The sequence below is a fragment of the Sminthopsis crassicaudata genome, chromosome 3, assembly GCF_048593235.1.
Source record: "Sminthopsis crassicaudata isolate SCR6 chromosome 3, ASM4859323v1, whole genome shotgun sequence".
In the NCBI taxonomy this organism is placed as follows: Eukaryota; Metazoa; Chordata; class Mammalia; order Dasyuromorphia; family Dasyuridae; genus Sminthopsis; species Sminthopsis crassicaudata.
The window spans coordinates 581,083,365-581,205,902 of record NC_133619.1 but is presented as its reverse complement, the minus strand read 5'-3'; the positions used below and the strand labels follow the sequence as shown (position 1 = coordinate 581,205,902).

The 122,538-nt window shown below is 36.1% G+C and overlaps 3 protein-coding genes and 2 long non-coding RNA genes across 15 annotated transcripts; 4 read left to right on the top strand and 1 right to left on the bottom strand.

Moving 5' to 3' along the window:
* Positions 1 to 18,529: 18,529 nt before the first annotated feature.
* LOC141563627 (olfactory receptor 52K2-like) lies at positions 18,530 to 19,474 on the top strand. Its single transcript, XM_074304999.1, has one exon. The coding sequence runs from the start codon at positions 18,530 to 18,532 to the stop codon at positions 19,472 to 19,474; it is 945 nt and encodes a 314-aa protein (XP_074161100.1).
* A 10,337-nt stretch (positions 19,475 to 29,811) lies between these two features.
* LOC141563624 (NACHT, LRR and PYD domains-containing protein 12-like) lies at positions 29,812 to 88,990 on the top strand. Of its 5 annotated transcripts, XM_074304985.1 has the most exons (10): positions 29,813 to 30,412; positions 35,262 to 35,318; positions 44,826 to 46,461; positions 47,393 to 47,605; positions 54,332 to 54,490; positions 54,803 to 54,973; positions 61,694 to 61,864; positions 70,847 to 71,017; positions 78,655 to 78,825; positions 81,319 to 88,990. In XM_074304985.1, exons 1-10 carry the CDS (start codon positions 30,067 to 30,069, stop codon positions 81,458 to 81,460), a joined length of 3,237 nt encoding a protein of 1,078 aa, XP_074161086.1. In that variant the 5' UTR covers positions 29,813 to 30,066; the 3' UTR covers positions 81,461 to 88,990. The 5 variants fall into 5 exon arrangements, 3 of the variants coding, with proteins under 3 accessions (XP_074161088.1, XP_074161089.1, XP_074161086.1); XM_074304987.1 differs by lacking the exons at positions 78,655 to 78,825; positions 81,319 to 88,990 and adding an exon at positions 64,311 to 64,377 and having other exon boundaries at positions 29,812 to 30,412; positions 70,847 to 70,972; XR_012488468.1 differs by lacking the exons at positions 78,655 to 78,825; positions 81,319 to 88,990 and having other exon boundaries at positions 29,812 to 30,412; positions 61,723 to 61,864; positions 70,847 to 70,962.
* On the bottom strand, positions 46,096 to 91,680 carry LOC141563629 (uncharacterized). 3 transcript variants are annotated; one of them, XR_012488471.1, is made up of 5 exons: positions 91,560 to 91,680; positions 89,318 to 90,419; positions 76,779 to 76,813; positions 50,835 to 50,918; positions 46,096 to 46,183 (listed from the first exon to the last, which is right to left on the bottom strand). It is a non-coding gene; the product is annotated as an uncharacterized LOC141563629 (long non-coding RNA). The 3 variants fall into 3 exon arrangements; XR_012488470.1 differs by lacking the exon at positions 91,560 to 91,680 and having other exon boundaries at positions 89,318 to 89,420; positions 90,296 to 90,883; XR_012488472.1 differs by lacking the exons at positions 46,096 to 46,183; positions 50,835 to 50,918 and having other exon boundaries at positions 75,433 to 76,813; positions 89,318 to 89,420; positions 90,296 to 90,419.
* On the top strand, positions 91,592 to 103,237 carry LOC141563626 (heterogeneous nuclear ribonucleoprotein H2-like). 5 transcript variants are annotated; one of them, XM_074304994.1, is made up of 6 exons: positions 91,592 to 92,062; positions 92,226 to 92,299; positions 94,722 to 94,817; positions 95,254 to 95,385; positions 98,347 to 98,435; positions 99,486 to 103,237. In XM_074304994.1, exon 6 carries the CDS (start codon positions 99,550 to 99,552, stop codon positions 100,945 to 100,947), a length of 1,398 nt encoding a protein of 465 aa, XP_074161095.1. In that variant the 5' UTR covers positions 91,592 to 92,062; positions 92,226 to 92,299; positions 94,722 to 94,817; positions 95,254 to 95,385; positions 98,347 to 98,435; positions 99,486 to 99,549; the 3' UTR covers positions 100,948 to 103,237. The 5 variants fall into 5 exon arrangements, with proteins under 5 accessions (XP_074161095.1, XP_074161099.1, XP_074161098.1 ...); XM_074304998.1 differs by having other exon boundaries at positions 91,674 to 91,801; positions 94,781 to 94,817; XM_074304997.1 differs by having other exon boundaries at positions 91,674 to 91,801.
* A 2,130-nt stretch (positions 103,238 to 105,367) lies between these two features.
* On the top strand, positions 105,368 to 108,751 carry LOC141563630 (uncharacterized). The gene is made up of 3 exons (XR_012488473.1): positions 105,368 to 106,118; positions 106,687 to 106,826; positions 108,001 to 108,751. It is a non-coding gene; the product is annotated as an uncharacterized LOC141563630 (long non-coding RNA).
* The last annotated feature ends 13,787 nt before the right edge of the window (positions 108,752 to 122,538 follow it).

The following is a 122,538-nucleotide window of genomic DNA, read 5'->3' as shown; positions in this document are numbered from 1 at the left end:
GTGAATCCCATAAGTAGTTTTTTTAAAATCTCTCCTACTTGAATACTACAGAGTACTTTGCCTGCACCTCTTTAAAATCCTCAGATATTATTTTTTATTACAGTTACCAATATATGTGTCACATATCCCTACTAATTAGAAAGTTCAATGAGAACAAAAACTATGTATAAAGAGTATACTTCTCCAAGTGCTGAGAATTGGGCTATCATGAGATTAGGTAATTAATGGGATTCCTGGAGTAATGAATAGTGTTGGACTTGAACAAGGAAAACTTGGTTCAAATTCCTCATCAAATACTAGATTAATAATATGATCTCAGGCAACCTCTTTCAGTCTCAGTTCCTCATTCATGAAATGGGGATAATAAAAGCAGCTACCTTTAGAATTGTTGTGAGGATCAAATTAAATTATATATCTAAAATACAATCCTCAAAATACTACATGCATACATATTTTCTATATATATACATATATATATATACATACACACAATATAACTAGCTATTATTATTATCACCTGAACTATCTACAACAAAGGCTATTGTGAAGAAAGTGCTGATCAGTGTAAGTTATTATTACTAAGGATTTTTTTCTTGAATCTTATCTAGCTGGGAGTTTTCCTAGTCCTAACACTATGCACTACAGGATTCCATCTGGAGTTAACTTGAAAGACATCACATCTGAACTCAGTGTTATCTCAGCCTGTAGGAATATAGTATTTGGAAAACTTGAGAATATTTCATTACAACCACTCAACAATGAAATAGGAATGCCTTAAGAAATAATGTTTCCATGACTGTGAACCACTACATAGCATTCCCATCCCTCTATTTTTTATTTCCTTCACAGGTTAATTGTACATTATTTCAAAGTCTGATTCTTCTTGTACAACAAAATAACTGCATGGATATGTATATATATATATATATATATATATATACATATGTATATATATATATATATATATATATATATATACATATATTGTATTTAACATATACTTAACATATATTGGTCTACCTGCCCTCTGGGGGATGTAGTGGGGGGGAAGGAGGAGAAAATTGAAACAGAAGCTTTTGCAAGGGTCAATGCTGAAAAATTATCCATGCATATATCTTGTAAATAAAAAGCTATAATTAAAAAAAGAAATAATATTTCCTGTTAACTGTAAATATTAATCAGGAGCTGAAAAAATCTCTATCAGGGGTACTATTGAGAGCATTTATATGTTGGCTATGAAGAGCATGGAAAGAGCACTGAGCTGGGATTCAGAAGATATGTCTAATTTCTACAACGGATTCACTATGTGACCTTGGAAAAAATACTTCCTCTCTCTGTGCCTCAGTTTATCACCTGTAAAATTAATGGGTAATATTGAAACAAAGTCATTTCCCATTCTGAGGTTATAGAATCTGAGAATCAAAAGAAAGTCTGGAGTTATAAAATAAAGGAGAGCAGATTTCCCCTCTACAGAGGATCATTTAGAGCTATTTCACTATTCTCTGAAATCAACAACATTCTATAAATACTAATTAATAGTTACAGCATTAAAGGAGTTATTGCATTTTCCCCATGAATCTTGGGATCATCTATCACTTTCATAGCATTTCTACATTTCTAGGCTTATCTCTTTGTCAAATGGAGAAGATGATGCCTTTATCACCAAACCACAGAATCATTTGGAGGATTGAATAAAAGCCTATATAATATTCATCTTGTCACATCCTCACTGTCCTCTCCATATATCTCTCATAGAGCTGGACCAACAGAATATTGGGCACAAAAGGACTGCCTTCTTCTCCCCAATATAGACTCAACTTACCAAAGTTTGGGAGACATGATAAAATTCGCTGTGGTTCCTCTTCCTTCAGGGCTTAGGATATAGAGGACCAGGTGACCCATTTATCCCTTGCTCTAATGATATCTCCATTGGGAAAAGAAATTCTCCAGGGGAGGGTGGAAAGGTAAAAAGACCTCTGTGTAAACTCTGTGTCTAGGGAAAGAGGCACAAATAGCATTCAGAAAATTTAACCCTTGAAGCACAGGCTTCAAGCAGAAGCATTGTTAGAACAGGGTGAGGGACAGAACAGGAAACCTAGTTGTGAGTACTAGCTCAATTACTGACTTTTATGCAGTTCTGGACAAGTGAGTCTCTCTAATTTGAGTCTTTGAGACTCAATTTCTTCATCTAAAAAATAGGAGTGATATTCCTTGTTTTGCCCTAGCCTTGAAGATCTAATGAGATAATGGAAGGGCAAATGATTTCTAAATCATACATCGGGATCCCATTAGATTGCTACTGCTTGGATTGAGCTGCATAGTACCTGAAGTTTGTTTCTCCAAATGGAAAGAAGGTTATTAGTACTTAAGCATTTATACCGAGGACTGAGGTTCTTGTCTGTGGACTTCAAGGAGTCATAGCAGAGATTTTGAAATTAGGGAAAAGGTTAGAAATCATTTCGCATGTGTCCTTTTCACTTTTATGGATATAAACAAGAGGAAGTAGTTTGGATTCTATCCACAGTTAGAAAGCCAGGACTTATGGCAGTGAGAAAGACAACACCTGATTATTATGTCATGTACCCATTCTTTTATCTAGAGGCATGACTCATTTGATCTCTGGATTGACATCCATTTATTTGAAAATAATTCTCCCCCCCCCCATCCTTGTGTTGCTTCTTTTATCTACTTCCACTCAAAATTATTTTAGACACAAGCAACTTCTTGTCTCCAGCTAAGTCTCTTCAAATGACATATTTGCAAAGCATTTTTACAAATGTGTAGAACATAGCAGGTACTTAATAAATATCTGTTCTTTTCCTTTTCTTTTAACTAATGAAGCATCAGCCATTGAAACTGCTCATCTTATTATCCATGTCTACATGAAAAAATTCAATCAAAATTCCCATGCTCTTCAGTCTCTTCCTCACCCCATCATTAAAGTATGGAGAAGCAGTTCCCCATAATCATAGACTTTATAAATAAATCATCATTTCCTAACCAGTGGTGAGTGCTATATGTAAGTCAGAAATACCTATCAAATGACCTCCTGGAGGTATTTCTGCTGGGAGATCCACTCTGCCAAAAGACTCCAGAAAATTTTCCCTTGCCACAAAGGCAATGAATGCCAAAGAATTAGAAGAAAAGGAAGACTTAATAGAGGAGATAGATATTAAAATTCAAGAAGTCCAGAGCAAAGAAAGTTCTTGACATTTTGCCCCGATTTGAGCTAGATAATTATTGAATGATACTGATAAATAAAGAAGAGGAAGTCAAAGAACCAGGAATAATTGAGAAGAATGCGCTGAGATATGTTCATCCAGACTTATGATATGAAAAAACAAAAATAAGTGGTATGGAATTTTTTCTCTGAAATAACAAACAATAAATATTTTCTACTCCTGGGAATGTGCTTTCATTGAAATGAATCTATTTTAGTTTTGTCTTCCATTTCTATAGTATAGCATAATAGACAGAATTCTGAATTTTGAAGCAAGTAAACCTGGAAGTGAATCAAGTTTTAGACCCTTATTAGTTGTATGACTCTAGGCAAATGGCATATCCTGAGTGTCAATTTCCTGTAAAGTACAGGTAATAGTATCGTACCTTTCGTCGTTATTATGAGGATCATATAAATTTTATAAAATGTTTTATAACTTTACTGGTAGGTTCTGTTAGGTTTACTGTTAGGAAGGCCTTATCCAATGTGGTTGAAAGAGTCACTCAAAAACCCTTGGAAATATCAGTTTTTGCTACAAAAGAGGCACCCACAACAGTCCTTCATCAAGGAGACAGTATGATTGAGTGGGTGAACCTCCCAGAACAACCAGAACAAAGCCTTATTCTTTACCCAGTGCTTGTGGCTAGAATTTTATTAAAGGCTATTAAGAGAGTAATACAATTATCTGGAATAAGTCCTGAAAAAATATATACATTCTGTACTAACACACAAATTAATGTATGCTGTGAGACCATCCCAGAATGGCAAATTTTATTGGCCACAGCTCCAAATTTTGCACATGGATCTCCATTAAAGATAACCCGGCTACTACATAATTGGCAATGGATTTTTTAAGAAAAGGTTTCTAAGGTTCCTCTTAAAGGACTAACAATCTTTACAGATGCCTCCAAAGAAAATATTTGTGCTGTATACTCTCATGATTTAACCATAAAGAGAGTAGTCAGGACTCCTTTTCAGTCCACTCAACAGAATGAATTATTTGCTATCATGCTAGCTCTTACTTATTACCCAGGAGACGTAAATATAATTACTGATTCAGCCTATTCAGTAGGTGTAGTACAAAGAATTGCCACAGCCCAAATAAAATTTGCAGTCTCTAATATTTATCAGCTCTTTAAGGAACTTCAAGAGCAAGTGAGAAAGCATCTAGGTAAGATTTATATCTTTCATGTCCACTCACATAGTGGACTTCCAGGTCCTATTTTTGATGGAAATTCAAAGGCAAATAGATAGCCTTCCAACCATGTTAGCCAGTACTCCTTTATTTCAGGAAGCACAAGACTCTCATTCTAAATATCATCAGGCTGCTCGAGCTTTACGTTTGCAATTTGGAATAACAAGAAAGGAAGCTAGGAGCATAGTAAAAAGCTGTACAGCTTGCCTTCCTTTCCATGCTCCTACACTCCCTCCAGGGAAGAATCCTCGTGGTTTGAGACCCAATGAAATCTGGCAAATGGATGTGACCCACTATAAATCTTTTGGTTGTCTGTCTCTCATTCATGTGACAGTAGATATTTTTTCAGGATTCATTTTGCAGTGCCAACAGCAAAAGAGACATCCTGAGTGGTCACTGAATTCCTTATCCAAGCATTTGCAATTATGGGTGTGCCACAAGAAATAAAAACAGATAATGTACCTGCATATAGTTCTAAACATTTTGCGCACTTTTGTGTACAGTATAAGATTTTACACACTACTGGAATACCTTTTAATCCGCAAGGTCAGGCAATAGTAGAGAGAAGAAACAGAGACATTGACACTCCTCCAAAAACAAAAGACAGGGGGAGCCACAGGTAGCCCTAGAGAACTTCTAAATTTAGTTCTCTATACCATTAATTTTCTAATTATTGACAAAGATGCACTGGCTCCGGCAGACAGGTTTTATAACCCACCAGAAGGGTAGTGCCCAGTTCGAGCAGCTCCATTGTCTTTAGATAATCACCAGATGATGTGGAGAGACCCAGAAAGTGGTGAATGGAAGGGACCAGATAGGTTAACTGCTTGGGGGAGAGAGTTTGCTTGTATTTCTTCAGATGGAGAAGGAATCAGATGGGTGCCAATGAGTCGTATTCACTTTGTCCATCGGAGAGAGACAGAAAAAAAGAAAGACCTCAAAACAAAGGAGAAAATCTAAGAAACATCTGACACTGAAAGAGCATGGCTAATAAGAAGACTGTTAAAGAACTTTAAAACCAGCAGGAATCATTGGATTTCCTAACACAAGATGAGACTAACGGACAACAGACTTATGGACATTTATAAATTCTCAATTTATGATTATTTGATCATGTTATTTGTTACATACTTCTAGCATGTGTTATGTTACTATGTGTTTATGTAATCTATATAATTATGTGTAATGCCTCCCATATTGATGGATTTATGTTTCAAGGTCATGACTACCCTATGTTCTAAATCAAAAGAAAGGGGGAGATATTAGGTTCTTACTAAGTGCTAAGTCAGTACTTAACAATTCTCTAGTTCCAGCCTTTACTGGGAGTTTTACTTGTGAACTCCTGGGGAGCTTGCATGCTTAGGAGGAGCAAGTTCATTGGTTGAAGTAATTTTTCCCAGAAGCCCTTGCGTTATCTCACGCCCATTCTCTGGGAGGATAAAAGAGGCGGCACTGCAGAGATAGAGAGACTCTGTTCTAGGTCAGAGTTAGAGCTGCTCTCTGGAGGAGAGAGAGTGTCTTGTCTGGACCAGACTTAAGGCGGCTCTCTGGAGGAAGAAGAAGTCTCTCCTCTAGACCAGAGGGCGATCAGCAGTTTCTGGAGACAATAGCATGTTACAGTTGACAAACTTGTTGATAGAGTCTCTTGTCTGGACCAGACTTGAGGTGGCTCTCTGGAGGAAGGAAGAGTCTCTGCTCTAGGCCAGAGTTGAGGCGACTCTCTGGAGGGAGAAGTCTCTCCTCTAGACCAGAGAGCAATCGGCAATTTCTGGAGACAACATCATATTACACTTTACAATATTATATAAAGGTTACCTATTATTATGGTGTATCTATTAGAGCAATACAGTTAGGTGGTATGATAGAGCAATGGGCCTAGAATCAGAAAGACTCATCATCTTCACAAATGCAAATCTGTCATCAGATACTTAGGTGATTGTAAAGAGCTGGAACTCTGAAGAAGTATATTTGAAAGAAGTATACTTGAAACAAGGTGTTAACTCAATGGAATTGATGAGATGATTAATCTCTAATTCACATATATACTTAGAACTTAGCATAGTGATGTAATAGTTCTCTAAGTTCACACATAATCAGCATGCTGTAATGATGTAATTACGATAAGGTATATAAGGGCCAATAAGATTGGAAGATAGACATTCTATCTTTGACTGTCCTCTGGGTGGCTTTTCTGCCTCCTGCACTATTGGGGAGACTTGTTCAGACTGGGAGACTGAAGGAGGCAATAAAGACTTTGGACTTTGCTCCTCACTATTCTTGTGGTGATTATTCTGAGACCAAGGTTGGTCCCAAGGCCCTCCAGAAAACTAGCCCAGACATTATAGGTGATCCTGGGCAAGTCATTTAACTCAGTTTGCCTCAGCCTCCTATCTGTGAAATTAGCTGGAGAAGGAAATGACAAACTGCTCCTATATCTTTGTCAAGAAAACCCCAAAATGGGATCACAAAGAGTCATCTACAACTGAAACAACTAAACAAAATAAAATGGATAAAACAACTGACTTGTCTCCTGAGTTCCAATCCTACCTCAAAAGTTTACTTACTATGTACCCCAGATAAGTTCCTTCAGTTATTTACCCTCTAAGTTTTAGTTTCTTCATCTGTAAAATGTCTTTTACCATCACCCTATAGAATTGTTTGGATCAAATGTCAAAACACTTGGAAAGCACTTTGCCAGCCCATATCAAATTTTTGTTTTTATAATTTTATACATTTACAATGCATACATTCATCCTTTATTCCTGAATGCTATCTTCAGGTGACTGCGAAATTCAGTTACTTTGAACACGTATTAACATTATCATTACAAATATGGAAAAAAATAATTTCATAACCTTTAGTTGAGTCCAAGAATCCCTGACCTCTAGGAATTTGTGGTCTAGGACTTGTTCCAGAGAATTCTAGAGATCTCTGGAATCCTTTCAGATGGTTTACAAATTTAAAATTAGTTTTTATTTCTAATATGTAAATATCTATAAATATAACCCACATAAACAAAAAATTCTTTGGAGTATAAAGATACTGAGAACAAAAGTTTGAGAACCACTGGTCTAGGATAACCTCCCTGACATGGACCTACAGAGGACAAAATTGAAATCTAAGCCAAAATATGATTGGACATGGTTAAATGATTGTTGACTGATATTGGTGGTCAGCTAAAGTACTTCCCTGATTCTTTGTTGTAGAGGTGACCATAAATTTTTTCTAACCTCTAGCAGATTCTAACCATTGGAAAAGGTTGATTAAGGGCTCGATTCATTAGATTGTGAGTTCTTCCATTAGAATGTAAACTCCTTAAAAGAAGGAGTTTGGTGGGGAGGAGAATTGTTGGGGTTGGTTGATTTGTTTTTGGTTTTTGTTTTGTTTGTATTCCCAGCTCTTGGAACAGTTTCTAAGGATTTTCTCCTTCCACATCTCCATCTCCCCACTTTTCTGGCTTCCTTCAAGTCTTAACCAAAATCCCACCTTCTATAAGAAGCCTTTTCTAGTCCTCCTCAATATTAGTGCTCTCCCCCTAGGTTATGTCCAGTTTATCCTGTATATGTCTTGATTGTATATATGTTTATATATAACATTAAAGTTCCTTAGGAGCAGGGGCTGTTGTCATTTTGTTTTGTTTCTTTATATCCCTAATGCTTAGTACTCTGTATGTCACATAGTTGACAATTAATGAATGCTTATAGAAGGTTGTTTAACAAAGCTGAAGTTTAGAATGGCAGAGTCATGGTATAAGGCTATCACGACTGTGCTATATTCAGGTGACATTTAGAGTGATTAAGAACCAAATGTCAGGGGCAGCTAAATGGCACAGTTGGATAGAGCATCAGCCCTGGAATCAAGAGGACCTAAATTCAAATCTAGCCTTAGACACCTATTCTAAGTTATGTGACCCTAGGAAAATTACTTAATCCCAAATGCTTCACCAAAAATAAATAAATAAAGGAAGGAAGGAAGAAGCAGCAAATGGCAGAAGGGAAATACAACCCAATTTTCTCCAATTAAACTCTTTTCAAAAATGAATAAATTTAGAATAATAAAACTGAATGAGAACCGAGGGATGACCTAGTCTAAACCTTTCTTTGAATGAATGGGGAAACTGAAACTTGGGGAAGAAAGTTATCTTATCCCAAGAAAAAAATTTTAAACACTTTGAAATATGAAGTTTTATTCAATCTCTTTTCTCTGTTCTTCACTAAGTTTTTACAATCTTACAAGGGCTTCAGTTATTCAGTAGTCAATAAATATAATTTCTTAAACCTCTATCCTTTGACTAAGTTTTAGATAAGGTACCACCATATACCACCATAGATCTTAAAAGAGGTTTTCTTAATTGGGAATTCAACTTAATAAATAAAATTACAGAACCAGCCCCTATCCCTATTTTTTCATAGACTTATATGTATACATGTTATTTTTCCTAGGACTATATAAGTCCATTGAATGGATAAATTGTATCTTTTTTGTTGTTATAGCCCCATTGTCTAGCTACAAAGCAGTCTGGCAGGAACCAAGTCTAGACCAATATTTTATAATGTATCCCAAAACAAGTTTCAAATGAATATATATAACTTAGACCAAAAAAAAGGAGACATCACAAACATATTAGAGGAACAGGGGGAAAATTAACTGTCACTTCTTTAAATAGGGAAAAATTCAGAAAATTTTGATTACCTAAAGTGAAACATTTTTGCACAAATAAAACTATTGCAACTAAAATTATAAGGAAACAAATAAATGGGAAAATCTTTATAGGAAGTTTCTCTAATAAAGGTTTCATTTCTCAGATATATAGGCAAGTAGTTAAAATGCATAAGAATTAAGAACTATTTCTCAATTGATAATAGTAAAAGGATATGACCAGACAATATGCAGAGTAAGAAATCCAAGTTATCAATTGCCACATTAAAATGTTCAAAATAATTAATAATTAGAGAAATGTGAGTAAAAACAAGTCTGTGTTTTTGCTTCATCAATTAGATTAGCAAAATTGACCCCTCCAAAAAGGGAAAATGATTGCTAGAGGGATTGTGGGATGGCAAGTTACATTAATAAACTATTGGGGGGGCAGCTAGGTGGAGCAGTGTATAGAGCACCAGCCTTGAATTCAGGAGGACGGGAGTTCAAAATCTGGTCTCAGACACTTAACACTTCCTAGATGTGTGACCCTGAGCAAGTCACTTAACCCCACCCTCAGGGGAAATAAATAAATAAATAAATAAATGAATAAACTATTGGTAGAGATGTAAAATGCTCCAGCCGTTCTGGAAGGAAATTTGAACTATATCCCCAAAGCAATAAAATTGTACATACCTCAATAGTAACACTATTGGATATAAACACCCCTCAAAAAAATTTTAATTGGAAATGGCCACACAAAAATACTTATAACAGCTCTTTTATGGTGCCAAAAATATAAGTATATTAAGAAGGCACCCATCAACTGAGAAACAGCTAAACAAGTTATGGAATTTTGTGCTATAAGAAATGATGAAAGGGATCATTTTAGAAAAACTTGACAAAGTTTGTAGGAACTGATGTAGAATGATATGAAGAGAGCCAGGATAACAATTTATACAATAGCAGCAATATTGTAAAGACAAACAACTTTCAAAGAACTATCATCATATAGAGAACTGAGTCAAATTTATAAGAATGAGTCATTCCCCAATTGACAAATGATCAAAGGATATGAACAAACAATTTTCAGAAAAAAAGAAATAAAAATGATCAATACCACATGAATCTTTTTTTAAATCACTATTAGAAAAATGCAAATTAAAACAATTTTGAGGTATTACCTCACATTTATCAGATTAGCTAATATGACAGAATAGGAAAATGACATATTGTTGGTAGAGGTGTTAACTGGACCAATCATTCTGGACAATAATTTGGAACTGAATGGGACCAGGTGAAGTTTTCTCAAAAAAAGTCTATGAGAACCATTCTGGAGAGCAATTTGGAACTATGCTCAAAAAGTTATCAAACTATACATACCCTTTGATCCAGCAGTGTTATTACTGGGCTTATATCCCAAAGAGATCTTAAAGAAGGGAAAGGGACCTGTATGTGCAAAAAAATTGGAAATTGAATGGATGCCCATCATTTGGAAAATTTCTGAATAAATTGTGGTATATGAATATTATGGAATATTATTGTTCTGTAAGAAATGACCAGCAGTATGATTTCAGAAAGGCCTGGAGAAACTTATATGAACTGATGGTGAGTGAAATGAGCTGGATTAGGAGGTCATTATATAGTTTAACAACAATACTGTATGAGGATCAATTCTGATGGGCGTGGCCCTCTCCAACAATGAGATGAACCAAATCAGTTCCATTTGTTCAATAATGAAGAAAACCAGCTACACCCAGCAAAAGAACTATGGGAAATGAGTGTAGACCACAACATAGCCTTCCCAATCCCTCTATTTTTGTCCGCCTGCATTTTTTATTTCCTTCACAGGCTAATTGTGCATTATTTCAAAGTCCGATTCTTCTTGTGCAGCAAAATAACTGTATGGACATGTATACATATATTGTATTTAACATATACTTTAACATATTTAACATGTATTGAGCTACCTGCCAGCTAGAGGATGGGGTGGGGGGAAGAAGGGGAAAAGTTGGAACAGAAGATTTTGCAAGGGTCAATGCTGAAAAATTATCCATGTATATATCTTGTAAATAAAAAGCTATTTAAAAAAATAAAAGTCTATGAGATAGAGTAGATCAAACCTTAAGCCTAAGTCACATGATCCCTATTCCCAGAAATCTTCAGAGCTGAAAGATCAGGCTTTGGACCCCAGGTTAAAGGAAATCACATGATCTCAAAGTCTAGAGATCTCTAAAGGTCAAGACCCTAGGTCAGGTACAGGAAGTGATGAGTGACCATTGATTAATGATGGTTAGTTCTTTTTAGTCTATCCAATGAAAAGACTTGGTTCTTTTGCAATTTAATTAGCTTTACTGTTTCTGGCTGGTCAGGTCAGGGCACATGTTGGGAGCTAAAATGTTTCCAGGGTGTGCTGGACCTCTCCCTGCAGGGACTAAATAAATACCTTCTCCATCTAATTCAGTTGCAATTGATCAATGATGGACAGAATCAGCCAAACCCAGAAAAAGAACACTGGGAATTGAGTGTAAACTGTTTGCATTTTTGTTTTTCTTCTCAGGTTATTTTTACCTTCTGAATCCAATTCTTCCTGTGCAACAAGAGAAGTGTTCGGTTCTGCGCACATATATTGTATCTAGGATATACTATAACATAATTAACATGTATAAGACTGCTTGCCATCTAAGGGAGAGGGTGGGAAGGAGGGAAGGGAAAAGTCGGAACAGAAGTGAGTGAGTGCAAGCAATAATGTAAAAAATTACCCAAGCATATGTTGTCAATAAAAAGTTATAATAAAATAAATAAATAAATACTTTCTCTTTGTACCTGAAGATGTCTCTGACTGGTTAATTTGGGAAAAGGGGTCTAGCACCCATCCCACACAGAACACATTTTTTAAGATGTTGTACAGGAGATTTCTGTTCAAGGACTTAGTAAACTAAATAAACTTTGAGTCTCTCCCTATCTCTGAAATTTTGTGAATATAAGTGCACTTATTATGGTGAGGGAGGGGGTAAGGAAGGAGAGGAAAGGAAGGAATTTAGTAGAGGTAGATTATTGACTAAAACCCAAGTCTTCAGACTTCCTGTCTCTTTTAACTAAATTAATATGCCCCTAATTCATTCCCAGGAGAAATGAAAAATATGAGGTCCCTACCCAACTGAGGTATAATAGTTCTTAATCGTTTTATAAACATTTTGTGGTCCTGCCCTGGAGTGTCCCTCAAGGCCTTCTTTGGGGACACAGGTACCTTTCATTACTCCCTTTGATGTCTTAGAAAAGAGGCCAGTGACAGAGTAAAATGTTGATTTAGAACCTCCCACCTACTCTCCCCCCTCTTCTTGAGGTGCTATTTGAGGCACAAAATCCAAACTCCATGCATAGATACTAGAGCCAGTGGATATGACCTAAGATGAATTCCAGGCCTTAAAGGTAAAAATACTAGTCAGAGAAAGACGAAAAATTAACTGGGACTAGGAGTTCTAGAAGGACATGAGTGGCAGGGTGGTGAAAACTATCAGGTGAGACTCATTATCTCCCTAGAAAGATAACATCCAAGTGTATAGCAATGGCCTCTTCCAGTGGATTTATGTGGGTGACAGGGCTGAGCTTCTTTAAAATAGGAAGGTAGGAAAGAGCTGAGTCTTTATTTGGAGATAGATATTTTAAGGTCTTAAAGTCTGTTGTTCTGACCTTATACTGATATGATCCATAGCTTAAGTCTGATCTACAAAGGAGATCAGTTTCATGTTCATCTTTCTGAACTATTCCTAGGCTTCATTTAACAAATGATCTCTGTGTGTGTGTCTCTATCTCAGTATCTCTGTCTTTGTCTTTGTGTTTTGGTCTGTGGGCATGTTTCTCTCTCCCTCGTATACACATACATACATACATACATACACACACATAGACAAACTATGAGGTAGGTAGTATCAGTATCACCATGAACCTGAAATCAAGGAGAGTTCCAATCTCAACTCAAAATCTGGCTAATTGAGTTACTCTGGACAAGTAACTTAGCCTTAGTTTCCTTATCTGTTAAGGGATGATAATACTAGCCCTCTACCTCTCAGACTTATACATGAAATAACATATTTAAAAGACTTTGAAAATCTTAAAGAGAAACATAAATTCTAGTTATTATCATATTCATTATACAGATAAGAAAATAGATTCTAAAGAGATCCTGTCCTTGGATTCTATTTTTACTCCAGTGATAAGTGTCACTAACCTCCTAATTCTTCATCTAATTGTCTTTTCACTATACCTCTGTACTTTGTTATCCTCCACCAAATCTCCATACTTCCCACTGATAATGCCCTCCTGTTTACCAATATCTTCTTCACCATTTCACTCAATATATCACTTCTTCCATCTCAGTTTTCTAAACTGCAAAATAGGAAGCATAATTTCACCTATTTAACAGGGTTATTGTAAAGATGAAATAAGTGAGAGGCTATAACCTACTTGGTACAGTGTCTGGCACAGACACTGGCATGCTTAATAAATTTTTGTTTTCCTCCCCTTTTCTAATACAGCAATCCAGATTCTCTCATTTCTCACTTCCTACTAGTGCCTTGTTAGCATCACAATATTTAGATTTGTCTAGATATCAAATTATATCCTTCTCTCTGACATAGAGTAGACTAAAAAGATAAAGGGAAGAAAGGGAAAAGAGGTACAGAGACACAGATATATAAATGGTAAGATACTATATAAAGACTATTAGTTTTATAAACCTGGAGACCTGATTATAGCCCTGGCTTTCACTACTTGGTAAATTACTTTGACCAATTCCCTTCCATCTTTCTTGGCTTAACTTTCCTCATTTCTTAGAATGAATATTTAGATTAAATTATTTCTACAATTCTTTCCAATTTGAGAATTTCAGAGTTCTATAATGCCTTGAGAAATGAAGAGCTCTAGCAGTCAGTTAATATCATTGGTTAAATATCTACTATCTGCAGAACCTCATGCTAGGCACAAGAGAAATAGAAGACAATTTGGGGTATCTGTAAGTTAAAGATCAGTTGATGAAATAAAATAGAGAAGTAGAAAATGACAAGGATATGGAAATATAATTGATATCTTTGAAGTTTTAAGTAGAGAAGGACCAGAAAATATATGATACCAGAAAGTATGAGCAGAGTGGGATTCAATCATTTATTAATTTATTTGACAAACCATTTATATTCAAAATACAAATATATATTTCTTGGTCTTATAGGAGCTGCCTTTTAGAAAGGGCATCAAGAAACTGAATTGTGGCAACCAGGATGGTCAAGAGTCTATGTCATATAAGGATCAATTTAAAGAATTATGGGGAATATGATCCCTAAATTCAAAATTTAAAGAGCTATCATGAGGCATGAGGATTATACTTTTTTAGTTTGCTAATCTTAGCATTTTTGTTCATTAGTATCATTAACAATAATACCTAGTGCTTATATAGCACTAAAGGTCTGCAAAGAACTTTACAAATATTATCTCATTTTATCCTCACAACAACCTTAGGTGGTAGGTGCTTTTATTTTTCACATTTTACAGATGAGTTTACTGAGTCAGGTTAAAACTTGCCTAGGTCACACAACTACTAAATGTCTGAGGCCAGATTTGAACTCAGATCTTCTTGATCCAGTGTCCAATCATTGCCCTATGCCACCTAACTTCAGGGTTGTATCACAGAGGGCAAAAGGACTGATAAATATATGGATGGATACTTGTATGGAAGATAAATGTATGGAACTTCTTTCTAGAGAGGCAGATTCAGGTTGTACAGAAGGAAAAGCTTCTTAACAATGAGAGTTGCTCAAAAGTAGAAAGTGTTGCCTCAAAAATAGTGACCTCCCTTTTTCACTGCAAATCCTCAAACAAAGAACATTGTTGGAAATGGGGTAGGGGAATTTCCTGTTCATGTATCAATTAGACTATAGGCAGCAAATTGATGCAGTGGACAGAACACTGGGCATGAAATCAGGAAGACCTGAATTTAAACCTGGCCTTGGACACTTACTAGTTATAGGATTCTGGGCAAATCACTTAGCCTCTGTCTGCCTTGGTTTTCTCAACTGTAAAATGGAGAAAATAATAGTACCTATTTCACAGAATTGTTGTAAGGATAAAATTAGAAAATATTTCTAAAGCACTTAGCACAGTGTCTGAAACATGGTAGCTACTAAATGAATGTTTATTCCCTCCCCTTCTTCTCTGAATCTCTGATAAATGATTCCTATTTCTAAAATGCTTTTAGTTTTGCTAAGCATTTTCCTCATGGCAACCCTATGAGATGTACAGTGCAATTATTAATATCTCCATTTTACAAGTGAGTAAATTAAAATTAGGAGATATTAGAAGACTTGCCCCTGAACACACCTAATAAGTGTCAGAAATCAAATGCAAATCTTCCAATATATATATACCTCTACATGAATCCCATATCTCAACCAAATCATTTCCCATTTACCATATTTGTTATTCCTTTTCCCAGATCTGTACCTTTGGCATTTAATTGCCTCCCATTTTTGAAAAATACTCCCTCTTCATTGCTATATCCTGGAATCCCAAGATCCCTTCAAAGTTCACCTCAAGTGGACCTCAAGGAAGATAGAATTTTCCTTGAACTTTCCATAAATTCTCAAATTTTCTAATTCAATTCTCAATATATATACCTTATCCTCTAAGAATAAATAATATATTGAAAGGACCATTTTTGATTTTAGTTTTAAGTAGTTAGAATTATGCCTGAAATGCAATAAGCACTTAAAAAAATGCTTGCTGAATTGAATTCAATTGAATACTCACTCTTATCTCAATATTCTTTTCTTTATGTGCATCTTCACCTTTTAAAGAGTTATATAGTTGCTTTAGTGAAGGGTTTTCTGGAAGAAAAACAAGGTTGAGAGAGGGATAGATTTCTTGCAAGTCTATACAGGATAATTCAGGCAAACAGATCTTTCAGAGAGATGGCAGAGGACTTGGAGGCCCCTGATTCTCGCCCTTAGACTATTTTGGGCCTTGAACAAGGACGGATGAAGAGGAGATCACTAGTTGAACACTGATCACACATTCTGCTGTTTTATGCCCCTCAGGAGTCTTAAAGAGAAGAATACCACGAATGGCCTCCATGAACAGTTTAGGAGTTTTTTTTTGTTTTTGGTTTTGGTTTTTTTTTTGCTAACTGAGATTAAAAATGCTATGTACCTTGGGGAGCTATTAAGGAAAAAGAAAAATCTAGCCATAAGATTTAATACTTGGAATTTGGAAGAATTCAGAATAAATTGAAAATATACACTGTAGAGTGTCAGTGCTATTTGCTGTCCTCCATATTTCTGGAGAAAACATAAATAAAATTGTGAGTTCTCACAAATAATTTCCAAAGTTGGAAAAAGTATATTGAAGGCAGCTCACTAGAGTATCTTATTAAATTTTCAGAGTAAAAATTTACACATCAGAAATTGGTAAATGATATATCAGGACTTGATTGTTTTCTTGATTATCTAGACTTACAAAAATGAGGAAGAAAATAATGTAGATTAAACTAAAAATTGTGTCATGTGTACCTTTTTTGGAAATATGATTAATAAACATTTGCCAGAACATCCCAGTCTAAAAACTATGACCAACACATAGGTTTATAAAGTTAGAATTGGGACTCCATGGAGACAGTGTTCAAAGTAAGAAAGCATTATGTTAGTAATTATTAATTTTTAGATACATATATACATGTTGTAATGCCAGAGAAACTGAGGCAAGATAGAGATTAGAGAGTTTTTAATATTTTATTAATTGGAGAGTATAATTGACTGGACAGGACTCTCGTCTCAAAGTATCCAGTGACGAATGTGAGAATCCCAAGTCTTTTATATCCTTTTTGAACAAAGAAAGAAAAGAGTGGGAAGGTTTTTTTTACAGAATCATTTGGTTCTGTCAGGATAGGGGGAGGCTATAAATTCTTACTAGAAGCCAGAGTCAGGATGTTTGAATAAACAGAAGTAAAGATGTCAGTGAAGTATCTGGGATAGTCTTATCTTTTGGAATATTTTAGAGGGGCAGTGTCATAAATTCCTGAGGGCAGAAGGAATTAGGAGCCAGGGAGTATGATCTCTCCCTCATCTTGAGTCTCACATTGATAATTTATAACCTTAGAGCAAATGGTCCTCAGTCTTAATGGATCAGAGCGGGGTTTTACAACTAAGGGTATTGAGGAAACGGGTAGAACTATTCAAGGAGACTGTGTCATAACAATGTCAACCTGACTATTCAAATTTTTAAAATCTAAGTTTTTGAAACAAGGAGTCATTTCATGTTTGCTGGATAGAGTCATTGTATATTTTCAGACAGAGGATTAATATGACCGTAATATGTCCTCCAGGAAATCTTCTGTGACCCTTCTAACACTCTTGCTCCTCTTACCTTCTATAGATCTTAGTGTCTCATTTTCTACTTAGTTCACCCTGCCTGGTGGCATTTCTTGCATTGTTATTTAGTTTGAAAAATATTCTCATAATGTCATTAGTTTTCATTTGCTCAATTCTAATTTTTAAGGAATTATTTTCCTTAGTGAACTTTTGTTTTTTCTTTCCCAATTGACCAATTTTGCTTTTTCAAGCAATCTTCTCTTCATTAGCTTTTTTGTATTTCCTTTTGCATCACGTTCAATTCTTTTCCTAATTTTTCCTTTACCTCTTTTACTTGTTTCAAAAATCCCTTTTGAGTTCTTCTATGGTTGAGACCAATTCTTATTTTTCTTGGAGGATTTGGATGTAGGAGCTTTGACTTCTGAATGTATGTGTTAATATTCCTTATCACCATAGTAACTTTCTATGGTCAAACTTTTTTTGTTGTCTGCTTGTTTTCCTAACCTATTACTAGGCTTTTAATTCTTTATTAAAGTAAGGCTCTAGGGTGGAAGGTGCATTGTCCCAAGCTTCAAGCAGCTGCTTTCAGAACTCCTACTAGGGACCTGACCACAAGCATTCTTTTCTGCCTTGGAATTGTGAGGACTGTCCCTGCCCATTGTAGCTATAAGATCTAGTTACTAAAGCCACTGAACCCTGCTTTGCTGGCACGGGGTGGAAGCAGGGGCCAGGGCTACACTTGTACAGGCTGTGCTGTGCCTGAGTTCTTGATTCCCACTTTCTTGCCACAGATCTTTCCTTCTGACCTTCCAGGACCTTGTCAATGTTTCTGAGCTGAGAGATCTGGAAACCACTGATTCTGTACTGATCCGTTTCTGAGTTTTTGCTTTGCTGGGGCCAGGGCTGCAATAGTATCGTTTGCACTGGAACTGCCTGAAAGACATTTTAAATTGTTCCTTGTTGGTTTCCATTTAGGTCAATTTCTAATTTCCATCATGGGGATGAAAGAAGATTCTCATAATTGCAAGGACAGAGCCTGATTTATCAAATCCATCGTGTGTACTTTTAATGGGAAAATATCACTTAGAAAGTAGCCATAAGTAAGCTCAGCTTAAGACAACCATGTCAGCCTCCAATATCACTTCCCTGCACCCGCCCTCCTTCCTGCTAATGGGAATCCCAGGCCTAGAGCATCTGCACATCTGGATCTCTATTCCCTTTTGTTCAGCCTATACCCTGGCCCTGCTAGGTAATTGTACTTTGCTCTTCGTCATCTGGACAGATCCTGCCCTCCATGAACCCATGTACCTCTTCTTGGCCATGTTGTCAGCCATTGATCTTGTTCTGTCCTCTTCTACCCTTCCCAAGATGCTGGCAATCTTCTGGGTGGATGACCATGAGATCAATTTCCATGCCTGTCTAACCCAAATGTTCTTCCTCCATTCCTTTTCCATTATGGAGTCAGCTGTCCTCCTAGCCATGGCCTTTGACCGTTTTGTGGCCATCTGTGAGCCACTGCGCTATGCGACGGTGCTAACACGGCCGCTCATTTCCAGAATTGGAATGGCAGCCGTAGCGCGGGCAGTGGCCCTCATGATCCCTCTCCCTTTCCTGCTCCGGCGTTTTTCCTACTGCCAGAGCAGAGTGATCGCCCACTGCTACTGTGAACACATGGCAGTGGTGAAACTGGCCTGTGGCAACACACGGTTCAATAATATCTACGGAATTGCAGTAGCTCTGGTCATCGTGGGGTTGGACCTGCTTTTTGTGGTCCTTTCTTACGCTCTGATACTGAGAGCAGTGCTCAGACTGGCCTCTCAGGAGGCTCGTTACAAAGCCTTTGGAACCTGTGCCTCCCATGTGGGGGCCATTTTGGCTTTCTATACACCTGTTGTGATCTCATCAGTTATGCACCGGTTAGCCCGCCATGCTGCCCCCCATGTCCACATCCTTGCAGCCAACTTCTACCTGCTTTTCCCACCCATGGTCAACCCCATCATCTATGGAGTCAAGACAAAACAGATCCGTGAACGAGTCGTAGGTATCTTCCAAAGAAAGAAAATCTAGATGGAAGCCAGTGAGTACATCATGGAACTATATGGGAGATAACAAGACAGTTCTTCCACCTCAGGATCCTGAACTTAGTCCATCAGTGGGAGAAGGGGAGAATGACAGGTCTCAGATTATATGAAGAAAAACACAGCCTCTACATTTGGTTCAAATACTAGCATCCTTGTTCTTTGAGAAATACCAATTCGGTGTAGAGAAGACAAAGTCTTAGACTGATGGGACACGCTGAATATACAGTTAAAGCAGAAAAAAAAAATAATTTCCTAAATGACAATCCAAGAAGCAGAAATTATTAAATTAATAGTAGAAAGTTATAGAAATGTAGCTTTTTATTGCCTGGCACAGGCTCAATTCCCCTCTCTGTCCCCCTCCCCCGCTAGTGCTCTTTTAATATCCCAGACAAAGAAAGAAAAGGTGTCTTGTTTATCCACTTAGGACATGCTTTCCAACAAATCTTCATTCAGCATTAATTTTTCACAGTGATTTGGGTGTGAGGAGAGGGAATAGCAACTTGTCTCTGCCCTCCAAGAGATCACAAGGCTTACTTTTAATATACTGTCTCTGGAGCAAAAACAATCCCTCCTGTTATGGACCCTAGAGACTTTAGAAACTGTTGGAGAACTATATGGGAGATCAAAAGTTCATGGGGAGGCAGTGATAGAAACAGAGATAATTCTCCTTCCTAAGACCAACTGCTTTCCTTCCTCCCTTCCCCAACTTAGCCCAGTAAAGGGAACTGTGTTTCAGAATTCCAACAGATTTCAGAAGTCATCTGAGTTCATTTTACTTCTGGATGACTTGAATTTTTTGGACATTTTTACTTTATCGAGTTAAAATCTCCCTCTCTATAACTTTCATATATTGTATCATTTTTCTTAACCAAACAGAGCAAATGTTCTCTCTCTTCCATAGGAGGAACTTTCACACATTTAAAGACAATTATTATTTCTTCTCATGAGTATTCTCCACTGAAGGATAAAGAAAATATTTGGCATTGATGATGGACTCTAGCATTTGCAAATCATTTTATGTAATCTCTTTTGGGACACAATAAGACTCAGAAATAAGTATCATGGTAGTATTAATCTCAATTTTTCAAATGAGGAAACTGAGGCTCAAAGAGCTCATGTTTCAGCTTTTGTCCAAGTGCCAGAGGAAATTTGAATTACAAGTCTTTGTAACTCCAAGTCACTTTTTTTTTTTTTTTTTTTTTTTTTTTAAGTAAATCATGCTTTCTTATTGTGTCTGATGTGATGTAGTCTCTAGTTTCCTTACAAGTTATTCTCCTGTGAACTTGGTTCTGGAATGAGGGATTTAGAAGTGAACCCAATCTCAGGATCATAACAAAGTGCATTACACAGTCAGTTCTTTAGACTTTGCTTCCCTTAAGGTAGGATTATATTAATGTTTTTGTCTGCCATGATTTTCCAATCCACTAAAACTCCTGGCAAAGATTTCTCCACTGCCTATTAGGACTCATCTTATGGTCTTGCAATCATTCCATTCTGTAAGTTTTTCTCAGTCAAATCTACAAGTTCTCAATTTCTTCTTCAGTTCCATCTCATCTGTGGAAATGGAAACTCATTTTTTTTCTTTTATGCAGTCTCTCCTGAGATTTTTAAGTCTCTTCCCCCAATTCCATATTCCTTTTATATATTATCTTTCATCAGCCAAATTTGGACTATGTGTTGTTGTTTAATCATTTCTGATTCTTTGTGACCCCATTTAGAGTTTCCTTGGCAAAGATACTGGCCTCATTTTTCAGCTCATTTTACAAATGGGGAACTGAGGCAAAGAGGATTAAATGACTTGCCTGGGGGTAACACAACTAATAAGTGTCAGAGATAAGATTTGAACTTGGAAGATGAGTTTTCCTGATTTCAGACCCATTACTTCATTCACTGTGCAACCTACATACTTAGACCATATACAAGCAATTCTCTTTTCCCTTCTGAGATAAAGCAACATATCAACTTACATTAATAAAGTGCCTACTATGTACCAGAAATTGTACTTAGTGCTATTAATACAATACAGAGAATAAAACAGTCCTCACTCTCTAGGAATTTACATTCTCTTGAGCACACTACAAGTATAAGTAGAACCAGAATAAAAATAAAATGAATAGATACAAAATAAAGTAGCACAGGTAGTTAAATATAAAGTAATAGAAAAGGGAAAATTAATAGTTGGGGAGATCAGAAAATGTTTCATGTAATAAATGATACTTGAGCTTTCCACATGAAAGAAAAAAGGTATTCTAAGAGGGGTATCCATTATTTCAGTCTATTCCATTATGAACTCTTTGAGGGCAGGAATTGTCTTTTACCTCATCTTGTAACCTCATCTCTTAGCATATAGTTTTTGACATATAGTAAGTACTTAATAAATATTTATTGACTAACTAATGTAAACTGAGACAAGTGTTTTCTAGGCATAGAGGATAACCAGGCAAAAGGTATATACTGTTTTCAAACCAGTTTGATTGAATCAAAACATTTGGGGGGAAAAAAGTAATATATAATGAAGCTGGACAGACGCATTGAAGTCTAATTGTGAATCACTTTAAATGTCAAACAAAGAAGTTCTAATGGTATCTTAGAAGCAGTATAGAGCAACTGAAGTTCATTAAATTGGGGGGTGTGGTGGTGATAGCCATGGGCAGATTTGTGCTTAAAGAAAATCACTTTAGCAGATGGAAGATGGGCTGGACTAACAAGAGATTTAAGGAAGAGAAAACCCAATCAGGGACCATTGCAATAATCAATGTGAGAGGTGATGAGGTCCTGCATTCAGGTGGTAGCTTTGTAAGCATGAAGATGTGGTTAGATGTGGAAAACATAGCCTAGCTAGAAATAAAAAGATTTGGCAACTGATTGGGTATGTGAGATGAGGGATAATAAGAGATGAAGATAATCTAAGGTTCTAAAACTGAGAAATTAGAGGAAGCAGGATGTCTGCCAAAAGTAGGAAAGTATAGAGGAGGATGGGTATGGAAATAAAGATAAAAGATTATTGTTTTCAACACATTAAATTTAAGATGTCTCATGGATTTCCAGTTAAAAAATGGCTAACACACAGTTGGCAAAGAAGGACTAAAGATCAGGAGAAGACTGGGGCTATACACACACGCACGTACACACACACACACACATATATACACACATATGAGGTTCTGAAAGAGCCTAGCAGAGTTTTTTAAACTCTACTAAGATGTGTATATGTATATATAGAGAATCATCTATATTACATATATATGTGAGTATACATACACATAGAATTGAATATATGTAATTCATATATATTACACACTACTATATATGTGTGTACAGACATATATGTATATATACACCTATATATTTGTCATCTACACAAAAAAAATGGCAGTTATACCAATGGGAGTTAAATTACCAAGATGGAAGAGATTCAAGGACAGAATCCTGAGGTACCCCCACAGGTAAGGAGTATGATCTAGATGAATAATCCCATAAAGGAGGCTGAGAAGGAACAATCGGGTAAGTAGAAGAGAATAGTATCATGAAAACCCAAAAAAGAGACAATATGCAAGATAAGTCATCAACAACATTAAATATAACTTTTAAAAGTCAAGATAGTATAAGGAGTGAGAAAAGACCATCAGATTTGACAAATAAGAGCTCACTGACAATTTTGGAGTCATTTAATTTGAATGATAATTCCCCCTTACAACATGATATTCCTTTGTCCAATTCATAATCTTCTACATCACTAAAGTTACTTTCACTTCCTTTCAATAATGCCCACTCCTTCCAATTGCCCCTTAGTGGCTCTGCACCTCTGAAAGCCCCTCAATGGAGACTTTGCCTTACTTTGCCCTTAGTCCCCCATGAGAAATATCTTAAATATATGAGATCACTGGGCTTAGTGGACTCCTGAAAAGGCTTCCAGGTGTCTGAGATCATGTGTTCATTAGGAGCTGCAGTTTGTCCAAAAGGGGCTCCAGCCTCAAGCAAGCTCATATCTCCCAAAGCTATTTAACTCAGGGGTAATAGGGAGAGATTTGTTTTGCCATTTTTCAGTAGTTTCAAATGTATCAGGTTTTTGTTTTGGGGTTTTTTTTTTGGGGGGGGGTTAACATACTCCTGACAATTAGGTATATATCATTATGGCCCTTTTTTTTTTGTCATTCCTTTTAACTGCTCACTGGGGTTCTTTTGTTAGTGTCTGTGTATGGTAGGGTGAGGATCCCAAACCAAGACTGCAGATCTAATAGATAATACAGTTGAAGAACAAGGGGGAAGGTCCCAAGTGAAGTAACATCCCCAAATCCTCAGAGATAGGGTGATGGAGTAGGTACTGTCTTGGATCTATGACTACTTCAGTATAGGTACTGCCCTTTCTGGTACAGCTCATAGTCATCCAATGCACCATAGATCTTGAGCTAGAAAGGACTTCAGAAACCAGTCCAAACCCTTCATTTTACATAGGAAGAAACTGAGGTTCAAAGAGGTTAAATACCTTGCCCAAAGCACAAAGGAAGTAAATGTCAGAAGTGGGATTTGAACCTAGGGCACTTGACAATAACTAGTTCTCTCTGTTCTATGATGTATCTTGCATATTCACTGATAGGCCCAATGGGGCTAGACCATTGGATCTGAAGTCAGGAAGACTCGAATTCAGATATTTCCTCAGACCCAAGGGTTTATGGGCAAATCACTTAACCAATATTTGCCTTAGTTTCTTTATCTCTTTAAATGGTCATAATAATAGCATCTTCTTCTAAGGTTGTTCAAATAAGATATTTTTTAAAGTACTTAACTCAGTGTTTGGCAGACAGTAAGCACTAAATTAATATTTATCTTCTTTCCTTTCTTTCCTTCATGCTTCCCCTGACATCCTATTTTGTAGAAATCCTATAAATATAAAGTCCATCATTCCTTCATAGAAGATTTTTCCAAAACATGAAACCAACTTCCAGTTATTTTAGTATTTCATGGAAACCAGTGAGAAGCATAGGTTTTCTTTCTGGTAGCCCTGATTCCTACTACAAGATAAGTCATCTTTTTCTGACCATACAGCAACCTTTGATAATTATTAACAAGAAGGAGGGGAAAAAAAATAACTTTTGTAGCACTTCCTCTAGAAGGGGCAGGAATGATTTGGTTGAGTCCACATTAGACTTGTGGGATTTAAACTGCATCAGTCTTATGTGATTTTTTATTAAAGTGGCATTAAAGGTAAATCTAATAGGTCACAGGTAGAGAGGGCTGAGGAAATGGCCCAGAAATTGGCATGGCAGTTTGAGCATTGGTCAGAAAAATGTCTTATTTTCCTCTCTCTAAAACACAGGCTATAAATCTTTCTAATTGGAGGCATAGTCTTGAACCATTCATACATTTCATAACACTTCCAAAGACAGTATTAAGAGGAACTTGAACCTCCATTAGGCTTTTCTATAATAGTGAGGTACCTGACTCACTAAATACCAGGGGACCCTTTAGAGTTACAGTGATACTTTATGTATCAAGTGAAAAATCTCATTCTGGGATCACCTTTTCTTAATTTTGTTTGTTTTCTTTGGTTTGGTTTAGTAGTGTTCCTCAAGAATTTGCTACATTACACTACAAAGGGTTTAATAAAAATCTCATTTTTAAGCCCAATAGTGTCTAATTTTGAGGAGAATTATTATATATTAAATGTCATGAATGTTATATCATTTAGGTAGATTTTTAATAATTTTTTTCAATGACATGTAAAAATAATTTTAAACATTCTTTTAAATGTTCAGTTCAGAATTTTCTCTCTCTCTCTCTCTCTTTCCCACTCTCCCTCATCTCTGAGGACATAAGTACTTTGAAATAGACTATATGTGTACAGGCATGCAAAACACATTTCCATTTTAGCCATGTTGCAAAAAAAAAAAAAAAAAAAAAAAAAAAAAAAAAAAAAAAACAGACAAAAACAAAATAAAACAAAACAAAACAAAAAACAGGAAAATTAAAGTTTAAAAAAATATATGCTTTGATCTGCATTCAGACTCCATCAGTTCTTTCTCTAGAGATGGATAGAATTTTTCATAAGTCCTTGATAATTATTTAGATCATTGTATTCTGAAAATTCTTAAGTAACTCACAAGGTTTAAAAAAAACAGTGTCAATTATCCAGATGAAATGAAAAAAGTTATCAATAAAATGATGTCTCTACTGAATAAAGAAGACAATGTAGCACAGCAATTGAGGATCAAATTTGAATATACATTCAGTTGGACTTTTATATGAGAGAAAAAATTCACAATGAAACTAGGAAGAGATATCCTAGATGAAAAAATGTATAATTTTGAATATGTCATTTTTAAGATTTGCATAAGCAAAGGGAGAATGTTAACTGGGAAAAATCTTTGCAGTAAATTTCTTTGATAAAGGTGCAAGTTTCAATATCTACAAGAAATTCATTCAAATTTATAAAAATGACTCAAGAAATAGGTCAAATCATCCTAAAGTCTAAAAGACAAACTGAGCCAAAGTACTTTATTAAAGTGCTACTTTAATAAGGAATTAGAATGCCTCTCTAATGTGGTGGACCCCAGACCTTCCTTCTGGTCTGAAATAGCCCTTTCTTCCAGTGATTTATTTTATAAAGTTCAAAACCAGATTTATTACCTTAATATTCTAAAATGGAGATATAGATATATACACAGAATCCCATTGGTTGACATATTCTACATAAGCTAAAATAAGCACACACAAAAAAATATATGTCAGCACAATCATGATTTGAATAAAGCTAGGAATATCTCTGTTGACTAGGCTGTTACTAGATGGATGAACTCCTCCTTAGGTTGGACAAGAAGAGATGGAGAAGCTATACATAAGCTCCAAGAACATATTGCAGGTTCAGGGGAGGGGGGGAAGAGGTCTTTCTGTGTCATACCACACATGCTTGATTTGGTCATGAAATTTGAGAAAAACAAGAAGATATCTATATCAGTGTTCTTATGGTTACACAAGTTCCATAGCTAGTAAACAAATAGTCGACATTACTTCAAAGTTTGAGGCCTTTCTGTATTCCTAAGTGACTTATATAAAATATGAATTAATACATTGCTTACTTTACATATAAAATATGAATACATTGCTTACTTTTAAACCTAGTATTAGATGATTGAATAGATATTACTAGATGAGTATCATGAAAAAATTGCTAACAATCATTACCCCTTAGAGAATCGTAATAAACTAATTACTAGTTAGAGTTTGAGTAGAGGTCCTCAATTAATCATTTCTCTCATACCACTATAAATCCTTAAGAGCTCTGAGAAAGAAGATAAAGACCCAGAAATACAAAATATTTATAAACATCTCTTTCTGTAGTGGGAAAATACTGGGAATTATGGAGATGTCCTTTAAATTTAGGAATGACTAAATAAATTATGGTACATTAATGTAATGTTCATAGGAAATAACAAAAGATCGGTTTCAGAGTAACAGGGGAAGGAATAATCATTTGGGAGATGAAGTATCTTGATCCAGAAACAGTAAGAAGGTCGGTTTAATTGGATCATAGAGATTAGGAGGTGGGGAGTGGGGACAAAGGACAGGTGGGGAAGTGGTCAGAATCTGTGCTTGAGGAAAGTGACCTTTATTTAAATGTTCAAGGTAGAACCTCTCCCTTGATTCAAGAAGATCCAATATCAGGTCCATTAGGTCAAGGGAAAACATATGTATATCTCATGGTAGGAGGGGTGAGGAAGGGTGGAAAAAAAGAAGAAAAAATTCCTCTGAGGTAGTGGCAGGATAGAACCACATCTCAGTGTAGGAAAGGAAAGCTGCATCTCCTCTGACCTGCTTTGGGCAGAAAAGCTTCACCAGATAGCCATAGAAAAAGATCTATCAGGGCAAAGAAAATCCGCGTCCCTAATTAAGAAGATCCAAGGCACTCTGGTTTGTAGGAAACCTGCCACAAATGAGTGTCTATGGATGGAGAAGAGAAGGGGTGGGCAGAACTGAATCCATTTGGGCTGAAAATCCAATCTTGATCTTTGTGGATGTGGGAGAAAAGAGGGAGCATGTAAACATCTGGCCTGAAGAGTGAGATTGCTCAGAAGGTAACTCCATTAATGCCCTCCAGTCATTCCCGATCTCCTCCAGCCAGCTGCTACAAAATAGTCCGATCTTTTAAAATTAAACGTTCTCCCAAACTCGGGAATCAAACCCCGCCCCTGAATATAGTGTCAATCTTAAATCCCCTCTCTCCACTCCTTTTCACCGCGTGACTCAGTTAATGCTACGGGGAAAACCAGCTGTTTCTTTTCAGTTAGTCAGAAAAACAAAATCTAGATCTGCAAGAGTCAGGGAAGTTCAGACTGAATCAGGAAAGAGTGGAAGAACACCGGAGCTCGGGAAAGAGGCCGGGTGAGCAGAGGAGGATCGTTAGGGAAGAGGAGGCTCGTCAGGGAAGAGGGTACTGGGAGGCAGTATGAGGAGAAAACAAAAGACCGCCAAGGTTCCTTCTTTTACAGAGGAAGTCTAGCCAGGAGCATTAGGTGACGTGACTAAGGTCGTGTCCCCCACTGGGAGGGTAAAGGAGGAGAGACTAGCCTGAACCTGAGCCCGGAGGCAAACCCGGGAGTGATGGTATCCGCTGCGGCTAGTTCATCACTTGGAGTGTCCGACGTCAGAGGTGCTGAAGAAATTCTAGCTGGTACCTGTAGGACTATCTTCGTAAGTGGCGCATCCCCCAGAGTCACCCAGAGTGGGAAGATAGGACTGAAATGGGCAAACTGATAGTTTTTAGGAGAAACAAAGGCCTGGGAGCTGGCCCTAAGCATCTGGGAGAGGATGATCCTGAGGGAACTTTAGGAGCTCTCCCGGGCAGCAAGACTGCAGGATAAGGGTCTCCCTCCCACCTTCGAGCTCCCTTGACCCTTTTTTTTAGGTCCCACCTTTTCCCCCCTTCCTATTTCTTCCCTTATGACTCCTATTCTCTCTGGGCTCCCTTATCTATTCTCACTTATCTCTCTTTTATCCTTTCCCAAGGTCTCTTCTTCCCTCATTATGTTCCCCCTCCCTCTTTCCTTAGTTTTTAATCTCTTCCTTGGAGTTGGGAGCAGGGATTGTCCTGGAATGAATTTAAGAATTTGAGGGAGAGATTTGTGGCTGGATTAACTCAAGTTAGGTCAACAATCATTATTGAGTACCTACTATTCGCCAAATATTGGGGATACAAAGGCCAAACCAAACCGAACCAAAATCTAGTCTTTGTTTCCAAGGAACTCGGAAGTTTAATGAAGGAAAACAGCATGCAAACAGCTGTTTATAAATGGGGGGGGGGGGGGGACAATGGAAATATTAAACAAGGAGAAACATTTCAATTAAAGAGGATGTGAAAAGACTTCTTGAAGACAAAATTGTAGTTGTTCCTGAAGGAATCCAGAGTAAACTGGAAGTGGAGATGAGATTAAAGAGAATTCCTTGCTTTAGAGACAATCAAAGAAAATGTATGGAGTTGAGAGATGGATGGATTATTTATTTTAAGAAAAGCTCCCTATATTCCTGTGATCTCTAGTGCTTTTTAAATAGAAATGGGGTTTGCATTTTTTTTCAAAGGCTTTTTCTGCATCTACTGAGATAATCATATGTTGTTTTTTTGTCATTGACATGGTCATTTATGTGGATAGTTTTCCTAATATTGACCAACACTGAAATGCTGTTATAAATCTCACCAAATCATAGTATATGATTGCATGTGTGATGTGTTGGTGTAATATTCTTGTCAGTATTTTTTTTTTTTTTTTGTCTGAGGCTGGGGTTAAGTGGCTTGCCCAGGGTCACACAGCCAGGAAGTGTTAGGGTCATATTTGAACTCTGGTCCACCTGATTTCAGGGCTGGTGCTCCAGGGCTGGGCCACCTAGCTGACCCTCAAAAATCATTTATTAAGTCTCTGCCTAAAATGTGTGACCAACATTGTGCCAAGTGTTTTATAAATATCATAAAAAGGCAGGGACCTCAGAGGTGATTTGATCTAACTCCTGTCCTGCTTGTTACAGAGGAGAAAACTGAAGTCTTTTGAGATGAAATGATTTGCATAAGGCAAGTAACTGTCGTAGGTGGAATTTGAATCCAGATCTTCTGATTCCAAATTGTAGGGTAAGTGTAGGCTGAAGATTCTGCTGAAAGAAGGGAAAATGCAAATATCTGGGCTGAAGTGGAAGAAGGAAAAAAGAGAGGGGAAGAGAAGAAGGACGACGAGGAAGAGGAGAAGGAGGAGAAGGAGGAGGAGGAAGACTGGGACTAGGAGGAGGAAGACTAGCCCCAAAAGCGGGGGGTTGCGCCCCGCCTTTGCTCATTGCCTCAGAGTTCGAGGGGGCGTGGCCAAGTCCCTAAACTGCTGGTCCTGACACTGCTTCGCTTTCTCTTTCTCTTTGCTGTGCTCTCAAACAGTCTGGCTGCATTAAGTAAGATTCGGAAGCCGCGGGATGGGGACTGCCGGAAAAAATGATGGTGTTTTAGGGAGAGGGAGAGGGCGCGGGGCGGAGGACTCCTTCGGAAGCGAGTCCCGAGGCCTCTCCTGTCTCCGAGGAGGAAATTGAAGCTTTCTGAGGTCTGATGACATGGCCCAAGTCCCCTGGGGGGGCTTCCAAAGCTGGCCAGAGGAGGGCGGGGCGGGAGCCCGAAGCTGGGGAAGGGCAGAGGGGTCCCCATTGGCTGAAGGTATTCGCTGCCAACTGGCTCGACACTTGGAGGACCTGACCCCGGATGAGCTGAAGAAATTCAAGCTGTACCTAAAGGACCACTCGTCGGGACTGGGCATCCCTCGGGGCCGCATGGATGGGGTGGATAGCACAGAAATGGCCGAGATCCTGGTCAGTTCTCGAGGGGAGCAGGAGGCCTGGGAGCTAGCTCTGAGCATCTGGCAGAAGATGGGCCTGAGAGAGCTGTGGGAGCGAGCCAGGAAAGGTAAGGCTCCGCCTGAGGGCCGGGGCTTCTTCCTCACCTGCATGTGCAAGTGATTCTATCCTATCCCCTACTCCCTTCTTTGCTCCCTCCCTCCCTTTCCTTTCTTCTTTCTTCTAATTTTCCTCATTTCTTCCTTCTTTCTCTGAAGCCAAATTATGAATGTTACCCAAATTGAAAAACAAAGTTTTCCTTCTTTTTTCCCTTCCTTTCATCTCTTCCTCTCGTCTTTCCCTTCCTTTCCTGGTTTGCTGTGAGTACTTTGCAGAAATGTTGGTGTTTAGAGCGCTGAAGACCATCTAGAAATGTGGGAGGGCATCAACCCAAGAAAGCAGATTTCATGGTAAATGAAAAAGAAAGTCAGAATACACCACAATACTATGGATTTGGGAAAATTTCAATAAAGGTCAATACTATCTTCTCTACGTAGAGACACTGCTATTTTAAAGAGTGAGGCACAATAGAAATAAAAGAATTGGGGAGGGGAAGAGAAGAGCAAGATTTGCAGGGCAATAATATTATTTAGAAGATATTGTTTTCATGATTTTAAAAAAAAATACCTTCTATGTCTATTCTTGTCATACTAATCAAAATAATTTAGAAAAGTTGCTTCCTAAAAAACAAGCCCATAAAAATCAACGGCATTTCTATTCAATAACAATACAATACAAAAATATGATATAAAGGGAAATTCCATTAAAATGATCATAAAATGCATAAAATATTGGGAGATCAGACTACCAAACCCTACAAAATACATGCATAGATTCATATGCAAAGTATTCCCTTAAAGAAAAAAGTTGAGCTTTAGCAGAAAAAGAAATGTTTGGGGATGGACCATGCCTTCCATTTTTATATGTTTCTTAGAAATCTTACTTTGAACAATAATTTTTTAAGAAAATCTTACTTTCCTTCAGCTCCTACATAAGACCTTTCCTGATCCACTTAGTTTCTGAATTTATATCATACCAAAACTTTCTTGTACTTACTCGATGTTGATTTTTTATTTATAGTTAGTTCCTCTCTAGAATCTTCAGAGTAGGAACTATTTCATTTTAATGTTTGTATTCCCAGGACCTAGTGCACTGTTTGGTAACTAATAGCCATGAATCAACAACTTTTGTCTTTAGGATAAGAGGATTCCTTATCATATCCTATGACAAAATGGGATTTATACCAGGAATGCAGAGCTGGTTCAATGCCATAATCCACCATATGGGTAACAAAACCAATAGACATCATATTATAATATCAAAAGATGCATAAAAAGCTTTTGGCAAACTCCAACACCCATTCCTATTAAAAACACTAAAGAGCATAGGAATAAAGGGAACTTTCCTTAAAATAATAAGCAGTATCTATCTAAAATCTACAGCAAGCAATATTTGTTATGGAGAGAAGCTATACACATACCCAAGAAGAACAGGGGTAAAACAAGGATGCCCAAGGATCACCATTATTATTTAATATTATACTAGAAATGTTGACTTTAACAATAAGAAAAGAAAAAGAAATTAGAATTAGTACCAAAGAATAAAACCTATCATTCTTTGCAGATGATATGATGATATAACAAATCCTAGAAAATCATCCAAAAACATACTGGAAACAATTCACAGCTTTAGCAAAGTTGTAGGACATAAAATAAACCCACATAAATCATCAGCATTTCTATATGTTACTGACAAAGCCCATCAGCAAGAGATAGAAAAATTCCATTTAAAATTAATGTTGACAAAATAAAATACTTTAGGAGTCTACCTGCCAAAACAAACCTAAGAATTTTATGAGCACAATTACAAAACATTTCTCATACAAATAAAGTCAAAATTAAACAATATGAAAAGTATCAATTGTTGATGGCTGGGCTGAACTAATATAATAAAAATGACAATTCTGCCTAAATTGGTCTACTTGTTCAATGCCATACCAATCAAAGTACCAAAACATTATTTCATAAAACTAGAAGAAATATAACAAAATTTATCTGGAAGGACAAAAGAGCAAGAATATCAAGGGAATTAATTTTTTAAAAATTGCAAAGAATGATGGCTTAGCAGTACCAAAACTAAAACTATATTATAAAGCAGCAGTTATCAAAACCATTTAGTATTGTGTAAGAAATAGAGTGGTGGATCATTGGGAAAGATTAGATACACATGATACAATAATTAAGGCCCAAATTGATCTAGTATTTGATAATACTCTGGCCCCTGGAATAAGAGCTCACTACTTGACAAAAATTGATAGGAACACTAGAAAATAATATGTCAGAAACTCAGAATAGACCTACTTCTCACAATCCATACCAAAATGGATATATGATTTGGGCATAAAAGATGATACCATGAACAAATTAGAAGAACAAGGGATAATTTACCTATCCGATTTTTGTAGAAGGGAGGAATTTATGAACAATGAAGAAATAGAGAACATAATGAAAGGTAAAATGGACAACTCTGGTTACATTAAATTTAAAAGTTTTTGCACAAACAAAACCAACCAGAACAAGATTAAAAGGGAAATAAAAAGCTAGGAAAGAATTTTTACAGTCAGTGTTTCTGATAAAAGTCTCACTTCTAAAGTATATAAAATATTGTGTCAAATTTATAAGAATACAAGCCATTCCCCAATTGATAAGTGGTGAAAGGATATGAACAATTTTCAGATGACAAAATTAAGCCCTCTATGGTCATATGAAAAAATGTTCTAAATCCCTCTTGATTAGATAAATGCAAATTAAAACTTCTCTGATGTACCACCTCACCTCTCTCAGATTGACTAAGGTGACGGGAAAAAATAGTGATAAATATTGGAGGACATGTAGGAAAACTGGGACACTAATTTGTTGATAGAGTTATCATCTGATCTAGCTATTTTAGAGAACAATTTGTAACTATGCCCAAAGGGCTATAAAACTGCATCTCCTTTGACCAGCAATGCCAATATTGAATCTGTATCCCACGGAAATCTTTCCTAAAGGAGGTAAAAGGAAACATGTACAAAAATGTTTGCAGCAGCTAATTTTATGGTAGCAAAGAATTGCCGAATAAGTAGATGCCCATCAATTGGAGAATAGCTGAACAAGTTGTGGTATATAAAGGTAATAGAATATTATTGTTCTATAAAAAATGATGAATATGCTGACTTTAGAAAGCCCTAGAAAGATTTACATGAACTGATGCTGAGTGAAACAAGAAGAACCAGGAATATATTGTATACAATAACAAGAATGTATGGTGATCCCCAGTAGACTTTGGACAGAAAATGCCATCAGCATCTCCCCAAAAAAAATAAATAAATAAATAAGGAGACTGAATGTAAATCAACACATGCTATGTTCACTTCTTTTTTTGTTGTTTTTTCATCTTTCCCATGGTTTTTCCATTTTGCTCTGATTTTTTCTCTCCCAACATTCATAAAACAATATGTTAAGTAAATGAATAAATAAGTAAAAATAAATAAAAATAGGATAAAAGGATTCCACTGGGATATAGAATATAGGTCTGAAATAAGGAGGAAGAGTCACCTCTATATTTCTAACAATCAAGATGGGAGAAGTAGAGTTCAGTTACTGATCTAGGAAGGGCTTTGAAAAAGACTTTGCTAGAAGCAAGAGAATGTTCAGGAGGCACCATACTTGAGGGAAGGAATTGAAGAAAAGAGGAGATGGTAGATCTGGGAAAATGGATCAAAGAAAGGAGATTTCATCTCTGATTGAGGAAAAGAGGAAAAAGGGGACCTATAAAGAAAGGAGGAGCTGAAATAAAATGGGTCATTCTTTGATCAAGTATTTTATCTCAATACAGGGAAACCTTCCCAGGAAGAGAATTTTTAGACTGCTGAACTTAAGACAATTCTCAGAGTCTGTGCTGAGAACAGAGTAGTAAAAAGGAAATTAGTATTGATTACTTTGATTTACTTTTTGTTTGATTATAGAATTAAGCTCCCTTCTTTAGGAAAAGCTTGTCCTAACAGCTAAGCCAAACCATATAGATATAGCCAGACCTATAGATTTAGCAAATAAATAGACTGATGAGATTTTATCATTTAGTAGCACATAATTTAGAGAAAGGCATATAACTTTGTAAGAATAAAATAATCATAGAATTATAAGACTTTTTGAAGACTAAGTTCCCCTTTCCAGTCGCTGGAAAAACGAAGGCTTTATGGCAACACTGATGTCCCAATGACTCTTCTACAGAAAATGAGCTCATAGACCAACTCTATTATTTAATTATAAAAAGCAGTGATTTTATCCACTTCTATAGTAGACTGCAGAACACTGTATATAAAAGAAACATATGAATGTGTACTCTCTGTGTACAATATATGTGATAGATGGATAGACAGAAAGAATTCACAAACAGGTTAGTGATGTGATAATTTTGGATCCTGTTGAAAACGATGAGATAAAATAACTGATAATGATAAGTGACATTTCTATAGCATATTAAAGTTTGCAAAACATTTTTAAAACATGTGATTTGGCCTTATGACCATCCTTTGAGGTAGGCTTGTTGCTTTTCATTTGTGGTATCTGATTCCTTATGATCTCATTTGGAGATTTCCTGGCAAAGACATTAGACTAGTTTATCATGAAACCCAAGCATTGGGTTGAAGGTAGATTTGAAGTCAGGAAGATGGGTCTTCCTGATTCTATGGCTAGAACTTAAGGTTAGTATTTTTACAAAATTTCATGGGCTATTAGAGTTGGAAATTAACCTCAGAAGCATCTAGTCCATCCTGGAGACCACTAAGGGAAGGTGCCATGGTTTCATTTCTTAGTACTGCTTTAAATCCTTTTCTGATCCCCTCTTGGGCTAATTGCTATATTCATTTATATCCACAGAAGGACCAAGATTGAAAACAATTCCAGGAAACAAGAAAAAACATGAAGAAAGGGAAGGTATGTAAAAGGTGAAGGCACTGGCTGTAGGTAAAACTAGGCTCAGTTCGTTTTTTTATCTGTAATCCTAGATGTCAGATTAGCTAGTATTAAGGTCCCCTCTATAAAATTTAAGAAAATATGCTGAAAAAATCTGAAACATTTCTTTAGTCATTAAACAAAGAGAGTTTTGTAGGTCAAAACATAATATATCTCCTAAAAGGGCAAGCTGGAAAAATACTGCCAAAATCCTTATGGTGAAATCATCAGACCTACATTGTATTGATAATGAAAGTAATAGAGAACTGCTGGAGTTTACTGAGGACCAAATGAGTGATTGTCGTATCACTAAATGTGAAATAGATGGAGGAAAGGAAACACTTGTGAAATTTCAAAGGGGATTTGCTAAAGGAAGTTCCTTAAAGTTATCTGAAGAAAGCATGGGAAGTTTCAGGTCTCCTACTCTGTGTCAGTTTGGGGTAAAGGTTTCTCATTTCCTGAAATTAAACTATTGTGGAAGCTCCAGCTTCCTTTTTGGATTTTCCTTTTTGAACAGGAAAAGGCCCAACTCTGATGTGTTTTAGAGATTGTCCCTCATTTTCCATAGTTTTGGTATAGTGATTGGTGGGAAATAAAATATTATCTGCTCTCTCTGCTTTCAGATTTGTGCTTTGGGTTTGTTGAACACAGTAGTTGGTTGAAGAAGATAAAACTATAAATGGAATGCTCCCCTGACTCAATCAAGTTTGGCTAATAAGGGGGCTGTGTATAGTCTTATCTATAACATCCAGGCATATCTAAGGAATTATTTTTAGACAAAAAAGGAGAAACTTTTTCTTGCTGACTTTAGGAGTAAATTCAAAAAGAAAAAGAAAAATTAATATCTACTAGATCCATGATAATTATCTTAAATGTTGGAAAAAAGCTCTCATGGAGGTATTTGTTGCTTGTTTGGCTTTTTCTATTTTGTTTTCTTCTTGAAATTCCTGATATGAATGTTAATTCTGATTTGATAGAATGAGGAGGATGGAAAGGAGGGATAGGAGATTTCTAAAACACAAGAATTTTAATTAGGTAATAAAAATATCCTCTATTAATAAAGGTAAACTTGTACATAAGCATGTATATATATTCTACATCAAGTAATATGGATTTATTTATATCCATTAAGGGGGATAACTGTTATAGTTACACAATCCTAAAGTGGAAAATCACATTTAATTTTTTATTAAAATCTTTATCAATATTTTCTTGCATCTGGAATGCCAAAGCAATGTTCTTGGCTTGCTAGAAAGTGAATGTAGCTGTCTGCATTTTAGATGGTAATGTTACAGCAGAAACAGTGTTTGAAACTATGAAAGAAATAAGGGTAATAATCCCGATTGTCAACATTCCTATCTTTTTGATCAGTCTATTTTTCAGCAATTATATGCTATCAATGTTTTCCCGCTCATTCAAAAATTTGTGGGAAATACTGCAAGTGAAAGTTGCTCTACAATTAAGAAATATCAAGCAGTTACTTCAATACATTGAGTGACTCTACAATTTATACAAGTAATTCCATTGATATTCAATGTCTTCTAATGTAAGATTGAGGCAGTTTTTTTATAATCATCATTGTAATTAGCCACAAGGAAAGCTTGTGGTGTGCTGTGTAGCATATATGTTATTCATATATGTCATAGATTGTAACCAAGGAGAAAAAAGAAAATATGTCCAATACATTTCTCTACTCCCCCCGCACACCTAGATGGATAAAATAGCCACTATTTCAAGAAACACAAATTCAGGTTTGATGGAATGTCCTTGAGCCATGACAAGATCACTTGCTCACTGCAACAGAGCCTTTATCTGTCTCCATGTAGAGATCTTCTGCATTGCTCAACTCAGTCTTTTTCATTTTCCTTGAAGTTTCATCTTCTGACATTAGGTGATCAGTCATGGTACATGCTTTGACATTTTCCTCAGATATTCACACAGGTCGCATATGATTCTGGAAAGATACAAGCAAACACTCTTCCCCACATTAATGATAGATCGGTACCTCCCCATTTTTCTATTAATGGATCTTTCCACATTACCTAGGCTGCCAGCTTTTTTTCTTCTAAAAAGTATTTTTTCTGTTAGCATATGCCCAATTTTATCCATTGGCAAAACGTTTAAAGTATTTAGTACTTTTGATAGTTTCCTTTATGAGGCGTTTGGTGTATATTCCTCCTTTTTTATTGATCAAGCATGACTTTTCTATCCTTAATACAACACTCTACAAGAGCTTGACCAATGGGGTTATACAGAATTTTGGTAATTAATTGGATACAGTAAGACCAACAGAATTCATTAAAAGCTTTACTAATATAAGCAGGGGCATTGTCTGTTTTTATCTATTTAGGAACACCCATGAGGGCAAATTCGAAAAAAGAGATGATTAATAACGTATTTAACAGCCTCACCTGTTTGTAATGAGGCAAAAGGAACAATAAGTGCCTATTGTGACATGAATAAAAGACAGTTTTATAAATTATTCTTGTATTAGTTTGAAAACTTTAAGGACCTTATTTCATACAGACATATGCACCTAGTAACAAATAAATGATTGAGCTATATATTCACTTATCTAGTTATTTAGAATATAATGACCACATATTTTCAGATTAAAAACCATAAAACCTGACATATTTGAATTGTACTTATGCCTTCTAATGACCACTTGCTTCAATTATAGATTATTTGTCATCAGAGAAAAAAAGTTAAGGGCATGATTGAAATAGCATCAAAACTGGTTCTTCAGGCCTCAGCCTTAGAATACATACAATCAATTGCCATAACAATTCCACCTCATGGTCAGACTCAGGAGTAATCAGGTGGGTTCCTATTCAAAGGAACACTATGGAGAAATTGAGTCAGAGGGATCCCACCTTAAGCAGAAGTCAAATTGTTCTACAACCTCTTGCCCAAATACAAATTTCCACCTGAAATAGTTCAGAATCACATTCTTCTGAGTAATGTGACATAATTTTTTTGATGGTAGGTTAATGATTTGATCCATCAATCATACCTGAATTCAAAATTCCAAATAATATCAGTTACATTCTCAAGAGATTTCATCTTAAATAGCAAGTTTCATCAATCAAAGCTTCATGGGGGTTAACTCTCAAGGATCACATATGCTAAACAAGTATTGGCTATAATCTTACACTGGTAACATTAAGAGATTTATCCCAGAAAGTTTGCAACTTATCTTGATGTCTGAGCAGATGGTTCTAAGTTCAACATTTCACAATTAATTTTGCTTTAAGATACTCAATAATCAATAACCAAAAATCCAAGTTTTAGAAATATTAAAAAATCCAAATTGTATATTGTTTATAACAAAAACATGTTCAGTTATTAACCATGTTTAAAGGGACAAAGGCATAGACTACTATTCTCAGAATCCCTTTAAATAATGGGAAAAGACATATTGCATGCTTACTGTCCAAAAGAATGTTGAAGGGTTCTGTAACCTTTTTAAGAAGGAGGTTTATTGCTGAGATTTCAGCCTTTTGTGGCGAACTGTAATGAGTTTGTATGACCCTAGATAGATATTTCTTATCTATATAGTATCCTCATTTCCCTGAACTAGAGCCATCAGCAAGTGCAGAATCGATAGGATAATTCTTTATTATCTTTGGGAATCTCCATTTATATTTTTCATACAAGGTGAGAAATTTTATAGAGGTTCTGTGATTATCTTTCTTACCACTGTAAATATATAAATAATAAATAAAAACTTGCCACTCTTTATTCTGAAATATTAAGGATGTTATTTGAGATTTTATGTAGGGTTGATATATAATTAGCAAGGAAGAGCTGGTGAGCTGGAGATGTCTTTTGTTTAATTTATTCTTAGATATGCTATCATTGTGATATATGCCATAAGACGGACAGGAAACTGATGAGGGAGATGAATCCATGCAAATATACCCTGTGATTGATAAAAGAGTACACAGGAATAGCAACTATTGCTCCTTGTACATATTCTTTGGAAAGTATTCTTGTTTTAAGTTTCTGGAATTAGATTTGAGAGTCTACTATATAGACAAGATATGAAAAAAGGGGTTTTCTCTGAATTTTATCAGTATTTACCAAACCCCACGAATTGTAAGGCTTGCTCTAAATCATGTACTAAGAATTTGAGATTGTTTATATCTTTGGTGCTACATAAAATATCTCTATATAGTAAATTATTTTAGAATCTGGATATTTCAGTCTCACTGATGAAATAGCACAGCTGACAAAATTTTGGCATATTGTATGACTATTTTTCATATCTTGAGGTAACACTTTCCACAAAATCTTTGTGCAGGTGCCTCCATATTTATACTATGGATAGTGAAGGCAAATCTAGGGTTATTCTCCTTTTGAAGAGGAATAGTAAAGAAACAGTCTTTTACATCAATAACTATGAAGGGTCATTCAACAGGCACCATGGTAAAGGAAGGAAAGTCAGGCTGAAGGAGACCCATAGTGGCCATGGTATCATTTTTTTTTTGGTGGTCAAAGATGGAATTTTGGGCTTTTTTATGGTATCATTTATTACATGAAGGTCATGTAACATTCATCATTTCTCTTTATTATTATTATTACTATAAATTATTACAAATAATGTATTATTATTACAGATACTGGAGAATTCCAAGGGCTAATAAAAAAATTCAATATGCCTTAATTTGAGCTGCTCAGAGACTAGTTATAGAGGATTTAGCTTCTCCTTTAATAGAAGCCATTGTTCTGCCCACACCAGAATGTCTGACAGCCATAGGAGAGGATCTGTTGGGTGGTAGGAAGAAGCTACAGTGGTCTATAATTCAAATGTGAAAATGACAAAGATTAATGAATGTCTCTGCCCCATAATTTTATAGGAAATTTTTTTCTAGAGTATAAAGTTGAAAATAACTATTATTCCCTTCAGAATTTCCCCACTGTTTTTGACAATGCTACTATGGCTTCCTCTTGTTCCACGTGCACAGCAATTACCAATCATAAGTTTTAATATAATGAACAATCTTAGAATTTTCATAAGTAATACTTAAATGATTTTAGCTGCAATTTCCTCTTAACTCACAAGCAAAGGTAGGAATACCCAATCTCATAGATTACCTTTACTGAGTTAGGCTGATAACAACAACCAATTCTTTAACACATTTTCCACCTCCTGTTGGTTTTTCAGTTTTTATTATGCTATTCAGGGTACTAGATACCAAACCAAATCTGGGTTCTATAATCTCAGAAAGAACCCATTACTTATCAATTCAGGCAGAACAAAATCTATCACAACCAATGAAGTTTCCAATTTTAATACATATACCAATTTGAAGTTATTTTAAAATTAACCAGTACTTTACTTTATGAAATTCCCTAAAATCTACATAGATATTCCATTCGAGCAAAATTACCTTTTAGTTGTTTTCCCAAGTCACACAAACCTCTTCTTTTGTAAGCCAGGAAAGAGTTAAGTGTCAAATTTTGCTTCATATATATTTTTACCTTGAGATTCTTCTCAGTAAGGTCCCACAAGCCTGAATTCTGATTCTTGCTTTCAAGAACTTTTAAAGTTTTTCCATTTTTCCCAAAAGTTTCTAAACTCTCTAATTCCTTTCTATGCTCTTCTCATTCCTTCATGCTTAAACTTTCTCACTTACCTTTTTATATATACATCTCATTTCTCCTTCTGCCTATTCTCTTCCAATTGTTTTTACTATCTTCACTGTATTAAATAAAATTCCCCTTCTCTCTCCCTCTCCTACAAAACTGCTGTAGTAAACCAGAGGCAGAGGGACAGAAAAAGATTCTTTTTCCTTACACTATCTTAATCCCTAAGGAGTCCAGAATTAGCTCCCAAATTACCTTATCAAGATCAAAGATCAATGTACTCATCCATCTAAAGTGACTTCAGTTTCACACATTCTATAATCAGATTTTCCATTTCAAATGAATCACAGCTTCAAAACTGTCCCCTGGTATAAATCTGCCTCTCCTTCCATGAAACAGGAGAGATACCAAACCTGCTAATTCTTATTTCTAAAAGTGCAGGCTCCCTTTCCCAAAGTTATGTGACATTCCAATTTATTCTCCTATGTCTCTTTGCTCTTCTACATTTCCCAAACCTAGGGCAATCTCCTATTTGAAGGGAACTAAAAAAGACACTTCTTTCAACACACACCAAGTCTGATAAAGAGAAATTTAGCACCCTGAATTAAGGATCAGAACCATAATCCTGGAACAACAGGATGGTTTGAAATTTCTGAAGATTTTTCTTGAAGCCACTCAAAGAATTACATGAATTCCAGCAATTCAACCTGATATTTTTCCAAGCCAGCAACACAGAAATAGAATCCTTATCTGTTAGAAGCTTGCTAACTTTTAACACAGAATATAGAGCACAAAATGGACATCCACAGAGACATACACATAGAAATCTATTTTCAGCTTTTACATACAGAGTTAAGCCTGATATACCTATTTAGTCCTGGGAACATCTTTCCAATTTTTTCCCCTTTATATATTTGGCACTTCAAAAAGAGGAAAAGAGAAAGGAGATTTCTCTTTTACTATTCTGGGGTCTTTTCAGTTTTTTCTCTCTTTCAAGGGAGAGTCTCAAATTCAGAGCCAAATACAAAAGCCACCAGAAGTTCTTGAGTGGCATCTGTTTTTTGGATTTAGGTCAGAAGACTCCCAAGAAAGGAGTTAAAAATTCCAGATGAGCCTCATCTGTTTTCCTATTATTTCCCAACTTTCCAAATCTAGGGTTCTTTCTTTCCGGAACCAGGGGCAACAATGTTCTACACATTTTTTAAAATCCTCAAGCTGTCTTTTAGTTATATATAGCATCATCTTTCTCTAACTATCTTTTTCAGTACTTGCATATTGATTTCTATTTGTCCCATTTTTAAAAAATTCTTACCAGCAACACAGAAATTTCCTATTTTAAAAAATAATTTCCTCTGATAAGCCTAGTGATAATCTTCTTACCCTTTTTTTTTAATGCTCCAGATTTTTGGTACGACGTTGATTTGACTCTTCCATCTCCTTCTGTTCGGATGCCAAATCTATTATGTTTTTTATTTTCACTTTTGAAAGTATCCTATCTCAAAATGCACTCCAGTCATGTCATCCATTATATTTTCAGAAAATAATCCAGAAGAGCTCAGATAGGAGTTATCAGCTATGGAACTGGCCTTGTCAAGTCAAGGCTTATAGTCAGGGATGTGATGTGTCAAGAGTGTGTTTTTAAATTATTATTTAAATTATTTTTAAGTTTAAATAGAAAAAAAATAGAAAAAGAAAAAATGTCACCTGCAGAGCTAAACATAAGAGATTTAAAAATATGAAATAAATTTCCATTTCAATAAAGTGTATGTAATAATAGAACTCATTGCATTCAGAACTGTCCATCTTTTTTTTTTTTTTTTTTGCTTCCCTATAGATTTTCTTTTGTTCTCTGCTATGCACTTTTTACTTTATTCTTTTTTCTCCCTTTCCTCCTCCCTACTTTTCCCATGCAGGCTACAGTTAAGCATAGTTATATTTATGTTCACACACATACATATATAAGCATTATTTCATTTTCCTATCTCTGCTAACTCTTCTACTTCTTGTTGGCTTGTCTTGCTATAACTTCACTTCTCTCCCCACCCCTCTCTCCAGTATTCTCTCTCTTACCATCCTTTCCCTCCCTCTTTATCCCTCTCTTATTAATCTGCACACCTTATCCCACTATTTTTAATCTACATATTCTTCTATACCTTGCCTTACTCTTCTATTCTATCCCTTATAGAATCCCTTATTCCTTCCCCCTCTTATTTCTTTATAGATTCTGAAGGATATTATACCTCTCTGGATATATATGTGTGTATGTGTGTGTGTGTGTGTGTATATACACACACACACACACACACTGTTCTCTCTTTAATTCATTCCTGATATTAGTATTTCAGAACTACCACCTCTCCTCCCCATCTAATTTCTCTCTGCCACTTCTTGGTCTCATTCCTCATTCATATAGCATAATTACTGTTGCTTTTTAGAATTATTGTACTTAGCTGTACTCCAATCTTTCTTTTATACTACTCAATTACTAATATCAATCTTAAACCTGTAGTTTACATTTCCACATATAAAACATAAAGCTTGTCCTTAATGAGTCCCTTGAAGTTAGATTTAGATATTGGCTCTTATAATGTCAAATTTTTTGCTGAGTTAAGGTTTGTTTGAGACAAAATCCTGAAAATCTGACAGTTCGTTGAATGTTCTTTTTTTTAGCTTTTAATGTTATTACCTTAATTTTGCTGGATATATTTTCAGATGCAACCCTATTTCTTTTGATTGTCGATACATAATATTCCAGGTCCTTTAGTCTTTTATTGTAGCCACTGAAAGGTCTTATGTAATTCTAATTGTAGTTCTAGCATATTTGAATTAGTTTTTCTTGTTGTTGTTGCTGCTTATAAAGTTTTTTCTTTGATCTATATTTTCTAAATGATGTTCCTATATATTTTCTGTAGTAGGATTTCTTTCAGATGATGATAGGAGGATTTTTTCCTGTTTCTGCTTTCCTTTCTTGTTCTAACACTTTAGGAATTTTATTTAATTATTTCTTGTTTTATTATGTCAAAGTTCTTTTTTTAGTAATAGCTTTCAAGTAGTCCAATTATTCTTATGTTTTCTCTTCTGGATCTGTATTCCAGATCTGATTTTTTTCTTATGAGATGTCTTCTACTTTCTTCTACCTTTTCATTCTTTATGTTTTGTTTTATTATTTCTTGGTCTCATAACTTCACTGGTTTCCCCTTGCCCAATTCTAATTTTTGAGTCATTTTAGTCCTTAAGACTCTGGATTTCTTTTTCTGGCTGTACCTAGCATTCCTTATTAATAAAAAAGTATTATTATATATATATATAATATTATATAAGCATTATTATTATATTGTTACATAGCATCTTTATATATGTATATATTATGTAATATATATTATATTATGTATCTTATATAATATATATATATTATTTTATTAGTAAAAATTCCCTCAGGTTCCAGGTCTCAGACCCCCTGATTCCCCTCATTGTCAGAAAGATGAAAGTTCTTGTGGTTGGGGCTGAGACTGTTTCCCAACCTAGGTAGCTTCAGGGCTCCTAAATGTTTCAGTGGGTCCAAACCTCTATTCTGGCATCTTTTTTTGGATCTTAGATTGTTTTTTGCAGGTCTAGGTTCACCTTGAGATGCAATTTTGTTTGTGGGGGAAATCTGGACAATTTGCTTTTTCTGATTTATTCTGCTATCTTTCTTGAATCCTCTCAAGGCTGTTGTAGAAAGATCAATTAGTCTGCAGTTCAGACAGGAATTGGGGGTTTACTTGAGATACATCAGCAAATGTGAGATGAGGGCCTAGCCAGGGGAGCACCTCACCTCCAAGTGGGTTCTGGAACAATGATGTCTAAGAACCGGATTTAATTTTGAATATCTCTGTGTTTTGTTTGTTATGACTTTAGATGAAAGAAATAAGTACCAAGAACGAATGAGAAAGAAATTCCAGCTCATGAGGGACAGGAACTCTCGTCCAGGGGAGCATGAGCTCTTTCACCACCGATTCACAGAGCTGCTGCTTCTTCGAGGTTATCGTTACAAGGAGCAGAAGCATCATGAGCTCCTTCTCCATGGATGGGAACATGCTAAGGTCATGCAGGAGCGAGGACAGCTTACAAGGGTGTCAACTTTATTTGATCCTGATCAAAAGATAGGCATTCCACCCCACACTGTTGTGCTCCAGGGGGCTGCTGGTATTGGGAAGACCACCATGGCCAGCAAGTTGATGTTGGACTGGGCAGAGGGAAACCTCTTCCAGGAGAGGTTTGACTATGTTTTCTATCTCACCTGCAGAGAACTGAACCCATTAGAAGGAAAAATAATCAGTTTTGCTGATTTAATCGCCAATGACTGGCCTGGCCCCCAGACTCCCATGACACAGATCATGTCCCAGCCAGAGAGACTTCTGTTCATCATTGATGGTTTAGATGAACTGAAATTCCCTTGTAATGAGCACAGATATGATCTATGCAAAGACTGGAAGCAGAAGGAGCCAGTGCCCATCCTGCTGAGCAGCTTACTGAGGAAAACCTTGCTCCCTGAAGCCTGCTTGCTGCTCACAACAAGACTCACTGCTCTGGGGAAATTTAGTCCTTTGTTAGAAAGTCCACGTCATGTGGAGATCCTGGGCTTCTCTGTGCAGCAGAGAGAGGAGTATTTCTGCAAATTTTTCAGAGATAAAGATTTAGGTGAAAAAGCCTTTCATTTAGTAAAAGGCAATGGCACACTGTTCACTATGTGCTCCGTTCCCCTGATGAACTGGATTGTCTGCACTTGCCTGAAACAGCAGATGGAGAAGGGACAAAATCCTGTCCAGGCTTTGAAAACCACCACTGCCCTCTACATGTGTTATCTTTCCAATTTAATCATCCCTGATGACAAGAACTTCATACCTCAACACTTGAGGGGTCTGTGTCGCTTGGCTGCTGAGGGGATCTGGGACAGGAAACTGCTGTTTGAGGAGGAGGACCTCAGGAGGAATAACTTGGAGGCAGCTGATGTCTCTGCCTTCTTAGACATGAACATTTTCCAGAAAGACAGTGGCTGTGAAAATTGCTACAGCTTCATTCACTTGAGCTTCCAAGAGTTTTTTACTGCCATGTTTTATGTGATGAGCACAGAGGAAGAAGGGATGAAGAGTTCTGACTCCTCCATCCCAGGTGTCAGAGAACTTCTGGAGGAGTGTGGTGGGCGTAATGCCAGCTTTGTGGTTTTGGTGGTCCGCTTCCTGTTTGGCTTCCTAAACATAGAGACAGCAAGGGATCTGGAGAGAAAATTCAGATGCAGAATGTCACCGAAAATCAAGTCACAATTACTGCAGTGGGCTCAAGGAGAATCCAGAAGAAATTATAAACGATCCCAGTTCTCTGATATTAATTTCCCAGAATGGTACTCTCATTTGTATGAGACTCAAGATGCTGAGTTTGTAACACAGGTGCTAGTGAACGTCCAAGAAATCAACATAGACATTGTCTACCACTCTGATGCCCTGAGTGCGGTTTTCTGTATTAAGCAATGTCATGGAGCACAGAGACTTTTTTTGTGAGTATCTTCATTTCTTATTTCTTGAAGTCTTTACTAGGCTTTTTGTAGACACATTGAACTATGGATCCTTCTTATGAGGGGAATTGTTCTCCTTTCAGCTTAGGACATGTAGCCAGTCAAGATTGTCACCCTGGCTTTTCTTTGGGGCAATTGGGGTTAAGTGACTTACTCTGGGTCACACAGTTAGGAAATGTTAAGTTTTTGAGACCAGATTTGAACTCAGTTCCTCCTGACTTCAGGACTGGTGCTCTATCCACTGTGCCACCTAACTGCCCCAAATTTTAAATTTTAAATTTAAACTTTAAATTAAAATTAAATTACTTAAATAAAAAAAATTTACTTAAACTCTTTTAGAAGCAGCTGGGGCTGTCATCTCTCCACTGGGACTTCTGAAAGGTGTCCATCCTCTTATGCCAAAAGCAGCTCCCCATTACAAATTCCACAATTGTTGGGCTCTAGAGAGTGCTAAGAGTTTAATTAGAGCTCTGCTTATCCTGAAAGATTGAATTTATCACAATAAATTCTAGGTCTCTCTATATGTCAGATGTTTAGAGATCTTTACCATAATTAGGTCGTTACTTCCTTCTCCACTCAGCTTGATTAATGCAGACTTTAGTTTCAGCTTTGACACTGACTGAATCTAAAGGGTTTGAGGTAGTATTGATAGTGCTAAAAGGTGCTACATAGTAAGGAGCAAGGTGAAGGCTGAGTGAAGCTGGCAATGGACTGGTACTTGTATGTCTCAGAAATATTGACCTTCAGTGTCCCAACATCTAATCCTACCTCTTCTACTCTCTTTAAGAAATGCTGTAATTTGCTGTAGAACCTTTTCATTTTTCTGTATAGACAAATAGGTACACACTTTAATACTGGGAGGCAACTTAATTGCCACTGATGCTCACAATTCTCCTTTCATTTCTTTCTTTAGTTCTTATGATTCTGATTTACCTGCTTGTGTTTGGCAAGATCTTTACTCTGTGGTCAGCAAGAATCAGAACCTGAAAGACCTCAAGCTGTGCTGCCGTGATTTTTATGACTCATGTATGGAAGACCTTTGTATGGAAATAAAACATCCAGACTGTCAACTGGAAAACCTTTTTCTGGGACTAAGAAATCCAAACTGTAAATTGGAAAAACTGACGTAAGTCTAAATTGGTCTGATAGCTGGGGGTGGATGCCTATATGGAAGTGGGGAAAATGAGGTAAAGAACTGAGGAAGATGTGAAAAATAAGGTGTTAGGAGGAAAAGAAAGGGTAGTCCAGAATCTAAATGAGTGGAAAAATAGAACGATGAAAAGAAGAAAAAGGGAAAAAAAATTTGATCCTTTTTACCACTATTATTTGATATTGTCCTAGAAATATTAATTATAACAAAAAGAAAAATGAAATTAAAGTTACACATCATCAAAGAGAAGACAAAATTATCTCTACTTACAGATTAATGAAATACTAAGAAAACCCCAGAGAATCAGTGAAGTAACTAACTGATAATAAGATTGCAGATTTAGAACTTGAAAGGACTTTGGAGACCAACCCTCTGATTTTTGTAGATGAAAAAGTCAAACTCAGCGCTCAGTGACTTGTCTAAGATCATACAGGTAGAATTTAAACCAAAGTTGTCTGATTCCAAATCTAATTCACTTTCTACTTCAGCATCAGTAAAGTAGCAGGACACAAAATTTATCCCCCTGCAAATGTTGATAAAAGATCTGTGTATCCCATTTTGATCTCTCTCTTGAGCTCTTGCCCTACATCACCACTGGCTGTGGAATATTTCTAATTAGACATCTTATACAACATGTGTACATAAGCTTCTGGACTTAGAGTCAGAAAGATCTGGATCCAATTTTTGCCTAAAACAGAACTCTGGACAAGCTATTTATCCTCCCTGTGCCTACATTTCCTCATCTGTAAAATGAAGGGCATACAGTCCAAGGTTTCTTCCTACTCTAAATTTGCAGAATTCTTTAATTCCCTCTCCTAGTTCTCACTCTTCTTTCCACAGTCCACTTTTCTGTTAAGAAAAACACCATTTTCTAAGTACACAGATCTTCAATTAGGGCCATGCTTCATTCTTCTTCATCTCTTATATCCAGTCAATCACAAGGTTTTATTGATTCTACCTCTACAATAACTCTCATATTTCTCCCTATTCTCCACCCATGGATCTATCATTGTTATTCAAGCCTTTATCACCTCTCACTTCTGTGACTGAAATTGATTTCAAGTTGGTCTCCCTGCCTTGTATATGTGTGTGCACATGTATATGTATATATGTAGATGTAGATTGTATATTTGTACATGATAGGATTATAGAATATAATATTTTAAATGTATGTATATATAACCACATATATACAAATAAGTATATATTTGTGTATATACATATCTGTATCAATCTACATACATGTATACATGTATATAAATATACATACTTGCACACTTTAGATGTTTTCTGTGTATTATCATTCTGAATGAAATTTTAATCAAACCAAAAGCATGTATTTTTTTTTAATTTTTTGGACTTTAATATTTTTCCAATTACTTTTAAAACAATTTTTTTTACATTTGTTTTTTAAACTTTTGAGTTTCAGATTCTCTCCTTTATCCCCATCTTCAGTCCCCATTAAAATACATGTGAAGTTATGTAAAACATTTCCATAAAAGTCATGTTGTAAAAAAAAAACATGTTTCTCTCATCCTAATTAAAAAGAAAAAAGAAAACCTCAAGAAAAATAAACATAAGCATATATTGAAAACTTTGTGTCAGGCACTGAGCAACACCCTGGAGATAAAAATGACAAGAATGAAAGAGTCTATGCTCTTAAAGACCTTATTTTCTATCTATCTAAAGTTTACATAGGTGTAGAATGTAAGGTCTTTAAGGGTAGGGATTATTTCATTTTTGTATTTGTATGCCTAGTACCTGATACTTAATGAATGTTAAGTCAAAATCCATTCAAAGGAATAACGCTCAGAAAATATCTGGCAATTAACCAAGATACACACAAGATTTATATAAATACAAATTTTTGCAGAAATAAAGGGAGACAAAGAATTAACCAAGATACACACAAGATTTATATAAATACAAATTTTTGCAGAAATAAAGGGAGACAAAGAATTAGAGAGTGATTAAAATGGCAATGTTCTTCTAACTTGTGGGTTTAGTGTTATTCCAGTCAAGTTACCAAAGAAGCATTTTATAGAATCAGAAAAAAAAATAATAACAAAATTAATTTGAATAATAAAAAAGTGTAATCTCAAGAGAAATAATAGGAAAAGGTACAAATAAAGGGCATTACCAAACTTCAGGCTCTATTATAAAGCAGGAGACATTAGATTTCTTCACTAGTGGATAAAATAGAAGAATAGAAAAGGAAAAGAGTTGAGATAAAAGAGTAAACAGAAACCTTTGAAAACAGTATCCCATTGTTGAATAAACTCAAGAATATAATTGACATGGGGAGGGATTTCCTTTTTGACAAATCCAGGCATGAAAAGTAGAAAGCAATTTGGTAAAAATTCCGTGGCAGTTCTCATACTATGGACCATAGTAAGCTCAAAATGGAATAAGTAAACTAAATATAAAATTCACACCATAAAAATAATTAGTTGAAAACAAGATCAGATAATAAATAAGAGAAAAAAATTATAAGATATAAAATAGATAATAGTGATCATATAGTTAACTTCTACTTCTTCCTTCCCCGATGCTCTGGAAAATTAGGTTCTACTTCTGGAACTCCCCTTGACTTTGATAGGCCTGCTGTGGCATTATTTTGCTCTATCCCAGTACTACACAACACTTCTCATGTATCTTCACCTATACCATCCTAACCCAGACAACTGTATTCCAACCCTTAGCCCCTTTGCCATCTCTTCCTTATGTGTTGTTTTCTCTGTTTAAATGTGAAGATCCTGAAAAGAAGTAACTAGGTTTTGTTTTTGTTTTGTTTTGTTTTTGTATCCTTAGCATGTAGGACAATTCTGACCATCTAATAAGTCCTTAAATGTTTTATCTATCCACCCACCTAGTTGGGTGTTGTCCTTCATTCTGAAAGAAGACCAAAATGACATCACTATGTTAAGAGTCAAATTACCCTGTGTCCCACTGTGACCTTGGAATGCTCTACCACAGGTCAGAGATATATAGTCCATATGCACTATTTAGTGCATTCTCTAACTGTGCATCTTGTGTTTCTTTTTAACTAATTTAGCTCTGTTTTGCTCATAAAGCAAATAGAGGCAAGCTATGTTGGATGATCCTGTGCCAATGTCTGTTGTTTTGCAATCAATTCCAATGTTAAGAGAGATGATCTTGAGAGTGTCCTTGCATCTAGTTTTCTGACCACCACATGAATGCTTACCTCGTGTGAGTTCTCTTTTTGGCAATGAATATTTGACATTCAAACAATGTGGCCAGCCCAACAGACTTCTGCTGTCTGCAGTGCCTACCAAAATAAAAGGAAGAAAATTCGTATAGGAAATATTTCATCTAATATCAATGATAAATCTCTGATATCTTAAATTTATATGTAATTAACACTAGATAAATGAATCAATAAGAACAAAAGAATAGCAAAGAATAAATGACAAATGATAACTTGAATCGAATCACTAATAGTAAGAGAACTATAAATTAGAGTCATTCAGGTTTTATTTTATACTATACAGATTGGTAAAGATGACCAAAAAAATGACAACAGTCAATCTTGGAGATACTATGTGAATATAGAAATACTAGCACTGCATTAGCAAGATGGTGAATTGGTCTACCTATCCTTAGTATCCATCTAGAACTATGCCAAAAAAAAATAAAAATAAAAACCAATCATCCATTTCTAAGAGAAACTATTTTGCCCAATTATATACTAACAAACTGATCATTTATAGACTACACAAAATGTGTGCAAAAAATATAAAATACGAGATGAAAAAAGAAGTAAACTATTTCAATAATTCATTATCATAAAAAGATATTCAATAAATCATAAATGAGCTTCCAAAGTAAAACTTAACTTCAAGGCTAGATGACTACACAAGTGAATTTCATCAGTCATTTAAAAAACAATTAATTCCAATAATATATAAAATGTTTGAAATAATAACAAGAAAACCTTGCAATCTCTTTCTCTGATACAGTTTTTAGACTAAACCAAGAATAAAAAAAAAAAGCAGAGAAAGCAATCTAAAGACCATTAGTCTTAATCAGCATTGACACTTTAAAAATGATAAAGTGTTAAAAGAAAGGTTATAACAATTATTATAATATTATGCCCTATGACCAAAGTTGGTTCAACATATGGAAGACTATAAATGTAACGTCAAAACACAAATGATAAAAAAATCAAATGATAATCTTATGAGTAAATCAAGTAGTTCTTTTTGTTAAAAACGCCAGAAATCTTGGGAATTCATGAACTTTTCCTTAAAATAGAAAACTGCCTTTAAGTAAAAAAAAATTTAATTATATACAATGGACATTCCTTCTCAGTAAAATCAGGAATAAAACTGTGATGTCCATTATCACCACTGCTATTTAACTTAGTGTTAGAAATGCTAGCTAGAGGAATAAGAAAAGAACTACAGAGAATCAGCATAGATAAAGTGAAAACAAAATTATTCATTTTTCAGATGATATAATGGTGTACTTATGGAACTATAGAGGGTCAATTTTCTCTGGATTCAAAAACTAATTGAAATAATAATTCCAGCAAAGTTGCAGCATAGAAACCTGCAAATTATCATTCCTCTATATAACAACAACAACAACAAAAAAATACAGCAGGAAGAGATAGAAAAAGAAAAGGACATTAAAATAACTACAGAAACTATAAACTGTTTGAAAATATATATATTTATCAATGTGTATCAAGACCCTGTGAATCTCACTATAAACATTTTGTTGAAATAATGGGAGACCTAAATAATTGAAAAAATATTTCTCATTGATGGGCCAAATCAATATATAAAAAATTGACAATACTACCTAAATTAATCTTATTCTGTGCCATGCATTTCAAGTTTTCCAGAGAATATTTTTAGACATAGAAGGAAAAAATAACATAGTTCACATGGAAGAAAAAAAATCAAGAATATTGTGGATAATTGTGGAAAAATGTGGGATGGAAAGTGTCTTTTAGGGTCATATCTCAACTGGTATTACAAAGTATTTATTACAAAAACAATTTGCTACTGGTTTTAAAAAAAGAAAGTGATCAATAGTGATTATTATCATATCCATATTTGTTATATAATATATCAGGAATATAGCATAAAGAAACAACAAATATCATAGTATAATGTTTGATAAACAATTCAAAAACCCTAGATACTTGAGAGAAGTACTTGATATTTTTAAAAAATGCTAGGAATATACATATATATATATATATCAAGTGTTAAAAACTAAGTTTAAACCAAAACATCAAACCATATGCCAGAATAAACTCCATGTGGATATTTGATCCTAGTATATATGTTCACATCCTGAAGTAAAGGAGTAAGGAAGAAATTTGAAAAGTACATGACAAAAAACAACAACAAGGAAAGTTTTTGTTTAAAATTAAAAACCTTTGCACATATCTAATATAGGAAAAATTTCAAAGGGAAAGAGGTGACTAGAAAAATATTTAAGTTTCTCTGATAAAGTTCTCATGCTCATAACATATAAGGAACTGTTTCAGATTTATACAGTTAAAAGCTATTTTCCAACAAATAAATGGTCAAAGAATATGAACAAGCAGTTTTCAAAAAAAAGGTAACAACAAAATGAAAAATGAGTGCAAAAATACTGTAAATCAATAGTAATTAGAAAATCAAAATGAAAGCAACTTTAAGGTTCTACCTCACACCTATCAGACTGGCAAAAATAATAAAAGAGGAAAATAATGAATGTTATAGGGACTGCAGCAAAATAAGTTCATCAGTGTGTCTTTGGAGGAGCTTAATTGGTCCAGTTATTCCAGCAAATAATTTAGAACCATGCCCAAAAAGAATTGCATATGTCCATCCTGGATCAGAACTGCAGTGATGAAATGCCAAAGATACCAAGTACTCTTGTCAAGAAAGAGGAATTGAAATGAATTCTTTTTTCCTTTCTCATATTATTATTCCTAATAATTTTTAATCAGCAGCATCTGCTTTCTCATTTTCTTCCCCTTTAAATATCATGTAGTTGATCCAATGTATCACAGGAATGAGGATCATAATAGGAATAAGGGCCTGGTAGGTTAGGAAGGGGCTGGTTTTTGGTTTTGTTGTTTAAATTTGGACAGATATGCTTTATTCTTCTTGTAAAAAGAAAATTATCAGAACCAAGAAACAAAATAAAAAGCTACCACAATTACCTTAGAAACTTAGAAACTTAATCAGAATAGAATAAATACAATTATTTTCAAGTAACCAAAGAAATATCTAGACATTCCTTTTTTTTTTTAACCTCTTCCATTTTTTAAAAAAATTGTATAGCTTTTTATTTACCAGATATATGTATGGGTAATTTTTCAATATTGAGAGTTGCAAAACCTTTTGTTCCAATTTTTCCCCTCTTTCCCCTACCCCCTCCCCAAGATGGCAGGTATATGTTAAATGCAATATATGTATATTTGAAATAGTGTACAATTAGCCTGTGAAGGAAATCAAAAATGCAGGCAGACAAAATAGAGGGACTGGGAATTCTATGTAATGGTTCACACTCATTTCCCTGAGTTAGGAAGGAGCTGTTTTTAAGAAAATTGAACTATTTAAAATGAAAAGGGGAATATCAGAAGAGAGTAGCTCTAAAGTAATGATGTCTCTGACCTCCTTTCCAGAAAGAAAAGAAAAAAGAAATATATTTAACCATGGTTTATGTCTCCTACAGGTTGGAACACTTCAAGGTAGCTTATTCATGTTGTCAGTATCTCTTCTCTGCTCTCAGCTTGAAAAGCTTACACTTCAAACGTATTTTCTTTGAGGATGATGGCATGAAGCTCCCATGTGAGACCTTGGGAAAAAAGAACTGTCAGCTACAGTCACTAAAGTGAGTGCCCATAAAAGTCCTCTCAGGACGATCCTCCCAAGCATTAGGGCCATAATGTTAAAGTAAGCAGGAATAACCATACTGATTTAGGGGGGGATGGCTGCAAGCTGCCTGTCAGAGAGTAGGCCTTTACTCACTTAAATTCCTCTAGGGACTTTTTGCTCAATAAACTCTTCTCTTCACCAGGTTTTGGGGCCAGTTTATTAAGGAGAGTGTCCCTTTTCCTCTGATATCCCATTGTAATTTTTCTGACCTTTCCTTGATCTAGCCCCATGAATTAATATAATTGATCTGGTTTTCTGTTTCCTTCAGAATATCTCATTGTCAAGGACTTGGTGTTAACATTTTGGATTTTTTCTCTGCTTTTGTTAACAATAAAAGCTTGAGAATCTTGGAATTGAGTTTTATTTGCCTTAAGGAGGATGAAGTGAAGCTTCTATGTAATGTCTTGACAAAACAGGATTGTAAACTACTGGCACTCAGGTGAGCCCCTTTGAGTTTTCTTTAGTGTATCTAAGGTTTGGTGATCAAGAGGAAAAGTTTGGAGGTTAGGAGAAACACAAGTTGCTAAGGAGAAATGGAAAGCTCCTTTCATAATAAGGTAGGTTTAAGAATCAAGGTCTCACACATTTTCATTGCTGTAGGGATTGTTTCTTCTGAGATATTGGTCAGAAAATAGTCTAATGAGAGTTTTTTCAAATTATCTCTGAAAGAACCAGTTGAAGCATACCTTAGTTCCAACATTGTCAAGTAATAAACTTTTTTTCTCTCTCACACCCTACCCCTGTTGTTTTGGTAGAGAGAAAGGACAACCTGAGCTCTCTCTAGCATTCCTCAGAATCAATGCTAGGTTAAGCCTCTAAATTTCCAAAGGATAAACCTTTGGAAATTTTTTTGTTTAAAAAAAAAAGAAAGAAAGAAGAAGAAACAAGAACAAGAAGAACAAGAAACAAGAACAAGAAGAACAAGAAACAAGAAAAGAAGAACAAGAAAACCAAATTACCAGGATCAAAAGTAAAAAAGGGAAAAACTTATCCTCTTATTAATCAAGAGGAAATTAAAAACAATAATTAGTAGCTATTTTTGTCTAATTGTGTACCAGTAAAATTGACAGTCCCAATGAAATGGAAAAATTATTTACAAAAATAGTTACCTAGATTAAACAAAAGATGAAATAAAATACTTAAATAACCCCATTTTAGAAGAAGAAATTGAATAAGCCATCACTGAACTCCCTAAGAAAAAAATCTCCAGGACCAGATGGATTTACATGTGAATTCTATCAAACATTAAAAGAACAATTAAATCCAATACTATATAAACTATTTAGAAAATTAGGTAAAATAGGTAAATTCTGTTTATGACAGACATGATGCTAATATCTAAACCATGAAGGGCCAAAAACAGAAAAAGAAAATGATATTCCAATTTACCTAATGAATATTGATGCACAAATGTTAAATAACATATTAGTATAGATTATCACCAGGATAACACATTACAACCAAGTGGGATTTATACTGGGAACACAGGGCTGGTTTAATATCAGGGAAACTATCAGCATAATTAACAATATCAATAACCAAACTAGCAGAAATCATATGATTATCTCAGTAGATTCAGAAAAAGCGTCGGACAAAATACAATACCTATTCCAAATAAAAACAATAGAAAACAGAAATAAATGGAGTTTTCCTTAAAATGATAAGTAGCAATTACATAAAACCATTAACATGCATAATATATAATGGGGATAAAACAAGGTTGTTTATAGTACCACTATTATTCAACATTGTACTAGAAATGTTATCTTTAACAATAAAAAAGGAAATTGAAGAAATTAAAGTAGATAATGATAAAACAAAATTATCACTCTTTGCAGATGATAAGATGGTAGAGAATCCATGGAGAATGAACTAAAAAAATAGTAGAAACATTTAACTTTAGCAAAGTTGCAAAATATAAAATTCACTCACATAAATAATCAGCATTTCTATATGTTACCAACAAAGTCTAGCAGCAAGAAATAGAAATACAAATCCCATTTAAAAGTGGAAGAACATAAGGTCAAGAAAATCAAGGGAATTAATGAAAAATATGCAAAGAAAAGTGGCCCAGTCATACCAGATCTAAAAAATATATTATAAATATATTTGGGACTTGGTAAGAAATAGAGTCGTGGATCAGTGGAAAAGTTAGGTACAAAAGACAGAACAGTCAATGACTATAGCAATCTAGTGTTTAACAAATCCAACGACTCCATTTTCTAGGATAAGAACTCAATATTTGACAAAAAATTTCTGGGAACACTAAAAAATATTTTGGCAGAAACTAATCATTGACCAACATCTAACATATCACAATAAGGTTGAAATGGGTTCATGATTTAGACATAAAAGATAATATTAGTAGAGCAAGGGGTAGTCTCTAGTTATTTTAATTGGTCTAAAACAGTATCAAATATTTTTAACACATAGTATAGATTGCCTATTTTTCTCTTTTAATTAAATCTATTTTAGCCTTAACTTTGTCTGAGATCATGATTACTAGCCTGGCTTTTTTTTTTTTTTTTTTTTAACATAATACATCCTGCTCCAGCTCTTTATTTTATCTGTTATATCTCTTCCTTGTGTGTGTGTTTCCTAAAAGCAAGACTTTTAATGCATTTTGCTATCTAATTCCATTTTATTAATAAATTTATCCTGCTCACATGCTAAGTTATAATTTATTTGTTGTGTATTTCCCTCCATCCTATTTTTCTTCACTATGTTTTGTTGTTTTATATGATCTTTCTTCTGTCATTGATATCTTTGCTGTATGTGTTCAGTAATGAGTAATGGTCAAATATAAAGAGTTTATTGATTGAGGGAGAGCAAAATTTAACTTTTTCCTAGAATAATTACACTAATTCATAGATATACTGGCAGTATGTTTGTATTCCTGGTTTTCCACATGACATTGACCATTTACATTTTTTAATAACTTCTCATTTTTTAGATGGAAGTTGAAGTTCAGACTTGTTTCAGTTTGCATTTCTCTTATTAGTGAATTGGATCAATTTTTAATATCATTGTTGCTTATTTGCTTTTCTTCTGAAAACAGCTCGTTCATATTTAACTTATCTCTTAGAGGGAGGCTTGCAGTTTTCTAGTAAATTCCTTGAGATATTCTTTTAAACTGCACTTCTGATTCCACTGGCATAGTGAGTTCTTAGTGAAACTCCCCCTGCCAATGCAGTTCTATAATTTATGATCTTAGACATTGTGTTGATAAGGATGGACTATCACACATTTATTAGAGTTGGCATGAATAGCTTTTCTCCAGGTGGTAATTTTCTTTTCTCATCTTAGTTGCAATTATCTTTTTTTTTTTTTTTTTTTTTTTTTTTACAAATAAAAGTTTTATTTAGTTCTACCTAATATTATTTGTTTCATCATATTATCTACAAATAACTCAATATGTTGGTTTATTCGAGCCTAATGCAATAAGCTCATTAAGGGCAGATGCTCCTGGCCGCCTTTGGATTTTCTTGGTTTTCAGTTCTATATCCTATTGTTTGATGCTTTCCAATCTCAAAATTCTTTTCTTTGGACCTTGTTGATTCTACTTTTTGTGCCCTCATGACTACATCTCATTGGTCTACTCTTAAGTCTTTTCCCTCTCCATATATTTGCAAAAATAATACTCCTACAACATAGATTGCTGGAAAACAAAAGTTCATTCTTTATATCAGATTTTTTCACTTTTCATCTTTCAACCTCATATCAGAGATCAGGATTTGTGACTTCCTCTTCAGATTCTTTATCTTCTTTGCTTTTCATTTGAAACTCTTTATTCCCTCTTCCAAGGAACAGTTCACATTTTCCTTTTAAGCTGGGGAGTAACAAGGTATTCATTCTCCAAGCACTTCACTCCCTCTACTATGAACATAGCCAGATTACATCTTTTTGTTATGTAGCTATCACCTGGCTCTCATAAGAATACTCTTTAGATCAGGCCTTCTTAAACTTTTCCCACTCCCAATCCCTTTTCATCCCAAGAAATTTTTACGTGAACTTGGTATATAGGTATATAAAATAGATATACAAATCAAAGATTTGCTGATAATAAATCATAAAGAAATTTATTTTAAAACATATAAATAAATGTTTTATGTTTTAATATATGTATATAAAATATATACATATATGTGTGTATATGTATATATACATATGTATATACCAATTATTGGTATATATCATTTTAGTATTTATTGAAGATGAAAGCAAATCTCATACTCATGAAATGGATGCGGTTGTTTATTTTTATATAAAGAATTAAATTTTTTATTTATATCAGATATTTTCTCAGAACAAAAAATTGGAAATTGAGAGGATGGCCATCAACTGGGGAATGGTTGCCTAAACTGTAGTATGTGATTATGAAGGAATATTATTGTTTTGTAAGAAATGATGAAATGGATGCTTTCAGAAAATCGTAGAAAGTCCTCCATGAGCTCAAGTAAAACAAAATTATTTCTACATAGTACTAGCAAAATTGTGGGATGTTCAGCTGTGAATGATTTTGCGTTCTCAACAACATAATGATCCAAGATGACTCTAAAAACTTAAGAAAATTGCTCTCCATTCCCAGAGAAAGAAATGACTATTCTGAATAAACACTGAAACATCCTTTTTTGTACTTTCTTTTTTTTCTTGAGGGTTTTTTTTTAGGGAAGGAATCTATGTTTTCTTTTGCAACATGACTTTTAGGGAAAATATTGAGGAAGAAGGGGGAGAATCTGGTACTCAAAATTTTAAAATAAATATTAAAAATTGTTTTACATGTAACTGTGGAAAATAAAAATAGTAAAACATTAAAAAGAAATTTTGGCAGGCTATATTTCATGACATCCCCCCATTTGGTTACACAACCCATATGTGATTTTGACCCACAGTTTCAAAAGCTTTGCTCTAAATCACTGGAAGTTTAACTCCTACTATTTCCTTTTCCTAGAACTAAGATCCTTAGTTCTCTGTCACTTTATGGTTAGCTTACACAGATCATTCATACAGCTATTTCTAGGGCACACTGCATGGTAGTTGTGCCTCTTTTGAATAGGGACTGCTCAGTTCCTTGGATTTAAGTCATAGTTTAACTTTCAGTAGTCTTTTCTATGTTTGAGGGAGTTTTACTTATCTCTTTGTTTTACATTAAATGTAGTGTTATGATTTGTGTTGTGTTATAGGGCAATCTGTACCTTGGAAGTTCCTTCCAAAGCTCTAATGCAAGTGAGAGATGTCATCAGTTTTGTGAGAAAGTCTTGGATATAATTTGACTTCCAATTATTTTTCACTTCTTGTCCTATTCTCTAAACTTCAAACACTTTCTACACACATCTGTTCTTGTGAGTTGTGACTGTAGATACACATAGTGTTACCCTAGCCAAATGCAAAAAAATCTTAAGTTTTATTAGCTAAAAAACAATCACAATTGTTAATTTTTCCCCTAAATATTACATATTTACAAAATATAATCCAGGAAATTGAATCAGAGTGGAGGGGAATGAGACGTAGTTTTGGAAAAATGTATTTTGTATTTCATTTCTAGTTTATTTTGTCTTTTGTTTTTGCCTTTATATTACATACGTTTCCCAACATATTCCTATAATTCCATTCCCCATTCAGAATTGTGTCATATTTATTAGTTTTAGATTTTTTATTCTAACTTTAATGAACACCAAAAAAAAGCCCAGAGAATATTTCCATGTACCAATTAAAACAGATAAAAGATTATGTATAAAAGTTTAAATTTTTTAAATATGCAATTTGCCTTTTTCCTTAGAAGTTTGTAATAAATGCAACATGTTACTTTCAAACTGTTTTTCTTATATGTTTCCCTCTGAACTTCCTTATCTTCCCTTCTTTGAATTTAAAAAAAATTCTGTCTTTGATGTTCTTGCTATATGTGACTAGCAGTGGACCTCTGGAGCAAAAGGTATGAATATTTTAGTCATTTCATAGTGTGATTCCAAATTGGTTTTCCATAACACTCATAACAATTCCCTCACAATTAGGGAGTCTTTTTCCACAATTCTCCAACATTTGCTTTTCCTATCTTTTGTCATTTTTGCTTATTTACTTCACAATTGTTTTACTCTGCGTTTCCTGTAGTAGTAGCAATCTGTAGCAGTCTTTTATGATTATTAGAGGTTTGTAATTTCTCTTTGAGATCTATTTGTTCATCTCCTTTGACCATATTAAGCAATGACTTCAATTGTATAATTCTCTTAGTTCCATATATTTATATATGGATATATACATATATGTATACATGTGTCTGTGAGTGTATCTTGGATATTGATCCCATATCAGAGATTTACTGCCAAAACAAAACAGAACATTTTCCCAGTATATCCCCTTATATAAATATATATACACAAATATAGTTACATATCATACCATATATCACATTTATTATATGTATACACTATGCATTTACATATATGTGTATATATATATATATATATATATATGTTATTAATCCCATATCAGAGATTTTTCTGCCAAAACAAAACATTTTCCCAATATATCCATATTTTATCATTTATCACTTCTGTTCTGCAAAAAATTTTCAATTTCATGTAATGGATAGAAGCTATTTTTTTTCTTTTGTTTTTCTTACTTTCTTTCTTCTCTATCCATAGCTGTATAAGGTTCCTAATCTGTTTTTCTTTCTCCCCTTCTTGCTCTCCCCCCTTTCCCTCCCTCAGGCCACATATACATTTTGACCTAATAATGGTATCTGTTATAAATGCTGGTCTAAAACTAATTTCTGCAAAAATGCTTTCCAATTTTTCCAGCAATTTTTTTTCATATAGTTTGTTCTTCCATGAATAATTTAGGTGCTCATATCTTTTGAAGATTAATTACTGAATTTAGTTGTTTCTGATTCTTTCTTATTTGATCTGATCTATCAATATGCTTTTCTATTTTTTTAACTAGTACTAAATAATTTTGATGATTCTTGCCTTATATTATAATTTGAGGACTAAAAATGCTATTCTCTGCAAAGGACTGTCCATTTTTAAAGAAACTAAATTCATTCCATTGTATGGAGATCATGTATGTGTTTTTAAAGCTTTGCCCAGAGAAAGACAAAAAGTGAATTAATCACAGGAAATTGAATTGACCACTTTCCCTCTGATTAAATTTTCTCCTACAGTTTGCGGTCTTGTGATCTTACCACTACAGGTTACCAGAATCTCTTCTCTGCTCTTAGTAGCAACATGAGCCTGAGAAACCTAGACCTGAGTCGAAATTCATTTGAGGAAACAGAAATAAAATCTCTGTGTAAGACTTTGGAGAACCAAAACTGCAAGTTAGAGAAACTCAGGTAAGTTTCTATAAGTTCTCTTTGTAAATGTTCCCCTCCACAACAGGGCTGCATTAGGAAGAGAGAGCACACAAACTAGGGAAAGGAGAATGGAAACTGTCTGCCTGTTCAATGTTCAGGGTTCATAGTCTTGCACTCCTCTCCCTTTCACTAAAGAGTAAAGTAGAAGGTAAAGACTGGTTTGATAAGGCAATGCTGCCTTTCTCTCCAACAGCTATTATCACATCTTTGTGCATGGATCCCAAATCTATATTATCATGCCAGACTACTGATATCCTATAAGCATGTCAAATTTGAACAGAATTGGTTTTCAATAAAACTCATATCCTTTCCTAACGTCCCTGTTTTTGCAGTGTCAGGGCTCTCCTTGATTCCTCACTTTCTCACATCATATATAGTCAATTGCCAAATTTTATTATTTCTTCTTCCAAAAAACCGCCAAACATTTTCTGTTATCTCTGTGCATACAACAACCCTTCTAGATCAGATCCTCATCATCATTCACCTTCCCCATTACAATAGCCTCCTAACTGGTTTCCATACCTCGTTTTTTCCCCTATCTAACTCATACTCCCCACACTTGCCTAAGTGATTTCCTCAAGCACCCATCTGACCATGCCATTCCCTTATACACTAAGCTCCAATTGCTCCATTTTGCCTCCATGACCAAATATGGAATCTTCTGTTTGATATTTAAAACTCTTTACAACAGTGTCCTCCACCTACCTCTCCAAACTTACTTTCTTTGCACAGTCTGTAGTTCAGCCAGAGTAGCCTTATTGTTGCTCACATCCTGCAGTCCATCTTCTGTGTTTATACCTTTGCATTAGCTGGCCAGTCTGCCTGGAATGATCTCCCTTTGAAGTCCTGGTGTCCTTTTTTTCTCACCATGAAGTCTTTCCTGATCTGCTCAGCTATTAGTGCCCTCTCACAAAAATTCCCTTGTTCTCTTTTGTCTCTATTTATATAATATCTCCCCCGATAGGATGAAAACTCCTTGAAGACAGAGACTATTCCACTTGTATTGTATTATCCCCAGTATCTAATGCTCTGCCTGGTACTTAATAACTCTGTTTAGTGTTTTATAGCAATACATTCTAAAAGGAGGAAGCTATGCAGTACTGAGAGAAGCTTAGAGAGAAGAGATAATTAGGAATAATTGGTCTATTAGAAAATATCTTAGGTGTTATTAGCTAGCAACAGAAACTTACATTAATCCCTAATCTTTTCCTGCTGTTGTCTTCTTAGAAATATTTAATTGAGTTTTGATTTCATTGTTACTCTTTCCCTTGTATGTGTTTGAGAAAATACATGCCAAGAAAAGAAATTAGAGTGAAGGGGATAGAAAGCCAAAGAGAAAGTTTATTTCCATTTTAGTTTTTTGTTTGTTTTTATATCACCTACATTTCTTAGTATATTTTCCCCTTTCTCTCTTTCCCAGAGAGTTATTCCGTTACAGCGCAGAATTTAAAAGAGAAAAAAAAAAAATTCAGCATAACTAAACATGTCAACCAAGTCTGATACCTTATGTATTCTTCCATACCCATAATTCTTCATATTTTCAAAGAAGAGAAGCATTTTATATGAATGATTAGACTAGATCTTCCCATTTGTGCATAGCAATTGTCTTGGTCGCATCATGCAATAGAACATCACAGGGAATCTAAAACCATTCACCTTCAATTTAACCATCCCATAATAGAAATAAAATGGATGAAAAAACTGTCAACAAGGTTATGACTTTCATTTGAATGGAAGATCTATAGAACTTATTCATTAGTGTGTATAAATAGATAAACATTACTAGTAGACAATGAATCAGACTCCTGATTGAAAAGAAGGTGATGGGCTGGATTGCCTTCAGGAAACTTCAATGCTTTTCTGACTCAGAAATTCCTATGGACACAGAGACCCATCTTTTCCATACCAACGCTGTATAGGTATTATTGTAGAAGAGTGAACAATAAAATACAACTTCCAAAAAATTTAAAATGAATATTATACAAATGATAGTGGAGAAACACATGATGGTTATGAGCCTTTGACAACATATAACAACATGAAACTTTGAAGAATAGGAGTAAAGGTTATGTCACCAAGGAGCTTTATGATATGATTGTATATATGGTCAATTGGAGGAAATGAAAACTTGAGTGCCCTAGTACAGAACGTGAGGAAGGCTTCTGACATGCTGGGTAGGTGCCCAGTGGCCAGTGTATGGGAGAACATAGACAAAAGCCATAGCATGAATGGGTTGTGATCTACATTATAAGAGGGACCTCCAAAATCCATGAAATCACAAATTCATTTGTGCATTTGAGAGACTTTTTTGTATTTAGATTATTTTTCTGCTATTATTTTTCCAAAATAAAATTCTTTCTTCCTCACTGACAGTGGGTCCCCCACATTTGGAGTCTAACATCATAACCCTTGCTTTTTGCTTCAGAAGAAGATCAAGAGGTACCAAAGAAAATAAAATGTGAAGATGAGGGAGACCACTATCCAGAGGAGAGGTAGGCTAGAAACAAGACAGCATGAGGGCAATGAGGAAACTGATTCTTATCTTCTGTTAAAAGGGGACATGAGAGATATCATGAAGGAGGGATGCACATTTCTATTTTAGCCTTTAGAGAATCAATTCTATGTGTATTGAGAGCATCCTTGATGAGAATTTTTTTTTTCTTGCAGATGATAACCTACAGCAGACTTGAATCACACAGTTGACACTTCACTTTGAGAAATACTTGTTAAATGCCTGCCTTATAAAAGACCCTGTGCTTTGTGCTGGGGATACAAAGTCAAAAATAAAACAGTGCCAACCTTTAAAAATATTATATTGTAAGAAGGATATAGAGCATGCATACATCTAAGGACATACAAAGCATATATAAAGTAATTTTAACCAGAAGATAACATTAATCATTGAGATGATCAGGAATAGCCTCTCATTAGACTTTCCTTTAGATCTTACTGAATTCTGAATTCTGCTTTGAAAGAAGCAGGTAATTCTAAAAGACAACCAATTAACCAACATTTTTAATCACTGTAGATACCAAAAAAGGCAAAAAGATGGTCCCTGCCATCAAGAAATTTATATTTTAATGGGAGAGTAGTAAACAAAAAAAAAAATGTGCATAAAAGAAACAGTATATGTAGCAGTTAAATTTAGAGGGATAATATCGGTTGATAGAAGTTGCAGGGAGTAGAGTGTTAGTGATGGGAAAAGATTAATTTTAGGTGAAATTTGACCTGAATCTTGAAGGAAGCAAGAAGATGGAGGTTAGGAAGAAGCAGAAAAAGAACCAATGAAAAGGCAATCCGGAAATAACTTACAGAGTATAAACAAAAATAGAAAGGCCATTGTTGGATCATAGAATATGAGAAAGGAAGTAATGTATAACATTAGAAAAGTAGAAAAAATTAAGAACTGGGTTAGGAATGTAAAGCAGAGGAAATGATGGAATGATCAACAATTATGAGCAGATAAAGGGATTTCAGAGTACACCAGCATGAGAGTGGAACAACACTTTTGAGTAAAAGATCAAGGATATGATTGCATTTCTGTGTAGCTGAGATGGAGTGAGAAAGTAGGACATGGAAAACGACTAGACTGAAGAATAGAAATATTTGGATATTTAAGAAGGTATCAGCATTTCTGTTGAAGTCCTCTAATATGAGACTGAATTGTGGTGGACAATAAGATTATGAGTGAGGCAAGTAACCCATTAAGGAGAAGAGGAAAGTTGATACTGGGTGTTAATAATAGTTACCAAAATCTTGAGTGGGTAATAAATTGAACTTACTTTTCATTACAATTATAATTAAATTGCACTGAATAACCTCTTCCTTAAAAGAAGGGAGGCTACTTAGTGATCCTGATGGAAGGAAAATCTGGGTGTGACAATGTTGACAATGTTCAAACAGAAATATTCTGAATCGCTTTTCATGATCCATGAATTGGTTGGATAGAAATGCTAGTGAAACCAGTATTGGAAAAGATGGCCAACAAATTATTAGAAGGAGGCAGAGCTCAATATGAGTCAAAAGATAGAGGCAGAAAGAAAGGAAAAAGTTTGAGATCAAAACAGACTTGTAAATATGGATCATTAAGAGAGGAAAAGGTTTAAAATGAAAGCAGGCTTCATAATTTTGGATCATTAATCCCAGAAAGCAGAGTAGATGGGATATAGATCTCGAATCAACATTTTCAGGGTATAGTTGAAGAGATAGGTGTAAGAGGTTGGGCAGTAGGGGATCAGATTTGTACAAGGACAACTAGGGGTTCAGAATGACGAGAGTATGATCAAAGGGGAGTATACAAACAATTGACAAATAAGTCCTGGCAGAGTATCAATGGCTATTCAGAATTCTCCCATGAGGTTCAGCCTAATGTTGAACACTCCTATTGTGTTCTGTGAGTTCTAGGATCGCACTTCCCAGAAAAATCAGGTCTCCTGAGGGAGCTGAAATAAGAGGTAGGACATGGATAAGGCTAGGAATGATCCCTGGAGCATCGCAGAATGTCCTGAAGTGAAGAGAGATCAAAATGTTCTAGTTCTGGGGTTCATTGGACTGAGAAGGTTCTTGGACAAAGGCAAGAAAGGAGGGAATTACCCTCCTTGGTTGATGCAGATCTGAGAAGTCTCCTGAACAAAGAAGCCAAAAGCAGATGCCCTGTGCTGATGCAAGGCTTCCTGAAAAGGCTTGGGATGGTGATGGTGACTCACTGGGAAATCTCTAAAGTGACAAGGTCCAAGGCAAAAGGTCTAGATTTGAGATAACAAATCTGCTGCCTGGGTATAAGAGAGGAGAAAGTTCATTACTGACCCAGGGAGATCAGTTCTGTGGTAGCATAGAAGAAGGAAATTGAGTGTCTTAAAAAGGAAATAGCTAGCAGGCTCATTTGACAAGAATAGTTTATAAAAAGTAGTCATCAAAAATGATGCTGGAAAGATAAGGAGAAACTAGATTTTGAAAAACTGATTTCCCCAAACCAAAAAAAAATTGTCATCTTTGAAAAATTAGAGCCACTGGATTTTTTGTTGTTGTTGTTATGGTTGATATTGTGTTTGTTAAAAATCAAAAGGCCGGGATAGTTAGGTGGCGCAGTGGATAGAGTACCAGCCCTGATGTCAGGAGGACCTGAGTTCAAATGTGATTCAGACACTTAATACTTCCTAGCTGTGGGACCCTGGGCAAGTCACTTAACTCCAATTGCCTCAGCAAAAATATATATTTTTTTTTAAGCCACAAGCAAGGAGACCAATTAGGAGGCTATTTCAATAATCCAAATAAATGTTATGAATGCTTGAATTACAAATGTTATTAGAGAAATCATAAAGAAGGGAAAATGGATCTACATGTGCAAAAATGTTTGTAGCACCTCTTTTTGTGCAAAATGTCATAATTTAATCAAAGTTGTCCATTTTGCCTTTCATAATGTTCTCTAGTTTTTCTTTGATCAAAAATTCTCTATTAGAAAGGTAATGGAATATTATTTGATAAAAAATGATGAACAAGCTGATTTTAGAAAAGAGTAGAAAGATTTTCATGAACTGATGCTGAGTGAAACAAACAGAACTATTATTATACAATAATAGCAAGATTGTGCAATTATCAACTATGAAAGACTTAGTTCTTCTCAATGATTCAGAGATCAAAGACAATCCTAACAAACTTGAATAGAAAACACATCTGCATCCAGAAAGAGATAGAGTAAAGCCAGATTAGGAGACTGAATGTGAATCAACATATTCTTATGTTCACTTCCTTTTTCTGTTTTTTTCTCTCCTGTGGCTTTTTCCCTTTTGTTCTGATTTTTCTCTCTCAACATGATTCATAAAGAAATGTGCATTCTAAAAGTTAATATACATATATAACTAGAAAAGCAAGTCAGTAAAAAAAAGTGAAATCCTTTGGCATTCTTCTTGGTCACCTATGAGAAATATTGACAGTCCCTCTAACTGGAACATATATAGTTATTCAAACTTCTTAACTTCAGAGACCTCTTCAAGCTCATTTTAGATTTACATTGATGGGATCCAACCTAGAAGTCATTATCATCATCCGCTACTCAAAATGTAAAATAAATTTTCTTAAGCAGAAGCATTAATATGTTACTTCTCAGCTCAGAAACTTTCTGTGAGTCCCTATTCAAAAAGAGATTTCTTCAATAACATACAAATTCCTTAACTTTGTATTTAAACTCCTTTATAATCTGGCTTTACCCTATCATTCCAGCCTTATTTCACATTACTCCCTTCAACTTGTGAGAAGCAACCATGGCTGGTAGATAGTACCTGGATTCAGATTTTTGTCTCTGATCCACACTGATTATACAATCCTAAACAAGTCACTTAACATCTCTACGCAATTCTCTGGAACTTTAATTTGAAAAGAAGATACAGACTTGGATTGGAGAAGGTCTAATATCTCTCCCCTTCATTCTCTGCATTCCAGCCAAATTGCCCTACATACTCTTTCCCATAATCAGAATTCCATCTTTTTCTGTCTCTTTCTCCTTATAGCTATTCCCTAACAAAATTCTTGGAATGAACTCCTTCCTTGTTAGATTCTTACATGGTGCTAAGTCACTGGAATTGATAGAGACAATAATTATCTAATTGAGCATGGCTCAGTATGATTGATCTGATCCTACAAGGAGATGTTATGGGTCAGAACTTGAGACAAGGTAATGTACTTGGTTCACACTTTTAAAGGAGTTCGACCATTGGTTCACACATTAGACTACACCTTTAGAGAGTATATAAAAGGACAAGCCCACTGGGGGAAGATGGAGAACCAGGATTCAGTGGGGAGATAGGCAAATCCAGGAGATTCACAAGTCTAAAGGAAAAGCCTTCTCATGGACTTCCAAGAGATTCAGAACTACGATTGACTTTGGGAGATACACAAGGCAGAAACCCACAATCCCACACTCTTGGAGGCCGAGTCTGATTCATTCCCATTTCCACGTTTGCTCTGGCTGGAGACATTCGGACAAGAGCTCTCGGGAATCAAGAAAAGAGATAGGCCTCTAAGAAAGCTAACTGGGTACAGAAAAAGATTCAGGATTTTGAAGGACACAAAAAAGGATCCAGATTTTAAATCCTGGCTGCATTGGTGATTATTGGAACTGAACTGAAACTAAGGCTGCCTCCAGAAGCTCCCCAAGAGATCTTCTCCCAGAGAATGATTGTGATTTAGGGAACAGAACACTACACTTCCTCATGGTCTTTATCTTAGGATTCCTAACTGCCTTCAGATTTAAGATCATACATCATTTATTAAGAACTTTTCTTTTTTTTTTTTTTTTTTTTTTTTTTTTTTTTTTGCTGAAGCAGTTGGAGTTAAGTGATTTGCTCAGGATCACACAGTTAGGAAGTATTCAGGGAGACCAAATTTGAATTCAGGTCCTCCTGATTTTAGGGCTGGTATTCTATCTACCGCGCTACCTAGTTGCCCCCTGTTTAGAGATTTTCTTGATTCCCCATTATTATTAACACTTTTTTCTTCCTCAAATAATAATGGATCCATTTGTTTGTTTAAATATTTGTGTGTACCACCCTCCCCAGTAGAATACAAGTTTGTTGAGGAGAGGAACAAAAAAAATAAACAAAATAGAAGTTAAGGACCTCAATATTGCTCTAGAAAATTAGAGATGATAGAACTCCAATGATAACTAGATGAGGAGAGAAAATAACTTGTGACTATCTCAGCTATGCATGGCACCATAAGTAAAGGCATAGAAACCTCACAGACAAATGCAAAAAAGTAGAAATAAACTTATCACATCCTTTCCTGACCACAGTGTAATAAAATTATATTTTTACTAAATATAATCCTAGGATCTTTGGAGAAAAAAATTAAAAATTTGTGATTGAATGACAAATATAAAAAAGTTAAAGAAACAAAAGAAAATGTTAGCAAACAAAATTGACAAAATTGAGGATTCAAGTACCTTGGTGTTAAAATTAGAAAAAATCCTAGAAAAGAAATAAATCAACCCATCTCCATTTAGTATCAAGGCAGAAATCATGAAAATCAAAGATATTAACAAAATTGAAGAAAACAAAACATTAAATTGACAAAAAAAAAAAAAAAAAAAAGGCACATTGGGGCTTTTTTTTTTAAACTAACAAAATAAATAAAGAATTTGCTTGATTTTTTTTTTAAGTGTCAGAGGAAAAACAAATTGTATGGAAAAAATTTCCCACAAGTGAAGGTAAAATAGTGGAAATTTTTAAATGGTGGTGTTTAGTTTTTTGGCAGCAAAACTGGTAACTAAAATGCATTTACAAAAATATAATACATTCATATTAAAGGAAGTGTATTGTTCAAATTATTCAGTATCAGAAAAATAAATGAACAAACCATAATTAAACTTAGAAAGGAAAATTGCCAAGATTAGATGAAATTCTATCAAGAATTACAAATTAAGTTACAAGTGAATTCTATGAAGACTTCAAAGAAGCATTAATTTTAAAATTGTGTATAGAGTTTGCAAAAATACAGATGAGACCCTTCTAAATTCTTTTAATGACACAAATATGCCCTTCTTACTCAAAATGGGAAAAAATTCTTAATGCTTAGGTTAGTATTCACTCTTCAACAAAACTTCCTAAGAAAACAGGAAAGGAATTAGAAATTGAGTTTAATCCATCCTACCATTTATCTAGATGAACATCTATTTCCTAAATAGATATATCATAAACAAATTAGAGGAGCAAAGAAATTACCTGTGAGATTTATATATTAAAAAAGCATGACTAAAGGATAATGAAGAATAAAAAGATAAAATGTCCAGTTTTGATTACAAGGATTAAAAAGATTTCATACAATTAAAAATCCTATAGCTAAAATTAAAAATGAATTATCATGAAAAGAATATCTATTTGAAGCTTCCCAATAAGAACCAGGAAATGAATTCAGAGGGAATAATTTAAATAATAATTCCTCTTCTCCTCATGTTTTATCCTATAGGTTGACATATTGCAAACTCTCTCCTGCTTGTTGTTGGTATTTCTCCTCAAACCTCATGAAGAATGAGAGCCTGAAAGACTTGTGCCTGAGCCGTAATTGTGTTGGAGATTGTGCAGTGAAACTCTTGTGTAAAGCCTTGGGAAATCAGAATTGTAAACTACACACATTGAGGTAAAACCCATAAGTGTTTTGTGAAGGGTTCCTTGGGCCAAGAGGTAACTAGAAGAGAGCACAAACATAGAAGGAAAAGGGGGAACCTTCTTGTCTGAGGCTGAATCAAGGTGACCCCTAATCCCAACACTTTAATCTCTTTAATAAATGATATGTAATAGATCTCTCTTCCTTCCTCTTTGTCTTGGGGCCCAGTTTGTAGGAGAACAGTTTGCTAAAGGAAGCATGCACTTCACTCTGGGAGACCCACTGAAGGTTCTGTAAAGAGATAATCATGTAAAGTTAGATACTAATGACTAGGTGTAATGAAGATTACATTCCCTCTTCCCAATAATATTAGTTTTTAAGAGCTCATCAACTCTTACTTGTGATAAATCACAATATTCCAGAGTTGGACATAGCCTCAAAGACCATCCAGACTAATTTATGCCTGAACAAGAATCCGCTATTTAATTGCTCTAACAAATAGTTGTTCAACCTCCACTTGCAAACCTCCACTGGGAAAAAACATATATAATTTATACTATAAACTCTATTTTGAAAATTTTAAATTGTCAATAAAGTCAGCCTGGGGATTTATTGAATCTTCTCCTTCTGGCTCAGACAGAGCTCCAAAAACTTTCTAGGGAGTTGAGCTCAATAGTTTTTAAATTATGTCTCCTGGATCTATTTTCCAGTGAGATATTTCACATTGTTTCTATTTATTTTGGTATTGCTTTATTCTTATAAAGTCATTAACTATTTGCAAAGTTCTAATTTTTAAGAATAATTTTCTTCAGAGAGCTTTTGAACCTTCTTTTTATTTTGCCCAATTATTCTTTTAATGGAGTTATTTTCCTCAGTGGATTTTCTTTTCTACTTGTCCAATTCTGCTTTTTTTAAGTCTTTTTCCTCCTCATTGACTTTTTGTACTTCCTTTACCATGTGGCCTAGGCTATTTTTTAAAGTGTTAATTTTTATTTGTGTCTCCTTTATCAAGTTGTTGCCTTGTTATTCATGATTTTCTTGTATCGTTCTCATTTTTCTTCTCAATTTTTCTTTTGCCTCTCCTGATTTTCAAATCAGTTTTTAATTCTTCCATGGTCTGAGATCACTTCATATTTTTCTTGGAGGCTTTGGATATAAGAACTTTGATTTTGGTGTCTTCTTTTGAGTGCATATTTTGATTTTCCTTGTCACTAAAGCATCTTTCTATGTTCAAAATTATTATTTTTTTCTTGCTGTTTGCTCATTTCCCCAATCTATTACTTGAGTTTTAATTCTTTATTAAAGTAGGGCTCTGCTTCCAAGGTGGAGGATGCACTGTCCCAAGTTTTATACAGCTGTCTTCATAGATTTTTCTAAGGATCTGTAAGTTTTCAGTTCTTCGAAGTTGGTATGAGCTACAAAGAAGAATGTTTATTAATCTCTTATCCTATACTCTGATCTGTGAGCAGCCACACTCTTCTCTGTCCTGGAACTGTGAGAACGGTCCCTAGTCCACTTTGGCTGTAAACTCACCCTGGGAGTGCTTCTAGAACTGTGACCTGGATCAGATTATGGGAAAAGCAACAGAGTCCTACCTCAGTACTAGTAAAGAGACCCTTACAATCTTCCAATCAGTTCTTCAACCCCCTTGCTGTCTGTCTATGGGCTGACCAGAAGCTGCTACTGCCACTTCAGGGGTTCCAGGTTTGTCAGGCCTGGGGCTGTGCTGGTACAGCTTGCTCTGGACTGTGCTCTACTCCCACCAAGGCACAAGAAACCTTTCCTGACAACCCTCCAAGTTCTTTAGAATCAGTGGGATGAGAGGCCTGGAAATCACCAATTCAGTTTCCCCAAGATCTGCCCCTGGTCCACTGGGGCTGGGGCCGTGCTGGTGTGCCAGGTGCTGGCCTGTGTTCCATTGTCACCATAATGCAATGGACTCTTCCTGCCAACTTTATATATTGTCCTGTGCTGGAAAATTGTTTCACTTCATCTTTTTGTGTATTCTGGCACGTCATTATTAATAGTTTGAGGCAGACCTCAGGAGAGTTCCTACCTATATTGCACCATCTTGGCCCCACTTTACTCCATCATTTTGATTCTGCCTCCATATTTTCTATAAGATTAGCATAAGACATATCAAACACTTTGTTAAAATCTAAGTGAAAAGTCTATATGCCTTTATTTTTACCACTCAGATCAGTAACACTGAGACAAAAGTAAAGCTGTGCTGGCTCTGTGATCACTGTTTCCATTTTTGTATCATCATTAGTGATCTTAATAAGATATTTTAAATTTTTTCTAAAAATCTAACTCAAACTAATTAGTCTATACTTTCTTTTTTTATATACTTTTTTTTTAAATTAAAGCTTTTTATTTTTCAAAACATGTGCATGGATAATTTTTTAATGTTAACCTTTGCAAAACTTTGTGTTCCAATTTTACCCCCTTCCTCCACCCCTTCCCCTAGATCAGTGGTCCTCAAACTTTTTAAATAGGGGGCCAGTTCACTGTCCCTCAGACTGTTGAAGGGCCGTACACTCTGTCTCCGTTACCTCAGCCCATAACCCAGCGGGCCGCATAAATGTCCTCAGCGGCCACATCTGGCCCACGGGCCGTAGTTTGAGAACCCCTGCCCTAGATGGTAAGTAGTCCAATATATGTTAAACATGGTAGAAATATATGTTGTATCCAATATATGCATACATATTTATGCAGTTCTCTTGCTGCACAAGAAAAATCAGATCAAAAAGGAAAGAAAATGAGAAAGAAAACAAAATGCAAACAACAACAAAAGAAGTGAAAATGTTAAGTTGTGACCCACACTCAGTTCCCACAGGCCTCTCTCTGTGTGTAGATGGCTCTCTTCATCACAAGATCATTGGAATAGGACTGAATCATTTCATTGTTAGAAAGAGTCAGAATTGATCATTATATAATCTTGTTGTTGCCATGTACAATGATCTCCTGGTTCTGCTCGTTTCACTTCGCTTCAATTCATGTAAGTCTCTCCAGGCCTCTCTGAAATCATCCTGCTGATCGTTTCTTACAGAACAACAATATTCCATAGCATTCATACACTACAACTTATTCAGCCATTCTCCAGTTGATGTTTATCCACTGAGTTTCTAGTTCCTTGCCACTATAAAAAGGGCTTCCACAAACATTTTTGCACGTGGGGATCCCTTTCCCTTTTTTAAGATCTTTTTGAGGGACAATTAGGTGGCACAGTGGATAGAACACCAACCCTGAAGTCAGGAAGACCTGAGTTCAAATCTGACCTTAGATACTTAATACTTCCTAGCTGTGCAATCCTGGGCAAGTCACTTAGTCCCATTTGCCTCAGGGGAAAAAAAAATATCTTTGGGATATAAGCCCAGTAGGAAACACTGCTGGATCAAAGGGTAAGACAGTTTGATAACTTTCTGAGCATAGTTCTGAACTGCTCTCCAGAATGGCTGGATCCATTTGCAATTCCACCAACAATGTATCAGTGTCCCACTTTTCCCACATCCCTCCTAGCATTTGTCATTATCTTTTCCTGTCATCTTAGTCAATCTGAGAGGTGTGTAGTGGTGTCTCAAAGTTCTCTTAATTTACATTTTTCTAATCAATAATGATGTAGAGCATCTGTTCTTATGACTAGAAATGGTTTTAGTTTCTTCATCTAAAAATTGTCTATTTCTTTTGATCATTTATCAATTGGAGAATGGCTTGAATTACCATAAATTTGCGTCAATTCTCTATATATTTTAGAAATGAGGCCTTTATCATAATCTATACTTTCAAGGCTCTTCTCTTACATTTTTAAATTTTTTTTCTTAAATTGGAATAGTTCTCTTTTCTGTTCCTCCTGTACATCCTTTGTTCACAATTTGTTTCAGTTGAATTCAACAAGTATATTGAAATTAAGTATATTGGAGATACTGTATTTGAGGAAACAGATAAAAATGAAGTCATCTTTATCTTCAAGGATCATTTGTTCTACAGGAGCTAAGCAATATGTACATCATATTTTAGTGACAGTGACATTTCTTTTAGTGCTCAATGATTCAATTGTTTCAAGTTTCTTGAATTCATCAAGAATAACAAAGTGCTCTTCTGCTATTTTCTTATTTTTTTAGGTTCTTTATTCCTCCCATATTCCTTATTAGTCACATTTGTTTTCTCTCTTCTAGTCCATAGGCTATCCTCTTAAATAGGGAAAACAGGCTAAAATAAGACTCTGTGTTTGTGTTTGTGTGTATGTGTGTATCTCTCTCTCTCTCTCTCTCTCTCTTCTCTCTCTCTCTCTCTCTCTCTCTCTCTCTCTCTCTCTCTCTCTCTCTCTCTCTCTCTCTCTCTCTCTCTCTCTCTCTCTCTCTCCTTTTCATTGAGAATTATACCTGCCTCATGAAATGGTTGTCTTGCCCTTATTCCTCCTATTGTCTCCATTACAGCTTCACACACACACACACGCCCTTTTTTCATTAATGTAACTGCATTTTGAGGCTCAGTACTCCAGACTTATAACTGCAATATTATGCTTTGGTATTCATGCTTTGTTATCTGCCTTCCTTTTGTTGCATTTGAATGGTAAAGTGAGGCAGATCTCTAAGCAAGATAAAATTTAATACCTGAGACACACACTGATCAGTAAATGAGTTAATAGCCTATTTTCATTAATGTCAAAGACCCTAAACTAGAGGACATTTCCCTTTATTTAGATTTTGGTGAATGCAGTGTAAAGAACAAAATACTGGTAGGTGATATCATGAGATTAAGGGCAATACGAATGGTTACAGATCTGGGGCAGGAAACAATATGATTGATTGGGTTTGGTAATAGGATAGAGCAGTGACTGTTCCTTCTTCTCTAAAGGGACTGAGAAGTGCTCATTGTTTGAGTCCAGATGTGAGAAAGTGGCCCAGATCTTTGTATAGCAAGCCAGACATCTCTGAACTATAGCTAAATAGAATAAATATCAGGTCCAACTCTTTCTGTTCACACACATTTCCCAAGGTTAGCAAAATTTCTTGAGGCAAGAATAGATGTATTTATAAATTTAATCCATAATAGGTCGGTTGAACTTTGAACTAAGTTCAGAGACAAAGAATCATGACTTAAGCAGTGATAGAAGAAAAGCAGTTACAGAGCAAAAGCACTTGCTTATAAAAAAGGATCAATTAAGGTTCACTTAAATCTCGCACATGACTCCAAGAAGCAGTAGCACATTTGGCACCCACATCCAGTAAATGCTCTCGACAGATTGACTAAACCAGGTTGAGGGTAACTGAGGGGTCTCAAACCTGTGCGTGAGTTGGGGGTATGTGAAAACTTGCCCTGAGAGGATGGACAGATGAGAATAATTTGTTCCAATGGCCATGAAAGGCAAGAGAATCGGGCACTGTGGTTAAACATAAAAAAAAACCACCGAAGTCATTCACTCCATCTCTAGCCATCATAAGTAGTCTTAACTCTCTTTTGCCAGTGGATTGTGACATCTGTTGAAAAGAGAGTAAAACTAATAACTTCCTAAAACTTTTATCTCACTGAAATCCAATTTATCCATGAATCAAAAGATATCACCTATGCCATTTTACCATTTTTACCTATCTCAAAATCCTGTGGCAACAGACAAGTGACAAAGCACCAGGGATGGATATAGTGGGACTGTAATTTGTGATAATTTTGACCTAACACATAACACCAAGAAAACACGAGTACTCTACCAGTCAGCACCACACCATCCATACATGGAAGCATTGGTTAAGGAAATAGAGACGTTCTCAGGACTGTGGGTAAGTTCACTTACCTTGGCAGTATGCTTTTCAGGGATGTACTGGGAGGCTTCAAAGGAAATTGGGGGAGAGAAAAGGTATTATTAGACAGGCCTAATAAACTGAGTTCTACAGAGCCATTATGCTGACTTTATGCGTTGTTATGCCTGGCAAATCTAGACATTATACCAGCACCGAAAGATTTTTTTTCCTGAGGCAACTGGTATTAAGTGACTTGCCTAGTAATGTCTGAGGTCAGATTAGAACTCTTGTCCTCCTGACTTTAGATGTCCCCTGAATGACTTTCATTTGAATCATCTTAAGATTCTAAAGATTATCTGGCAAGATAAAGTATCAGACAATGAAGTCACTAAATTGCCAAGCATTCAAACTCTGCTGTGGATAGCACAACTCCAAAGACCTATCCATGTTGTATATGTGCCAAACATACACTTGCCTATAAAAGACTATTTCATGGAGAATTCATACCATGCGAGTGATTTTGCTGTGACCAAAAGTCTCTGTGTCTCCCTGAAGAATTTGGAATTGATTACATGTCATGGGAGACACTGGCACAGGACTGCTCAGTTTGGCATGGTATCACCAAAATAGGTACTATGCTTTATGAGTAAAACAGAAAAGAAATATGAGATGAATAAATTTAGACAATATAGCCCATTGTATTTGTGCCTGACCTATGGTAGAGTATTCCAAGCTTATATTGATTTGATCAGCCACAGTTGGACACCCTGTAACTGGACTCTAACATAGTGATGTTATTTTGGTTCTCTTTGAGAATGAAAAACAATTAAACAGGACATGAAATTAATCTGGCATAACCTCTTCTTCAAGAACTTTTTGTTATCAGCACTTCCTCGTGTAGATGTGCACCAAACAACTCTTTAACAATCATTTTATAAATTTTTTAAGAAATTGAAGTCAACCTCACTGGCACAAAGTTTGAAAACCTAGCTCTTTTTCATTTTCTGAAAATTCAAACATTTTATTTTCTCCTACCTTACAGGACCTCTCTCATTTTCCATTGTCTTCCACAATTTATCAACAAAGATTCAACAATCATGTCTTTTTTTCTTAATTATTTTTTAAGTAACAGATTATTTTTGTAAAATTCTCCTGTTCCTATTCTTTGATCATTTAATATTAAAAAATGGTTCCTAGTCTTATAAATTTAAATTAGTTTCTTATAAAATTTGGACATATGGCCTTTATCATAGAAATTTGATCCAAAGATTCTTTATCTCCCATTTACTTATTTTTTCCTCTAATTTTAACTGTATTGGTTTTGTGTATGGAAAAATCTTTCACTTTATTTAACCAAAATTACATTTTAAATTTTTATATTCCTTTCTATCCCTTATTTGGGATAGAAACTGTGGATCTCTATTATGTAGAGCCTGAGTTTATTTTTTAATATATAAGATCTGTAGGTTTCAAACTATGTTGTTTATGCTTCTTTCTGACCTTCCTTCTGTTCTTTTCATTTAAAAAAAAAGATGCCTTAATGACTTTTTTTTTCATTCACTATCTTAACCTTATTCCCCAATTATCTGCTTTCCCTCCTCCCCTTTTGGGGAAAAGAAAAACAAAATCCTTGTCACATATATACAAGTTCTAATGAAAGAAATTCCACAATTTGGGGGGTGTGTGTGTGTGTGTGTGTGTGTGTGTGTGTGTGTCTGTGTGTGTGCGAGTAGATGCATGCAGATATATATATAGCTATATCTATCAATATCTATGTGTTTGTATGCTGAGAGACAGAGAAAGGAGAGAATGACAAAGAGTGGTTCTAAAGAAGCTAGAAGTTTGATTCCTTTCCACAAAAAAGTGAAAAAAATTAATGGCTCCTAGAGAAATTAAATTGACGTTTTTCCTTTGGTTGTTCTCCTTTAGGTTATCCGGTTGTAATCTAACTGCTGCTTGTCTTCAGGATATTCTCCCTGTTATCTGTAGCAGTGATAGGTTAAAAAAGTTGGACCTGAGTCGTAATTATTTTGGTGATGAAGGAATGAAGCTGCTATGTGAGGCCTTACAAAAGCAGGATTGTAAACTACAAAGATTAAAGTGAGTCTCCCAAGTTTCTTTTCTAGAATGTTTCTTAGGCATTAAGGCAAAGAAATAAGAGCAAATAGCAGGTTAAAAAAAAAAAAAAAAAAGCTTTAATTTTTTTCCATTTAAAAAATCTATGTTATCTCCCTCTATCACTCCCCTCCTCCTGATATTTTGAAAAACAAAGAAAAGGAAAATAAAAATTTTGTAACAAATATGCTTAAATCAAGGAAAACAAATTCTCATAATCAGCCTAATCTAAAAAATATCCATCTCAAACAGTACCCCAAATCTATAACCTTCTCTGTTAGAAAACAGGTCATATATTTCATCATGAGTCCTCTGAAATTGAGATAGATCATTGCACTTGATCAGGGTTCTAAGTTTTTTTTTTTAAAGTTCTTTGTTTTGATAATTGCTATTGCATATGTTGTCATCGTATGAACAGTTTTCCTGGTTCTTTTCACTTCACTCCAAATAATTTCGTACTAATCTTCCCAGGTTTCTCTGAAACTATCTCCTTCTTTGTTTCTTAGAGTACAACATTATTCTGTCATGTTAGTGTACCATAATTTGTTGGGCCATTTCCCTTTTTGATGGACACCCTCTTTGTTTCCAGTTCTTTATTAGAACCACAAAGAGCTATGAACAGGGAGCATGGAGAGGGGCCCCAAAGTCACTCAATCTAGAACAGTGTCACCAGTCTGATTCTAAGACATTTTCTTTCCTAAAATATTCTAGCTAGGGGAGCCTTCCCTTTCTTACTCACTTCTGCCAGGATTAGTTTTCAGAAAACAGAGAGCATTTCTGTTAAACCCAATGGCAAATTTAGCCTTCTTTTAGTCTGTCCCCATTCACTTGAGACCTATTCCCCCATCTCATTGTTCCCTCTTGTTCCTCTTCCAAAAAGGAAGGGTATCTGTGCCCAGTGTGAAGAGACTGAGCAGCCCTGGAAAACAGAACCTGGAAGAGAGGCAGAGAGGGAACTGTTGAGGACAACTACCATAGTAGTGCTTAATTGTGAAGATAAAATCTCCTTCATCTGATCCAATTCAGAGAGGCCAATCTTGGGCCAAAACACTTCCCAGGGTGGCCCAAGCTGATACTGATGGGAATATTTAACAAAACAAATCAAAATGTAAAACAACATAGGTAATGTTAATTAATCATTGTCTGAGTCAGTATTTGGCCTTCAGGAATTATTTCTATTTGAGTTAAATATCACTGGTCAAGTCCACCCTGTACCTAACCAGGCTTCTCTGCTACTTATTAGCTCCTTTGAAAGACAGGTTAATAAAAAGAGAAAGATTAAATTTATTTTTACAATCATTTATTTCTCCCACTGCCTCCCCAGTAGTAGAACCATAAAAATAAACCCAAAAAGTGAAACTTTCCCATTGCATGGCCTGCAAATCCTGGTATTCAGCTAATCTGTCCCTGGCAAGGAGGCTACTAGGTGGTCCCATGGACAGACCACCAGGCTTGGAGTCAGGAAGAGACCTGAGTTCAAATATGGCCTCATACACTCAATAGCGATGTGGTCCAGAGGTAAGTCACATAACCTCTGTGTGCCTCAGTTTCCTTAACTGCAAAATAGAGAAAACAATAGAAACTACTTCAGAGTGTTGCTGATACATATATATATAGTACCTAACACAGCACCTGGCACATAGTAGATGCTTAAAAATAGCTTCTTTCCTTCCTTATTTTCTACCCTACTCTGTGTTCTAATTGCGCTCCCGCAAATATTCTTCTAATTCTCAATGTCCTTTCTAAAATGAGCCCTTTCCGCTCTGCTGAGAGTAAGCAGTGAGGGATTAGCCCTGGCTTGACCAGGCCAGACTAGCTCACAGGACTAACCCATCCCTTCTTTTGTATCCTGTGCTTCCCTCCAAGAAGTCAAAGTTTACATTGGCCTTTGTGTCTGATTTGTCACATTATTGATTCATAATGACTTGCAAACCCAGGTGTTATCATATGAACTCTTATGTAGCCATGTTTTCCTTCTTTTGTTTGTTTGTTTGTTTGTTTTTAAATCCAACCTTAAGGCCCACCATTTGTCCTGGCTCTGATTGTGAAGGGAGATTATATCTAGGAAGGGAGATTGTATCTAGGAAGGGAAATTATACCTGCCCCTGATGAAGTCCATGTAGACAGGTCTCCTGACTGTCACTGAGCCAATCATGAGGAAGACATATAATAGATGTGTTTTTTAAAACATTCTAAAGCAATTTCTACTCTCGGTTTCTCTTTCTTTTCTCTGTCTCTGTCTGTCTGTCTGTCTGTCTCTCTCTCTCTCTTTCACACACACACACACACACACACACACACACACACACACACGTGCACACACAGATAAAAATTTAGTCATAGACTCCAAAAAAGGGGAGAAAGGGTGGAAGGCAGAAGTGACCAGAAAAGGACTTAACAGAAAAATAGGCATCAGGATTGCAAAAAAAAAAAAAAAAAATCAGCTGAATATATTTTTAAAATTTTGTTTTTTTACAGCCTCTCGAGGTACCCCTTAAGTGAAGAATCAGAGAGGGCATGGACCAGTCTAAATTCAAGAAAATCTTTTCACATCACTTGGAAAGATTATCATGCGGCTACAAAAGAAATTTTTGACTGGGATGCTGAAGACACAGTCTAGCCCTGGCTCTTTTCACATGGATAACTTTGAACAAGTCACTTAAGCTTTACAAGTATCAGATTTCTTCTCCATGAAATAAAATGATTGAATTAGGTGCTTCTCAAGAAGTCCTACTGCCTAGGCCTTGGGCTACCTGGAATTAGAACATTGCCAAGTCCTCCTTACTGTGATTAATATATAGAAAGTTTTTTCTCCTCATCTTCCCTGGTTGGATAAGGAAGAAGCACAAAGAACCACTGCTAAAGCTGAGGACTGGAGAAGCTCTAACATGCAAAATCACAGGTTACCTGAGAGTAGAGGTCTCCACTGTAGGGATCTCTGGAGTACCATTCTTAAGAACCTTTGTGCCTTTGTTCTGTTCTATATAATATTCTGGTCAATTGGTGCCCCTCTTTGCTTATGGCAGCAAATTCTTGCCACCCTTTCTCCTTATCCCTGTTGTTCAGATTCATTTTGCTAAATTGAAAGCCCCCTTTCCATCCAGCCCTGCCCCCACTCAGTTTCTGTCCACTTCTACCTTCCATCTTGCATCACCCTCTGGAATCTCTTATACCAAATTCCTTTTTTGTCTTAGATATTGTCTTTTCATGGTCTCCACTTTCCAGCACTCACAGGAACCTGGATTTCTCCCCAAAGACTATTTATCCCTCAATATCTCCTGCAGTGCTAGATGATCCTTCTCTCCAACTCAGTAAAGTTATTCTCCCTCCTTCTTCTAGGGAGTCCATTATCTGGCTCCCAGTCTTCCACCATATCCCCTTGAACTCCCTGACCTTCTAGCTCATCACCACCCTTAGTGCCTTGGTCTCTAGCTCTCCTTCTCAGCCAGCCCCAGAGGTGTCCAAAACTCAGATGTCACCACTATCACTTCCCTCTAGAACTCTGAATTTCATTTTGAACACCATTTTCTATTCCCTCTCTCATTACTCTTAAACCTGCTCTTTGCCCTCACAACCAGCTCCAGTGGTGAAGGGTCAAGACTGTGGGGTTTGGAGTTCAAGAATCTGGGTCCAAATTCCTGCCTTGCTCCTCACCCCAGTGGCCACAGGTGAGTCGGTCCATCTCTCTGAGCTTCAGTTGCTCATCTTAAAATGAGAGTGTCAGACTGGCCCTGAGGTACCTCAGCTCCTGAGACATCTTTCCATTTCCTCTCCATGATGACGACAACTGCTGACAGAATGCACAAGAAATAGGACATGAGCTCATTCAAAGTTGGGTTGATCCAGATCAAAGTCAGAATTAGAGTGTTCCCTACAAGGGCCACAGCACATATGTAAATCTCAGTGAAGCTGCCAGCCACAGGTGTGCCCCTTCCAGTCCTAAAATGCTCCCAAGATGAAAGAATTATCTAATGTCTGGTTGCAAGGTGATACCAGCATAACAAGGGAGGTTTCTTTTCCTGTGAATAAAACCACAAAGCTCTTAAGAGGACAGAGAACTGAATTAGGCTCCTATCTATCTCTCTCCAGTGCTACCTCATATATGATAACTTGTATTCTAGGAGCCCTCAGAGGAAAATGTAATCAGAAGTTATTAGTAATGCTAGGAGAATTTTCCAATGCTACATTCAAATCTAAAAGCTTTTACAAGTGGAAAACAGAGCACTTTTGATGAAGACTGGGCACTTATATATGAGTTCACTTATATTTTAGTTTTGTCCATGTTTACTAAAATATTTTTAAAACCATATTGAGGGAAAGAGGCAAGGGTAGAGATGAGATGATGGTATCTGACAAAGGAGAGGAGACAGAATTGCTTAATTATTATTTGGCTCTTGATTTCTCTGCCAAGAAGATCCTTTGTCTTGAGGATAGAACAAAAGTAGATGATTGGTATCAGATGTCCAAGAAAACTAAAGAGTAGTTGGATACCACTTTGCAGATCTCTGGTCTGTAGGCTGATCGGAACAACATCCTCAGGGTTGTTCATGATTTTTGCACAAATGTTGGTGATTTGAGATGAAACCAGAGCACCGAAGAGGTGCTGCAGGAGTGATGAAGGGCCAACTTGGCTTTGTAAATACTGAGTGTCCCAAAAGTCTTAGTGTATTGATAAACTAAAAAATTAGTAGAAGACTGGGGAGGAGATGGAGACACTAGAGATAATGGTCCCTCTGGGTGGAGACCCTGAAATCCTAGAAGGCTTTTGCTGGAGAGGCCACTATTTAGAAGAAGAAAAATGATAAGGTAGAATGAGCCACAGTGGGAATTCACATGCCATCTGGCATTTTCTTATTTAAAAAAAAATCTTTCTTATTCTCCAGTTGGTAAGCTCAGTTGTTTCTACAAAACTATAATTGTTTCAAGCCCTCTAAGCTTTATTGCCCTGGGAGAAATCCCTGAATGCCTCCATCTCACTTGCAGCTTTGGTCAGAAAGATCTGTGTTTGGATGCTAGTTTTGATAGTTAAAGTCTATGTAAGCATTGGCAGACTTCTCAGTTCAAAAGTTATTTTAATTATTGTTTAACTAAGCTTAAAATTTTAAAAAAATGGTGGCTACTGGCCTCAAAAAATTCTTCTGCTGGGAGAAAATGTTTACAAAACATTGTACAAAACACAAAATAAGAAAAATAATTTTACTTTTTTTTTTTTTTTTTTTTTTTTTTTTTGCTGAGGCAATTGGGGTTAAATGACAGTGACTTGCCTAGAGTCACACAGCTAGGAAGTGTCAAGTGTCTGAGATCAAATTTGAACTCAGATCCTCCTTACTTCAAGGCTGGTACTCTATCTACTACACCATCTAGCTGCCCCAATAATTTTACTTCAATTTATACTTACAGTTAATTTCATTTTTTTTTCCATCATGAGTCTTTTGAAATTGTCTTAGATAATTGCATTATAAAAGTAACCAAGTTTTTCCACTGTTGATCATCATTACAACATTATTGTTATTTGCACAATGATTTCTCATTTCTACATACTTCACTTTGCATCAGTTCATATAAATCTTAATATGGGATTTTCTGAAATCATCCTGCTTGTCATTTATTAAAGCACTATAGTATCTCATAATCATATGCCACAAGTTCATTCCCCAATTGATAATAATCCTATTGATTTCCAATTTTGCCAGCATGAGGGGCTGGTACTTAATGACTACAAATTGATCAAAATCCATTTAAAATGGTAATATATAGAAAACCTCTGGGAGCTAACTTAACAAGGTACACTTAAGATTTTTATAAATATAACTTTTAATAGAAATAAAGGGAGACAAAAAGAACTTGAGACTAAAATGGCAATGCTCCTTTAGTTTATGGTTCTAATATTATGCCCATAAAATTAGCAAGGAAATATTTTATAGAATTTGATAAAATAATAACAAAATTAATCTGGATAATCAAAAATCCAGGGAAATAATAGGAAAAGGTATAAATAAAAGGCATTACCAGAATTCAAACTTCTTTGATAGTGATTAAAACAAAAGAGTTTTAAAAAATATATAAAAAATAAATAGAAACCTTTGAAAATAATATCCTATCTTTCAATAAATGCAAAATGTAATTTACAAAGAAAGTGATGGAATATAACTTCTAGGGGAGACAGCAATAATTTTAAGGTCTCCTTGGCCTTAGAGTGCTTCTGTTCTAACAATCTGTGAGTGATTATAAATATTCTGGCTTTGTAATCTGTGATCCTGAGGCCCTCTGATCTAAGAATCTATTATGTCAATGATTGTAAAAGTCTTCTGACCTAAGAATATAATAATATTTCTTCCTTTAAACTTTAGGGAAGATCTATTAGTGATCCTGAGATTCTCTAACCTTAGGATTAGAACCTTAGTTCTAATAATCTTGTTTGTCAGTGATACTAAAGACTTCTGAGGTTAAGATAGTTCTAGGTATGCTAATCAATGATTACCAAATTCTGGAGACCACTGCTCAGTACTAAGTCTAGGCCATAAAATTAGCATTCCAATAACATGAAGAAGTACATAAATGTGTCTCCTTGCTTCTGATGCTTTGCTTAATTCTTTGAATTTTAGTCCATTTCAATTGGTGTTATAATTACAATAAATTTTGCTCCTTGACTTGGATATGGGTTCAAGCCTGCAAATTTGTTTTGAGACAATCAGTCTGCAACCTTCAACATTTTGGGATCTCTTCTCAACCTCAACAAAGGAATTCCCTTGTTAACAAGTCTAGACATAAAAACTAGAAAGTAGTATTTGGTAGAAATTCAGTTCTGATTCTCATGCCATGTACCAATGCATGTTAAAAATGAGTTAGGTGAGCTAAATATAAAAATTCACACCATGAAAATAATTAAATAAGAACAAAATCAGGTACCTTTCATAACTATGAATAGAGGAATTTTCTTAAATAAGATAAAAGATCATAAAATATATAGATAATATTTACCATGTAGTTCTTCTCTACTCTCTTCTTCCCCATTCTTCTGGAAAATTGAATTCTACTCCTGGAATGCCCCTTGACTTTGATACTCCAGTTGTGGATTTTTTTTGGTCTCTCCCAGGCCTAAACAGCTCTTTTCAAACATCTCCATTCATACCACTCCTATCCCACTCCAACCATGCAATTGTATTCCAGTCCTTTCCCCCTTTCAATCTCTCCCTTAAGTGTAGTTACTTCTATTAAAATGTAAGATTCTTAAAACAAGTGAGTGGTTTATAGAACAATTCCAGAAATCTTATAAGTTCTTAAATGTTTTATCTGTTTACCTATATACCAATATAAAAGGAAAAATGACATTATAGAAATAGCTCATCAGTTATCAATGATGTGTCTAAAACCCTTAATTTATATGTAATTAATACAAATATTTAATGAGAACTTCTCAAAAGATAAATTAGTCCATAACTGTGAACAAAAGAATGGCGAAGAATAAATGGCCATTCATGAAAACATAATCCAAATCACTAATAGTAATGGTGTAGTGTAGGTTCTATGGAGAATGTATTAATAACCCTAAGGTTACCTGGTCTTTACCCTAAGGCCAGCTGGCCTTGGGAATGCTGTATTTCCACAAACAATGCTGACTATCAGATATAATCTGTAGGTCAGTTTCTGGGACAACCTAAGCCATAAAATTCAATACTCCTTAGACCACTCCTCAATTCTATGTCTAAATCATAAAATTAGCATATCAGTGACAAGAAGCACCATATCTTTCTATCTTTTCCCTACAAATTTATCTTCTTGCCCCTGGTTTTTTGCTAAATTATTTTGGAACTTAGCCCACTTCAGTTGGCTCTACAGTTATAATAAACTTTGTCCTTGAGTTGGAAATGGGAAAAATATAAATTAAAACCAATCAGATTTATGTTATATAATGCAAATTGGTAAAATAACAAAAAACTATGAATATTGGAGATATGATTTATGAAGTTGGAGAAGCAATACCTAGTTTGGAATAAACATGTGACAAATTCACAATGGCTATTCTTTTTGCCAAAAGGGAGGTTTATTTAGGAGAAGAGGTTACAGACAAAACTAAAAGGTTAAAAAAAGGAACAAAGAAATGGTAAATATGAAATAGTTGGCAGAGCATATAGTTAGATTAACCAAAGTTAGCCAGAGTAAGGAGAAAAGGGACATTAGAGGGAAGGCATTATGAGGAGGAGGTTGCGGGGAAGGCAGAGTAAACCTCATAGTAAATTTAGTCCTGAAATGATTTGGTAAAGACCTTAATCATAATCAGATCTTTTTTTTGGGGGGTGCCCCCTCCCTGGGAGAATATAGCCTTAGGGCTTTTCCAGGCATAAAGGCCTGACCTCTAGATAAGATGCAGCAGGCAGATCAGGTCTCAGACCTGTCTAAAGTTATGCTAATCCATATCTCAAAAGTTGTTCAAAGATGCTCAGAAGTTTGAGGGATAGACAAGAGTTCCATCCTCACAATCAGTCTATACCAATAGGATACTGTGGGAATTGTTTATTTAATTGTATATCTGATAATTGCCAGATGGGCTTCTTCTAGACTGGAGAAAGTGTGGAGGGGTGCTAGATCCCATTGCCCAAATTGACTACTCAGAGGCGTATTCAGATACAAACAGGAAACATTTATTCAGTCCTTGCAAAAAAAGGCTCAAGCACACCAGCTGAGCAGACCTACAGTCTTTCAGCTCCCATCTCCCTGGCAGCAAGCCAAAAAGTGAAATGGTTAAATATCAAAAGATGGACTGAGGACAAAAAAAAGTAGCATTGCTGTCTACTTCCTGTGGGTCTCGTAACTTCCTGAAACTGGGGCCTAGGGTCTGACCCACTCCAACTCACAGACTTTTTGAGAAATTTCCACCTCCCCATTCAGGAATATAGTCAATTCATATCACTGTATTAATTAATACTGTATTGGCAGGATGGTGATTTAACTATCTTTGGCATTCATTTAGAACAGAAGCCCCCCCCAAAACCACCACTATATTAACCTAGAAGCTATATCATATCAGACTGACCAAAATGGGTCAAGCACCTGAGTGTGAGCATGAATGGGGAAATTATTTGAGCTGGAAACTAGGAAGGAAAACAGAATAGAAGATAAGATTTAGAGAGCCAGGGAGGATCTCTCTAGAGGTGAATGGTACTTTTTCATTAGGAGTCCTTTGCCTAGAACTTTGTATTAATCAAAATAGCAAAGTCTTCCACAGCTGATCATCATTACCACATTACTGTCACTGTGGACAATGATATCTTGTTTCTACTAGTAATTCTGAGTTTTTATGAAACTATCCAGCTTGTCATTTTATCACAATCATATGCCACTATTTGTTCAACCATTCCCCAACAGATGAGAATTCCCTTGATTTCCAATTTTTCTAATACATAAAGAGCAATTATAAATATTTTTGTACATATAGATCTTTTCCTTTATCTTTAAAAAACTCTTTGGTTTATAGCTTTACTAGTGAAATTTCTAGGATCAGAACTGTGGCTCCCTGATACATAAACTGTTTTTTGTTGGTTGCTAGAAATATTTTCTCGTTGACCTGGGAGCTCCAGATTTTGACTATAATATGTTTCAAAGTTTTCATTTGGGGATCTCTTTTAGGAAGTGATCATTGTATTCTTTCATTTCCTATTTTACCACCTAAATAAGATATAAAGAGGGCAGCCAGGCGGTGCAGTGAATAGAGCACCAGCTCTGAAGTCAGGAAGAACTGAGTTCAAATGTGGCCTCAGACACTTAACACTTCCTAAACTCTGTGACGCTGGTTAAGTCACTTAACCCCAATTGCCTCAGCAAAAATAAATAAGATATTGGGGCAATTTTCCATGATAATTTCTTGAAATATGATATCCAGGCTCTTTCTTTGATCATGAATCTCAGGTAGTCCAAAAATTCTTAAATGGCCTCTCCTAGATCTATTTCCAAACTAGTTTTTCCAATGAAGCATTTCACAATCTTTTCTATTTTTTTCATTTTTTGACTTTGTTTTGTGGTTTCTCGTTTCTTGATGTGTCATGGAGTTATTAGCTTCCAGATTCTTAATTCTTGCATGAGATTTTGGATTTCTTTTTATATTTGGTCTACTCCCCTTTTTAAATTTTTCATTTCTTCAGTAAATTTTTGTTCCTCTTTTACCATTAGACTAATTTTATTTTTTAAGATATTATTTTCTTCGGTAGAAAGAAAATGTGTGTCTTTTACCAAGCTATTACCTTTTCACAATTTTCTTGTATAACTCATTTTTTCCCCCAGTTTTTCCTTTACCACTTAGGCCTTTTTAAAAAGTCTTCCAGGAATTCTTTCCATGTAGTTATCATATTATTAAATTTATGTCTTAGTCCTCTTACTACCATATTAGCTTTTTATAGTCAATTTTTTTTTTCTCACTGTGTGCTCATTTTTCCTCTTTCTCTTGATATTGAACTTTATGTCAAAGTTGTAATTTGCTTACCTGTTGATGAAGAGGCATTGTCTCAAAGTGCCAGGCTTTTTTGTGCTGCTGTTTTCTATCAACTGGAGTAGAACCAGCTTCTAACCTTTGGGTAACTGGAGCCCTGCAAAGCAAGTTAGAGACAGGAAAGTTAGGGTCCAAACAAGAATTTAATTAATTTTAGAAATTAATTTGCAAATGGAAGTCTCCCTCCCCCAAGAAAGAGGGCTTGTTGTTGCTAAAGATGGGACCATTTATATACATGAAAGGTGTGGGACCACCACACAATATTTTTTAGGGCTCAAGACAGATCTCATGGTTGATATTGGAACAATACTGGTATTATTTGGACCTGTGGGAACAGTCACAGTCTCAAATCTTGAGGACACTGATTACTCTAAGGTACAGAACCAGAGTTCAGTGATAGGAACAGAAATGTAGTACCCAGCAGTTACAAGGAACAGGGATTGTGAATATGTAATGGATGGCCCTGGGAAATAGGAGGGAGCTAAATCCAAAGTATATAAAATATACTTTGCCAGAGGATATTATCCAGGGCACAAAGGATCATTGTTATGCCAAATTCAGGACATAGTCTCCTTATTGGGTCTTACCTCGAGAAAACAAGGTAGCTCCAAAATATTTTGACATTTTAGAACTAGTTTGGGAGGTCTGCAAGTTTTTGGTACTTCCAAGGAAGGTGATGAAATATAGGGAGATGTGTAATAACTGCTTTCTTGTCTGTGCTCTGCTCTGTACCCTGAAAGGGCCCCAGTCCCCTTTATCCACAAGTCCTAGTCCTTCATCGTTTTATTACTTTGACCAGGATCCCTAATCTCCCTTGTGATTAACCCTTTTATTCTGGAACTGTGAACCAGAACTGTGTACACTTTATACACACACACACACACACACACAGAGTGTATAAATAAGAGCTAATCGGTACTAGCATAAGGTCCCCTGTGATCTCTTTCTAACCAGTTGTCTCCTTTCCCTTACCATCTCTGGGATGAGAGCCACAAATGCTGCTGCTGCTACCACTAGAAGTATGGCTTACAGCCTGGCTTTCACCCGAGTGTGACAAACTTTTCCTTCCACTTCTGAGTTTTCTAGGGTTCACCAGCTGGAACACACAGAAATAAGTGTTAAGGCTAAATCTGAACTCGGGTCTCCCTTACTCTAGGACCAGTACTCTTATCTACTAGGCCTCTTAGCTACCCCTGTAATACATTCTCAAAGGGAAAGTGTAGATACAATAGAGATTTATGATTTAATCTACAACCCTCTTAGTTTTCTCCACTTTGTATTTGAAAATGCCTGTTTTGTTGGATGTTAAATTAAAGCAATGAAGAGCAACTTAAAGAGCTAGAATGATATTCAATGTTTAAATGCAGGGCCATGCCAGTGAAGTAAAAATTACTATGCTCCCAAAGCCGGCTTCCAGAAGAATCGGTATACAAAGGGACACTTCACAGGGATAGCCTAAATAGCACGTTCATTTGGAGGATCTCCATGAATCTTAAATAAAGAGAGTAATGATCAGAAAGAAAGCAACTCCAGACGCCAGTATAAATTACCAAGAAAATAATTTCCAATTGTAATCATGAAAAAAAAAAAAAAAAAAAAAAAACCCAGGGCAAAGCAGTCTGGCAGAAAGAAGTCAGTGAGCATCTTAAAGAGCTCCTGGTCAGGAATTGTGCTCTTGGCTGGCAAAGAAAGGCAAAGTCAGCCCCTGCCCTTCAGTGTCCCACAATCTAACGGGCAAAATTAGGTATCTAATGAATAAAATTGGAAATCTTCCACAGAGGGACTGGAGAAAGCTTTCTGGAGACCAGGAAAGCTCCCAGAGTTAGAAAGGGTGACAGGGTAGGAAACATTGCTTTAGGAACAACGTAACAAACATCCTGCAGCACATTCCGAAATAATGTCAGACTGGATAGGTGACCTCCACATTAAAGGGCACCCAGGTTCAGGGGGCAAAGTGGCCTGGAGCAGGAGTGCTGGAAGTGCGGCCCAGGGAATCCTGGGGTCTCTGAAAGCCTTTGGGAGGCCTACAAATTCAGATTTAGTTTTTATTTCTAATATGGTAAAGCGCTATAAATAGGACCCACGTAAACGAAACCTCTTTTTTTTTTTTTTTAATTTGGAAACAATTTTTTATAGCATAAAGCCGGGGACAGCAAAAGTTTGAGAACCACCGAGTGAGAGGATAGAGAGGAAGCGAGAGAGAGAGAGGCCTGCCAGGAGGAAAAAACAGTCCAACCGCTCTAGGCGAACAGAGGGCAAGCTCGAAGGCCCCGCCCCCGCCTCTCGGCGTTCATTGGCTCGCACGGAGTTCCTCCGTCGCGGTGGATTCCACCTGACTCAAGATCACTGGCTTCGGCGAGGGTCGGTGGGTGGGGCGAAGGACGGAAGTCACTGCGCTGGCTCCACGCACAGGGAATCTTTTTGCCGCTTCGATCAGCAATTTATTCAGTGATTCCACGGCTGCGGGGCCGATGAATGGTAGTCTGGTCTGGGCCCGGGCACTCGGCTAGCCCAGCCCCGTTTCCCCGACCCACTTCCGTGCTCGGCCACAAGCTGCTGGCTCCCCGAGCCCCACTTCCGGTCCGGGCTACTTTCACTTGTGTGGGGCTTCCGACTCCTCTCCCATTTGCCGAGATCCTCCAGAGTTCACTAAGCAGGAGTCTGGAATCACCTCTGCTAGTTCTTTCCTGGGAAGTAGCTCCTCTGAGTCTGGCAACTTAAGTTCACTGGGGACAGCTGGTACTCTCTTGTTTCCTCGTTTCCCTTGTTTCCCACCCCTTTCTTACCCTTTTTGTTCTCTTTCATGAGCCAAAGACCCTTCTCCCCGAAGAAGTCTCCCAAAGTATCAAATAGGAGGAGAGAATCGCATTTGAATGACTTCCTGTTTTCTTGCCGCCTGCAGAATGAAGTGACACAGGAGAAAAGGAATCACAAACTCAGCCACTCTGGGACTCAAGTTCTGACTGCAAAAATGAGGTTAGAGCCGAAGGGATTTTACTCTTTTTCACTAGGGAATCCTTAGGGTGAGTTCAGCTTTGGAGCTGCCGGATTTGAGAGAGTCTTTTTTCCGCGGCGCGGCGGAAACTAGAATTCAGGTTTCCTGGCTCTCAGGCCATGTGCTACCACTTCCCAATTTAATTTCGCCGAAATCGGAATTATTCCCCGATTCCTTATTCTTCTAAGCTGGGAAACCTAAAATTCTCTTTCCCCCTAATTTGACCTTGTTAATAAAGCCCCGTTCTTTCCCACAACCTTTAGAGAAAAGGAGACTATTTAAGCGCGAATTTCATCACCCAAATGACCGCCTTCTGTGTCTTCTCCATCCGAGCCATTCCTCCCAGGATGATATATAGATAAAAAGTGATGTTTTATAAGAAAACTATTCACTTCCCTGATCGAAAACCTAGCACATCTCATTGTTTGTCACATCCAAAGTATGTGAGAAATATTTTATTTAGATCCCTAGTCTATTCCAATAAGTATTAATCAGTATCATATTGGGAAAGATAGGTGTCTATGGTGGGCCTCAAACTTTCATATAATAGTCACTACTTTTTACGAAGTTAGGAAGCTCACATGGGCAGCCACTAGAATGCTAACAAAGATGGAAGCTTTTTTTTTTTTTAATATTATTTAATGGGGGATATTTATGTTTGTTTTCTTACATAGTATGACTTATATGGAAATGTATATTGCATGACTACATTTGTATAATCTATATAAAATTGCTTTCTCAGTGGGAAAGGGGGAGTAAGAGAGAATCTTTGGAGATTGAAATTTTTTTAAATGTTTTAAAAAATTTTTACATGTAATTGAAAAATATATATTAAATTTTTTGATCTCGGACAAAGCAAAAGCAAAAATAGACCTAATTAAAAGATAATCAGGGAAAAAACATTTTGTTAAAAGTATCATAAATGATGAAATGATTTATCAAATTTTTTTGCAGCAAGTTTTTCAAATAAAGACCTGTTTCTCAATATACATTGAATATAAAACTGAGTTAAATTTACAAAAATAAGAGCCATTCCTCAATTGATTAATGGTCAAAGGATATGAGATCCAATTTTCAGAAGCAGAAACCAAAGCTATCTGTAGTCAAATGAGGAAATGCTATAATTTACCATTAAGAGAAATACAAATTAAAACAATTCTGAGGAGCCACTTCACACTATTAGAAGTAACAAATACTAGAGATATAAGAGGAAAAGAAATACAATAATGAACTGTTGGTGGAATTCTGAACTGGTCTAACAATTCTAAAAAATGTTTTTGCAATTAAGCCCAAAGGACTATAAAACTGTATACCCTTTAACCCAGAAAAGAAAAGCAGGGGGAAAAAAAGCCTATATGTAAAAAGAAATAATAATATCTTTTTTTATAGTGGCAAAGTATTGGAAATCAATTGGGGAATGGCTAAACAAATTGGGGTATGTAATTGTGATGGACTACTTTTATGTAATAAGAAATGACAAGCAGTATAGTTTAAGAAACTTCAGGAAGGTTATATATGAACTGATGCAAAGTGAAGTGAGTAGAAACAGGAGTATTATGCTATAATACTGTAATGATGAACACCTGTGAAAGACAACCACTAATCAATACAATAATTTAATATAATTCTAAAAGATTCATGAAGAAATAATACTATTCATCTCCAGAGAGAACTAATAAATCCTGAGTCCAAATTTAGGTACAATTTTCTTGCTAGCTTTATTTTTCTTGCTTTTTAAAAACTATGGCTAATATAGAAGTATGTTTTGCACATGTATAATTGATATATTGCTAACCCAAGGGAGAAGAGAAAGGTTGGGAGGGAGAGAATTTAGAACTCAGCATTTTAAAAAGAGAAAAATGTTAAAAATAAATGAACAATGAATTTTTTAAAATTAAATGAAAAAAAATAAAAAAAAGCAGAGAAGATTTGAGGCATGTAGGTGGTGATAGAGTGCTGGTCTCAGGAACATGTGAATTTTAATTCTGCTTCAGAAAATTACTACTTGTGAAGAACAGGGCCAGATACTTAAGTTAATTAACTTCCCCCACCTTAAAATAGGAAAAAATTTTACCTACCTCACAAGTTTCTTAGGTATAGATGAAATAAAAAATGTAAAGAGCCATTAGCAAATCTTAATAGACATTAAATGTTATTCTTATACTTATGAGTATGAATGAAAAACATGTGCCATTCAGGCTTGAAATGATTGTTGCACTTATTAGAAGGTACACCTTTCATTCTCATTCACATTATTTCTAGGTATTTCCCTAAATAGCTATCTTTCAAAGTATTTCCTTTCCTTAGTTTAAATTCTGTACCCTATTTCAGCTTTCTACTTTATTATACCTCAGCTATTCCTGATACTGGAGGCTGAGACTCTCTTTCTGTTTGTTCCTTTAGTGCCTTATTTCTGGAAGTCAAGGCTGCACTAAATAACTCCTCTGACTTCTCTATTCCAGAGACTGTGGCTACTGAGGATGTTTTGACTCCCTTCTGGTATGTAATAATTGTCTATCGAAAAGAGCAGAAAAAAAAAAGTGAAGCTTGCTCCCTGGTTGGCTTACTTAAGATGCTGGGATTTTGTTGTCAGACCTTCCAGAAATATATGACTATTCATTAAAAATATCTCTTCACTGTAATAAAGACTGGAACCTCCCTTTGTCTTTCCACCTACTAAGTGCTTAGGAGGCTAATAAGATCTGGTAGTAGGGCCCCGGGGGAGGAGGGGGTTTATAAATTTCCTCTTCAGTGTTTCTGAGATATGAACACCATGTGGTACTCAGAAAGTGGCAAATGTGGTAAATGTAACTAAATAAGGGTGGAGCTTAGAGCCAGTAGGATAGCCAAGCCCTGAGAGGTGGTCCTTTGTGAAGGACTACTGTATACTCACTCATTATGAGACTGGCAATTCACACCTTTTTAATGTGAATAGGAAAGGGGAGGAGACACTTGAGAGCATATAAAAGCCCCAGGACTGGGTCAGTTTTCCAAATCTCTGCTCAGAGCCCACACTTCAGCTGGAGCTGTGTTCCTGGCCAGGAAGCCTCCTAACAGGATAGCAAAGGTAAGATTTCTCCTGGGGAAATACTCTTTCTTTCAAATCTGTGAAAACTGAAAGATGGCCTATTTATACTTGGAATCAGTTAGAGCTTTGGGGTTTGAATCAGGGCCTGTGACATGGTTATAGCTCCATGAATATGGTCGTTACTTATTCTGCCTAACCCCCAGTTTTGTCATCTGTAAAACAGGGATTTTAATACTTTGATATCTGAACTCACTGTAAATCAAATGGGATACTGGTTATTTGTCATGTGGTTAGCTGAGTATTAATACTAGATTATGCTCACTCACAAGGGGAACAATGTCTTGACACAGATCCATGACCATGGTGGTCTGAACTATATTGGCTAATGAGATGGGCTGCAGCTAAATTCTGGGAGAGGTTCTGAGATGGGATCCAGTAGCTATTGCTTTGCTTGGTAGTACCTATGTATGCATACAGTAGGCAATCAGTCAATAAGCATTTATTAAACTCCTATCATGTGCTAAAAACCATTTATGCTAAGTTTTAGGCATACAAAGAAAGGCCAAAACATAGTTCCTGCTCTCAAGGGGCTCATATTCTGATAGAAATGAGAGAGCTTGCAAACAACTATTTATAGAGAAAATATGTGGTATGTAAATGATGGACAATCACATAGGGATAGGGCAAGGGGTGATGAGAAAGACCTGCTCCAGAAGGTAGGATATTTGAGTTGAACCCTGAATGAAGTCCAGAGGCAAGAAAGGAGAGCATTAACAGGCTTGGGGGAAGTGCCAGGAAAAGTCACAGTCCTCTCACCCCACATATCCAAACAGGTGTATCAAAGTCTTCCGTAATCCTGCTTGTAGGTTCTTGGTACTTGAACTCTTTCGTTCCAGACATTAGGACTTATTTTTATTTTTATTTTTTTTATTTATTTTTTTGATCTGAAAGATTTAGATTTTAGCTACAACCTTTTTTGCTATTAAGGATTTTACAAACATTGACAAACATTCATTTCTATATGCAAAGAAGAATAGTGAAAGATCATATATGAAACAAAAAACAAATCTCCATTTAGTTTTCTTTTCAAAACTATATGATAAATTGTGCAGCTAAGTTTCAAAGCTGTACTATTTGTGTCTCTTGCAACTTTTATTTTCTATTGTGTGACATGCTAGAAGGTCCTTGTTTTTTTTTTTCTTTTCTTTTACTTTTCTTTCTCCGTTACTATATTATAGTGCTAGAAATATAAGAAAAAGAAGTTAAGAAAATAGTTTTAAAGATGATTTAATGTTTTATAGAGGGCCAGTATTGAACAAGTCCATGAACAGGAAGGATCAGCTATTATTTGAGACCTTCTCTCTGTGAGGGGGAGCAATTCAAAGCACTGGCTCACTATTTCCCTAACAATGAATTAAAGGCATACTTGAGATAAATTTAGGATAATCTTGATGGAAAATGCATGTGACAAGAATAAGGCATTTCAACTATACTATTTATCCCTTAACAATGAATTAAAGACACACTTTAGGCAAATACTTAAGGTTGGTATTTCTGCTATTTACAACAGTTTCTATACATACCTTGGGTTGGTAGTTAAGGTGGATACTGAAATGTCAAAGTATGGTTTATATATTAACCCTAGAATATATCAAGCCTATATGACATCACTTGGAAGTAGTTAGTATTAATGTAACACGTTTAAAGAATATATCAACCCTGGCTCTCAGATTAATAAATGGAGATTGCAAAACATCTTTTGCCTGGTTCTGATAATCATTTCAGATTCACAATGTCAATATTCACTGGAGTTGGAGTCTGGTAATGTTTTATTTGGAAGAACTTTTCAAAGTTAATATAATGGTTTATTTAGAAATGGTTTCTTTTCTTTTGATTTCTTTTTGGTTTGGCATCTTGCTCTAGTCCTCTTCGTTTTCCTAGTAGAACAAATAAGCAAAATTCAGCAAAATGAATTTAGATTGGCCATATCCAAAAATGCATGTCTCAATCTCCTCTTCATGTCCTCCACCTTTCTATCAAGTTATGGGTTGCTTGTTTCATCATTGGTAGTTTTGAGTCATGCATACTTTTTGCATTGATTGTACTTCTTAAATCTGCCAGATTTTATAACAATATTTTCTTGGCTTCTGCTCACTTTGCCCTGTATCAGTTCACTTTAAGTCTCCACAAGTTTCTCTGAATCCACTCCTTTCATCATTTCTTACATTATAATAATATTCCGTTCCATTTCATATGTCATTATTTTTTTAGCCATCCCTCATAAACTTTGATTTTCTGGTTTTTGCTATGTCTGTGTGCAAGTGAGTATATATGTATGTATGAATCCTTTATTTTATCTCTGTAGGATATATGCCAGGTAGTAATTGGGCCAAAAACTATGTACAGTTTGGTGACTTGGCATATAGTGTCAAATTGCTTTTCAGAATAGCTAAACCAGTTTATAATTCAACTAATAGTGTATTATTTTGTCTTTTTTCCTGCATGCAACTCCTCCAGCTATTGTCATTGATCTTTATTGTTATCCTTGCTAATCAGTTAACTCAGAGCTGAAATCTTGATATATTAATTTAGATTTTTAATACATGACTATTGATTATTTGAATTTCTACCTTTGAGAATTACATATAAAGGGGGCAGCTAGGTGGCGCAGTGGATAGAGCACCAGCCCTGATTTCAGGAGGACTGGAGTTCAAATCTGGTCTCAGACATTTAACACTTCCTAGCTGTGTGACCCTGGGCAAGTCACTTAACCCCAGCCTCAAAAAAAAAAAAAAGAGAGAGAATTACATATACATATATATATATATATATTTATCAATTGGGGAATGACACTTATTATATATTTGAAACAATCCTATATGTATCTTAGATATCAGACACTCATCAGAGAAACTTCCTACCAAAGGGCTGGGGGAGGGGGTGTCTTTCAGATAATTGTTTCCCTTCCAAATTTAATTGCATTGATTTTTCTTTGTGCAGCTTGGTTTGGATAAAAGCATTCTACTTGGGAGTCAGGAAGAACTGAATTCCAATCTGACCTCAGACACTTACTAGCTGTACTATCCCAGGTAAGTCACTTAACCTCTCTGTCTGCCTGTTTCCTCAACTGTAAAATATTTCCCAGTGTAGTTGTGACTATAAAAATGAAATTATATTTGTCAAGTGCTTTGCAAACTTTTAGAGTACTATATAAATTCTAGTTATTCTCATTCCAAAACTTCATCAAAGTTGGCCATTTTATCATTATGATTGTATCTCATTTGTTCATAATCTCTTCCTTTCTCCATACTTCTGAAAGGAATCTCCTCCTTTGGGCTTCAAAATTATTTAGGATGTGATTTTCTTATAGTTATTCTACGCACTTAGATCTTCTTGTGGTATATATTGTGAGATGGTGCTTTAAATCAAATGTTTCCTAACATGATTTTCAAAATCCTTTCAGCAGTTTTTGTGGAATAGTCAGTCCTTTCAACAATCATAGAGTATCTTTGGGTTAACTGAATACTTCCTCCTTTCTAAGAAAAAAATTTTTCGACCAAAAAAATCCTCCATAGTAGCAAAAGTATAGTATTCTGTAGGTTCAGGCAGGTTCAGACAACCTCTTTTGTTTTGGCCTCTTTTGCCCCAAAATCTACTCTTAAAGTAAGGGTAACACTGAATACCCTGAGACAGGTAGCAAAAAAGAAGGGTCAGGTTTAGTGGTAATAGATGACAGAAGAGTCAATTCCCTTTTCTCCTTGGACTGACAAACTTCAGAAACTTCAGATGTACTCTGTAGTTTTTCTTTACCTCTCCTCTCTTTTCCTCTCCCTCTCTTTCTTCCCCTCCTCCACACATACACACACACAAAAACAGAGGAATATGTGGATCTTTCCTTAATGTAATAGTCACTAGCTTTCCAAAACCAAGAGCCAGCTTTATTGTAAAAGGAACACAAAGCCTTCACAAGATTCAGGGAAAAAACAACCTGTTAGCACCACTACTATATTATAGTGCTAGAAATTCTAGATGAATTGATAATATAAGAAAAAGAAGTTGAGAAAATAGTTAAAAAGGATGATATGATTTATTTAGAGAACTCTAAAGAGTCAACTAAAAAAATGAGATTTTCTTTGCAGACACACTGAAGTCAAGTATCAAGACGGTCACTTCTCAACCTGCTGCTGCTGAATAGACGAGACGATGCTGAGCATCAAAGCAGAAGGCAGCTTTGTGGTGAAGGTCAGGGGCTTGCCTTGGTCGTGCTCGGCCAGTGATGTCCAACACTTCTTCTCAGGCTGCAGAATTCGAAATGGGGTGGCAGGAATTCACTTCATCTATACCAGAGAGGGGAGACCGAGTGGAGAGGCATTTGTGGAGCTTGAGTCTGAAGAAGAGGTCGAACTGGCTCTGAAAAAACACAGAGAGACCATGGCACACAGATACGTGGAAGTGTTCAGGTCCAACGGTGTGGAGATGGATTGGACCCTGAAGCGCACTGCTCCCAATAGTCCTGACCCTGCGGGCGATGGCTACGTGCGCCTTAGAGGGCTCCCATTTAACTGCAACAAGGAAGACATCGTTCAGTTTTTTTCAGGGTTGGAAATCATGCCGAATGGGATAATGCTGCAGGTAGACTTCCGAGGGAGGAACAGCGGGGAAGCCTTCGTGCAGTTTGCTTCACAAGAGATCGCTGAAAAGGCCTTAAAGAAACATAAGGAGAGAATGGGCCACAGATACATTGAAATCTTCAAGAGCAGCCAGGCAGAAGTTCACACTCATTATGATCTGCCTCAGAAGAAAATGGTGAGGCAGCGTCCGGGCCCTTACGACAGACCTCCGACCGGCAGATACTATGGCAGCCTCGGGAGAGGAGCGGGGCTTGAGGGAATGAGATACGGTGCCCATGAAATCATGTATGGAGGCTACGAAGACTACGTTGGGTACAGTAATGACTATCACTTTGGGAGAGACCCCAGGTACTTTTTAGCCGTGTCTGGCGACAGCTACGGATCCGGCTGGTCTACCTTCCAGAGTCCTGCGGGCCATTTTGTGCACATGAGAGGGCTGCCTTACAAAGCTACTGAAAAGGATATCTATGACTTTTTCTCACCACTCAAACCGGTGGGAGCTTACATTGAGGTTGGAGCTGATGGCAGAGTGACTGGAGAAGCCGATGTGGAGTTTGCTACCCATGAAGATGCCGTGGCAGCCATGTCAAAAGATAAAGCAAATATGCAGCACAGGTACATAGAACTCTTCCTCAATTCTGTAGCAGCAGCAGACAGTGGTGTTTATGATCCCCAAATGATGGGGGGCATGGGCTTGTCAAACCTGCCTGGTTATGGCAGTCCATCTGGTCAGGAGCTGAATGAGGCTTCTGCAGGAGCCTACGATGGGCAGATCAGCATGAGCAAAAGTGATCAAGTTTTACAGGAAAACTCCAATTTTTCAACCACATATTGCATAGAGAACCAAGGAGAGATGAACAACAGCTACAACAATTGGGGGAGCTCTGTTTCTGTGGGAATGGATAGAATGGAAGAAATAACAGGCATGTCCAGTATGGGAAGTGAATCAGTAATGTACCCTGATTACTAACTCAGTCAACCTTTAAAAAAACAAAAAACAAAAAAACAAAAAAAAAACAAAAAAAGAAAACAAAGAAAAATGATGTTTTGCAATACAAGCTTATGGTTTATGCTTACTGTGACTGGCATCAGAATTGTTTTTTAAAACTTCAAGTTTGAAATTTTTAGAACACAAGAAAACATTCATGATGTAATAAACTGAATAAAGATTATAAGTGCTAAGAAAAAAATCCATTTTTCTCAAGGTAATTTGTTTTATGATTGTGATTGAGTATTGAGGTTAAAGACATCTCAGTTTTGTTAAATGTTATTCTTATGCCAGAGTACCAGGAATGCTAACATGCATTTTGGGAGACATGCTTATAAAAAAAAAAAAAAAAAAAAAAAAAATTGTTTATTTTCTCAATTACATGTAAAAAAATTGTTAATATTTGATTTTTAAAATTTTGAGTTCTGAAATCTCTCTATCCTTTCCTCCTTCCCTGCACCCCCATTGAGAAGGAAACTAATGTTTTATAGATTATACATGTGCAGACAGGCAGCGCATATTTCCACGTTAGCCATGTTGCAAAATAAAATGTCAGAAAGAGGGAGACATGACTGAAATGACTCAACAACAAAGAAAACATACCAAAAAAACCATAAAGTTTAAAAAGTATACTTTGATCTTCATTCAGACTATCAATTCATTCTTTAAAGGCAAACAGCAATTTTAATCATAAGTCCTTCACTGTTGTCTTGGATCATTGGATAGCTGAAAATAGCCAAGTCATTCACAGTAGATGATCATACAATATTGCTGTTACTGTGTATGATGTTCCTTTAAGTGTGATAGGTGAAGTTTCTCAGATTTATTAGAATAAATTTGTTTAAATCCTAGGCCTCAGTTTCATTTATCAAAAAATCATCTGACTTAAAAGAAAACAGGTACTCCAAGTCCCCCTCCCCCGAATGCTATTGTGAGACTTTGCCACATCAGCAGGAGTTATACCAAATATGGTTATGAATGCTTTTATGAGTTTGTATTAGTTAATTTCTGTTTCCTTATTCTTTGTATCTAGGATAGTTTAGATTGTGAGCCTGCCCTTCCCCCAGACTGGGATTGGAAGCCAGTGAAGGGTGGGAGATTTCCAAGTTAGGGGTATATAATTTGTTGCTTTCCTTTTGTAATTTGCTTTTCCTTGCCTGACTGCTTGTTAGGAGGGACACTCGAAAGATCATAATAAAATTCCTTTCTGTTTTCACCTTGAGAAATTTTCATTATTTGAATTGGTGATCTTTGTCCCATATGCCTTCATTCTGCTTACTTCACTTTGCATCATTTTATGTTTTTTTTTTTGTTTTTAAACTATCCTGTTCCTCATTTCTTACAACATAATATGCCACAGCTTCTTCAGCCATCCCCCAATTGATGGACATCTCCTGAATTTCTAACTCTGCCAAATAAAGAACTGTGTGATTCAAAAGAGAAATATGTGACACACTAGTTGTTTCCTTTTTCATCCTATGAGACTCATTTAAAGTTTTTTTTTTTTTTTTTTAAGACAATGAGGACAATTTTGAGAAACAATATAAATATTGAAGGACTTTTGTTCTTGGTATTTATATCAATTTGTGAGACATTGATTAAATCTCACTACTGGAATTTCCTTTTAGGCATGTATCAAGTTAAATGTGTTAAATAAAATCTTTTGAAAATTATTTGAGGGAGTAGATCCAAGATGATGGAGTCAATGCAGCAACTCAATTCATCTTTTTAAAATTGATTTTTCTAATAATAAGATGATGAGATCTGATTGAATGGTTCAGAATCCACTTGAGAGAGATGGTTGAGTTTGTATTGTCCATGGATCTATTCTGAGGAACTTGGTAGCTGACTGATTTAAGGGAAATTCTTGTCACTTTATTAGTATAATAATACTGAGCACTGGCTTAAGGTAATTGCAAGGTTAAAAGAAATTGTCACTGCTTCAACAATTTAAAAGCAGAAGAAATACTGATTTGCCTAGCAGAAAAACTGTTGGGGGGAGGGAAGAGCCATAAGAGTCATTAGCATTGAAGCATTGTTTAGTAGCACAAATGCATCTATACACCTACAGTCCCAGAGCTGTAAATTGTCTTATACACATGAACTGTCATCATTTATGTGACTCTGCTAGATTTCTCTGTGTATGCTCCCTTTTCCCCAAGCTATAGTATGGGAATGTGATCCAGGTATTTTCCTTATCTTGTGTATCTGTGATGTTATAATTATTCTTGTGCTTTTTTTATCATTAAATAAAGTTGTATGTTTGAACTAATTGTATTTTTATGATTAATTTTGTATAAATAGGAAATATGCCAGTGTCAGAAAACACAGTGGTGTGGTGGGGTGGGTAGTCCATCCCCTTCATGCCAACTCAGATAATAGATACAAAAGGACAAAAGCTATGGGGGGAGGGAGGAGGAATTTCTTACCCAATATCACCATAGCTCCTGTAGTTGGAACTACTCCATATCTATTGGTGTCATTTGCCACACCAATGTAGATCCCAGAAATGAGAGCTCCTCAGTCCCCTGACTTCCCTTGCCAGCTCACAATTCAACACCTAGGAGGAAGAACAGGAGACCTGATTAGCCAATTAGTCACCGGCCCAGAGATTCCATCGTAAATAGTTTCTACTTGACCAGACACCACTTCAACCAAGGCAGCCTTCACCAGCAACAAGAATGACCAGGTCCCCTCTTGGCCACCATGAATCTTCTGCCCCTGAGGTCATATTTATCCCACCCTCATCCCAGGAGTCCTACTGGGAGTTTCCCAACTGGGAAGCTCAGATTTTCCAATATGGATTGAAATCTGTTGCCACTTCCTAATGGCAGAAGTAAACTCCAGGGAGCCATGGACAGAAATTCTACAGCTTACTAGTAATCTTTTGCTTTAAAAGAATTGTTGGTATGATTCCTTTGAAGATTAACTTCCAGTACTTTGGGGGATGGATAGATCCTGGGATTCAGATTTATTTTCCCTTTCCCTAAGGGAGAACTGGTCAAGGGAAATATCAGCTATGTAGGGAAGCTACCCAGGCTGTTGGGCCTACTCTTCTTGAGACAATATGACAAAGTAAATGGCAAGAAATCAAGAGCAAATGCAATTGCAAGTAACAAGCATAGAGATGTGAGAAAACATTCCCAACTGTCTCCCTTTGCAGAGGTACAAGGGGGTGGGACATGGCATATTTTTGCAGTTTTTTTTTTTCAATGTATTGATCACTTTTATTGAGTTTTCCCTCTTCCCATTCCCTCCCCCCCATGCCCCTCACTGTAATAAATGTTATATAAAATGGTCCTCTAGGAGAGGATTTGGGAAGAATGCTGGAAAAACTAATGGTGAAAAAACACAAAATATATCAATAAGATTCTATTTAAAAAAAGAAAACTCCTTATTCACAGCTGTTTGATTTTCAATGAGGCAGTCCCTATTCATGAAGTTGATTGTCCTTCTTGAAGAGGACCAAGCTGATGTCATGATTTGCCAGTAAATTGGATTTAAGTGATAATAGGATAATGCTAGGATAAGATTGAGAAAGAGGAAAGATACAGAGATGAAGATCAGATTGAATCATTTTTCAGACCCTTTTCACTCACCTGATTTCCTTTCTCCCTCCCTCACTAAGACCCATGATGAAGTACTCAGGAGTTGAGTGCTCTCAGCCCACCTCCTCATTTATTTTCCAGCAAACAGCTGCTTGTCTAATATGAGAGATTGTTCTTGTTTAGAATTTTTTTTTCCAGTTTGACTCTATATGACCCCATTTGGAGTTTTCTTGGCAAAAATTCTGAAATGGTTTGCTATTTCCTTCTCCAGCTCATTTTACAAGTGAGAAACTGAGGCAAACAAGGTGAATGACTTTCTCAGTGTCACACAGCTACTAAGTATTTGAGACCAGATTTAAACTGGAGAAGATAAATCTACCAGGCCCAGTGCTCTATCTACCTCAACACCTAGCTGCTCTGCTGAGGCCCTTACACTGGGCAAAAAATCTACTTTGAGTGAACCACAAATTCCAATATTTTTCCCCTAGCTATATGCGACATCCCTCTAATAAGGGGTGGCCAAAATGCTTGCAAATTCAATTACAAATCTAAACATAGGGCAGTCTGTACATGACAAGGGTCTAGGAAAGGACAGCAGCATGTGCTTTGATTCCTTTTAAAAATGTCATTGTAAATTAATCTGAGATGACACTAGGTTATCTCCTTTGGAAAAGTGTGCCCATCAGGATTGTCTTGCTCTCCTGATGAACAGTTGTCTATAAAAGTAATCTTTGAATCATAACCTGATTGCTTTCAAATTGCTTTTACCTTGGATGTTGCAATAAACTTCTGTGATCAGCCCTAGCACAAGGCCAACCGACATTCCCCAGCTGCATCTAATCTTAAAGTTCCTACTTTCAAAGCTCAATAAAAATGGTCTTTTCCATTCCTGCAGTGGTTGGATCCTACTGATCCAACTGAGGGGAACAGGTAATAGGCCGGATCAGGCAAAGTCATCAGTACTTCCCTTAGTTCCTGAGTGTTCCCCATCGGTGGGACTAAGTTCCCTGGGTCTTACATCTTTTCCTGGGGAATAGGAGAGGTGGCCCTAACAGTTTGCCTTCTGTCTTTTCCAGAATAAAGATTTACTTAGCACCTGTTACATGCCAGCATTTGTACTAAGCACTTTAAAAGTATGATCCCATTTCATTTTCATAACAGCTCTGCTAAAATAGGTTCTGTTATTCTCATTTTAAAATTAAGAGAAACAAAAACTGAGTAATTTGGCCAGGATCAATTCTCTTCATTGCCAAGATTGGAGCCCCTCTTTAAGTAATCTGTACTTAGTAGGTGCTTAGGAAATAATCCAATTCCTCCGGAAAGTAAACTCTTTTTTCATTGTTTCTGTTCTTTAGTGTTTCAGAAGTAACATAATTAAATGAGGAGCTAAGTGAAGAGCTAATTTAGTATTGAGGGATGGTGATTGGTTAGGGAGAACAAAGGGATTTCTCTACTACACCAATCCTGTTGAAATTGGAATTTACACCTTGGGAAGAAAAGGAATATAAAAGGCCAGTACTGATTCAGGTTGAGAAGTAGTTCCTCTAAGCCTGGGCTCCAGCTGAATCTGTGCTTCTTACTGAGAAATCCAGCAAGATATCAAAGGTAGGTTTACTTCTGGGGAAATGCCCCTTTTCTTGCAGATCTGGGAGAGAGAGCTGGGTTTTGAGGGGACTTTGAGGGGTTTGCACCAGAGCCTGTGACTTGATCATGATCATGATCAAGTTCTTATTCTATCTAAACTTCAATTTGCTCATCTGTAAATTACAGACATTTTAATAATTGTAATATCTTATTTCAGGCAGATTGTCAGGATCAAATGTGATGAGACTTGGAGACTAGCATTAAGTCTTCAGGTTGGGGTTGGTATTAAAGTTAGATCAGACCAACTCAAAGGGAGGACTGTCTTGATTGTGATGCAGGTGATGCATTGGTATGAACTGTCTTGGCTGGGGAGATTGGGTGTAGTTGAATTCATGGGAAGGTTCTGAGCCAGGATCCAAAAGCACTGGAGCGATCCAGCACCAATTGCTTTCCTTGGCAAGTTCTACTTGTAGACTCAGTAGGCAGGCAGGCAGGCAGGCAGGCAGGAGGCACCTATTAAGTGTTTACTATATGCCAGGCAGTGGGTTAAGTTTCTATCTAACTCCTGATCACTGTCTTATTATTGTAGAGAGAAGAGAAAGGACCCCAAGTTTTATATCCAGGCTGGATCCCTTTCCCATCATCTACCAATTCCACAATGGACACACACAGCACTTAACCAAGAAAATCCATTTATTCAAATTGGTCTCCAAACAGAAATCAGAAAAGGTATCCAAAAGAGAATATAGAACTAGATATTAGAGATTCTCTTCTAATTGGCAGTTAGGAAATACCTCTCAACCAAGAAAGTGACCTTTCCCAAAGGGAAGATCTCAGTCTAATATAGCAAGGTGGGGAGAGGGACATGAATAAGCCTGGAGGTTTTGTTCAGGAGTAGTTTGTTATTGTAATGCCAGAGTAACTGAGGCAAGATAGAGATTAGAGAGTTTTTAATATTTTATTTGGATTTCTGAGAGGGAGAGATTGTGCTTCCCATGATGTATATATACACACAACTCAACCATAGGGGTAGACTGAGGCAGGGGCAGAATCAGAACACTGAGAGCATAACAGACTATCAATGTGGTTCTTACAGGGTAAGGGGAAGGACCATAAATTCTTGATGACTTAGGAGGAGTTAGGAGCCAGGAAGTCTGAACTCCCCTTTATCTTGAGTTTACACATTGACAATTTGTAACTGTAGAAAAAGTAGCCCTGAATTATATCAGTCTTAAGGAACCAGAGGCAGGGTTTGCAACTACAGGGATTGAGGCGGAACAATTGGGGAAACTGAGGCAGGACACTTTGTGGAAACTGAAGCAGGACAATAAAAGGGAACTGTTACACAACATTATTTCCTTCTCCAAATAATTTTGCACATGAGAAAACTGAGGTCAACAAGGTTAAATAATTTTCCTAGGATAACATAGCTAGTAGTGTCTATGGCTGGATTTGAACTCTGGTCTTTGACTCTAGATGTCAGGATCTATCTACTGCACCATCCAGTTGCCTTATGAATTTGTCTTTTTAATCTTGCCAATCTTACAGAGTCTAGTTATACATGGTAGAATATTCATCTCTACCAATAAAGTGAATTCTATACCAATGAGCTCCTGGAAAAAGGAAAATCAGAGGTTGCCCCCTCTTATCTGTTATTTATATTTGAACTAACCCACAAGAAAAAAAAATTAAGAAAAAACGATCCCTTTATCTGTGATCAAGCACCAAAGGGTACTCTAGTAAGAGTCTGGCTTGTAAGATAAAAGGGAAATAATTAAGATGGAACAGCCTCTTAAGATAGTGCAACAGCCAAAATAGCACTGGGGTGAAATGCAAGTGCCTGGGTCCATATCGCCATTTTGGCCAATCAAAGCTACTTTGATGTTAATTTTTTCTTCTCCAGGTATAACTGGTGAAATAAAAATTATTGCCTCCGGATCAGACACATCACTCTAAGGACTTATATAAGAAGAGCCCAAATCTAGCTCATTTCAATGGATACTCTTCAACCAGAAACAAAAGCTCTTTGGACTCTGACAGTGGCATATGAAGAAAACCAAACACCGGACTACTCTGTGGAGATAAATTCCACCCCATCACTCCCAGAAATCCACTCCAATTGTTGCTACTTCATGAGCAAACTTTTTCTCAATTTGATCCTGGCTCTTTTGATGCTCGCCATTCTTCTGATCCTATGGCAATCACTCCCAGCACCCTCTAGAAGCATAATGCAAAAAATACCACCATGAAATCCATGCATATATCCCCAGATTTGTACAAATAGACTGATAAGGATTGGTTTTTGAACCCTGCTCTTAACTACTAACCAAAGCCCAACCTGCCTTTCCATCAAGTCTGGAGAAGCCTGAAGAAGCTTTTCTCACCTGTTGCTCTCTTTACTTATTCTTCTTAAAGAAGGAATTTTTCAAGATCCACTGCCATTTGATATGAACAAACAAGGACCCAAAAAAAAAAATATAAGAAGACACTTTTACCCCATTTCTTTACAGAGGTGGTACAATTGGTATGGAACATTGAATATTTTGAATGTGTTAATCATTTCAGCTGATTTTTTCCATTTTTCAGCTTTGCAACAAATTTTATTTGTATGTGGAATGCCCCTCTATCATCCTTATCTTAAGGATGGGGGAGAAATATTGGGGAAAATTCTAATTATGAAAAAAACAAATATATCAATAAAAATTTACTTTAACAAGACTACTATTTTTGTAAGTATTTTTTGGCCATTTTCTCTGAAAACATAAGATATTTCAAAATATGGCTGATAATTCAAATATGTGTCTGTTCTGTTTACTCTGAATGCTAGTTTAAAACCGGGAATGGAGTGAAGCTACATCAAGAAAGGGAGAATATTTAAAGTTTTGAGGTTTATACGTCTAATTTGGATGTGCCAGTACAACTGATTGGCAGTTTCAGTCACATTTAATTTGGAGTTAAAAAATACTACTATTCAAATCTCCTATTTGCCAGTTCTATGACCCTCAGACTGCCTCAGTTCCTTTAACTAAAAAATGGGGATAACAGTAGCAACTACCTCTTCATGTTGTCAGATTAAAGAAGCGGTCCCTTACCATCGTGGGATAGAAAATGTCATTTGGGAAATGACAATTGGGGGTCCTAAGTCATTGTTGTTGTTCAGTCACGTCTGACTCTTCATAATAACCCCAGATGGGATTTTCTTGGCAAAGACATTGAAGTAGTTTGCCATATTCTTCTTGGGCTCATTTTACAGATGAAATACTAAGGCAAGTTGCCCATATTCCTACAGCTAAGAAGTCTGAAGTCAGATCTGAACTCCACCTTCCTGACTTCAGGCCCAGTGATCTGTTTACTTGTTCCACTTAACTGCCTCTAACAGATTTACAGTGAATGAGACTGACTGGGTGAAGTTTTCGCAAGTCTTATGAGACTAGGCCTAAGTCACGTGATCCCTAGTCCCAGGGGTCTGCAGAGCTGGAAGATCTCTTGGGCCCAGGTTGCAGAAAGTCACATGATCTCTAGGCCTAGAGGTCTCTAAAGGCCAAAACCATACATCAGTGACAGGAAGTGATGTGACCCACAGGAAGCAGACAGCATTGGTGACCATTGGTCAATGATGGTTACTTCCTGTTAGTCTACCAGTGGTCCTCAAACTTTTTAAATAGGGGGCCAGTTCCCTGTCCCTCAGACTGTGGCAGGGCCGGACTATAGTAAAAACAAAAACTCACACTCTGTCTCCGCCCCTCAGCCCATTTGCCATAACCAGGCCTCGGCCTAAATGTCCTTAGCTGGTGCATCTGGCCCAAGGGCTGTAGTTTGAGAACCACTATGACCAATGAAAAGGCTCTTTTGCTATTTAACCAGGTGTTCTGCTTCCAGCTTGTCAGGTTGATGAGCACATGTTGGGAACTGAGATATCTCCCAGGTGTGCTTGGGCCTCTCCCTGCAGGGACTAAATAAATGCTGTCTGTGATTAGTTAATTTGTCCCACATAATAGCAATGGAAAAATAATAATTATATTTTGTTCCTTTTTGCCATGACATTCCCCACATAATTTTGTTCACATTTTGACCCCACTTGTCTCTATCCTCTCCTCGAATTTCTTTCCTTTCCTATTCCATCGCTTAGTAAAAGAAATGTACTTGTCTTCACTTTCTCAATCTACAAGCTATATTTGAGATAACCCAGAGAAAAGCTACATAAAAAAGTGATCCTCCTCCCAGAATCTAGTTAAGGAGTGAAAGAGGAGAGAACATTCTGATTATTAGATAAAAGGGAAATCATTAACTAATACTCCCTGATTTTGCAGGCAAACAAAGCCAGGCCCATATTGCTATTTCCCACCCAGTTACTCAGATTCCAATCCTCCTCTCTGTAAGTAACCTCACAGTAGCTCCTTTGCTTATTCGGGCAGTGTCTCCATTTCCTCTTCTTCCTAACCATCTCCTCTCCTTTCCTCCGTTCCCTTCCTACTCAGCCTAACTGTCATAATGGAGCTTCAGGCACCAACATAGCCAACTTCAGCCCCAGCATCATTATTGAAGATGACAAACCAGGTCACCACCTAGACTTATTTTGCATTTCTAAGCATTAAGCTCTGGAAGAGAAGTATTCATTCTTCCGGGGCTAATCTTGAATAGGACCAAACTTTTGGCAGGAAAATGTGCTTAAAGAGATGGGAGATCATCACATGATTGTCTTCTGTGTCATTAAGGGTAGCTATAAATTCTTTGCTGATTTACTGGATTATGTTAAGGTATTGAACAAAAATAGTGATCAATCAGTTCCTACAACTATAAATTTAGTCAAATTGAGGAGCTAGTGTAACAACCAACCGAGAACAAAAAAGTGATTGGGGATGATGACCCTTCAGTCTTGAGGTTGGAAAGGAAATCCTGATTGTTGCAGTAATAAGAGATACAGGGAAAACAATGCAGACTGACATACAAACACTGGCTACTGTAAAGTGTCAAAACTGCAGAACCACAGATCATGACAGGAAGCTATGACACAACCATAAGATTATGGGATTTAGTGGCTGAAAAAACACAAGTCAGGTTAACAGGTCACAATAGTGGGAGACAGCACAACATTATGGAAATATGTTTAGAAGGAGTGCTTTCTGTATCAAATTGCTTTCTGTTTGAGGGAGAAAAGAGATAAGGAAGGGAGGAAAAAATTGGAATATAAAGTTTTATCAAAATGAGTGTTAAAATATCTTTACATGTTTTTGGAAAAATAAAATAATATTGAGAAAAAAATGTCAGTGTAAACAGTAGTTTTACATTTAAATCATTATATATTTACATGTGGTTCAACAGGTAATATTAAACAGTGAAAATTCCCTGGGAGGTGCTGGTCTTGCATCAGGACTCCTTGAATTCCAATATTGCTTTTGACACATATGAACTGTGAGAATATGGGTGAGAAATTTAAGTTCCTCCTTCAGCCTCCTATCCTTTAAAAGGGAATGAGAGCACCTACCTCAAAGGGTTGTTGTTTAAATGAAATTACACAAAGGACCTTTAGTCTCAAGTGTTATCTTTCAGTATGTTTTGGATCCTGTCTGGGAGAGGGATGGGGAAAATAAGCACCACTGAATATTCATCCATAAAATGGAGATAGAATTTTCTAAGTCATAGAAAATACAGCACCTTGTTCATTCACATTCACTTTTGCTATTATTGCCTTCAGGGCAAATGGTGTTTCATTTCCTTAATCTGAATCCTATAGTCAACAGCAGAAACCAGTTAACCCCACCAACACCCGGTCCAGGAGGATTCCTGACCCTGGGGAGGGTACTATTCCTATTTGTTTCTTCAACTGTTGGTTCTTGATATCATGGCAGCTCTGCATGTTTTATGCTCCAGGGTCTGAGGCTTCTGATGAGACTTTGACCCCTTCTTAGTAGATAATAGTTGATTAATCCAAAGTTCTTAAAAAGTGGAATTTGGGCCTTGTTTGGCCCACTCAGAAAATGGGATTCTTTTGTCATCCCTTCAATAGCATGTGTGATAATGTGGCAAAAGGCTCTCTTCAAAGCTGGAAGATTGGAATCTTTCTTAAGCTAAATAAGCTTACACTTTAAATGTATGATTAAGTAGGTGCTTAGGAGACCAGTTGATTAATTGATCAAGGGTATAAACTCCCTCTTTAATATTTCTGAGAAGGGATAACATTAAAGTACTTTAAGTACTAAACGAGTTTCAGGGTTAAATATTAATTAAATGAGGTGCTAACTTGAGAGATGAGAGAGTTACCAAGAACTGAAGGGTGGTGATTGGTGAGGGGGAACAAAAGGATTTTTCAGAGGTCAAACAATCCTATATAAACATTCCTCAGTCACTCCAGACCGAATGATTTGGATGGTAGTCCCATTCATCGGCTAGTTTATTAAACTCTCTACATTAAAAGATTAAAAACCAATCTCTGTCTTGCTTCAGTTTCTCTGGCATTACAAAGGGAATTGTTTCTGACCCAAGCTTATGTTGATCTTGACTATCTTAGCTAGGAGAATGGATGCAGCTCAAGTCTTGGAGGGATTAGCTAGTCAGCCAACAAGATTTATTTTACATTTACTTTGTGCCAAGCACTGGGTTAAGGGTCAGGGTACTTTTGGTGAAGAATTAGCCAACTAGACTGAGATATCAGACATCTTTGAGAACTAGGAGGCAGCAAATGGGGTCATGAAGAATGGGGCAGGACTGAAAGGACTGAACAATGACAACAGCTACAGTCAGACACACTGTTCCTCAGCTCTAACATAGTGAGGTCATTTTTGGTCCTCTTCGAGTAGAACGGATGATAACTATTTAGATCAAATCAAATTTGATTCTGATGCAGTGACATATGTCTGGAGAAACTAGTTATAAATGAAGTCTTAAGGACATACTGAATCAGCATCCAAGAGTACTGGAGCAATCCAGCTCCAGTTGGTTTCCTTGACGTAGGACCTACTTGTGCACTCAGTAGGCAGGCAACAAGCATTTATTAAACACTTACTACATACCAGGCAGAGAGCTAAGTGCTAGGGATACAAAGGCAAAAAACGTGGTCCCTCAGAAGAAAAAACTCACATGCTAATGAGATTATTCAAACAGCCATGTTTATCTAGAATACAGAGAATATGTCAATTGATAAGGAAGCTCTGAGGGAAGGTGAAGAATGGGGGATCCGGGAATTGCATGTTTAATCTTGGAAATATTAAAGAACTCCTAGTTTTTTGTTTTTTTGAGCAGGGGAATCAAAATTGTACATTAGGAAAATGAGTTTGTTAGTTGAATTAAAAAAACTGGAATTGAGTGAGGAAGTGTCAAGACAGGGAGACCAAAAAGATTACTGCAGGGGGCAGCTAGGTGGAGGAGTGGATAGAGCACCAGCCCTGAAGTCAGCAGGACCTGAGTTCAAATTTGACCTGAGACACATAACACTTCCTAGCTGTGTGACCCTGGGCAAGTCACTTAGCCCCAAATGCCTCAGCAAAAAAAAAAAAAAAAAAAAAAAAAAAAAAAAAAAAAAGATTACTGCAATTGTCCAGGTATGAGGTAGTAAATACTTACAGAGATGTGTTTGTGCAGAGAAAGGACATGCATGAGAACTGGATGTTTTGAAGGTAGAAGTGACAAGACTTGGCAACAGTTTAGATATCAGGAATAAATCTAAGTGAGGTGATGAAAATGATACTGATGTTATAAGCCTGGGTGATTAGGGGGATGGTGGTGCCCTTGACAGTAACAGGGAATTTTAAAGAGCAGAGTTGGAAGGAATATAATGCCTTTGGTTTAGAAATGTTGCATTTGGATACCTAGTTAACGTCCCATATGAGTTGTCTAAGAGGCAGTTTGTGATACAAAGGAAGCTCCACAGAGAGGTTAAGGTGTGTGTATGATCTGGGAATCATCTTAATAAGAGATGATTATTGAACCTATGAGGAGCTGATAAAGATTGAGTGATAATAGAGATCAGAGATTTTTAACTTTTTTGTACATGGATCCATGGACTCATTCCATATTCTTAAAGGTCTAAAATAAATCTCCTTTCTCCAACTGCATGGATCCAAGATTATATTAATTTGACCCAAGAAACTAGGAGGAAGCAGTAGGAAGTTTTCTATAATACTAATTCCAGGACCTTAATCAATATGATTATGTGTTAGGTTCCTTACTAGGTGCTAAGTCGGTACTTAACAATTCTCTAGCTTAGAGTTCACACCTTTAAAAGGAGTTTACACCTTTGGAGTACCCACAAGCCCATTCTCTGGGAGGCTAAAAGGACCCAAGACTCAGTGGGGAGAGGCAGTCTGGAAGAGATTTGAAGTCCTAGAGATCAGAAAAAAAAAAATTGAAGCCAATCTAGACCAACCACCTCATTTTACTGATGAGAATACTGAGAGGCAAAAGATTTGGATTACTTGCTGAAGATCAGAGGTAAATGGCAGTTATATTCAAACCCAGTTCCTCTGTATTTGAGTTGGCTCTAAGATTCTTTCCACCATACTACACTGCGTTAGGCAAACACTTCCTTAAGCAGGAGGTATTCACATACCTGAACTTGATTTTTTTGAGAGGAGGAAAAGTACTATAAGGCAAGTTTCTGCAGTAGGTTGTTTACATCTCTAAGAGTAGCTTTAAGCAATAATAGAAAGAAAGGCTTTCTTAATGCTGAAAAAACTTTAAAGTAATACCAATGCAATAATAATTATATTTTTTCCTTTCACCATATTTTGTTCAAATTGTGAAATCATTTGATTCTACCATCTCCTCAAATGATCCATCATCAATTTCTTCCCTTCCTAGAAATAAGATAGTCCTAGAAAAAAGGTAACAGTGGTTACCTTCACTTTTTCAATTTAGAAGCTGGGTTTAACCTACTCTGCAGAAGAGTTATATAATGAAGTCATACCCTCCACAGTGACCAAAGATCAGGGAGTAGAGGAAGGGGGAACAGTTTGCCACTAGTTAATAGAGAAGTCCTTTACTTATATTGCAGGCAAAGAAAAGCCAATAACCATTGCCCAGGCTCATTTCAGCCATTCAAAGTGACTTGGACACTAACTTTTCCCTCTCCAAGTGCATTCATAGGGTAGAAATCATTGGGCCAAGTCTAGGTAAATCACTAGGGACTGGTTCAAGAAGAATCCAAACTGAGCTCATCTCAGTGGATACCCTCAAGGCCTGAAATGGATAATTTATAAGAACTAAGCAAACTCTGGCACTGACCAGGCATTTTGTGCTCCTGTGCTCATCAAGTTAATCCTACCTCTCTCAGAGCCCCTTCCTAGACATCAGAATTTCCCCTGCCAACTTCTGTTTTATCTACTGCTGTTCATCTCCTGGTTCAAGTGGTAACTTGACTTTCTCAAATGAGAACCAATATCAGGAAACTTGATCATGAAAGTATATTCCAGGTTCCTATCTAAATCATGGATCAATAAATTAATTATTAATTAATAAATTAATGAAAAATAATTTCTCTGGCCCCCAAACCTATTCTTACTGCCAATAACCCAGCAGTTAGAGCAGCTCCAGGTGTCCAACGTATCATGTTTCCTGTCTGCTTCGTGGTACATGCACCACAACCACAACATAGTCAGCACAGAGACTGATCAGACCCCTGAAAAGCTCAGCCAGTAACTCCTAAATATCTCTGGAGAAGCCTAAAATAGCTGCTCTTGACTGAAATCTCAGTCTTTTCCCACTTCAGTTCTATTTCTCGAAAAGGAATTTTTCAAGTCGCCATGGATCTTTCTTAATGTGGAAGCTATGTTTGAATGGGCCAATAGAAAAGGAGAAAACTTTATAGGAGAGGTGGGAAGCCAATGGAAATGTAACACTGCATATATATATATATATATATATATATATATATATATATATATATATATATATATATATATATTTTTTTTTTTTTTTTTTTTTTTTTTTTTTTTTATATATATATATATATATATATATATATTCACAAATCCTGGTCAAAGGCACCCTTTGAATATCCGGGCCCAGCCCCCACTCTCAACTTAGCTTTCCCCAGCCCTCACCTGATCTGAGCTAGCTTAAAAGCCCGCCAGAACTGGGTACCGCCCATCATCTTTTGGGTATAAAAGAAACAAGCTGGAACGCTCTCATTGCAGGAGCCCTCCCAGCCAACACATGGTATCCTTCCAGCCATGTAAGGGTCCCTGCCTGCCAACGGCCACCTTTGGCCCTGGTGTCTTTCTAACTGAGCTTTACTTCCAAATTCCTACAATAAACTTTTTATTTTTCAATCTAGGTTTTCAGGCCTGTAAATTCATTTTACAGGGGACACTGCACCTCATGGGATTATCTATGCGCCGAGAAATGGGGTTCCTCCTTTCCTTTCCCTCATTAATGTGATTTTGGGGTCCCCTGACCTTGGGGTCTGTACTAATGAGTCCTTAGTCTTCTGGCTTTGGAATCTGCCTCAGGAAACTGAGCACACCCAGTCTATCTGAAGACCACCCTTAATTCATGTAGAGACTACTTCCTACCCTCACACTGGGTCATATGAAAGTTGTATAAGTGTTTCCTTGCTTCATTCTCTTTGCTGGATTCTTACCTTTGCTTAGAATTCAATCTGTTCAGTAATGGCGTCACAGTGCTTTTAATAAACTTTGCCCCTTAACTAGGAGATGGATTCAAGCCTTCAAATTCTTTTGAGACTCCTCATGACACCGGGCTGGGATTTTTGGGGTCCCCCTTCTCAACCTCAACGCTTTTTCCTTTTCCAATTTTTTCGTCTCCATAATAAATATTATTTATTATATAGAAAAACTCTCTGACAGAGTGTGGGAGTATTGGAGTCTAGCTCCAGTGAATACGGAGAGCGTGAATAAATATCCAAGGCCAGGTGGAAGACATGCTTTGCAATTTCCATTTATTAATTTGAGAGCAAGGATCTATATACCTTTTAGGCTAGTGTTACACTATTACTAGCTTGAAGTTCAGGTGATATCCAATATCTTCCAGGGTTAATGTACAAACCAAAAAAAAAAATCAACAAAATATGATTTTAAAAATGTTATCATCCTTGAAAATCATTCTCTATGTATCCCCAAATGCTTTAAAATATAGATGGCAATTAGAATAAAATTAGAAATAAACAGAGCATATGTCTGAAGGGGAGAAAATATAAAATCGTGAGCTCAAACACAATTTGGATATGCAAGTTCCACTGACAATTACATATTTAATTTAAAGTACAGTGCCACAGAGGAAAAATTATTCCTTATCTCTCCAGCTACACTGATCAGATTGATGCTCTGGGAATCATCTCCAGAGACTGAACCTCTAGGGAATTTAATAACCTATTTAATATTTACCATACTTCCACCCTATTACACCTTTCCTATTTCAGTGATTCTCACCCATAGTTATCCTTGATCAAATCATGTTCTTTATTCCCCACTAACTAGGGATTGCTCCCTTATTAATATCAATCCCCTCAATCTAAAGTTTTCCCAGTGTACCATTCTATTCATTATTCCACTGTACTTTCTGAAAAATCTGCTCCATAGAAAACAAATTAGCTTTTACCTTAAATCTTTTTCATATTCAGTCTGTTTTCTTGCACTCAGAGAGATATGTCTTTCACTTAATTTACCTCTATCAATCCATTATTACCACTATTATCTAATATCATACCAGAAATGTTGGCTTTAGCAATAAGAAAAGAAAGAGAAATGAAAGGAATTGGAATAGGCAACAAGGAGATAAAATTATCACACGGTATATGATATGATGATATATTTAGAGAATCTTAAAGAATCACCCAAAAACCTACTTGAAACAATTAACAGCTTTAGCAAATCATCAGCATTTCTATATATTGCTGACAAAGCTCAGCAGCAAGAGATAGAAAGAGAAATTACATTTAAAAATAGTTGTAGACAAAACAAAATATTTGGGTGTCTTCCTGCCAAGACAAACCCAGGAAATATATGAATACAATTTCAAAACACTTCATATGAATACAACCCCAAAACACTTATCACACAAATAAAGTGTGATCTAAACAGTTGGAAACATATCAATGGCTCATGAATAAACAGAGCTAACATAACAAAAGTGACAATTCTACCTAAATTGATCTATTTGTTCAGTTCCATACTAATCAAACTGCTTAAAAAATATTTTATACAGCTAGAAAAAATAATAACAATTCATCTGGAAGAACAAAAAATAAAGAATATCAAAATAATTAATGAAAAAAATTACAAAGGATGGTGGTGTAGCAGTACCAGATCTAAAACAACATTATAAAGCAGTGGTCATCAAAACCATGGTTTTGATGGTTAAGATGTGGTTAAAAAATACAGTGGCAGATCAGTGGAACAGGTCAGATACACATGACACGAATCAATGGCCATAGTAATCTAGTATTTGATAAACCCAAAAAGCTTCTCAGATAACAACTATTTCACAAAAATTCTGGAAAAACTGGAAAATAATATGCCAGAAACTTAGCATAGATGTACATCTCATTTCTACATGATTTGGGCATAATGAGTGATACCATAAGCAAATTAGAAGAGCAAGGGTTAATTTACTTATCAGATCTTTGGAGAAAGGAGGAATTTATGACCAAAGAAGTAGAGAGCATTATGAAATGCAAAATGAACAATTTGATTATATTAAAAAGTTTCTGCACAATAAAACCAAGAGAAGAGGGCAGCTAAGTGGCACAGTGGATAGAGCACCACCTCTGAAATCAGGAGGACCTGAGTTCAAATTTATCCTCAGACACAACACTTCCTGGTTATGTGACTCTGGGCAAGTTACTTAACCCCAATTTCCTCAGCCAAAAAAAAAAAAAAAAAAAAACAAAGAAAAAGAAAAACAAGCTTAAAAGGGAAGTACATAGTTCAGGAAAAAAAAAAATTACATCCAATGTTTCTGACAAAGGCCTCTTTTCTAAAATATATAAAGAACTGTGTCAAATTTATAAGAATACAACTTATTCCCCAATTGATAATGCTCAAAGGATATGAACACACAATTTCCAGGTTAAATTAAAGCCATTTATAGTCATATGAAAAAATGTTCTAAATCACTATTGATTAGAGAAATGCAAAGTATAACAGTTTTGAGGTACCACTTCACATCTCTCAGACTAAGATGAAAAGAAAAGATAATAAATGTTGGAGAGGATATGGGAAAACTGGGACACTAATGCATTGTTGGTGGAGTTGTGAAATGATCCAGCCATTCAGGAGAGCAATTTGAAGCTATGCCCACAAGGTCATAAAACTGTGCATTCCTTTTGATCTAGCAGTGCCATTACTGGGTCTGTATCCCAAGGAAATCATAAAGGAGGGGCAATGACCCACATGTGCAAAAATGTTTTCATGGCTCTTTTTAAAGTGGCAAAGAATGGAAATGTGAATAGATGCTCATTAATTGGGGAATGGCTAAATAAGCTATGGTATGGAAAGCAATAGAATATTATTGTTCTATAAAATATGAACAAACTGATTTTAGAAAGGCCTGGCAAGATTTACATGAACTGATGCTGAGTGAAACAAGGAGATCCAGGAGTACAGTGCTTATTATAGGTCAGGCCACATGCTAAATTTGAGTTCGAAAAAAAAGCCAAAATAATACCCATCCTCATGGAATTCACAGTCTCATGTAGCATGTAGCATGTCTATAACTAGGTATGTAAAAATGTCTAAAGATCAGGAGAAAGATACCTTATAGAGAGGGCATTAGCATCTTGGATGAATAGAAAAGATTTTCTACAGAAGCTCATGTTTGAGTTGATTCTTTAATGAAGTCAGGGGATTCTCAGATAACTTCAGAAGATTTAAGAATACTTTTTTCTCTTTTTTTTTTAATAACTTTTTATTGATAGTACATATGGATGGGTAATTTTTTACAACATTATTTCTTTTTTTAAAATTAATTTTATAATTATAACATTTTTGACAGTACATATGTATAGGTAATTTTTTACAATATTATCCCTTGTACTCCCTTCTGTTCCGAATTTTTCCCTTCCTTCTCTCCACCCCCTCCCCTAGATGGAAGGCATTCCCATACATATTAAATATCTTATAGTTATCCTAGGTACAATATATATGTGCAGAATCGAATTTTGTTGTTGTTGTTGTTGTTGTTGCAAAGGAAGAATTGGATTTGGAAAATAACCTAGGGAGAAAAACAAAAAAAATGCTAACAGTTTACACTCATTTCTCAGTGTTCCTTCTCTGGGTGTAGCTGATTCTGTCCATCATTGATCAATTGGAACTGAATTAGATCTTCTCTATGTTGAAGATATCCACTTCCATCAGAATATATCCTCATTATAGTATTACAACATTATTTCTTGCATTCACTTCTGTTCCTATTTTTCCCTTCTCTCCCTCCACCCTCTCCCCTAGATGGCAGTCTTATACATGTTAAATATGTTATACTATATCCTAAATACAATATATTGTGCAGAACCAAACAGTTCTCTTGTTGCACAGGAACAATCGGATTCAGAAGGTAAAAATAACCTGGGAAGAAAAACAAAAATGCTAACAGTTTGCACTCATTTCCCAGTGCTCCTTCTCTGGGTGTGGCTGATTCTGTCCATCATTGATCAATTGGATCTGAATTAGGTCTTCTCTTTGTTGAAGATATCCACTTCCATCAGAATACATCATATTGTTGTTGAAGTGTACAATGATCTCCTGGTTCTGCTCATTTCACTCAGTATCAGTTCATGCAAGTCTCTCCAAGCCTCTCTGTATTCATCCTGCTGGTCATTTCTTACAGGACAATAATATTCCATAACATTCATATGATAAGGTCGAAAAAAAGAGATAGTTAAAGATAAAAATAATTATCAGGAAATTCCTTTTTGGGAGAGGCGGAAGGAGACAACAACAGAGAATTCCTGTCTTATTTACAAATATCTGCGGAACTTCTTGGATAACATCTCTGTGAAAACGATGTTTTGATGACCCTAATTATGTATAAAAGGAAGGTCTATAAAGTGGAATCCTTGCACTCGGTCTACACCAGCCTTGTGCCTGCCAACTGGCATCCCCTTGCCAGGCAGTTTGGCCTTCCTGGAGGCCAAATGCCTGTCTATCCCTTTACTATTAATAAAGAGTTTGTTTTGATACAGCATTGAGTAGCGAATTCATTCACTATGGAACCCGGCTGTTGGGACTTTGGGAAGGAGAGAGATAATTAGACATCCTGAAAGGAACTGACCTATTTCGGTTTAGAACCTCAGTTTACTCCTCATCACATATATCACAATTTACCCAACCAATCTCCAATCCAATGCTGGATCAAAGGGTATGCACAGATTGATAACTTTTTGGGCATAATTCCAGATTGCTCTCCAGAATGGTTGGATTCATTTACAATTCCACCAACAGTGCATCAGTGTCCCAGTTTTCCTGCATCCCCTCCAACATTCATTATTTTTTCCTATCATTTTGTTGGTGATGCATAAAAATGCTGAGGATTTATGTGGATTTATTTTGTGTCCTGCAACTTTGCTAAAGTTCTGAATTATTTCTAATAGCTTTTTAGTAGAATCTCTGGGGTTCTCTAAGTATACCATCATATCATCTGCAAAGAGTGGTAATTTGGTTTCTTCATTACCTACTCTAATTCCTTTAATTTCTTTCTCAATTCTTATTGCCGAGGCTAGCGTTTCTAATACAACATTGAATAACAGTGGGGATAGTGGACAACCTTGTTTCACTCCTGACCTAACTGGGAAAGGTTCCAGTTTATTCCCATTACATATGATGCTTACTGACGGTTTTAAATATATGCTCCTGACTATTTTAAGAAAAAGTCCCTTTATTCCTATACTCTTAAGTGTTATTAGGAATGGATGTTGGATTTTATCAAATGCTTTTTCTGCATCTATTGAGATGATCATATGGTTTTTATTAATTTGATTATTAATATGGTCAATTATACTAATAGTTTTCCTAAAATTAAACCAGCCCTGAGTCTTTCGTTGGTAATTTTTTATTGGGTTTTTTCCAGTCAAGCACTAATTCTGAGGCTTGTCATGAAATAAAGCATTCTGAGAGCAAGATGGAGCTTAGATAGATGTGTATGTCCTTTCCTCCATCTTGGCCGGAAGTTCCAGATTTAAGAATTCTAACAAAGACAATAACCAACCATTTCTCCAGAGAACTCATGATGAAACATACTACCTACTTTCTGTCCAAGAGGTAGTAGGAATTAGGGAGTAGATTAAAATATATTTTTGGAAACTGTTTGTTGATTATGCACATTTATTACAGGGGTTTTGTTTTTGTTATTCAGTTGGTGGGGAGCAAGAGAAAACAGATTTTAATTTAAGAAAACTAATTTTTTTACATACAAATATAATTTCTATTATATATGGTGTTTTTTCTCCACCCCATGCTCTTTAAGGATTTTTCAGTGGGTTCATGGGAGTGGG

Bases quoted from the DNA above. Each gene is read 5' to 3' on its own strand.
- LOC141563624 (XM_074304985.1), top strand. From the start codon at position 30,067: ATGGCCCAAGTCCCCTGGGGGGGCTTCCAAAGCTGGCCAGAGGAGGGC. The intron at 54,491-54,802 runs GTGAGTGCCCAT...TGTTTCCTTCAG, and splicing joins TGTCAGCTACAGTCACTAAA to AATATCTCATTGTCAAGGAC. The intron at 54,974-61,693 runs GTGAGCCCCTTT...TTTCTCCTACAG, and splicing joins TGTAAACTACTGGCACTCAG to TTTGCGGTCTTGTGATCTTA.
- LOC141563626 (XM_074304994.1), top strand. From the start codon at position 99,550: ATGCTGAGCATCAAAGCAGAAGGCAGCTTTGTGGTGAAGGTCAGGGGC.
- LOC141563627 (XM_074304999.1), top strand. From the start codon at position 18,530: ATGTCAGCCTCCAATATCACTTCCCTGCACCCGCCCTCCTTCCTGCTA.